Below are 144,179 nucleotides of genomic sequence, written 5' to 3' on the forward strand. Positions count from 1 at the left end.
AAAAAAGATCTCCCTCACTCGGTCATAGTCACTGTAAACAGAATGCGCTCTAACCACCATAGTCTTGCAGAGTCTCTTTTCCGCAAAAATATTGTAAATGATTCTAGATGCAAATGCGGTTTTTCAGAAGAAAATCTTAACCATGTTTTATGGAACTGCGATTTGTACAACACGCACAGAAGTAAATTATTTAAAGATCTCCAGAAAATAAATTTGTACCCCCCTTTTAATATCGAAAGCTTAATTGCGACTCCAAATGTCACCGCCTGCTTGTCAGTCTGTGACTTTTTAAAAAAATGTAAGTTTTTTATGTGATCATTGAATCTCTATGTATATTAAGATGCTGTACTTCTCAATTTTAAATATATGTGAACATTTTTCATGTATTTCATAATTTGAATAAAGTAAGTGTAAATATCTCTTATGAGGCCTCTACACTATAATATAAAAAAAAAACGATATAGGTGTATAGGTATCTACCGTATCTTCAAAATGCCATCACTCACCCCATCACTGCATGTGCGCCCCGTTAGCATACACGTAGGTATATATGTATACATAGGTGTACCTATGTACAACACAGTGAATAGTGTTCTCAACGTGGGACGCTGAAATCGGGTGGCGCGAGATTTGAAAATAGAAACCCTCATAAATAGAATATAAACGTGATAATTCAGTAATTCCATAATCTGATCAATTGGAATATTAATATTCACGCTGATAATTAATTTATTAATCAATTATTAATAAATATGTCGTTTAATTTTCATACACCATAAATTAAAAGACATTTTTATATCATTGTGAACATTAATTTGCTCTAAGTTCTTATAATGCAGTGAGTAAGAATTATTTTATCTAACGTCCTTGTGGCTTAACAATATTTCTCCACTAAAAAGAGTTAAATTGCTTGTTCTACTGATACATACGGCAAAAAGAGAATGCACTAAAAATTAAGTATACTTAAAAAAACTAACTATTAAAAATATAAATATACAGGTAAGTATAATTATATTTCATATTAACTATAGAAATAATCAATGTTATGGTTTGCAGTAATACTTCGTAAAATTAACTAATTTATTATTATTATTTGTTCTTATTATTATTTAGCTGCGCATACAAATGTGAAATCTTTAATTTGTGTAACTATTCGATTAAGATACTACTGGTAAGGGGACAAGAAAAGATTTGAAACATAATACATCTTAAATTATATTCGAGATGATATTTAATCTTGCGATTTTCTTATTCTTGTAGTGTTGACGTGTCAAATATTAATCGATCATTCTTTCCGGTGGTTGAAATTGACCATCTTTGACTGTTTCACGAACTGTGAAAACTTTTTTTATCGGTCACCACACTCAAAAAATGTAACTTGAATTAATATCAAAGAAAAAACTTGAATTAATGAGAACAAAAATACTTCAAAAATAAAAAATAAATAAATAATTATTATAATTTCATAAGTTGATAAAAAATGCTTCACAATAGCTTTAGCCTGGGTGTCCCCCAGTACCACGTGTCTAGTTATTAATATTATTACTATCGTTATTATTATTATTATTTTCTTAATAATTATTCATATTAGTAGTAGTAGTAGTTTTTTTTTTTTTTTTTTTTTTTGGTGGAGTAAGTGGAAATGCATTGTGGCACACCGCAGGGACAGCGGTAGTGTGGGACTCGGTGGATTTTTTTTATTAGACCACCCATACCCACTAAAACCCTCCCCCATGCCACGTGGCTTTTGATCCACCCCGGAACCGCGTTAGCATTACTTCAGGGTGAAGCCACCAGGGAGACCAGTAGTAGAAGTAGTAGTAGTAGTAGTAGTAGTAGTAGTAGTAGTAGTAGTAGTAGTAGTAGTAGTAGTAGTAGTAGTAGTTTTTTTTTTTTTTTTTTTTTTTTTTTTTTTTTTTTTTTTTTTTTTTTGTGGAGGGAGGGGAAATGCATTGAGGCACACCGCAGGGACAGCGGTAGTGTGGGACTCGGTGGATTTTTTTTATTAGACCACCCATACCCACTAAAACCCCCCCCATGCCGCGTGGCTTTTGATCCACCCCGGAACCGCGTTAGCATTACTTCGGGGTGGAGCCACCAGGGAGACCATCGCGTCTCACAGCATTAACGAGCTAACTCGCCACCATTTGCTAGAGGTGCTGATGCTCTCGAGTCCTGAAAAGGACTCGGGGTCCCTGAGGACCAGCACCCTGTCTAGCGCTTCATAGTAGGCCGCCTACTCAGTCAGCACCACTATAAGCTTGATGCTTTCCCTTGCTGATAGGTAAAAAGTACCTAGCGCAGCGTGGGTCCACATAAGCCTGTCTTTTCACTGAAGGCCTTTCTGCCTTATTTTGACCCTGCTTGGGCCTTATCCCTGGCCTCTTTCAGGGCTCTTCTAAATAAAGGGCAGCTTCCGCTGCCTGCTTCGTGCTTGTTGTCCGTTGTTGGGCAAAGGAAGCACCGTGCTGGACCTAGGCACTCTTTCTTCCGGTGGTTTGAGCTCCCACACCGGAAGCAAAGCTTGGATCTGTTTTCTTCCCTACAGTTGCCCGAGACGTGTCCATATCCCAGGCATTTGTAACATCTTATTACTTCAATTCTTTTTCGTATTCGGCAGCTTACGAAGCCAACTCGTAACCTGCCTTCCTCTTCTACTTGTCTGGCAGTTGTTTCGTCCACCTTGATTAAAGCCAGCCTCTGTCCTCTGGCATTTGGCTTTAAGAGAGTAACTTCTGGCTCCTGGCTCTTAAGTCCAAAAGTCTTAGCGAAAGCCTTTTTGACCTCGTCTTTCTCAACAATGGCATCCAGGTCTCGGACCTCTAAAGTCACTTTTCTGCTGCTTATTTTGACAGTACCTTGTCCGGCTACCGACTTTTCAATTTGCTGTGAGAATGCAGTAGCATTCTCTACACCTTTAGCCTTAATAAGTATGTCTCCTTTTTTTGTAGTGACAACACTTTGGATTGACACGTCAGTCTTATCGGGGTCAAAATTCGCCTTCATCGTCTTTAGCACCGTTGCAAAGGTTTGTCCTCCAGCCATCTTCACTACTACTGTTGTTGTGGCGTCTACTTTTTTCTTCTGGTTTGTTTTGTCATTCAGGGGAATTTCTTCTTGTTTGCCACTAACTGTTTTCTTTTTTTTTAAAGACATAATATGCTGGCGTTTCTCAGGGCTGTCCGATGGGCTCCTGTTTCGTTTACTACGTTCTATTTGTTTTAGGGCAGTGTTCAAGGTCTTTTTCTGAACATGCCGTCGAAAATTATCTCGCCTTTTTTCCCTCCACTGCAGCGATTCAAATGACGACTTCCAAGCGTTAACGTACGTTTCTTCTTCGTAAAGAAAGCCTTTTCTTAGCACCTCTGCCTCTTGGAGGTGTTCTAGCGCGGCTTTTAGCCCGTTCTTAACAGCGTTCGCTGTGTTGCCGTACTTATCGTTAATTAATTGTAGCGTCTCTGTTATATCTTTCGTTGCTGATTGAACTTTATCAGCCACTTGCTGTCGCTTAACACTTAGCTTAGCACCATCTTCTTCAAAAGAGGCAAGCTCCTCCCTTGTCTGGTTGCTGAATACTGACACGTTGCTGTCCTCGGTGTCGTTAGTGCCTATACTCGACAGGCTTCCTCTTCGTCCTTTGTCTGTTAGAAAAGGCCATGGAACATTTAGCAGTCCCTGTTGGCCATGAGACACGTCTTTGTGGCCCCCCCCAGAATCCGTGGGGCCTGCGTCAGTCACCCGGGCTTTCACCGGATCGGAACTGACGGCGGATTCCCTCAGAGAGGTTACCGCCTGGGGTAGTAGTAGTAGTAGTAGTAGTAGTAGTAGTAGTAGTAGTAGTAGTAGTAGTAGTAGTAGTAGTAGTGGTAGTAGTAATAGTAGTAATAGTAGTAGTAGTAGTATTAATAGTAATAATAGTAGTAGTAGTAGTAGTAGTAGTAGTAGTAGAAGTAGTAGTAGTAGTAGTAGTAGTAGTAGTAGCATTTTTATTATTGTTAATGTTATCCTAAACTGTAAATCCTATAAATCCTGTAAATCCTTGACCAGTGCAAAGAACGCGTTGCTGTAAACATGAGGAATTTTCCATTTAAAGTTTGTGGGGTTTAGTTATATACATTACAAGTATTTGTTTATAATGAACTATAGAATCAGAATAAATTTTTTCTTACCAAATTGTGTAATTTTTTAATTTTTCTATAATATTTCTCTATAACAAAAATTGTTTATCAAGATCGAAATTTCACATCAGTAACGGTGTTTAACTGGCAGGAATACAATAAAAAAGCATCAGTGGAGTCTTCGAAATCAAAAGGGCCACGGGATTCTATCACACCTGGCACCTAAACTACATTAAAGTCTTGTCTAATGATTTCTATAAGACATTAAGGTCCTCGAATAGTTTGTATGAAACTTCATTTTAATGAAAAAATTTAATCTATCTTATAAAAAAAAATTATAAATAAACCAGTGAAAAGTGGGTGCTTGAGTACCCAAGTAGAAAGTTATAATTCTATAAAATTATATGGCAAACAATATGATTGTGAATATGAAAATACCTTCTATAAAACAATATTGTGTACGAAGGTGGTACAATTATCGCAGGAATAAGTGTACCTTCGTTGATTGGGTATGATTTTAATTAATATTTAATGAGTTAACGATTATAAACAATATATTATGGCACAATACAGTAATAGTATATTACGCCTCTAGAGCGCAAAGTGTCACTTTGCGCCCGCCGAACACTTTGCGCCCTTGGGCAAAAAAGTACTTTGCACCCTAAGGCCCAAAGTAGTCGAAGGGCGCAAAGTTCGCCCAAGGGTGCAAAGGCTTGCGCTCAAGTAGCGTATATTATTTTTCTCCTTAAGGGTGCAAAGTGAAGTTATCAACTTTACATGTATAATAAAAAAATTTATTAAAGTTTATAAATCCTTAAATTAGTATGCAAGCATTGCCATATATATGCTAACTCCAGTAGATATATGTTATAAGACTGCGTACAGACGCAACGCCAATACTTTTTACAATCCATTTGAATGCGCGAGTGCGAGAGAGAGAGGGCGAAGAGATGACGGATCGTTTGCCCTCTCTCTCGCACCCGTACATTCAAATAGAATGCGTGCAGATTAATATTTCTGTTGTGTCTGAACGCAGCCTAGGCTGCCGATAATGCTGCTTTGCGTTTTGTCCATTGCCAAAAACCATGCCTTTTTTTAGAGTCAATAGTATGAAATTTACGATCTGCCTGCGAATGCAGCGGTATGTATGTGTATACTGGCCCTAGTAGTATTAAATGGTCTTGGGTCTCGACGGTAACAGTGTTACTAATATTCGATATTGAGTTTATTTATGTGTATACATTTTTTTTTTAAATATAAGTGTGCTGACTTCAAAGATGGTAGCATTACATTGCTTTTATTTAAGGGGAATAAAGGGATGTTTCATAAGACAGGTCGTGCGGGGTTCAGGGGCGTCACCTGTCGTGCTGTCGACTAAGTCAACCAAACTTACGAATTCTCGCGTACCTGCGCCTGATAAGGCTGACGCATATTGTCAGCGAAACGTTGCGCATCAATAAATCAACGCAGAAAATTTAAATACACTTTACTTGTTTTTATTTATTTTCTTACATTTCGCCCCTAACGGATCACTGATCACTTTGAATTTCCAAATTCACCGGAGGGCACTGATATATACTAGCAAATAAATAACAAAACGATTAAAGCACGCAAAGCGTGTCTAACCTAACCAGTTACGCTTAAAACGCATCGTTTTTTCGTTCCTTAATTTGCAATAAATTTTGCAATTCTTATGAAGCAGTCTCAATAATTTCCAAAATAATACGCATAAAGACGCTAAACAAATTGCCGAAACCTAGATGTACATAAATTTATAACTGTCTAATTATAGAATTCACGGTAGTAAAAATTAATCGAGTTGCTACACACCATTGGACTCCCATTCCACGATATAATAAAATGTGTGTTACAATATCGTACAAAACAGTACATGAATACTGTGTAGCGTTCACAAAAAGATAACAGTTATTATTCAAAGAAGTTTTTGGAATTAGGCAATAAGCAACTACGGTATCTTTAATTTTCAATGTTTTCTCTAAAAAAATAACTATATCTACAATAGTTAAAGATATAGATAACTAATGATTTTCTTACCTACTACTGCGGTAAACAAGCATTGCAACATCATTAGAGAATGTGTAAATTTTTCTTTTATCATATGTACTAATATGTTTTTTTCATTTCTGGACAAAGTGTAACAAAGAGAAATATGATAAATTTAATCTTATGTTGCCTACCGAGTAGTTAAAACTTATTGTATCAAGCTTGTTAAATCAAATATCGTAGATTATTGAAGTTTTGTTTGTTTTACCAAATATTTTAGGATTTGTGCAATCTGTATTGTGAAACTAACAATAAGTTTGAAAAAGGTTTTATTGCAACATAGTTCAAAAGGTAGTGCCAGAGTTTAAGAAATTAGCTATCGGCAAGATTTTTTTGTATTTCGCTATGTTCAACAAAAATGTTGTTAAAAAAGAATCTGAACTATTACATGAATAATCTGTCATGGAGAAGCACCAATATTTGTAACATAGATATTGAAGAATACAAGGCTTAAAATATTAGAAATGTAAGCGTTTAACTTGATAAAATGACAAATTCAACTAAAGCCAAAAAATATTAGACATCTAATTGTCTGAATATGACCAAGAAAGATAAGTTATTAATGGAAATACGTTTTTACTGCCTTTTACAGGGTAGTACATGGGTTGGCGCTGAATTAACAAAGATTAAAAGCTTCTTACGAAACTAAAAAAAGGTCATAAAAGTTTTTGCTCTCAACTTCAAATACTTATGACAAATTCTTAGTCAATCTTATTTTGATATTTTGATTTTATACTGACCCAAAAGTCATTGGCTCCGTATTATACACTTTAGTTATTTTATACCTTAACTATAGTTGTAACAGGCATGTCTGAATGAATTTTTTATACTTTTACTTTTAATATGGTTGCAGAAGATTGATTAAACGTGGCTACAATGGTCTTAGTAGAAGAAAAAATCTTTGTACTTCGATGCCTGCTTTGTTGAACATGGAGAAAACCAGAACGAATGTATGAAAGGCAGTATCGATATAGTCCAGAAACAAAGTCATGATATCTCTTAAACTATGAATTTTCTTTCAATTATGCTTGTTTTTCTTCAATATCTCCTTTTTGTTGTAAGGTTTTGTAATAAAAACATTATAAATTTTTCATATGCACAATTATAAAAAAATTAGCTTTATTATAGTATATTATTTGTTTTTAATTTATGAATTACTAACATTTAAAATACTCATTAATACAATACAAAAGAAACCTAAAAAAAACTTTGTTTGACCTTACGTCTCTTACGTTTTGAGAACACATAGTCGTACATACAAAAAATATAGGCCGCAAAGTAATGTTTGACTTGAAAACTAAGATTTATTTTGCACAGGATGAATTTTTTAACAAGAACAAATCAAAGTTTATTAAATTTCAATCACTCGGGTTACGTAAAGTATATCTGTATGAACGAATATTTACAAAGGAAATGTGGGTACTTTTATTTTTAAATCAGTTATTAATTCATCTCGTAATGGAGAAGAAATTATTGTTTGTCAAGATGTCGACCTACTTGTGCTCGTACCTCAGTTTTTTAAAAGAATATCAAATTTTGACTGAATAAAGATGTAAGTTGGCAACTAATGGCTTAAGACCCATGTATTAAAGTATGTATACTAGACAAAATTATTTTTTTTTAAACTGGTTGTGCAGTTGTACTTATTTAAAATAAACGTAACTGATTAAACTAAAAATTTACAACTAATATTACAACTGTACATTATTGAGAGTTAATACAACAGTTCGTACAGTAAAAACAAGTTTTTTAATTTTTGAAATAGTAACTTACTATTCTGGTGTATGTCCTGGAAACAAAAACAGAAAGCACGAAGAACATAAAACTTAACACCACTTGAAAAATTAAATTCTTGTCAATACGAAATTCTATTGAGGTTCTCAATGTAACGTTACAAAAGCAACTGATACTTCAATAGACAAGGTGATTTCTATAACTTTCAACGACGAAAATAAAAATGTTAATTGCATACTAATGACTTGAGGACGTCTATGTAGTAAGGCAGTTTCGAAATCATTTTTGTTGATAACGTTGGCCAGAAAAGTCATTATGGTTTTTGGTATAAGAAAAAAAAGTAATATGTAGCATTGGTGCTGTAGTTCATTTAAATTTATCTTTTATAATAAGACAACGTTCAAATTAGTAAGAAAAAGATTTTTAATTTTACTTATTAACCTTTAAAAAAGCCTGTTTTTTACATATAGTTGAATAATCACCTGAATATAGAGAAAAAATGAAACTACTATTTTCTATAAAAATGCAATGGAATTCCTTATCTAGTATACGTATACCTGTGAACGTACTTAACTGTTGATTGGAAATATGCATGGTTAGAGACAAACGAAGGATATAACAAATACTGTTTTGAACATTACATTGCTTTTGTAAGAAAAAGTAACAAAAATATGTAAAAGAAAGTTAGAGACATTAAACTTAAAAAATCAGTCTCTAAACGAGTTTAAGCACAATACGTAAGTAAGCCTATACCAACGTTGAATTAAGTATTTGATCAAGTATGAAACTATATCCCTAGGTAAAAGAAAACTAAATCTTAGTACACCTCTTTAAAAAATGTCAGAAGATGAAGCTTGTAACAAATCAGAAACTAAGTCTTACTACAAGTCTTTAGCCATGTACTGGTAAAAAACCATTGTGTCAATTAAAACAAATGATGTTCCTCTACCATACTCAGTTAACTCACATTGGAAATGTTGTACATCAATATCGTGAGGTTTTCACCCATACACAATACAAATTTTTAATTGTGAAATGGATAACTCTAAACAGATCCACTAAGAATTGAGCAGCATTCTTTAAATTAAAATATATCTGGAAATGAATAATTTTTTTAATGAATTTTTATATAATGAAACCGAATGTGGTAGGCAAATGCAAATCCATATAGATATACAATACTTTCTTAGTTAAATCATAATGTGATATCGAGGGTGGCGAACACTACAACGTGTGTCATATTACTTATTATCTCCTTAGAGTGAAGACAAGAAAATAAGTTTCTTTACACATGTTAAAGTTTATGAGAATATCATTTAAAGTTTTCAAAAAACTTTATATTATTCTCCACCAACGCATTACGAGCACAGTCGCTGTTGGCTTCTTTTTATACAAGAACAAAAGTTGTCCTATCGTCACAAATTCCGCATTAGATTTTTTTACACTTGAAACCCACTGTTTATCCTTTTACGTGTTTTTCAAATGTTTTCTTTGAATTCATTGCTTTTAATACTTATTTCACAGTATAATTAAATTCATGTTGCAATATTGTGTAAATCATAGTATACGAATACCACACTGTCTCCGATATAAAAATCAAATCGAAACATTAATATTATTTCGTAAAAAGTTTTTTAAATTTGTTAATACGCACTTGGCATAGTTTTAATTGTGTTCTTTAAGAAAACTAACTTTATCTACAATAGATAAAGATATAGATAACTAATGAGTTTCGTGGCAACTACTGTAGTAAACAAGCATTTCAACATCATTAGAGAATGTGTAAATTCTTCTTTTATCATATGAAACTAACAAGTTTTAAGAAAAGTCTTACTGTACTATTGTTTAAAAGATCGTGCTAGAGTTGAAGTAATAAGCTATCCACAAGATTTTTCTGTACTTCACCATATTCAACTGACGTATTATCAAAAGAGAGTCTGCAATAGCACATATCCGTCATGGAAGAACAATAATATTTGTAACAAAGGTGTACAAAATAAAAAGCTTACAATAATAGAAATTTTATCGTTAAACTGCATTATAGGACTCATTGAAAACCAAATTTAAAAGAATTAAAAGTTTAAAAAAAAAAAAAAAGGTGAGAAGGACTACCATAAGCGTTTCTTTCTTAACTTCCAATACTCATGACAAATTGTAAGTCAATATTTTTGATCAAAAAATTTTTTGGTATTTTTTTATACTGATCCAAAAATCAGTGTAGATCGACAATGTTGAAATATTGACTTCGTGGTGTACTTCACCCGACTGACATAACAGATACAATTGTAACAGACTCGTCAGAATAGGTTGTATATGCTTTTTGGTTTTAATATGGTTGTAGACCATTAATTTAACGTGCCTACAATGAATAGAGCAAAAAGAAAAAATTTTGCACTCTAATGTCTGCTATGTTGAACTTTTTGAAAACTTGCGCGATTAGGTGAACAAGTACGTCTGCTACCCACGTGACCTCCTGACCTCCTGGACACTATTTATTTATTTCCATCACAAATATCTTGCTAAAATGGTCCTTTATCCACAATTTTTAATAGAGCATATTACAGAAGAAGACTTCATCTACAAAACGTATATATTCAGTCAGCTGGGACATTTAAATTAGGTTTATTATAAACTAAAACAAATTGTTTTTCACGCTGCCCCATAGGAACACGTGCTAATAGTTACAACTTTGAGCTCGAATTTCTCAAAATTTTGACCAATTCGAAATATAATTTAGTCCATTATTAAATTCAGTAGACTTTTATTTACAAGAAATAATATATCTCTGTTTGGGGACTTTCATGAATGACCCCCCTTAACCTTGGAGATCAACGGAAGTACAACTCTATACCGTTACGCCACCGCGACCACTAAGAAGAAAATTGTACTGGGAGAAGGCAGAAAGATAAGTAGATACGATGCTGAAGGGAGCTCTCTCTTTCTCCCTTTAGTTGGAACCGGCAAGGACGAAGGTCTTACACACGCGACGCGCTCTTATCTCGTTTTGCATAAATAAAGAAGTTGATACTAGTTCCTTGACTATTTACTTCGAGCACACCCAAGACCATAGAATCCCACGTAACACTATACTTTTGACACTTTCTAATTTTTCGCCACAACTGATTTAATTTGGCCAATAAATTGATTTTCAGACACTTGGAATTAATTGTTTAGTATTCCAGAGTGTACAAGAACACTGTCAATTTTTTTGCAGCCTCAAATTTTAATTGAATGCAGATACGGTGAAACTCAGCAAAAGATTGTAAAATTATCTATTAATAGTTTTTTTTAAAGGATGTTTTTTGGAAATTGCGTTGTCAAACATATAACTGAAAAACTTTTTTCACACAACTCAAGTTGTGTTTGTTAGCTTGTTACGAATATAAAAGTAAAAACGATTTACAATTTTTAATCTTAACTAATCATTTGTACTATTAGACATTCATTAACTGTTTTTTAAATCTTTCGCGAATTCAAATCAGTCTCTTATTATCTAGTTGAATGTGGATGTAAATTGTTCTCCTAACGTTAATATATTATAAATTCTAGTAATGTACTAGTGGTGCACATAACAAAGCAAAGACTTTGATTTATAGTCTAAAGTACTCTAAAAACCAAAAGTTATGGTGTTAAAAGTGTTATTCTTTGTAGCAGATATATTTATGTCATAAATGTAAAAATTTAAGTTAGGAATGGTAAAAAAAAAAATCATATCTTAATTTTTACTTAATTCTCTTATATGTATTACCCCTATTTTTCGAATTATTAAAGACATTGATACATGAAAATCTAGATAACGATTCTTCCTTATAATGACCTCAAAATTATTTTATAATTCAAAATACCTACGATAGAAGAATTAACGATTTTCTCGCTTGAAGCAATTTTTTCTTGGGCTCAAATTTTTTTTCACTCCTTTTTTCAAAGTCTTACCTGTATTTTACCTCGTTTTTAATTATGGAACAATGATCTAACGCCCAAGGATAAGACTTTATTCAGGTCTTATTATTTTAGTATAGTAGAATGAGTTTTTCGGCCCAGAAAATTCTGACTATCTCGATTCTGACTATCTCGAAAAAAAATAGGTTACCGCAGTGAAAACCAAAAAAAGGTCCTTCCGAAAAATGGCCATTAAAAGTTGTTAGTCAACGTAGGTCCACTTTTCAAACGTCTTTTGCTTTGTCTATATTTACTTTACTACTTTTAAAAACGTCATTTATTTTAACTTGTTAAAAGTATTGTAAAATTGATTTTAAAAAATGGCTTTTTGTTCTCCAGTCAGTGGAATCAGCGGCTCGAAAAGCCGCCGCTGGAGCTCTCGCTCATTTTCTACATACACGTTCTCCTCAAGCACGTTCAAAAAGAAATGTGCTTTTTTTGCAACCAATCTGTGAGATACTTCTAATGAGCAAAAATAAATGGCATTTTAGATACTTGTAATGTTAATATAGACAAGGCGAAAGACGCTTGAAAAATGTACCTATGTTGACTAACAACTTTTTTATAAACATATTTCGGAAGGACTTTTTTTTGGTTTCGCTGCGGTTCGCAATAAGTTTAAATCCGATTAAGCTGAAATTTAGATGTGTGATAAGAACAATGGTATATGTCTTGTGTTAACATTTCAGCTCTAAATATTATAAATAATGCGAGTTATTAAATATCGAAAAAATGGCTCAAAACGGCCGTTTTTTGCGATTTATGAAAAAACAGCTAAACCAATCTGAACACAACACGACTCATTTTGTTCGTCTTAAAATCACATATCTTTTTTACGCTTTCTACACTTTTTTATGTACGATTCGTCGGTTTTTTCTTCTAGACGCGAAAAATATGTTTTGACCGTTTTTGCCATTTTTTAGGGGCTCTTGCTGACATTTCTACTTGTTAAATTCTGTTTTAATTTGTTGTAATACATTGAAACAACTACCCTTTTTTTTCGAGATAATCAAAATTTTGGGGATTCGTTATGATTTTTTACTGATTCTACCATACTATTTATTACATTTGGTATTTAGTGTAACTTTTTAAATGAATAGGAAGAAATCGGACACGTTGTTATATGACCTCGATATTTAATAGAAAAATGTCTATGAGATAAACATTAAATGAAAATATTTCTGTTTTTAGTCGTCAAAAATTTATTTTGTTTGTTAGTAAATAATTAATTTGGTGGTATGACTGATTTGATGACGCATTTTTCCTTATTGGCTTTCAGAAACTCTTTCTGAAAAAGAAGAAGAAACAATGCTATATCATTAATTTTCCTCGTATTAAATGAAAAAAATAAATCACTTACACCACAAGTCAATACCTTTTTGGGATGTCTGAAGTGTTTCTTACAATGTTGGGCTGCTTCAGACAAACAGTTTCCTATGTTAATGCATCAAGGCCAACTCCTTAACGTTTGAAAAGAACAAGACTATTGAAGTACATATGTTTCCAAAACTGTGCAGATTTTGGTATCATCAACAAATGCACCAGTATTTTATTGTACTATCAAAATATGCGGAGAAAAAATTTGTATAAGTGTTAGATTATGTAACTCATGTTGTGTATTGTGTAAATAGTAAAAATCAAAAACTAGTAAATAATTGAACAGCAACATCTATAAAACAGGTTTTTTCAAAATATTATGCATTATGTTAAATATTTCCAATAGTGCATACCTAATAAAGGTTCACCATTGGGATTCAAATTTAAATATCAGCACTATTCATCAACATATTTCCTAAACAAGGAGAGTAAGCTTTTACAAAAACGAAACACAGCTACAGTTATCTAGTTAATCAATTTTTTTATTTTTTTTTTTTTTTGTTTTTTTTTTTTATAGAAATGGACACAAGATTGTACAACATTTTTTATTACCGATACCAATTTGAAAGTCAGCAACGTCGTGTTATTTATGCAAAACGTAAACAAATACGCTGTGGGTATAATCAGATATCATATGCCCTAGTTTTTGCTTCTATATGTTTATTTGACCAGCCTGATATCAATTTTTTCAATATCTGCGTTTCCAAGATTGGCTTTTAACACTCAGAATAATTAGATTTATTTAATTTTTCTATTAATGTATATAACTATTGGATGAGTTAGTATCGATTAAAGACAGTCTAAGCGTTGACAACCCCAATGTTTATCAACTACTCTTATTTTTTTTAATACTAGCCAACTTCTTGAATCTTTATAAAGATCGATAGAAATGCCTGAAAGGGATAAATATGTACAACTCTTCTCCTAAAGCTATGCTTATTCTTTACACAGGTGCGTAAATGGCTAAGTTGAAGTCCTAGTAGTTATACAGTTTTTAGTTTTTATTCGAAATAGAAATACGTATTAAGAAACGTGTGCTACTTCTCTACATAATTATGATTAATACATTCTCTTAGTCGAAGAAAGACTGCATAGTTTACTTAATTATTCGAGGATATACACAAGTGTCTTTGGTGTAGGAATTGGTTTATTTGTCACCGTTTTTTTTAAAGTTTTTGGACTTCTGCGTGATGTCATTATAAAAATCGACAAAAATGGTGTGATGTAAAAAATCAGAGAAAAATTGTAATATCAGATCATAACAACTAGATTTACGACACCAGAACTTGAAAAAATATAAATCTTTATAAACTCCCACAAAAAATCTAACAGAATAACTAATCATATTGAAAATACAAGCAAAAAATGTCTCTATAGTAAATAAATTACAGATTGTTCCTGCAAATTAGTAAATTGTACTTTTATAGACACCTTATTCAAAATATTAAATAAACTATTACTTAACAAGCAATAAAATATAAGTAGTGAATAGTAATGAGTAGTACTGCTTGAGTAATTTTGTTTTACTACCGCTTACAAAAAATTATTCCTATTATTATTTCAGCAGAAGGTTCTACTTTAAGTTGGTTACAGAATTTTTTCAAAGCAATTTTATTTGAAGGGCGTCTTAATAGACTAGAAAATTGCAACTTTTATTTTGTGTACTACAACTCATGGAAATAGTTTATATAAAATTATTTAACAAAAATATATTTCACTGTGAATGTGTGGATAATTTGCAATAATACGTAGGAAGGATATTTTAACTTGAAATTAAACATAAAAAAAACCTGATTATGGAATATTTCATATTCACTATAGAATACGTATTGTGTAAGTTCGTACAATGACGAGTTTGAAAATTTTAAATAGGACACATACGACAATTTTCAGAATATTGATTTAAATCTCTTAAAAAATGTAAAACCTGTGCTACGATAAATGTTATTTTTATATTAAATAAACAAACTACAAACTTACTGATAACGGCTCTACTGTCTAATGATCGAGAGTAGAAATAAACGTAAAAGAGGGTGTAATGGCCGTAGAGAGGACTGTATAACCAATGATATTCTGAATTAGATTTTTTGGTAATGCTCCTCGTGTCCTGGTGATGCTGCGATGGTAAAATCGGACCTGGTATGCCTGTGATGGATCAATCTAAATGAGTGATACACTAAAACAGACTCCTTAGCACTGATAACCGATACAGGTACGCTAGAACGAGTGACTTGTCAATAATGACTTAAAACTTATTGAACACAAGTGTAAAGTCTAATCATATGCGGTTGGAGGAACAGTGACTGGTGAGCTAGAAAATAAATAATCCGGTAGCGCGTGGCTCTTGGACTGTGGATAACACGACTATGAAGAAGAGCGAGCCAGAATGTGTACGAGTGCGAGAAAGCGCACAAAAGTAGCTACTCTTTTGTATTTTGAAATTTGGAAAAAGATAGTGTGGGCTCATTATACCGTGAGTTTAGTGATATGGTTTCGGAGAACCGTACTAATTACTAATTGTACGATTGGCTCTGCGCACGACACATGAAACTCACTGGTAGACTTGGATGAGATGAGTAGAGTGACTAATTATAGTGTCGATTACAATAATTTTAATAATGACAATAATTACAAAAGTTATTAAAATGATAATGATAATACTTTACAATTATTATTGATGAATAAGTAACACAAGTAATAAATACTAAAGTCAAACAAACTTTTGCAGTTCAACACAAATAATTGATGCTTATTCGTCTATACGATGTACACTTACGATACCTTATATTTGTTGGCACAGTTTGTCAACGTACGGTCATTGATACCATGTAAGCTATGATGTAAATGAGGCTGCGTGTCACTTAACATGTCATGTGTAAAAAGGCTTTGGAAATATGAAGTACTTTAAGTTGTACGAGTCTTCCGGTGACTTATATACAGATTTCCACATCCTAACTTGGGCTTTGGCACTTTATCAAAGCCAAGATAGGGAACGAACTGTTGATAGAAAAACATCAGTTAATCCATAAATATAGTATGGGCAATACGTCAGTTGTACCAAATAGTATGAAAGAAGTGCATAAATATTACATCCTTTAATTGTACGAGGTGCTTGCGTTTGAGACTAAGGCTAATGATTTTAAATACTGTAGTAGTTTTAATCTCAAGCATTAGAATCTTGTGTAAGAAAATCTTGTGCTCTTTTGTTAATATCTAGTAAAATTAATAAACCGTTTATTCATGTTTTGTACCGTCGGCTGGTTTTTTTGCATTTGTCACCATATAAAGCTAATGTTAACGTTAAGTTATGAATAACTATCGGATTTGCAGTAAATGAAGCTACGGTGTATAATGTAATATGTTTTTGTGTTGTTCAGCCATGCATGTTAAATCAGATTTTCTTTACTTTACTTACAGATAAACCTTAAAATAACGTAAATCTTCAATTGCATCATGCAACTTTTGGGGGGTACGTGTGATAACATATTAGATATTACTTTTTCCTGAGGCAAAAGAGAAAAACCGTTGGCTACAATGTGCTATGTCGCAATACCATACACAAACAAAGTAATTAGAATAATTATGTTTCGGAGAATATATTAGCTATTGGTTTTGTTATCAGGTGTATATTATTGAGTTTCGTGTAAGTCAGTAAATAAGAATAGTAGAGTCCGATAAGCAGAAGTTAAAATTGTTCTAACTATAGCTTTTTTATTCCTTGTGAAACGCTTATTTTTTTAAACATTATTAATAATCATGAAAAAAGAATTACTATGAATGATCCTATGAAAGCGTTGCTTTGCATATAGTCAGAGTTCTACAAAAAAAATTTGTGACGTTAAAATTTAAAATAGGTTGAAAAATTTAATTTTTTTGTACATTACACGTACAGTTGTATAAATGGTTAATACATTTATATATATTAGATCAATACAACTTTTTTTCATGTAAATCAGATAGCAAAGATATTTTACTATTTACAAATAATACTTTTCCACTTAGTTTGATTAGGTTTTAAAATTTTGTAACATGAAGTTGATCGAACAGGTGTAAATATTTCTGACAAATCTAATGAACGGTGTATTACTTCATTTTTACAGGAGTCGGCGAGCATAAGTATTGTATAAGCAGATAAACAGGATTATCAGGTGTAAAAAAAATATACGATGCATAAAAGGGAATTATTTTTTTTAATTTTAAATTTAGTTTTTAAGTATAAGATATATTTCTATATTTAACTGTCACGTGCAAAAATTTTACAGTCACCTTGCATTTTGAATTGATTTAAAGAAACTTGACGATCAGTAGATTTCGTTTTAAAAACACTTTAATTTTTTTTTTTTGTAAAAATAACTATAGATTAAATTTATTAGACTCACAACATGAGTAGATGGATTCACTTCTTAATACTCAATTATCATTCATTATTTTTAAAGTATTCATTATATTAATATCTACCTTGTTTGGACCATAGGTAGTTTTTATATAATAGATATTTACATATACAAAAATAAGTGTAGATCAAACTCATACAAGTCCTTTTTATCAAACGGACTCTCATAAGTATACTTGTTAGTTAAAGAACCTTATAACTAAGTACACTTACGAAGCTCATACAGTTCTCTATATAAAATCTTCTCTACAGTTTTAATGTAAATAAAAAAAAAGTGAGGGAATTGTCTGATAATTTTTATCGAGATTCAAATACCTAGTTTAAAAAATGCAGTTTCTTATGTATCGTACTAAGACATCGTTATGTGTATTATTTAACAAAATTTAGTATTATTGAACTTAAGCATATCGTTACACTCATAAGAGAAAATTCAGTGAGCACTGATTCCTTATACATGAAAACTTTTCTCCTGTTTATTTTTACGATTATGTAAAAAATATCACTTAGCAAAACCCTTATAATAAGGTACACCGCGGCTTTGAGCAGGCGTTATATATATTATCAACCATCTAATACAGCACTCACAAGATTGATTGTTCATTATAACGACGTTTTAAACAAATGCTGTAAAATTAAAGCGAAGCGAAAATATCAATGATTCAGTACTCGATGCAGGAAAAAAGTATTAAATGGATCAATTCATTGTTTATTATTTATAATTTTCTAAAGTAACGTTTTAAAGTAATTCAAATGATAATCGAGGAGGCACAGGTATTAGAAATTTAGGTCCACATTGATTTTAGATGATAATATTATTGAAGGAACACAGGTAACTATTAAAATGTATAATATACGTGAATAATATAATAATTTATACATCATAACTATTACTCATTTGTAAAACGGAGAGATAATTTACACAACAAGTACAGCCAATCATTTAATACACGTATTTGTATTTTAAAATACTAGTAATACCAGTCAATTTTTTGATATTAAAAATAAATTCTGCAAATAAAATACAGTCTGACCACTACAATTATAAGCATGTGTGGTCGCTTTCTTTAAATGCTTCTTTGGTACAAGGCTGATAGCAGCGTACGTGATCGAAGGGTCTAAAAATGCTACCATAGAGTATATATGTATATGGCGGAACACATGACAAATGATAAATCTCGATCTGTTGATAACTGTAAGAAGAAGATCCGTATGCAGATGCTGTAAATGTTAAGTTCGTATTTAGTTATTACTTGGTATAGAATTAAGAGAAATATATAACTGTTATGACCAGGCTCACATTACTCTTGTCAGGGTATGTTTGCTTCCACTTTTTGTATACCATCAGGAGCCGCAGGAACTTGTACATTGTTTTGTATATAAACAACAGGTGCTATGGATGGAACTTGTGCATCCACATTCTCTGGATTTATTCAAGATGTCCATTGATTGGAGCTGCAGCAATCACTTGACCTCTATTTCAAATGTTTCGTTGTCTTCCTACTCTTCGTGGTTTGTCCACTTCTTTCTCATTAGATTAGGCTAATCAAGACGTCTTGTCATAATGGCAGCTGATTATTCAGCAATGCATCATCATTTCTTTGCTGTTCATTTGTCCATTGCTCTGCTGTGGCATTATCTGAATTTGTATGAAATTATTGTTAGAAATCTCGTATTATGTAAAAAATAAATAATATACCGATACGATTGTATGCTAAAGGGATTAGTAATATGTCATATGGATGATTATTAGGAAAATAATGATGACGACGATCGTCTCTTGCTTCGAACTCAGGATTTTGTGTTTTATTTAGATTCCAGAAATTATTTTGAAAACGTATAAATGTGGTCTAAATAAACCGCAAGTCACGACTTAGCGTTAATAATTACATAACATATAAATTTTAATGAGAAGAAACCAATTTGTTGTCATTACGTAGGAAAAGTAAAAAAAAAAAATTAATAATGTTTTTTACGTCAATTGTGCATTTTTTCTTTCTTTACGCATGTTGTTTTTTTTTTTTTAATTTGTTTTTACCACTTAAGGTAGTTGTTTCCTAAATAAAAAGTATCTAAAAGGGTACGAAATTTTCAGAAAAACTAATATACGCGTCGAGAAATATGTGTAAAAAATTTTAGACCTATTTACCACGTCATTACTGAAATATCCTCGTCAAAAAATCACTTTTTTAACATAAGAGCAATGGTGCCAACACTACATAGCCCCATGATTTTAAAAAGTGTATTTGAAATTTAAAATACTTGACTTGGCTTCTTTAACTAAAATAATATTGCCACTTCATTCCACATAGTTATTACTTTACTCAAGATTTTTTATCCTCTATTTACAGCTCATTCGTTGACAGAAAAAGCAATTTATAACCATATAACAGGTAGAAAAAAATGTGAAAGTACCAGAAAATGATGTATTGGTGAAAAACTTGTTTCTCAAGAAACATGTATTTGTACGGATGTGTGTTAGTTAAATGTAAAAGTTTTATTTGCTAATTCTTAAATAATCAAAGGCGTGCAAACTTAAACCTGTCCGTTACACAATGATTATAAGTTTTTTAACAAATATTTCACAAATTTGTTTGTATCCAAAAATTTAATTGATAAATTTATAATCTATACCTACAGACAATTAAAACAGTTTTATTCTAAGAATCGAATTAGGTTGGAAAAGAATTTGATAAGATTTACTTTTTTACTAAAAACTCGATTGCAACAAATAAGTATAAAACTAACAATAGACTCACATGGATAAAAAACAACGAAAGTAAATGTCTTAATACATTTATTTCAGCTTCGAATGATACTGTTATGAAGAATCTTTTAGGTATACTCTTATCTGACTTTGTTATACATACACTTAAATTACGACAAAACTTAGTCATATTGACAAAAAAATAAGATGGATCTGGGTGTCAAAACACTATTTTTTAAAAGTTACAATAAGTTAATTGCTTGTTATTCAGATAAGGGCTTTTCTGTAATTGTTATCCCTGCATCTCAATACCACAAAAAGGTTGAGAATGTGGTGTATGATCCTATTTATTACCAATCTTTTAAACGTGATCCATTACCATGTTTTTAAAAACTGTCTAGAGAAGAGATTTTAACATTTCAAGCTATCTAATAATAATGAGAAGAACTTTTCGGAAAATACTAAATCAGTACGTTTTGTAGAGTCAAATTTTTAAAATAACAAATAAATTTAATATAAACATGACTTTTCACTACGGTTCGATGACAAAATCAATTTAAATTTTTTTGAAATATAGTTTTCACTGGCAGTTACATGTAGCATTGTGTGATTTCAATTTTTTTTTTTTTTTTTTTTTTTTTTAATAAAAGATTTTATTTCAACTTGTTTCGTCTTAAATTCTTATAAGAATAAGAAATTAATCACATTAAATACGATGAACATAATTTTTAACTTGAAAAAAAAGAAAAAAACCAAAACCTATTTAACGAGGTTAAATAAATCACGATGCAAAAATGCTGATGTTAATAACAAACTTAAGTTTGGCTGTTGTAAGAAAATTTTTAAAAAAACTTATGTTTACCCACCTTGTCCCATGTAACACGTGTTCCGAACCTCTGCCGTTTTTCAGGCCCCAGTGAAAATGCAAACTCTCCAGCTCGAACTTGTCATTTTCCTTCAGCAAAGCACCAAAAATGTACGGTGTACGTTTTCTTATCGATTCATCCTTAATTTTTAATACGACTATAATAGATAAGAAAATTTTGATTAAAATAAAAAAAAAAGATTTGATCACCATAAGTATTATCATCTCATCAAACTGAGGGTGAGAAAGCAAAGTCAATTAGTTTATTACTTACCCGTGTGTCCATTATTCCTCAGTGTCAATGGGGGTTGTAGATAATCATGGTAACCAATCATTTCCAGAGCTGGAAGTGGCAAGGCTACAGACCGACTTGCAGCTATTGGTATCGGTGATTGTAAGCCCCCTGCGCATAGCGGGTAATTTCTGACCCAGCGATCCTGACCTAAAAGTCACTTAAAATGCTAAAACCCTTTCATTTTCATCATAATATTAATTCTTTCATTAAAACCAATATAAAATAACCATTAAAATCACCTGACTGAGAGTAATCGAAATATGACCCTGGCTTGGCGTGATCTGAGGGATTGTGAATACATGAAACACTTTCATTGAAAATACAATGTAACAAATAATCCTAATCAATTCACATGACACTAATGTATATGTACCTAATAAACAACTGTTCATCACGAGAAAAACTATTAACGTTAATCTCATGTTTTTTGTCACTTGTTGTCTGCCTTCCCTTTCATACGAACTTGTGTACCTGTAATGCCTATAAAATTTTTTTCACGGATAACCTTAACTTTGAGCAACCCACGTCCGACTCTTTCATTTGAAATAAGACGACGATTAAAACGTTTGTTATGCCTTTACGACAATTGAAACGTTTGTTATGTAACTTGGTAACTTTAGTTGTCGTTTCGATTGAAAAACAGTGGTGTCCTCTTTGCGTCACGATTGCGCTACGCAGAATAAAGCATTAGCGTAAAGCTATGCCCCACTAAACACTTGTGGCTCGTGTGCGTGTCACGTCCTATGTTTCTGCTCTCAGTTTCCTATGAGCGTTAATAATGGGTCATTAGATTTTATCTTTTGTTATCCTCGGCACGCGACGATTTTTCTGCACTTAAACAAACCTTTAGTTACAGATCATTGGATTGCAGGTGCTTTTGTGGATACTTCATTGCGACCATAAATGTGCATTTGTATTTTTAAGTTTTCAGAAATTATCAGAAATTCTTACAGTGTAGAAATTTGAAGTTGAAAAAAATGATACTATTGAATTGATGTCAGCAGAATTTAGAATGGTCTAGTGCAAAAATATCATAATGCTCGGTCAAAAACAATTATCTCCCTTTCAAAAGTACAAAAAGGCCTATCATATCTATGTGTTTCGATACTGCAAAATAACGAAATTATAAAATTAACACGTTGGCTTCACACGTTACTGCAACTAAAATGTTTGATGACAACGAATTGCAGCAAAGTATTAAAATTAAAAAAAAAATTGCATACAAAAAGTTAGTGTGCAAAAAAGTTTTTAAATTTGAATAATTTGATGCCCTACTGCAAGTTACTGGGACATGAAATTACTATTTTTTTCAAATAGAAAAAATTTCTAAGTGCAAAAAAACAGCTGACGATTTGCAGAAATCAGCTGATTATTCAGCAGAAAAATCAGCGAACATTTTTACCAGTGTTACCGATGCATCCGCATTTACAGAAATAGATAAAATAGACTATTTAATATTTATATTTTTATTTAAAATAGTGCAAGCAGAAAAAAGAAATTATTAATATTTGCTGCTTTCCATTCATTCTTCTCTCAATTAAAGTAGTCAACCTTGAATTTTTTAGAACTCAACAAATTATTCATAAATAAATACATCACTATAATTTTTAATTTCTGAGGTTTATCATTTACGTCTGAAGTTATAGTCGGTTTTGTGTGATGACTCCCATAAAACTACATGTTTGATTTTTTATCACTAATAAATTCAGCATACTTTATTAACATAACATATGAATTCCGAGAGTTTCAATGGCTAAGTAGTGAGCATGCTAGCCTCCTATAGCTGCAGATACTCGAGGAGTCGTGGGTTCGAATCCCATAAAAAATTATCAAGATTTTTTCGCGAGGTTTTACAATGAGATGAGTACAACACCATTCATCGGAATTTCGAAACAAATAGTCGGTTTTTCTGAACATTTTTGGACCTCCTGGGGCTTCCTATTCAAAGGAAAGCCAACACCTGGCCAGCTCATCGGGTAAAAGTCACTGTTTGTTTTAAAAAGGTCGGTACAGTGAGTTAAATGGTTCATTGGAAAATATCTTTTCATTAAACTTGATAATAGCTGGAGTGTACTTAAAATCAGCGCTGCGTCTTGTAAATAGTACCCAGTAGAATGGGTAACCAAGTCATCTAAGAGGAGCTGTGCAACGGGCCCGCATGAAAAACTCGCATACTTGGGGAAACAGAAAGTGGTAATCATGAAAAAAGAACAAGGATGGTACAGATTGGGAGCATAGGATACGTAAAAACCCTGCAGGGGTATATGTTAGAATCTTAATATGATATAATACAATAATATCAGAATTTCGGAGGTTTTTATCATTTTAATACAAATCACCCAAGCCTTTTTAAATTTGGAGCTGTAGTATACATAAACATACATACGTTTATACATGTTAGAATCTTAGTATAATAAAATACAATAATATTTAAATTTCAGAGGTTCTCATCATTCTAATACAAATTACCCAAGCATGTTAAATTTACAGTTGTAGTATACATAAATATACGTATATGTACATACGTTTATACCTATATATTTTCTGCCTTTAAAGTTTCCAACGTTCTGAGAGTGCCTTGTGAGGAACAAAAGAAAACGAAAATAATTATGCATATAACTCAATTTGAGTTCAAGCTGACACTCCTTAAAACAAGCTGTTTGGTTTACTAGAATGTATGTAACGTGGGTATTAGACCAAATTGCGCCTGAAACATAACTACCTTGCCAAGTTCTACGTATATCACAACACTTATTAATTGTATAGTGCACCAAAGTCTGCAAATTATCTGAGCCGCCTTATCAAAGCCACCGACACCGCTTTTTTTCTGGAGGGTATAAAAGGCCCATGCCAGCCCACGTTAATCACTTTTTGCCTTCAGCAATGAATCTGGCACGTTGGCTAGAGAGCTCTGCTCTTTAAAGCGCTGCTGTACATTTTATGATAGCGCAACAAATAGCAAAGTTGTATCTACGCATTTTATTATTACTTTTTATGTTACAACTTTGATATTACATACTACCTACTCTGACTAAACGGGTGACGAAGAGACTACTGCACTCTCCTAGTTTTCCCCGTTCACCAGTAACTTCTCTCTGGTGTTACTCGGGCAATGAGCGAATCTCCGGGGCAGTGCGAACCGGTGTTATCCTCTAGGTGAGGTAGCTGGTGAATCAGCGGATTTTTAGGGCAGTACGAACTGAAGTGATCCCGGGGCATTGGTTAATTACCGAACCTTAAGGTATCATGAGAGAGTAGGTAAATTAATACATAATAATATCAATAATCTTGGGACGTTGTGTATCACGAGTCAGGGGCATTGTGTATCCTTATTAATCATCTCCTGGAGGGTCATAAAACACGCTAATTATTCAAACATACTACCCATGCTCCGTGTATGAAGAAGTCTATATAGTGTTTTACTTCTTAATTTCCATAGTATAGCGAAATAACGTAAATTCATAATTCTCAAATTGTTTCTATCGATTTCAGTTCTTACTGTAATAAGGCTGTTGCAATCATCATTTTTGAAAAAATTTGAAACTAACTCTAAGTATTTATCAGACCCTGCTAAAGATTTAGCAAAATGTTCACAATTTCTTCAATATTAATTATTATTAATCACGCTAAGACATTCTAAGGAAATCTTCAGAAATCCTATATTCACTTGGTATCTAAGATGTACTTGGGTTTTTCATATTCGTCAATTTGAATCTACTTAATTTGTACACTTCTGGCTGTATAAGCCATAAATCGATAATCGACAAGGTTGTTTTATATCCCATAACAACTTCGTCAACTAAGTCTTCCTTACTGATTGCAAGCATTTTAAACTTCATATGTGTATTATAACACTTTTCAATCTGTGCAATGTGATTTACTTCTTCGAATTTAGAATTCAAATTTTTTATTCATTGTTTACCACATCAAATTATAAAATACACGATTTAGCAAAGAATTAGAACAAAGTAAAGACAAAAGTTTAAACTTGACAGGTGACTTACGCCTTTTCGTTTGAACTGAATTGGAAAGAAATAAAGAAACATTCCTGGTTGGCATCTCTGTATGGGCTTTAATAATTATTTTATTCTTACTTTTTCAGTAATAAGATATCATAATAAAAATCCATTGATGATATTGACAGCAAATACACTAATTAAAACCTCAATTGAGTCTATTCGTAGGATAATAATTACATAAGGTCATAGATGTAATGTCATTGTATTTATTAGGGAACTCGTTCACGAAGTAGATATTACGTTTGGAAAAAACATGTCGACGCGCTTTATTTGAATCTCAGAATCTATTAGGTATTTCCTCAATTACTAATAGTTAAAAATTACATATACGGTATTGCAATCAACATTACCTCATAAAATGCACAAGTTTTTTTATTATTACTTGACTTTGCGTTGTGATCCTTTACTTCATTATATTTTTTTTTTAATTTGTCCATTTTGACGTACTTACATTTACTTGCAGTAAACTTATTCTTTAGCCTTTTCGACTTATTCTGGCAGAGAAAATTTTATAAAATTGTCTTTTAGTTAACCAATTTTTTTCAAATAACTGCTGATTCTTCTCATTACGGCGATACGTATTTTTTGACAATCAACCCAAATATTCCTGAAAACTTAAAAAAAAAGATAAAAGTTTTGAATTAGTGGTAATTAACTTTCTTCGCTAACAATCTTTCACACAGAGTATAGCAAGTCCAAAGCTTTTTTTATAAGACACCGTTTGCTGCACTAGGATATACATCTGAGTTTACAGGATTTTGTAAATTTTTTCTGTACACCTAACAGTTGATTTCATATTTTCAGAGAGTGTGGAGTGGTACGAAATCTAATTATAGAAAAATCTCAAGAGATTTATAAATGTCGATTTTTAGGGCAAAATATCTGAAAAGATGAAAAACCAGATAAAAAAAGACATTAACATTCCTATTTTTTCCACTTTTGCTTGATAATTGTATCAGGAATGCTTATGAGAATTTGGACTGAAACTTTCCAACCACAAGTTTAACTTTGGTATCGCAAAATTTCTTGAGCTTATTATTATTTCACATTTTATCGAAAAAGATATCATTTCATTCCCACTGCTGATATTTAAAATCATTGTAAATAATTTGTCGAAAACTTAACAGCATTATGTTTTATAGTATAGATCGACATTTGATGAAGATTCAAGATAGAATAAATGAGAGCCTAATAATGTAATTCGAAACAATGTTTTTAAACTTTAAAATGGATAATGTAAGTGTCTACTGGAACCGTCATTTAAAAGAAAGTTTAATTATATTGATAACAAACTCTTTTAATTTAAGGATAAAAAGACAGTTGTATAGGAAACGAGGTTAAGAAGGCTTAGGCGTTCTTGAATAAAAAGCTGGCTAGCTCTAAAATTTAGAGGTTATGTAAATAAATTATGCTGTATTTTTTTATGAAAAAAAAAAAAAAACAATAAATAAGTAGGTCAACACATTTATTTTCGAGAACATCGATTGTTAAAGTTCATCATTTTAAGGCGTAACCTTACGAAATCTGAAATTCAGTTGACTACTATACTGCAATAAAAAGCTGTGGGTCTAGAAATCAAATTGGTACATATATTTTTAATCATAAAGAATCTATTACTTTAAATAAAAGGTAGGATCAACACGTTGAATTTTGAGAAAATAGCGAGGAAAACGTCGAACGTGAGAATTGTTTTGTTCAGGTACTGTGAGTCTGTGACTGGGAGTGCGCATGTGCCATACAAGTTGCAACTGTGCATCAATAAGGTGGTGTGCCATTTTAATAGACAGCACAAGTAAATACAAATAATGGTATATTCTGTATACTCTTATTTGAAAAAAATTTTAATAAACTGAAAATAAAATGATGTAGTTGTTGAGTAACAACTAATCGAATATGATTAACTTAGTTAAAAGCATTTATTTACTATTTTACAGAATTTATAACGAACAATATATACACAATTTTTTTTTATCTAGCTAATCAAAAATATCTTAGATGATTCTTTTATGGATGGTAACTCGTGGTTTATTGCTCACATTTTTCCCTAATAGAAATGTCAAACCGTCTAATCCTCCAGTTTTAATTGCTTTGGGAAGCATTGTTTGATTAATACTAGCCTCAGAAATTTTTGTTTTAATAGCTGGTTTTGTGTTCGTTAAATCTGTTAGTGAGTTATTATTCTCTTTGATTTTATATAATGTAGCTTTTGTATTTAATATAAATTCAATACTTTTTGTATTTTTCATAATTTTAGATGTGTTAACACAAATCTTATGAATAAGTTTTTGTGAAACATTTCACGCGTTATGTGCGTTGATAACATCACTTTTATCTGAAAAGTCGTTGGCTTAATCGACTGATTCCAGTCCAGCACAAGTGTATAGGTCTATAACTGCAGAAAAAATAAGGTGCGGTGTTCTCAGTTTTATAATGACAGGGCCGTCAACTTTTTATATGGTACCTCGGGAAAACTAATACATTTTTTAATATCAATTTCCCAATGACTTATCCGTATATTATTGTTATTTCGTTGACACATGTGTATAATCAATGTGATTGTAAATAAAATAATACAAAGAATTATTTTGTGACAAAGGGGCACCAAACGCCCAAGTCTCCTTAAGTGGTTTAAAGTATTTAAAAATTGTAGCACTTTGTTCAAAATAATTTATATTAAATATTGAAAGTCTAACACACACACAAAAACTTCGTTTGCATATTACAGCGATGAAAAAAGTTGTGATATTAAATAATATAAAATGAGTTATGCAAACTACAAAGATATTTTATTCATTATTTATTGAAAAGCTATTACACATTTGTTATAGTAATATGCATTTCTTTAATAAGGCTAAGACTGAATTTCCAGGAGAAACTGAATTAAACTTTTAGAGCTCAGAACATGTCATTACAACAGCACTATGACATTAACATATTCGCATTATATATAAAAATGTTGATAAATATTACTATAAATAATTACCTAGCCATCTTTGCTTGCTAAAAATAAAAAATGAGGTATCGTAAAGGTAGTAAAAGAGGTATCGTACATGGATCAGACAAACATTTATTCTTATTTAAGTAATAACATTTTTACACAGTTCTATTTCACCCTTTCACATACGCACGCACTTATATACATAGATGAATTAGTTACTTTAACGTTTCTACAAAAATAAACTTTACAATATTTACAATAATTTTAAACAAACACTTTTTAATTTACAATGTCACTTTTTCTTAGTAGCTTTTATTCTTTTTTTTATCTGTAGCCCTTAATTTAGCTATACTTAAAGAGTAATCTACATATTTACATCGATAATCTACTAGTTTCCGTTAAAATTTCAAACAGTTTCCTGCTGAATACTGAGTAGGTGTGCTTTTATGTGCCCGTAAATAATCAAGATCTACGAAAACTATCGTAATCAAATCGTATCATCAATACCAAATTCTACTTTTGTTAAATCTTCATTAGGATTTAGTATACTTGAGAGCCTTGTATGTTCACCACAAGGAATAAGGATAAGGGATATGAATGGCACTAATGTTGGAAAATCTTAAAAAGGTATTTTCTGTCAGCTTTCAAAGCTATCACCTTATTGGCACTTTAGTAAGTTTCAAACTCCAATAACTTGTGTCAGATGCCACACGAAAAGCTGCAAGTTGAATTAATGCTATGGTTTGTAAATTTTAATATGTACATTGAAGCATCATTAAGTGAGCCGTAATATTTATAAGTACTTAAGAAATAATGAAAGACTCTTTAAAAAAATTACTATAAAAAGTTATTGTTAAACATGGAATGATTTTTAAAAAATTGCGTTTTTCTTTTATGGATAATTAAGGCAATACTGCAGTGCTGTTTCATTAAATCAAGTCAAATAATTACAATAATTATTTCCAAAAAATAACCACCTAAAATAATAGAAAAAAGATAATGCAAACGGACAATGGGACTTATATAAATCATTGAATTTTCATTCACCAATATGAATAAGTTAGTAACTAAATTACAGTTAACATGAATTCTACCAATATTAATTTGAATTGTATATAGCTTAAAGATAAGCTCGAAAAGATGTAATAAGAAATGTATACAACTGGTAATGAAATTTGGCCTACGATCTGGAACCATGTCTGTTAACCTGGAGAGAGAAGGACAGGTCTCTAATGCTTCTACTTTATGTGAATGGCATATTAATTGCTAGTAGAAATATTTAAAAGTTAAAAAAAATAAAAAAGAAGTCAGTGTGCCAATTTGACATGACTAACATGAAAGAGCCAAGAACATTTCTAGAAACAAAGATGAAATGAGACAAATGAAATCACATAATTGTACTTTATAAGAATACATTAATAAAATAAGCGCTTCGGAAATAGTAAGATGCATCTCCAGAAAAAACCCTTGGTCAGAGAGTTAGTTAGATCCCTTTTATACTTAACAAACACAGTTTGTCCAGATAAAGTATACTCTGCAAATATCTTAAAAAAACATCAAGTCAGTCCCACTGTGAATGAGTAAAAAATGACAAAACTAATCTGCAGATATCTAAAGCATACATGAAAATTGGTAATCCAGTTTGAAGGAAAGCTAGATAATCTGCAAAGGCTCTACAGACTGCAAAGGCTCACTGACAACGAGCGGCTTTGTAATAGAACTAACTGATGATGCTGTTACTTGGAGGACCAGAAAACAGTCGAACACACTTTTATCAGCGTGTCAGGATGAGTAAGTGGTTATAAGCGATGCATGTCAAAAGACAAGATCTCTTAAGAACTTACTGTCACCAGTTCTGACCAACATATTCCTGACTATGTCATTGCGGTGCGATTATAGAGTTTCTGGAGCTAGTAGTCAAGTTGGTAACAGTAACAAGTTAAGAAAAAGTAGAACATTGTATGAGAGAATGTGTAGATACAGATCTTTTTAAAGTTAAATCGATCGAGTCCTAGGAGCAGGTCGCTGACATTATGACAAAGCTTCTGTCCTATAATACAATATTTGGTTAGGATAAATGCAGTCAAATCGATATGATCAATTTTTCTGGATTTTTAGAATGGAACTTTCATATTGTTCTTATCTGGTATTTGGCACTAAGTTATAATAGTTAATAAAAACGTAGACAGAAATTCTGCGATCTAATAACTAAAATTTCTTAAGTATAGACTCAAAATGGCCAAAACGTGATAAAATCAAGAAAAGCACGGAAGATAAGGTCTTAGTTTTGTGAATGAGAATCAAGGTAAAAGGGCTATATAACTTCAGTTTTCTGAATGCTTAATCACGCCAAATACAGCCAATACTGTTAAATCTTTTTCCAGTATAACTTTACTAGTAAATATTCCAAACCCATGTAGTCTAGGGATCAAATAGAATCCAGTGACTTATTTAGTAAGGATAAGCCCATCAAAGTTTTTCAACGTATTGTAGCACACTCAACACAATTTTCAGTGGGCTGTTGTCCGAGTGTTTAACTTTACGTTATTAATAAATTTTGTTAACAAATTAAAAATTTTCGTTTCTTTCACAAATAAAATTTTTCACTTGATTTTTTGTGACAATGTCAACAAAAAGTTAGACGTAGAGGAGATTTGTTAAATTTATTTCTCTTTTAACAAAAAATTCGTGAAGTTACTAGGAATAAATTTACCATTTTTAATTTCTTACAACATAAGATTCGGTTAAAGTGAAAGCTTTTCATGTTTCATTTACAGGCAGAAGATATTAAGTTTAAATATTATAGAATAATCGAAATACAGAATAAAAACACAAGGAAAAAAATTGTCTAAAAATTTCCCAACTAAAAAACCAGCTTTTCACATACCATTATTAGGTCAAAAAACTTCAACAGACAACTACATCTCGAAGTTTTCTACTCAAATTATTTATTGACAATCTTAAATTTTGATAATCTCCGTACAAGAAATTACAATGTGTGTATATATACATACACATACATAAGATGTTGTGATTTTTTAAGTTTTGAGTAAATAAGAGGATTAATCACGTAAATAAAGTTAACATATAATAAGCTTGTTATGGTTCAAGGCATATTTCAAAAACATTAGTGTTACTTTTATTTTAATGAATTAACGAAGTAAATATTAAAAGCAAGCAATATTTATTGAGTTAAATAATTCTACTTCTATTTCATACTCCTTCCAAAGACATCATCAGCATAGAGGCTATTTAAAAACAAGTCCATTTGTTTATAACACTGAAAGCTGATGCTTATTTTGTAATAAAGATCTCAAGAAATCATGAAAGTTCAAGAAAAACTATACTCAGTGTTCATAATGATTTAAATTTTTTAGATTCAACAAGAGTATTCTATCATTTCTTAGTGCAAATCAAGAAGATTGTAACAATTGTACTTTTCACATAAGTACAGCTCAAAATTAAGTTATCATGGTACGAAATACGGTTGGTACATTTTATGCATTGCTCAATTGTTATTACTGTTATAGAGAGATTAGAAATTTCTTATGAGCCTGCAAATATTACTGTGGTAGTGATAAAAATCTTTTTCTTTTTAATACTAGAATGAATAGGTTACTTTCTCAGTTTCCAGAAGGCTTCTGCGACTTGCCCATATCTATTCTAAGAATATCGGTTTAAAAAGTTGAAGTCATCAGAAGAGGGCATGTTTTTGTGTACATCCATTTACCGTAAGGACTTTTACAGCAACTTACTTCTAACACAAATACCTAGATTTTTTTTGAGATAACCTACATTTTACTTGAAAAAATCTGTGAGAGAAAGAGTTGTTCTTTAAAATACTCATCTTATTTTTAAACAGAACGTGCAGTTACAATTAGATTACAGCAAATATATAATATTTTGAAGCATGGGTCTATAAGAGTAATTCTATGTTCAATCAACTCGGGCATCGAATATCTTGAAATTTGTTACGATAACAAACAAAAATGTTTATGCCGTAACCTTCTTAACAATTCTTTTTTTTTACCAAAAATATTACTTTTTAGTTGTGTAAGAACCACGCAAGAGACTCCTGAAGTGCTCTTAATGTAGAATTTGGTATTGTATGACATCACTTTTACGATTTTGCTGTTATACTAGGCTATTGACTTTCAAATATAAAGAGGTGTTATTTAGTTTAATACTCAACAAGTACAGTTTGAGATGCAGTATGTATTATTTTTCACTATTTTTTAGCTATTTCGTATCGGTCACAAGTATCTTTTGTTAACGGAAATTAGTATCTTAACACAGAAATAAAATTCTTTATGTACTAATATCTGGTAAATTGTCCACTATTAACAATTCCTGAATTCTATGAAGCATATCTACAGAAAGTGCTTGATCAAGCCATGTACAAAATTTTAAGAAATACGTAATAATATGTAAAAAATTATGCCGTAAACTACTAACTTAAAAACTTCAGTAACGCTGAACAAAGAATTACTCATAGAAGTCTTAGGATACTCAGATATCTGTGCAACACGTTGCATGAAACCTCCAGAACACCGCTGCGTGGTATCTAATAGGCTGTGCGTTCGCATGAAACTGCTCCTCTTAACTTTACAATCAATATTTGTTACTTTTAGATCTGGAAAATATAAACGGATTATCTAAAAACTTATATATTTTTGTATAATTTTGCTAGGTGTCTTATATTCTACTATCTGCATTAGATTTATATGTGCAGAAAAAAAGATTTTATAGAATAGTTTTGGATAATATTATAAACAAAAAATTTTCGCACAGCTTTCAATAAACTGCGTGAAACAAACTACTCAAATTAACTTGTCCATTTCAAAGTATGAAAACAATGAATGAAAAAAAAGTAATAAATTTACTCGTAATAATTGATGAAATCCACTTACCATCAAATTGCAGCATTTTTCGTCTACGCTCTTCACAACATCTTATAACCATACGTAGATATTCTTGCGCATAAAATGTCCGTTCACGTGCTGCTGCATGAAAATCTTCTATCGTCTCTGTGGAGCAGAAATGACAAAAACATAGTTGAGCTCGATAAAACTCAAATAAGGAAAGTGCCTGAAAAACTAAAAGTTTTCAGCAAAAGACAAAAGCAATTTTTTTATTCGAGTGTTGCCACGAAATGTACGAGTGTTTAAAGTCAATAACTATCAAAATGAAAAAAAGGAAGTTAAACTGATGTTAACAAAAAATGTGATGATACTATCATCTCGGAGTCACCTATAGCTGACAAGGATAAGGTAAAAAAGGATAAGGTAAGAACATCTTTCAAATATTTGAATTGTAGAAGTAAAAAATTTACATATTACTTTTTAACATAATGACAATTTACGTACCTTCATTTTTAACAAACTCTGGAGTCCATCTAGAAATTCTCCGAAGTTTGGTAAATAAATCTTGATGGCTTACGAAACCTGGAGGTTTGCGTTGATTCAGTGATTTGTTTTCAGACTGCACTATAGGGCAAGAATCGAGAAAAAATATGTTACTTCCATTCTCTTTAAAAAACTATAACAAAAAAATTATAATTAGTTTGGTTTTGTTGAACAGATTACGGACCTGGAAGTTCCAGTTTTCGCCCACAAGGTTTATTCCATAGTTTAGCCCAATCCAGATGATCGTGCGTACCTGGAGCTGAAGTGATCAGAAGGTTTCAACATATTGTTAATATTGTATCACTTTACTCATAATTAATTTTCTAACAGGAAATGTGTTATCTTTAATCTTCTACATATACTTTTTTTATTTTGGATCGTAAAAAGTTCTTAGGCAAAAGTGGTAGTTTTCGTCACAAAAGTGACACCGCTTTTGTAGCCATTTTGCGGTCTAAGGAACCATTAAGTAGCCCTAGACGCATGTCACTTGTATGCCGAACACTGATTTTTCTACCAAAAGCCAACCAACCCCTCAAAAATGCTTAAAGTAGGAAAAACATTTTTTCAACATGCTGTAAGTGTTAAATGGTTATTTAATATATTACTCGAACTTGAATTTTTTTTCTATACTACGCTCGTATTTTTAGTCCTCATTGTCTGGCAAGAAAGAGAAAGATAATATTTTTAGTTAGTTTGTCGCTTTACATTTTTTAATTCTGAGGTTGCACGTATATGTAGCATTTGATCTATAAATAATGAAATTAAACCCAATAAGAGTCACATGTAGACCATACATATGTAAATTTCCGGAAAATTGACATTTATATAACACAAATTTATAAAATTATATCTAGTTAGTGTTGAGGATTTTTTTCTTTAAAATTAGACTATCCTAATGTAATATCTTAACATTTTGCCTTGTAAAGTTTTATTTTCAAGATTTAAATAAAAAGGTCGTTTTTGTAGTTAATTATTTTTAAAAATTCATTAATGCATTTAACACTACACGAAGCAAAGTGTAAGAACAATGTTGAAATACTTTGCAACATGTTTATATACATTATAAGTAGTAAAAAAGCAGCTTATGCACCAAAGGTGCAAAGTTAAATTATGTTGCATGAAAGGTGAAGTTATTGTATGTTTGAGATCAAGGTGCAAAGTCATTTTTCTTTCCGAGAGTGCAAAGTGGCATTTTGTGCCCATGATCTCACTTGGCACTCTTCAAATCCAAAGTTCTGCCCTTGAGCCAAAAGTGATTTACTAGACTTAAAGTGTGCCTACAATTGCAGTTTGCATTCTTGAAACGGAAAACGACGTAAGTATATAACTTGGGCACAAAAACATACAACGATTCCACCCTTTGGAAGTTCATGTTTGTACTTTATGCCCCAGTAAAGTTTTATTCCATATATTTTTCAGTAAAGTGACTTATACTCCGCATGATAAATAATCTTATCGAAAAAAATTCGCTTATTTTGATATTTAGTGAAATGGAACTAAAAATAATATTATATAATTAAAAACAGTGTAACTTGTGAATGGTGCAGTCATGACAAGAATTGTTTGTTTGCTTATTTAAGCAAGTTGAGTATAAGTTGTAGAGATACATTTTATGCCTTACGGTTGGAAATTTTGATGATTTTATCATAAACTAGATACACGTTTTCAAACATTCATTATATCATTTCAATATAGGTTTCACCGAAGACTAAATATATTTTTTTATGAATTACATAAAGTCTGTGTAAAATAATATACGCACCATGATTTTGCAGCAATTCCAGTGTCTGGCCATAAGTCTTCGTTCTTTTAGCAGGCATGTCTTGATAATTGATGGATTCTAAGGCTTTCCGTTTCAAAGCTGATTTTTTTTCGAGTTTCACTTCAGGCAGCGCTGTCGGGCAGAAAGAAAAAATAATACATTAATTTTGTCACTTTAAAAGTTATACGGTGCTAAAGTATAGGCGTACCCTAGAATAAGCATATTTTATAAGAATTAAAAATGCTGACTATGTGAATTAAAAAAAAGAATGAGTTAAGATTACCCGATTAAAGTAAAGTAAAATTGACGCAACATTTTAACTCTTAACAAAATAAAATTTTTTTGATGAAAATATTCCTCATGAAAACAAAATATACATTCAACTATTCATGGCCAGCAGCAACTTTACAGTAGATTTATAAAAAACATCTTTTTTTTTAGAAAACTCTAAAAAAAGATGTTGTTTTGTAAAATTCCACGCTGTTTTCAATTTTGACATTTATTTTTATCTTTCTCTAATGTGACTATAAAAAATTAACTTGAAAATAAGAAATGCATTTTTCAGTGCGTTCGCCAAATTTTTCATCAATTAGGTTTTATTTTGATAAAGAGCGTCTAATTTTACATTAAAAACAATCAAAAAAAGTAGGGGATGTAAACATTTTGTTGGGCCCGTACCTCGCCCATTTTTTTGGCCTTGGAAAACGTTACAGCAAGAAAATCGGGTATGAGCAAAAACTGAAAAATAGGTCTTTTCCTATGAATTTTACAACTTGCTCTTTTGGCTATATCTTAGCTCACAGTTAAGTAATAGAACTTGCTAAAAAATTATTCGAGAACTTTTATTTAGAATTCTTGTTAAGGCACTACTACATTTGTAGCCAGGGGATGGTATTTTTTACCAGGGGAACTTTTCGACAAAAAAAAAATTATAAAATATTGACAGTTTTACACGGTCTCTTATGAGGGAGCAAGGTTAGGTTTACCATTTTAATTTTAATTAAGGTATATGCTAAAAGTGTTGGAATAAAAAAAAATGTTTCTATAGATACACTAGATCAGTACAAAATTAAGATGGTCGACAAAAAAAAATCAAGCCTTGCCAGGCATTTTTCAAAAATATAAGCAGTTACAGACGTACAGTTTCAAGTTTGTTGAGTGCAACAAGGGGTGCGCGGTAAAGGGTGTCCAAATGTGCAGGCAGGGGGGACTCCATGTTCCTCGACTCTCTGAATTACACTCCCAAACCTCCTTGCAAAGCTAAAATTTGTTTGATGGTTTCGCTTTATATAACTGGGCTAAACGTGCGATGAAAAATATTGAAATACTTTTTTGGTAAATACTTAAAGTATTCTAATTTCCTTAAAATGAATTATTTAAATTTTAAGACCGTTGAGCGTGCTTTAAGTTATCATGCAATCGTGTCTAAAAAGTCGGCCTGTAGAAAACCTCTATGGACATGCCGTTCCTACGTATGACGGAGTCATTTTTTATATTAATCCGAAAAACATCAAAACTTGACTCAATGTAAAATTTAACGTTTAAGGCTCGTTTTAATGCCCTGCGTAGGTGTGTTTGTTTTTCTTTATGTTTCATGTGAGGAAAGAGGAGCTGTTGACGGTGAAATATAGCCGGTGAGACGAGCCAAGAAAAGTGCGAGCGGGAAAAGCGAGAGTAGTCAAAAGAAATGTGTAATTAAAGGACACAAAGTGATGTTAACGTTAATAATGTGTGCGCGGATCTGTATATATATATATATATTTATATATATATGTATACATATTTATATATATATATATGTACATTTTAGTGTGAATCCTTAGGTTAGTAGAAAAGTAGATGGGATGCAGATTTGTAGCGGTTATTGTAATTATTGATTGTATTTTTACCGTGTCTTTTGTAAAATTGTAATGCGCCGGGAATAGAGAGTGTATGTGTATGAACGTGTAGTTAATGGGAAAACGAGACGTGTGCGAGCTAGGTCGTATAAGCGAAGTAGGGGAAAGAAAGAGAATGAAGAGATTTTGAGGCAGTACGACGCAAGCAGGGAGACCGAAAGGACTCCTTCGAGAGGAAAGAATGTAGACCACGTTCGCCATCGGGACGTCGGCCAACCTCCATCCGTTCACCAGCTCATGGTGACCTACGGAAGACCTCATCTGCAGCCTGGCTTGAGACTACGCAATTACGAGAGGCTGGATAGCAGTGGGCGACATCACGAGGACACGACGCCCGCATCTATACCCTGGAGATGAGGGTCTGGAGGTGATTCGCGTTATGCGTGGTAAGGTTAGCGACCAGTGGGAAAGTGAGAGAGAGGAACATAGTATGTGGCTCCGAGGTGAGGTTGTGTGATAGTAGGATGTGTCGAGGATAAGAGTTAAAAGCGGGCGTGTAGATGAGCGTGTGTGGTTGCTAGTACTGTGGCTTTCTTCATAATTGAGGAGAAGATTAAGAAGTGTACACGAGGAGGGGGGGGGGAGACGAGGTTGCTACAAGAGTGAGAAGGCGAGAGTTAGTTTGTTCGAGGGGAAGACGTTCGGGTCGGGAAGCTTGGTGGGCGTGATCGTTAAATCTTGGCGGGTGTGAACCGATGCATTCGGGGTGACGAACTGTAGCACTGCGCATTAAAGAGGTGTATCGAGTGTGTTTTTGTGTGTGTGTGTGTATTCAAAGCGAAGCGGTGACTGAGTCTCGGCAGCCAGCGAGGGGCCAGCTGACCGTTACGGTAGGATGTCGTAGAGTGTGTGTATGTGTAAGCAAGTTCGCAGCATCGTCTGAGACTCGGTAAACCGGTGGGTGAGGCCAACGGTAGAACACCCTGTGGACAAAGAGAGGATGGGTAGTGTGTGTTTTCGTCATCGAGTTGATACGTGAGGTAGCTCGTGTTTAAAGGCGTTTTGTCGTGGTCAAGTGTTTTCGAGGTCGCCGTAACCTTGGAGTTAGCCATTCTCTAGGTCGCGTGTAGGGAACTTTGGGTGTGCGTGTGCATGTATATAGGTATGTGGGTGTGGGTGTATGAGTACAGAGGCGTGTGTATAAATCTGCGACTTGCAAATCAGCGCCGGAAATAAGTAACGTTATTCTCTTGATGTGTTCATCTATTGTAAATAAATAAAAAGTAAGTAAAGAGAGTTTTTATCAATAAACAGTCCAGTTTTGCCTACATTTGCTGATTATAGTCATAACTGACCTTGAGGAGGAATGTCTGAGAAAAATTTCTCCCACTCCAGTTTATTATGGCAGATATGTTGATGATATACTCAATATAATCCCTTCAGAAGAAGTTGAAGAAATCATTACGGTGTATAATGGTTATCACAATAGATTAAAATTTAACTATGAATGTGAATCCAATAACACTATAAATTTTCTCAAAGTTTTAATTTTTAAGAATTCATAGCAAATTAATCTCAGATTTGTACAAGAAGTCAACTTTCTCAGGCAGGTTCCTCAATTTTTGCTCTAACAATCCCCGTAATCAGAAAATCAGGATGGTATACACATCAGTTGACAAAGCTATTTTACTTGCTAATAAGTCATTTTATAAAAAAAAACATTACACTAATAAAAAAGATTCTAACCATCAATTACTATCCGGAAACTTTAATCCACACGTATGTTAATAAGTGAATTAATTTTATTGACAAAAAACACTCATCCAGAGGGAACCCTTCTTCCTACTCTGATTTAAGTAGTAAAAAAGTTATTTCTATCGCATACATTGATTTTGTTATCGAGAATATCTCTAAGAATCTTTGTAAGTTAAATATTATAACCGTCCCTAGAATCACCAACTCACTTTAAAAAATTACAAAAAGAGGTACAGATCGAACTTATGTAGTATATAGGATTAATTGCCTTGACTGTGACGCCTCATATGTGGGTGAAACTAAACTCAATGTTTCTGTTAGAGTTGCTGAACATGAAAAAAATGCTAAAAAATTAGATAAAAATTTTGTCATTACTGATCACATGTGTAACTATACCCATATTTTTGGCTTCAAAAATTTTAGAATTTTAGAAAAAGAGAGTAACTGGAGGAAAAGGACTATATTAGAGATGATTCATACTAATTCACAGAGCGCAACCGTAAACAGAAAAGAAGACACAATGAGCTTAAAGAGTGTATACAACTCGATTATAAAAATTTTGAAAATTAACTTTCCAGTACTATAACAATTCAATTTTTGTTTCCTTCATCTTCTTATTTTATTTTAAATTTATCTGTTTCTGTTAAAATTATTTTTTACTAAGACCATTAAATTTTTTTACTATTACGTCTTCTACAATCTTGTCTTCTTTTTTTTTACTCCTTTGGGTGACATTCATATTTTGCAGCTGTATCTCTTTTTGGGTCATTGTGTACGGAAGTATTATTGCGTATGTATGTATTGACACTGTGCCTCTGCTTACTATATTTGTCGTTCTTATGTTATGCTCTAGTCATCGTATATTACTGAGATATTTTTAGTTGAACCTGTTTATTATTTGCAATTATTGAATATTGCATTTATAACCTGCATTATTGAATATAGAGAATAATAACTTATATTATTAATTATCTATTTATGAAATAAAGAGTAGTCCAAAGGTGAAATTTATGTTAGTGTATTCATTTGTATAAGTGGGTAGCAGTGATATCCTGGTCATTGCCTTTGGGAACTGTCTGCTTCGCGACGGACAGTCCGCAGCGGGGCCTCTTCTAGGTGAAGAGTTACATTGGAAGAGTGGAGCTGAGCCAAGCAGTGGTATCGAAAGTTGTGTTTTAGCGTTTGAGGGATTGTAGGTGTCTGAAGGTGATTTTAGTGCGTTGTATCAAGATAGGCTCTCGTCGACGTGAACACGTCGATTTGGGCTGAAAGTGCACTGTTACATACAAACCACTGAGGAGGCTGGAGTGGCTTCCCAAACTCAAGGTAGTTCTCTCTGCCTTACTTTTGTAATATAATCTGCTCTAGTAGCAGCACCAGGTAAGTTAGAATAATGGCCACAACACCCTAAACAGCTAAAGCAGAGTGTATTCTGGATAGACGTCTCCTGGTATTTTGCCGGAGACGTTATCATTCAGATCGTCTTATTATTGGTAGCTACTCGTCAATTATGATGATGCAGGATGGAGTTCGGTGTAAGTCGCTTGCCCATATTATAGCCCTAGGCTTTATGCACTGTCGTTAAACAACTATGTGTTAACTACTTTGCTCGGGCCTATTATAATCACACTTATTGAATTCAATTGCAGATGGTTTTAATGTTACGTCAACGCCGCCTAGCGAATTCAGCTGAACGCATCAACTCAAGCGCAAATCTATCGTGATTTTAAAAAACTTTGAGCTTATTTCTTGCTCTAGTCATTAATTTTTTCAAGAACAAAAATATTCGTAAGCCATCTAAGAAAGGTCAAAAATCGGTATGCAAAATTTCAGCAAAATTTGGTTGAGTAGTTTTCGATACCTGCTGAAAAGTTTTTTTCACAAAAAAATTACTTACCTTCATCATCTGAAAAATCTAACTTGCGTCTGCAAGTTAATTCTGATGCCAAATGACGATGATTATGTGTTATCACAGCTGCTGTGACAATATCGAGGCTTTTTTCAAGTGGAGCTGTAAAAAAAAATTAATTACTGGTTAATTTTACTAGTTTGGAGTAGTAGGTGATGAACAGAGTACTTATGTTCTACAAAATGTATAGGCTCTTATTGAATTATTTTAATCATACTATTGTCACAACTGCGAAAACTATTACATATTCTACATGTGTTATAATAATTTTCAATGTCGGCTGAAAAGTCTGTTAAAAAAAAAAAATAGAGAAACATACCTTCTGGTTCCGAAAAATCCAGTTTCCGTCTACAAGTGTATTGTAGAGCCGACTCCTGCTTGACTGGCGCTAGTGGTGCCTGGTTTATGTTTTTTAGTGGAGCTGTGGAGAAAAAACGATTTTTATTATTTTTCAGTGGAATCGCTGCCAATAAAAGAATGAGCGCTTCACTAAAATTACCTAAAGCTTTTAATGCAAAAAAAAGTAAGAATTATAAGCATGCTTGTAGGGATATTCTTATAATGTGGAGTTTAAATATGTTTTTTACTTGATAGAGTTTTAGAGCGATTTGTCGCAAATTTGATAGAATTTAAAAAATACACTGACAAACTGCCTAATAAAACTTGCTACTTACCATCACTTAGCGGAAATTCCGGAGCTATTTTGGAATTATTGGCCCGTTTGGCAGGCATGTCTGGATGGCTCATCAAACCTTGAGCTTTCCGTTTGTTCGTGAACTTAGCGATTAGCGGCACTGTTTAACAAAATAAGATTGATACAGGTTAACTTAACAATTATTAAATGAACAAGAGTGTAAAAAAAAAATTATCAACCGGTGAACTTTGACTAAAAAAACGAAACTTACGAAAAAAAACTAACGTATACATATAATTTTACTTAACTAAACAACAAATTTTCAATCGTAATAAAAGTTACAGCAAAGAGTATAATGATAACTAATAAATAAAAAAAACTAAGATAAGGAGTACTGCTCTAAGCAAAGTGATTATTAATTCAAGCATTGAAGAGATAGCAGAATATTGCCGTCTGTCCTTGCATAAATAATGTAATACCACACTGCCTGAGTAAAAAAATTGATCGATTTTTTATGGCCAGTAATAGTAAATACTATTTTAGAGTAGTACTCAATGACCAGATTTCAACGGGAACATTTAGCAATTGATATTCAGCATGTTAGGCTTAAAAGTTTTTTCGAAATAACCTGCTGTATTTCGTACATGGAAGAACAAACTGGCAGCTGGTTGCACATCCAGCCATATATTGCCCAACTCTTAATTATCATCGCTTTTTTTATACGTTTAATGACCTCTTAAATATAATTCGTGCCTTTAAAATATTTATCTATGTAAAAATGTATTATATTCTTGGCAACTACTGCAAAATGGTTAATCTCAACTTGGGCGTTTACTGTTAATGAATAGCATGGACAGCAGAGTTGGATTTGCTTCCGAAAAAAAAAAAAGACATTACAAGATATAGGTAAGGTTCTACAGATCTACTTCTTTCCCTGTAAAAGAATCTCTGAAAGTCTCTGCATACTAACTCAACATTAATAAAAGTTATGTGATCGAACTATGTCGTCTCACAGTGAAAAGTGAAAAAAAATTTATTGTAACATAAAAATTTTTCAAGTTGTGAGAACCAGTGGAAGTTTGGATTTCAAGATTCGTTATCTCATTCACGTTATATAGAACTAGCAGCCCCCCGTCTCGGCTACGCCCGAGACTTACGAACTGAAACACCGTAGTGTGTTGACATGTAATGTGAAACATTTTCAGTGAGAAATTTTATACATATTCCTGACACATCTCAGAACGAAAATCTTCTTATTAAAAACATATTTTTTCGGAATCCATATAGTTTATTTAGTCAAACAATAAGGTGTAAGAATTCAAAAAAAATAATTATGCTGAAAAGAACCGTGCGTTCCGTATGCCATAAGATAATCGGTGACCATAAGAAGCCGTTAATATACAGTTTATCCCGTGTAATTTACGAAAACGGCTATTTTTTAAAGCTGTTAAAATTTTATCTCTCATATCTCACAACTTTATTACCAGAGCAACAAAGTCCTGGACCTTAAACCCTACATTTTTATTGCCACAAAAACACAACTACATTTTCTACTCATTAAAAAATCTAAAGAAGGATCTTTAAAGATTACAGAGATTGCTGGGAGGGTACAATGAAAAGCTGATCTCTCACGTAATAGACTCTTTAGATGTCGATTTTGACTCTGCTGTTTCAATCTCGATAAATTTTCTGCGTCAGTTTCTTAACGCCTCAAATTGTATTCATAAGATACATTTGAAGTTTTCTTTCCAATATACCCTTTTGCGACTATTGGCATGCTTACGACCTTTATGACCCCTAAAAGCTATTTTCAGTCAACTTTGTTAATTTGAATATATTTAATAGCTAGGTAGTTCGACGTCCGATGGCTCTAAAAATGACCGGTGAGCTTCTTAAGTTAACTCTTTCTTGACTGCAGTTAACAGCAATTGTGACTGTCTGGATACCTCAGGGTGATTTTTCTGGCTTGCTGTTGAAGACACAGACTGATTGGGAGAAAAATTATAAAGTCCGAAGCTTTGGGGCTAGTTGTAGTGCTCTTTCCCAACGTCTCCCGGTATAACGTCGAAGACGTTAGTGTCTAAAGCACCTTTTTTATTTGCAGATTCAGTTGTTTTAGTGATTTTAGATGAGGAGATTGGTTAGTGATACTTGTCCAGTGGAGGCTGTCCCGTTGGCTCAAGTTTTTTTTTCCTTTATAGCTGTTGTAGGTTTGCCTAACGCCGACCTTGGAGAGGATCAGTGATTCCTGGTTGGATGCTTACAGTCAAGAGGGTAGTATAGGGTCGTCGGTCACCGGGGTTTCCAGCCTTGCGAAGAACAACTCCTCAGGTGACGTCTGCTAGTGAATGGCTGACTTGGTTTAATAGTGCCCGTCTTTAGTTGATATAGTATTGTAGTTGACGAATCGCTTTCAGAAATGGTAACAAAAATGTATTTGTTGGCAAGGTAGTTGACACTTAGGTGGCCCCCAAAAAGAACCGATGAAATTGATGGTTAAGTAGGGAACGTAAATACTTATAATGGCCCTAAAAAAAGCCATTGGTAAACCATCCAGGCTATTCTTTATTATTATTTATTATGATAAAGAGCTGGCTACGGGTTGCGTGATTCTTACCATGGGAGTCTCGATAACTGTGATAGAGGGAGGTACGCCGCCGACCTAAGAATATCTTGTCTCAGGTCGTTCCCCGGATAACCAACCGCTTATCGTTAGACGGGAACATGTGGGTAAGCGCATCGGGGACGCGACGACCAAGAAGGTAGCTGTTGTGGATACCCGTGCCCCTTAGAGCTGTTTTCTCTTGCTTATATTTGTAGCCACAAATTCTCTAACTGCACCAGCTGTGATGGTGGGACTGCTACACAACTCTGAAGAGTTGGTGCAGATTGTGCTCTGGCTAGATATGTCTTCTGATATTGTGGCCGAGACGGCATCGGTTGGAAGTAATTTTGTTTTTTTGATAGCATTTGTGGGGAATCAGGTTAAATGGACACCTACGTTTCTTTCCCCTTAAAGAAGAGTGTCGTCCGTAACCGGGATACCAAGCTGCAAGACTGTCATCAGCATTCTCGATTCAGCTCGTTGAACTGCCGAAGCTCGACTACATCACTATCGAGACGCTCCGACCTATTATAACCACACTTATTGAATTATGTTGCAGGTAGCTTCGATTTTATGTCGACGCCACCTAGCGACTTTTACTGAACTAAAGTGAAAAGTTGGCGTATTTTTGTAAAACTTTGAGCTCATTTATTGCTAATGTTTTTTTATTTTTTAAGATAAAAACTATACCAAAACCATCTAGAAAGTATCATGAATCAGTGTGCAAAATTTCACTAAAATCGGTTCCGTAGTTTTCGTGGCTAGAGATTACAACGGTTTTAGCGAATTTGCTTTATATATTAGTAAGATACCCTATGACGAACGTTACTCAAGTTTTCTTCAATAGAATTTTAAGCACCAATTTTATTTATCCTTTTGGAGTTATTAATTGTAACGATTGATTCTTTATCTAGAATCGTTAAGATATTAAATGAGTTCTTTAGACCAACAATATGAACGGGTCGAAATCAAAAAAGAGGCTGAGAAGACAGTCGCAACATATTTTGATTGAATAATACTCCATTTAATCTTATATTTTACAGTCGAGAAAAAATTGATCATTTTTCTTAAAAATTTTTCCAGGAAAATGGAGGAAGCAATTTTTTCCACATTAAAAGTCTGCTTTATTAATTCAGTTGATAATTTATTAAAAAATGACACTGTTTTATTTAATTTTTTGCTTAAATTTTCGCTTTTGTCAGTCATACAGCATATGTTTAATCACGAATCTCTTTATTTCGTAATTTTGATAATAATCAGAAAATTTTGCAAATTGATTATATATGTGCAATGACACGTTAGTAACACGAAGTTCCAAAAAAACATTTTTTAGACCTAAAAATCTTTGAGCGACGTAAAAAAAAATATCATGTTAATTTAGACATAACAGTGAAAAAATAGTTGTAAGGTTACATAATAAACACTACTTGTATAATTTCAAAATAATTATTATGTGTTTGTTACTTAATTTTTTAATTTAAAACATTGAAGTGTTATAACAAACTTCACAGTCGATTGATTTACTGTTACGTACGATATGCAAGGCATATCACACTGACTCTCCTTTGACAACAGCGAGGCGATCTCAGCAAGAGACCATCGACAGGAGGAGGACGAGGTTATATGAGGTCCAGCGAGCCTCTAATCCGAGGGGACTCTAGTCGCGGCTCTCTTGGGACTCGGCAGTCGGGCAGTCAGGCAGTCGGGCCATCAACGAGTTGGAGAAACATATTGTAGTTAATTTCAGTAGTTATAACAAATAAAACAGATTGATTTTTACGAATTTTGATGTTTTCGATGAAAATTTTATTTTGCAACTCAAACAATTGGAAATATCTTAGTCAATTTGGCATGCTTTTTTCCCATTAAACGTTATTGCATTTTTTAAAAAAAAACATGGATTTTGTATGAAAAGAATACTCTACCTTATTCTGAAGCTGATATACAAGAAATTAGTGTTTTTTCCAATAATAGACTGATAATTCAATTTTTATTGCAAAAAAATTTGTGTATAATCTTTATGTATTTTTGAATCGCATTTCTCTTACCAAAAATATATTATCAAAATGAATATTTCACCCCCAAACAAGACGCGAACGTAGTTGATTCGGATTCAGAAGAGAACGGGTACGACAGCGATAAGAGGGCCAGTGAATGGAGCCGTCGTGCTAAAGAAGAGAATAGGTTAAAGTATTCGAGGATTAGAATAGAGTTAGAGCATAAATACAGAAAAAAAGATTTAAGAAGAGGATTTCTGAATAAGTGGGAGCAAATTAGGAAAAATGAGAGTTATAGTGAACTGATTCAACGGAACTTACTGTCCGAGTATCATCGGGCAATGTCTGACAAACTGGTCATGAGTCGTGATGATATTGAGACTTAAAATTTGTTGTGGGAGAGACGGAAGAAGCTAGACAGCTGCTATATTTCACTACTACCAGCGGACAAGACGCACGTGCCTGATGTAAGATACTCCAGAGCTCCAGTTATCAAGGCCAAGATCGTGAGCGTGGCCGACGCGAGTAAGGAAAAAATGTCAAAAGAGGAAAATGAGTCAAACAAGAAGGCGGAAAATAAGCGCAGGAAAAAAGGTCAGGGAGGGAACAAACAAAGTAACGGAAATAGCAAGGGTAAATAGATAGTCATATTCTCGTTCTGTGCCAAGTGTGTGTTCTGACGGACGATAGAAAATGAGGCATGTTAGGGCCAGAACTCAACGAGTTAACTTCTGCAAACCCCTCGTTTCATCCACGACCAAAACAAGAGAAAAATAAGATCGAGACGAGACTGAGGAATTAGATTAAGAGTAAGTTTAGAGATTCGATAACATTAAAGGAAAGTGAAGGGCAGAGAACGGATAGCAAGGAAACGTGGATCCTTGGAGTAGATGGACAATTGGTTTTGATCCCTAGGGAGACTCTTCAAGAGCTACGAAGAATCAGTGAGAAAAATGAGTCAGTCTGGTACACCAAAATAGTAGTAGGTGTACATAAAGACTCCGAAAGCTCATGTTTGTTTTTTGTGCCCTAGTGATGTAACGTACTGTTAATGTACCAAACTTAATGCAAAGTTGATACTATATATTTGCTGATATTTGTTACCATTCAGAGTATTATTTGATTAATTAATAATTATAAAAATAGTTATTATTCTTTGAATTTAATCATTTTACATAAATTTGATTTTTAAATATCGTGCGTAGCTCTGATTTCAAAACTTTGGACCTGACAGTACCACCTACCACCCACTGAGTGGCAACTACTAGTTTCTACCAAACATCGCAAGTAAAAAGTTAGTTTGTAGTATATAGGACGGGCTGCACGACGTCTTGCGAGGGGCAAGGATCCGCCCGGATCTAACGATTCAAGCCCATGCCAGGTTCTCGCTTGACGAGACCTGTGCTAGGGCAGTGGCTAGAGCAATATTTTATTACAATAAACACTTATGTATTAAACTATACAAAAGGCTCTATGTGTCGACTCCAATTTTACCAATTCTTGTCTGCATTACGGGGTATTGTTGTCCACCTACTGTTAGAATCTAACCAATATACTGGCAACTGCCATTTATTGACTGCTGCTGGTCACTACCCTACCGCCCCCAAGTGGCAACAGCTCCAGTGGTGGCAGTGGTGAAAAAGGATTCCAGCGAAACTGGCCAACATCTCCACGTCCAGAATCTCTAGCACCGGGTATTTACACTGCTCTATCCTGATTGCCAAACCACTTATCAGCAATACCAGCTCCAGCAATAGCATCGGAATTTCGCAGAAGCACTTCTTCACTACGCCTAGAATCTCTAATCCAGGATGCTCATCGTTGATTCATCTCTACGGCCTTTTCGATACCCCCGGAGAAATTTCTCACCCGCTCTGACTCTCCTTTGCTATTCTAAGTCGTCTGACCCTAAAAGGCAGCTTATAGCAATTAAACGTTGGGCAATGTGCACCTATTCTGCACGCATAGAGTCTTCGGCACAGGGTGCTTATTGCTGCTCGATCTCGGTGGCTGATCAATATCCTCGTGGACAACTCTTACCACCCTCAACCTTCCCACGCTGTTCATAGCCGCCTACCCCCAAAAGGCCGCTCGTAACACATTATTATAACGTTAAAGAAGTGTTGGAGCATGAAAGCGCCCAGTCAAGAGCGACTAGTCGGCCATATTGCATTCAAGTAGGCAGCCAATGAACAACATCAAAAATAATTCATTTTTACGGAATTGCAGCCATCAGTAGGGTAAAGTTTACAACTACCAATATTTTTTTATACACAGTAAGTGTTTTAGAATAACATGTTCAAGTTTTAGAGGTCTATAGTTATTACAGTCACATTGAGAATTTTCGTTCAAAATAAAAAACAATTTTGCATCGGATGGTCTTACAACTAAATAAAACAAGAAATAAAGAAAAAAAAAACAAAATAAAATAAAAAAAAAACAACAAACCAGGGGGGATAAATGGGTCATGGGACCCACGGTAAGAACGAAGTTCTTTAAACATGAGATGAGTATAGACACAATGTCTCAGGTAACAAGGGGGTCGCCAGACCCACAGGAAGAACGAAGCTCTGTAAACGTTAGTACTGCATTCATGTTGTTTACTAAAACAAACGCTTGAAAAACAAATAAAAAAAAAATAAAAAAAATAGTTTACTACTCACGATGGTTGAACTTCGTGAGAACGTCGTGCATAAATACAGTATTCACGAAGTTCGACCATCGTGAGTAGTAAACTATTTTTTTTTTTTTTTTTTTCATTCGTTTTTCAAGTGTTTGTTTTAGTTAACAACATGAATGCAGTACTAACATTTACAGAGCTTCGTTCTTCCTGTGGGTTTGGCGACCCCCTTGTTACCTGAGAAATTGTGTATATACTCATCTCATGTTTAAAGAACTTCGTTCTTACCGTGGGTCCCATGACCCATTTATCCCCCCTGGTTTGTTGTTATTTTTTTTTATTTTTTTTTTTTTCTTTATTTCTTGTTTTATTTATTTTTTTTTTTTCATATTTTATTTTATTAAATTTTTTTTCATTTTTTTCTTTATTTCTTGTTTTACTTTTTTTTTTTTTTCATTTCTTGTTTTATTTTTTTCATATTTCATTTTATTACATTTCTTTTCAGTTTTTTGTATTTCCTTTATTTAATTTCTTTCTTATTTTCATATTTAATCTTTTTTTTTTATTCCCCTTTTTTTTTTTTTTTTTTTAATTTATATAATTATGTGACATTGTAACACAATTAGTTAGTCGAATTCAAAATCTTAAAAACCATTGATACGTTGTGCAACTCTATCGTATATGGTTATTTTAATAATTTATTTATAAAATAATTTATTTATAACAGTAATTATTAGTATTACTGTAATGCCAAAAAAAACCTCAGGTTTAATAAAAATCGGTCGGTATTTTATGCATCAAATGCATTGTTTTTTTTTTTGAACACAAAAACACAATTTATCATGAATTAAATGTAGTATCAGTGAATGCATATAAAAACGGAATATTATAGTTACGAACCGCACGATAAGTACAAGAAACCGATCTCCTACAGTCAGTAGCGCTTGTAGAAGAGTGGGTAAGATACTGAATTCACGTGCAGGAGGTCGATGGTTTAAATATCTTTGTTGAAAAATGTTTTTTTTTTTTTTTTTTTTTTTCTTTTTTTTTAAAATGGTAAAAGAAAAAAATTTAAAGTGAAATAAGACTTATTGTGGAAAAATAAAATTGTAATTGGTTTGAAAATTAATTGCTTGGGAGTGTGAGGGGCAATGGTGGGTAAAGGTGTGCAGAAGAGTAACACGGCACTGTTGACAGATATATATATATAGCGGGGAGAGGGGAAGTGCGTAGAGAACAGTAGGTGAGGGGAACGAGGTAAGGGGGGAAACTTGAAAGGCAGAGACTTTGGGTAAAACTACTTTCGTTTCCGAAAAAAAAAAATCTGTCGGTTTTAAAATTTCAGCCCCCCGAGTAACGCGACATAAAGAACTTCGTTCTAAAAAAAGTTTTTCTTTAAGTTTTACTTACATAGCTGCGTTCTGCCCTTCAGAGTAAATCAACAATTTTAGATTAGTGACCTTGAGAAGAAGTGTAACAACAGTGGATTATGTTTAATTCTCCTCCTTTGCCCCGCCCCTCTTGACATACTTTTGGTCCCTCTTCACCTCACAATGCCACCATACCACACAATATCATCCTCACTACAGCACATATCAGATCATCTCTACATACATTTTAAATTGTACTTTTTTTTCTTTTGACCAATAGCCTAAAAAAAAAAAAAAAAAAACTTTTCTCGGAACTTAGAACCACCTACCTCCTGCATTCTGGCCGTAGCCCTTACCCACTCTGCTATGAAGAGGGATAAGAAGACGAAAGCAATTACTTTATGTTATCTTACAGTTCGTAGCTTATTTTTTATGTAAATTTTCATTCATTATGTATTGATTCATTTGTATTAATTATACATTAAATAAATAAATAATTTATTTAATAAAGTATACTTTTTTGGTACATGTTTTTTTCAAAAATTTGGAAATTAGTATTCTAGCAGAGCAGCTTACGCAACATTAATTTGTTACTTTATAAAAAATAAACGATTGTTTAAGTACAATAGTTAATTTTTATTGCGTTTTCTTCTGTTCAAATTTTTCCTTAGTGACTGAGGTAATTTTTTTGCTTAAGGACTTTATCACATGGTTAGCAGAGAAAAGTTCAGCTCAAAATCCAGAGAGGTGGGAAGAGTGCAAATATATGCAGCAACGCTGGCAATTATTTTTCTCATATGGACGAACTTACATACATGCTCTTACGCGTACATAACTCCTTCTTTTTTGTGTTATTGAAAAAAAAAAGTGGGTGCTTGGGTACCCAAGTAAAAACTTATATTTCTATAAAATTGTATGGCACATGATATAATTAAAATTAGAAATATACCTCCTATGAAACGATATTGTGTATAAAGGTGGTGCAATTATCGTTGGAATGAGCATACCTACGTTAGTTAGGTGTAGTTTCAATCAATATTTTAATATTGAATAAATGAATAATTAAAAACAATATATTATGGCACAATACAATTTTAGCAATAAAGAGGCTGGCTAGTACACGACTGTGCACTTTTATCAAATCTTCCGGTGATTTCAAAACAGCTTCCTAAGGAGATAAGAAATACCCTCAAAAAACAGCCGATCGTTCAACTATACCCTTTTTACATGTTTAATTGAAAAAATTTGCAATTTAACATGTAATTTTATGGAAAAATCACTTTAAATTATATTTATAAGATCTGTATGAACCTCCCAGTTCTTGTTTCTATGAAAGATTGCTATTAGACTAACCAGTTTCATTTTCAAATAGATCTATGATTTTTTTTTCATATAACTCAAGAAAGAAGGGGTGAAGTATATGTAAAAGTGAAGTATATTAGATAATATGAAAGCTGCTATGCTTATTAAGTAGCGCGGAAGCACGACGAGGTAAATTTGAAAAAGCAGACGAAGCCTCGGCGACTGCACTACTATTTACTTCAGATTTGCATACTTAAATTTTCAAATATAGGAGATAAGGTATTTTTTCAGGTATGCCTGATGTATTTTGGTTTAATTGAGTCTGTTTGATCCTACTCCGCAGCTGTACAGAAAAATTTACGTCAAAAAGTCGTTGTAACAATGAAATTGAGGCATGCGTATCTCAAAATTCTCAAATTAAGATTGAAATTTTATTAGTTCCAGTTTCAGCCTAAAAATATTTTTACCGTGAAGTGGGCTGCAAGCCAAATTTTTCCGGTGTATAATTGGTGTAGGCGTGTCCGTAGCATCAAGCAGAGCTACCAACAGTTTAGTATTCGCTACAGGTATTTCCTATACTATGATAGTACTAACGGCCCCCCGTCTCGGCTTTGCTCAAAACTTACTCAATGGAACTCCGTAGTGTGTTGACATGTAATGTAAAATGTTTTCGGTTAGAAATTTTGCATTTATTCCTGACACTTTTCAGAACAAAAATCTTCTTATTTAAAACATATTTGTTCGGAATCCATACAGTTTACTTAGTCAAATAATAAGCTGTAAAAATTGAAAAATTATAATGATGCTAAAAAGTACCGTGTGTTCCTTATGCCATAAAATAATCGTTGGCCATAAGGAGCGGTTGATTTGCAGTTTCTTCTGTATTGTTTACGAAAAGGGCTATTTTTTAAAGCTCTTGAAATTAACCTCCCAAAAATTATGTATAAAAAAAAAATTTTTTCTCTCTTATCTCACAACTTTATTGAAAGAGCAACAAAGTCCTGGAGCTTAATCTCTACGTTTTTTATTGTCACAAAAATACAAAAATATTTTTTACTTATTTAAAAATTTGAATTGAGATCTTTAAAGATTTAAGAGATTACTGTGAAGGTAAAATAAAAAGCTTAAAATGATCTCTCACGTAATAAATTCTTTGTTTATCGATTTTGGCTGTTACAATCTTGATACATTTTCCGCGTCAGTTTCATGACGCCTAAAATTGTATACATTAGATACATTTGACATTTTCTTTCCAATATACCCTTTTGCGACTATTGGCATGCTTACGACTTTCGTAACCCCTAAAAGCTGTTTTCTGTCAACTTTATTAAGTTCTAATATATTTGTTGGCAAGATAGTTCAACGTCCGATGGCCCTAAAAAAGACCGGTGAGCTTCTTAAGTATACTCTCTCTTGACTGAAGTTAACAGCAATTGTGACTGCCTGGATAACCTCAGGGTGATCTCCTCTGGCCTGCTGTTGAAGCCCCAGACTGATTGGGAGAAAAATTACAGAGTCCGAAGCTTTGGGACTGGTTGTAGGGCTCTTTTCCAACATCTCCTGATATAATGTCGAAGACGTTGGTGTATAAGGCACCTTTTTTTTGCAGACTCAGTTGTTTTGATGATCTAAGGTGGAGAGATAAGTAGAGATTGGTTCGTCATGCTTGCCCGTTGGAGACTCCCGTTGGCTCAAGTTTTTTTTTCCTTCATAGCTGTTAGGCTTTCCCAGCGCAGACTTTGGAGAGGATCGGTGATTCGTGGTTGAATGCTTAGAGTCAAGAGGGTAATATAGGGTCGTTGGTGACCGGGGTTCCCATCCTTGCGACAAACAACTCTGCTCGTAAAGTCTACCAGTGAATGACTGAATTTATTTAATAGTGGCCAGCTTCACATAGTCTTTTGGTCGACGAACAATGTTTCCGGAAACGGTAGTAAAAATGCATTTTTTGGCAAAGTAGTTTATACTTAGGTGGCCCTTAAAAGAACCGATGAGGTTAATCGTTAAGTAGGGAACGTTAATACTTACATTGGCCCTCAAAAGGGCCACTGGTAAATTTTCCAGTGATTCCTTATTATTATTCTTGATGATAAAAAGCTTGTTGCAGGTAGCTTGACGCGTACCCTCAGAGTTTCTGTGTATGGAGACCGTACATGAGAGAGATACGCCACTGACTAAAGAATGTCTTGTCTTTAGAACGTTTTCCGGATAACCAACCGCTCATCAATAGTCGGGAAAATGGGCCAAGAGAATATCTTCTCTATAGGTATACCGCTAGAACGACCACTAAGGAGTTGACCATTGTGGCTGTCCGTACCCTTCAGGGCTATCTTTCCTGGCTTACATTTGTAGTTACAAATTCTCTGATAACACCAGGCCAGATTGTGGTACGGCCACATAACTCTGAAGTGTTGGAGCAGGTTGTGGTCTGGCTAAACACGTATCCTGATATTCCACCAGAGACGTTATCGGTTAGGATAACTTTTTTATTGGTGGTACTCATTAATCCTGGAGGTTCTGAGTGTAAGTAAATCTAGGTCGCTTGTCAATTGAAGAAGAGCGTCGTTGGTTACCAGAATACCCAGCTACACGACTATCAATTTCACTCTCGATGCACTTCAGTGACTTGTCAGGTTACGATGGCAGAAATATCCGAGACGCTCCGTCCGATATTTGAAATGTAGGTGAATAATGGCAAGACAAAGCTCTAATTAAAATTTTAAGACTGTTCACAGCTTTGGAAGTGAGTTTTTAATAAAAATGTACCTTTCAATTGGACATGGGATGGCTTTATATATTAGTAAGATAAGATAGATAGCGCGCAGCAATGGGAGTTCTCAGTGGCCAAGATCAAAGAGTGGCCGCTTTTCTCCTGAACGGTTCAGGTTTGAGACTCCACTTTGTCACTCCTTTCCGGATAACGTTGTGGTGTCTTACTATTTAACCTAAACAAAAGGGTATCATAATAGTACGCAATTGGTGATATAATGCCTATTTACAGTGGCATGCTTGGTAAGTACACTGGCCACGGTTTAATTCGTGCACCGCGAAATTTAAACTTTTAATCGACTTTTTCATTGAAATTTAAGAACCACTGTACAGCCTCCGACTATCGATAAGGCAGATTTTTTCTTTAGTGACAAATTGGTGATAATAATCATATTATTTACGTCACAGTTGGCAGTACTTTTCATAGTAATAATAATCGTAATACGACGTAATTTACTGGATTTTCTACTGATTTATAGAGCTAATTAAATGAAAAAAGAATTATATTGTAAGTAAGGTCTCTGATATGGCAAAGTCTGGAGAGTCCTAGAAATTAAAATGCAATACTATACGATTTAAGTGTAATGCATTTGTTACACATGAAAAAATTAATAAAAATTTCTTTTCTCTTTTAATTATTTTTTTATTATCATTATTATTGTTCCCACAAAAATGTAGAAAACGGTGCGCACACCTTTTAAAAATATAATGAAAAATATATAAAAAGCCAAAACATTGGTTAAAAATGATAAAAATGACAAAGGGCACCAGAAAGTTATATACATAAGTATTAAGTACATATATTTTTATAGGATTCATGGAGAACTCGGCTACCCATACGCGTGTTGAACAAAATGCCTCAAAAAATCAAGATGATACAAAATGTCATTGTTCCTAGAAGTGAGTAATTTGCAGAACCATGTGCCATCATGCAATTTTTTTTGAATCCTATGTTACTGTTTTCGCAGTTTCAAATAAATTGTTTTTGCGTTCCCTCTTTCAACTAAAACAAAAAAAAAATTGAATCAGCATGATTCAATAGTGAGGTATTAAAAATGTTTTTAAATTACGTTAACTTATGTAAAACTATACACATATAAACTCTTACTTTGCCTGTCGTCAGGTAAGGTCTCTCCATGGAGCATCCCTTGACTCTTGGCATCTGTACAATGGAGCCTCTAGATTATAAAGTAGAGGCCTTCGGCTTACTTGAAGCGCGATTTCCATTTCTTGAGGATTCATTTTAATACTTTTACAACTGTATACTTGAACTTACACTATTCTTTGCCACTGACAAAATGCTACATTGTAGCTATAGCTATATGCCTGAACTAAGTGACCGTTGCGTTTTTGTTTTGTTTCTCATACTTCAACTGTTTTTAATACCAACTTTTAAAAAAAATTTTATTAACTCATACTCTTAAATTGTAAGTTATAGCCACCGCTTTTCAAATGTTTTTTTTTTTTTTTTTTTTTGTAAGATCAAAGTTGGAAACCATGTTTTAAGTTTTTAAAGAAAGTTGCAAAAAAATATATCACTTTTTTATACCATATTAATTAAGTGTATAAAAGATTTAAAAGTTTTTTTACCAATGGCATTTAGACCAACTGACAACGATCTAGACCAAATGAGAGTTCTAATTAGAGTAGAACAAACAAACACACAGATTTGTAATTATTTTGAGTGCTCTGAAAATTGTGTCAGAAAGTGGAGGCATCGGTTTGAAGCTGAAAGGGAACTAGGCATTCTTGCACGTGATCTGCGTCATTTTAATCATCGGCCATGGAAAATACCTGATGCCGATTTAGAGCAAATTGTTGGTATAATTCAGGATAATCCATTCACTGCTGTTTGTCGGTTACCCGCAGAAATGGAGCTGGATGTCCATGAAGAAACCATCAGAAAGTCTTTGGTGAAAAGAACAGAGTTGAGGTTTCGGAAACCTGCAATAAAGCCTGCCTTAAACCTTGTTCAATGTAACTTGCGTTTAATTTACGCTATGCAGTTGCAAAATAGGACAGTTGAGCAGTGGCAAAAGACTGTCTTTTTAGATGAGAAAGTGTCTTCTTCCTCTAAGGATGGTATTTTTCACGAAATTGTCTTCAACATTTATTTCTAAAATTTTGAAATTCTTATAAAAATAATGATGATTATTAAAAAAATGTAGGTAGGCTTGGACTTTGGAGACTTCCAAATACGCGTTATGCTACTGAGAATGTGATACCCAGTCTACACAGTGGTCGACGCACGCAAAGTGCCTGGGGCTGGGTATCAGGAGATGGTCCAGGCGACCTGGTAATGATAAACAGAAATCTGAATGCTCAATACTACGTTCATCTTTTGGACCAATATCTACTCCCCAGTATTAACGTCAGATATCCAAATGAAGAGACTGTTTACGTTGTTCAGAATAATAGTCCTGTGCACACAGCCCATATTGTTAAAGAGTGGTGAACCCAACATCCGAACCTTGTGAGACTTCCTCACCCACCTAAGTCACCGGATCTTAATATAATTGAACATGTCTGGTCAACAATGGTCAAAGAGTGGCACCCAGCAATGGCTGTGAACAATCGTCAATTAATTGAAAATATTACCAACTCCTGGATGTCACTGGCAAATCGTAGAGACTATTTTCTGAGTTTAAGTCACTCTATGCCTACAAGACTGCATGGCGTCATACAAGCCAAAGGTAGTTACACGAAGTACTAAGGTAAATGTGCTTAAAATTGAAATAAAAACCTTTACATAGCAATATCTGTGCTACAGTTAAATTTGCATCAATAATTAAAAAAAATTGTAGACCCTTATACCTCACTATTGAATTATGCTGATTCAAATTTTTTTTTTCTGTTTTAGTTGAAAGAGGGAACACCAAAACAATTTATTCGAAACTGCGAAAACAGTATCATAGGGTTCAAAAAAAATTGTATGATGGCACATGATTCCGTAAATTACTTACTCCTAGGAACAATGACATTTTTTATTAATTTCTTTACCATATCAGAGACCTTACTTACAATATGATTTTTTTTTCATTGAATTAGTTCTATAAATCAGTAGAAAATCCAGTAAATTACGTCGTATTACGATTATTATTACTATAAATAGTACTGCCAACTGTGACGTAAGTACTATGATTATCATCACCAATTTGTCACTAAAGAAAAAATCTGCCTTATCGATAGTCGGAGGCTGTACAGTGGTTCTAAATTTCAATGAAAAGGTCGATTAAAAGTTTGAATTTCGCGGTGCACGAGTTAAACCGTGGCCAGTGTATTTCTTAGACCCCCTGAAACATTAATCCCCACTAACCTTTGTCTCACAAGAAAAATAAATTAATGCGGGGATTTTTAATACCCCAACCACCCCCGTAAGTGGCTGCTGCGTTAAAACTGAATAACTGTATATTTTGCAACGATAATCTGCTCTAGTAGATTTTTTGGGTTGCTGATAATAAATCCGACGTCCGCACAAAGAAAAAACTGATAATCTACCCCCCCCCCCCGGAAAGCACCGCAAAACGTCTGAATAAAGAAAAAACTTATAATTAACCCCCCCCTCCTTCCCCAAAACATCCCAAAAATTTGCTGTTGTCTAAAAATTTTACAAATCTATGTTTTGCCTCGAAAATCTGCTATACCAGGTTCTTAGGGTCACTAATCATAAATTCGACGTCCAGATTAAAGAAAAAAATTGACATTTCCCTCCCCCCCTGATCACCAGAAACACCTCAAAAATTTGCTGTTGTAAAATCTTATTAATCAATGTTTAACATTGTCAATTGTAGAAATTGCGCCTTTGTGTAGAAAACTACGAGCGCTGCCAAATACAAGAATTCGGTTTCTAGTACTTATCGTGTGGTTCGTAACTATAATACTTTATTTTCATATGCATTCACCGATAATACACTGAACTAATGATAAATTTTTTACTTGATTATTTTTTATGTCGCATGCTTAGAGGCTTATTTTAAAAATGACAGATTTCCATAAAACGGAAGTCGCTTACAAGAAGTCTCTTAATTCTAAAAAAAACTTTTTTTTATAATAATAAATTTAAAAAAAAACAAAAAATTTAAATAGCTAAAAAATGACGATGTTGATTCAATCGAAAAAGGCACGTTATTACGCATTAAATATTAGTATTTTATGCATTCGATGCATAGAATACCAACCGATTTTTTTTTAACCTGATGTTTTTTTGGCATCAAAATAATGCTTATAATTACTGTTATAAGTAAATTATATAATAAGTAAATAAAATATTGAAATAAAGATATACAATAGAGTTGAAGAACGTATCAATGGTTTTTAAAGGTGCTTATTTCAAATTCGACAAAAAAATTATGTTACAATGTCACGTAATTTTATGAATATAGTAAATTATTAAATCAATAATAAATAAATTATGTAAGATCATTATATATGTATATTTCGAGTTACATGTCATTTTAATGGTTTTTAAGGGCGCTTATTTTGAATTTGATAAACAAATAACGGCAAAACGTCATTAAGTAATTATATAAAAATAAAACAAAAATTGTATTGATTGGCTATACAATTGCAAAAAATACGATAGAAAAAAAATTAAATCTGTCGTTTTTAAAATAATCTCGTAAGCACGTGACATAAAAAATAATTAAGTGAACAATTTATCATAAGTTGAATGTATCATCGGTGAATGTATATGAAAATAAAGTATTATAGTTACGAACCACACGATAAGTACTAAAAACCGAATTTTTCGAACGGCAGCGCTCGTAGCAGAGTGGGTAAGGTACTCGCCTTGTGCGCGGAAAGACAAGGGTTCAAATTTCTTTCATGGAAAGTCTTTTTTTTTTTTTTTAAGAATTGTAATAGAAAAAAATTCAAAGTCAAATAAAAACTATTGTGGGAAAAAAAAATTAAAATTCGTCTAAATATTAATTGCTTGTGAGTGTGGAGGGGAATGGTGGGCAACGGTGTGCAGAAGAGTAGGACAGCATGGTTAGAAGCTATAATGTGGGGTGAAGGGAAGTGTGTAAGGGACTGATGGTGAGGGCGACGGGGTAAGGGGGGGGACCTTAGGAGGAAGAGACATCTGGTAAGCCACTTTCGTTTCATGAAATCTGTCGGTTTTTAAATTCCAGACCCCCCCGTCAGTACGTGACATAAAGGACTTCGTTCTAAAAACAACTTGTTGTTCACCGAAAGTTTTGAAATTTCCTGTGATTTGTGCTAAGTTCATTACAGTGAGTTTGTACATAGAGTTGAATCCACATTCAAAATTCTCCCACTCATGTTCAGTTGCCTGACTCCTAACACTCTGGGGACATGCACCCTTTGTCTTTTTTCCCACGTGTACTCTCCTTCGTTGTTCCTTCTTCTTATGTCTTGATTCACAAGCACTCGAACGTAGTATAACCTGCAAGCCTATATGTTGCGTTCATCGTACTCGAATTCTCGTCTTCAGTGATTTATTTGTAACAAACATGTTTATTTCACTGTGATCGTACATTATACATATATTTATATGGACGAATATGTGATTGTTGAATTTAGAAAAATTATTTAGTACTGCGTTATAGAGTTTAAAAATCTCTTGATTATTTTGCGAACAGTTAATCTATTGGAGACAGTCCTCTTGAGTAGGTAAAAAAACTTTAGATTTTTTAGTATTTTTAGTCACAGTAATAAAAAAACACTTTTGATGGCATTATTAAAAAGAATGTAAGTATAACGTATTTTGAAAGGTCATTTGAGAACGTTCATGACAACTTGAATAATTGACAGTTTTGCTATGATTTTAAATAAACATTGATTGGGACTGTAGACTGTGTCGTGCAACCTTTCAGATCACATTCATTTAAAAATCGACCTTATAAGAAAATGGTCTGTACAACTCACCCAATTTTTTTTTGCATGACTCGATACTATAAACTTTTTCATGGAGTAACCTGCAGGAATAGCGAAGCTGCTATTGAAGTAACGGGCAATAAATCGATGGACCTCATTGATGTAGTGGATGAAGAAGAAAAGAGTAGTGACTCAGAGAAACAACATAATAAGAAATATATGTTAAGTGTACCAATTCTGGAAAATGATTTAGATTATAAGCAATAAAAATAAATGTAATCATGTGATAAAAATAAAATGTAATCATTAAGAGATATTAGTTTTTTTTAATTCCCCTATTTCTATCGCATTGAACGTTGTATGAAGGTCTTTATTTTTTTTACCTACTAGAGCACATTTTGTTGGCAAAATATCAATTCATAAAATTTTATAACAGCAACTTTTTGGGATGCTTTAAGGGGTTAGGAAAGAGGGTAAAGTTATTAGTTTTTTCTTTATTTGGATGTCGGATTCGTAATTAGCGATCCAAACAATCTACTAGAGCAGATTTTCGTGACAAAACGTCGATTTTTACAATTTTATGACGAAGAAAACTTTTGCGATGCTTTGATGCGTCGGGGAGGGCGTAAAATTACCAGGTTTTCCTTTATTTGAACGCCAGATTCATACTTAGCAACCAAAAAGCCTACTGTAGCAGATTTTCGTTAAAAAAAATCGATTCATTCAATTTTACATCAGCCACTTTTTGGGGTACTTTAGAGGGGGGGAGGTAAATTATAAATTTTGTTTTACTTGGACGTCGGATTTATGATTCGTGACCCTAAGAACCTACTAAAGCAGATTTTTGATGCAAAACATCGATTTATGAATGTTACAGCAGCAACTTTTTGGGCGTGGGGGGTAAATTATCAGTTTTTTCTTTATACAGCTTTTTGAATCAAAGCAAATGCATATGTGGCGAATCGAAGTCGTTTATATAAATAATATGTGTATGTGCTTTTTCACCACGCAACGCTCCTCGAGGAAGAATTCAGGCGAATTTAGGGAGCCTGTACATGGGTGTCTGAATGTCTTAAGACTGTAAGCCAAACCTATGGCGGGTGATTCAATTCGAACTGACGTTAACTGAATATTGATATAAATTGTTTTAAACAAGATAATAGGCGTCCTGTTCGTAACAAAACTATGTTACGTGATTGCATTATAATATTGGAAAGATATTTAGTCACAAAAACTAAAAAAATTTTGCTAACGCTGAGTCGTTAAAAAGAGAGATTATGTTGTCAAAATTATTGTATTAACATGAATTTATTGTAGAAATTTTTCATTGGATGCCTTACAGACGTTCTAACCTTATAATGTAATCACGTTACATAGTTTTATTATGAATAAAGTGTCTATTTCTTTGTTTACATCATTTTATATCGGTATTCAGTTAACATCAGTTTAAATTAAATCAACCGCCATAGATGTGGCTTACAGGCTTAAGACTGTAAGACGCATATGTACAGGCACCCTTACTCGGTGGCAAATTTTGAATACGCATGCGTTTACGAAATTTAAATTTCTCGAATACATCAATGTACAATTGCTCTAACCCTGAATTTTGTGCGTTTTAAACATGAAAACCTTAATTTTAGTATCTGATTAAAAATACTTCATAAACAAATAAATAATTAGCAATAAATTTTATAATTTTTTAGTAACAGTAATAAATTCTTACTTGTACAGTTCTTACGATTTTCGTAGCCGAATTAAACGTAGAAAGAGTTTGATTTTTATGATAAATATAAATTATAAGCAATAAATAATGGATAGTCAAAAGAAAATTAAGATTATTTACTTTAATAATAAGATCCTTTCAAGTAACTACTTAATTAACAAAATGTACTTAAAAAACTACTAATTTATTTAAAAAAAAAAGCATTGCCGCTTTACTCTACCGTTCCTTATAATTAAACAAGCCCACATTTGGGGACATAATTTTGAGATCTAGAAGAAAAATAGCATGATAGACGATTAAAACATAACCTTATTTTTTATTTTCTTAACCATGTCTCATGAGTCAAAGATGCAATCAAGAAATCAACTAATCTCCGTATAGTTTGATAAAACATCTACTTACAACAAATCTTGCAACACAGCTGTAGTAGTATCAAAATAATCGATAACAGGAAATTTATGCTAATTTTAAAAGTGCTTCAAATGAGAAGATGTAAACCTAAGCCTCATTTAATTCAGCGATTTAGGTAGTTAATAATTTTACACTAATAATCAATTTTTCAAGTAGAAGTGAAATAAAAAATCGTTTACTAAAAGAAGTTGTTTAAGTAACTTGTACATCGCTTTTACGGTTTTCTTACGTATTTTCGTAATAAATAAGTATTTATTGTGAAAATTACTTATTTATTGAATAACTGTAGTTTGGTAAGCTTAGATTCCATCAATACTTAAAAAAGATATAAAAATGAAAGCTAGTTAAATAAATGGCACATTTGGAACTTTTGAAGCGTATCGTTACTTAAATATTTTATCGATAGAGAGTAATTAATTGTATGTAATTAGCTTAAAAAAAATGCTGAGAATCTTATCTTAGTAATATATAAATCAAAGTCTCTAAAACCGTTGTAATCACTAACCCCGAAAACTACTAAACCGATTTTGCTGAAATTTTGCATACCGATTCTTGACACTTCCTAGATGATTATAGTATAATTTTTATCTTGAAAAACTTAGTAACAATAGCAATAAAGAAGCTCAAAGTTTTGCAAAGATACATTAGTTTTTCACTTTAGTTCACTAGGATCCACTAGGTGGCGTCGACGTAAAATCGAAGCTACCTGCAAACAGAATTAAATGAATGTGGTTATAATAGGCTGAAGCGTCTCAATATTTTGAAGATTTCTGCAGTCGTCCACCGGCCGTACATTGAGCTGCATCGTAAATGTAGCTGATAGTCGTGCAGATGGGTTCCCCGGTTACCAAAGACACGCTTTTCCAATGGGCAAGTGACCTTGGTCTACTCCCACCCTGAACCTCCAGGATTGACGAGTGCCACAAATAAAAAGTTATTTAAACCGATAACATCTCCAGCGGCATATCAGGAGACGTGTCTAGCCAGAGCACAAACTTCTCCAACACTTCAGAGTTATGTGGCCATTTCATCACCAGTCTGGTCTGTCAGAGAATTTTTTACTACAAATGCAAGCCAGGGAAGATAGCCCTGAAAAGTACGGGCAGCCACAACGGCCTTCTTCTCAATGGTCGTTCCAATAACATACCCACAAAGAGAAGGTATTATCTACACTCACTTTCCCGACTGACAATGAGCAGTTGGTCATCCGGAGAACGACCCAAAGACGAGATATTCTTTAGTCAGCATCGTACCTTTTTTCATCACGGTCTCCGTACACAAAGACTTCAAGGGTAAAAGTCAAGCAACCTGCAGCCTTCTCTTCATCATCAAGAATATTAATAAAAAAGAGCTGGAACTATCACCACTGGCCCTTTTTAGGGCCATTATAAGTATTTACATTTCGTACTTAACCATCAATCTCATCGATTTTTTTAAAGGCCACCTAAGTTTAAATTACCTTGCTAACTAATACATTTTGTCTACTATTTCCGGACGCGATTCGTCGACTAAAAGACTATGTTAACTTAAGACGGCCTCTAATATATCAAGTCAGTCATTCACTGGCAGTCGTCACGAGCAGAGTTGTTCTTCGCAAGGCTGGGGATCCCAATGACCGACGACCCTATATTACCCTCTCGACTCTCAGCATTCAACCAGGAATCATCGATCCTCTCTAAGGTCTGCTCTGGGCGAACCCAACAGGAATGATTAACATGAAGGAAAAATAAACTTGAGCCAACGGAAGTCTCCAACAGGCAAGCAACACAAACCAATCTTCCCATCTTAGATAACCAAAACAACTAAGTCTGCAAAAAAAGAAGGTTCTTTAAACATCAACGTCTTTGACGTTATACCAGGAGACGTTGGAAAAGATCTCTACAACTAGCTCCTAAGCTTTGGACTTTGTTACTTTTCTCCCAATCAGTCTGGGACTTTCACAGCAGGCCAGAGAAGATCACCCTAAAGTATCCAGGCAGTCACAAATGCTGTAAATTTCAGTGAAGACAGAGATCACTTGAGAAAATCACCGGTCTTTCTTAGAGCTATCGGACGTTGAACTACCTTGCCAAAAAATATATTAGAACTCAACAAAGTTGACAAGAAACAGCCCTTATGGGTCAAAAAAATCTTAACCATATCAAAAGTCGCAAGAGGGTTAATTGGAATGGAAACTTTAAATATTTCTAATGAGCGCGCGGTGGCTCAGTCGGCTAGGTCGTGGATTGGCACGCGGGAGACCGTGGTTCGATTCCCGGCCAGTGCGACATTTTTGGGCAAGTACCTCTGTGTATTTTTACAAGTACTTTTTCACCACGCAATGCTCCTCACGGAGGGTTTTAGGCGACCTTCTCGCAGCAAAATTGCCTAATTCCCCCTACCCCCCCTCCCAGTAATGGGAGGCCTTCCATCCCTTTACTTGTCCTTCTCCCAAGTGCTAAGTGCCCTGTGTAGTATCCTTTATAGGAGCTGGACGCAAAGCACTATAACGTAAAAAAAAAAAAAATGTATCTAATGAATACAATTTTAAGCATCAAGAGACTGACGCAGAAAATTTATCGAGATTGGAACAGCAGCGTCAAAATCAACAAATAAAAAATCAATCACAAGTTAGATTAGCTTTTCATTGTACCCTTACAGTAATCTCTTGAATCTTTCAGATCATTAAATAAGTAGAAAATGTATTTGTATTTTTGTGAAGATAAAAAATGTAGAGATTAAGTTTCAAGACTCTGTTGCTCTGGTAATAAAGTTGTGAGGTAAGAGAATTTTTTTTAGTACATTTTTTTTGGAAGTTTTAATCTTAACAGCTTTAAAAATAGGCTTTTTCGTAAACTATACGGGAAAAACTGCAAATCAACCGCCCCGTATGGCCAACGATTATTTTATGGCGTAAGAAACGCACCGTACTTTTCAGCAAAATTATATTTTTTTAATTTTCACAGTTTATTATTTGACCAAATAAACTGTATGGATTCCGAACAAACATGTTTTAAATAAGAAGATTTTTTTTCTGAGAAGTGTCAGGAATATCTATTAAATTTTTAACTGAAAACGTTCTCCATCACAAGTCAACACATTACGGTGTTCCATTTTGTCAGTCTCGGGCGAAGCCAAGACGGGGGGCCGCTAATCATATGATTAAGTAGTTAAATAACAGATAGAAAAACGAAAAAACGTTAGAGGTAAAAATTCTAAGACAGTATTTTTAAGAATTCTTTTTTTTTTCGTTTAGTAAATTCATAAATTATTTGTACAGATTTGCATTCATTTATATATTGAAAACATCTTTATATAAGCTACTTTAAGTAGAGATTTAGTAAGACCATTGTAGATCGCCGAAGCTTTGTTGTACAGACTTCGTTTCTAGCCAGTACTTCCTAGTATAAACGATATCTAATGTAATTAAGTTTTCATTCAAACATTAAAAATATTACTTTCCTGAAAAGTTATGATACCTTCATAAAAATATCTTTTAACAAAATAAAAGGTAAGGTTAGTTTGATGTGGTGTTGAGTTAACATTTTAATGTAAGGAATCGTTGAAGCCTTAATACGCTAGCAATAAATAGTATTCTTCATAATGAATTTGTAGCCTTGAAAAACTCTGAAATCTTAACATAAAAACGGTAGAGTTTTTTATCACCCAAGATACATTTTGTATAACACTTGTATTATAATACTGTTGAGTACTCGTACTTAAACAAAATAAAACTAAATAATACTGACTATTGCTTAGTACTGTATATATAAACCTCTTTAACGTGGATGAAAATTATGCCCTATATGTTTTCATTTTCTTTCGACATAGTAAGGCATTATTGTATTCCATGTAACATTTGCATGAAGAACCAGTAAAAAGTCAATATTATTTAGTTTGATTGTGTTAAAGTACGAGTACTAAACAGTATTATAATACGAGTATTATACAAAATTTATGTTGCGCGAAAAAAAGCTCTACCGTTTTTAATCTTAGATTTCAGAACTTTATAAGGTGACAAATTGACTATGAAGAATATTATTTATTGCCAGCGTATTTAGGCTTCAGCAATTCCTTTCATTGACATACTAACTCAACAACACATCAAACTTAACTAACCTTTTTATTTTGTTAAAAAGTATTTTTATGGTTTATACTAATTTCGAAATTTTTGAAACATGTGCCAAAAAAATATATTTTATGAATTAAATTATCTATTCATTTAATGTGTAATCAAACCAAATAAAGTAAAGTAAGCAAAAATCATTTCTGTTACACTTTTTCTCAAGGTCACCAATCTGGAATCGTTCATTTACTCTGTGGGGCAGAATGGGTATATAGAAGTATTTAACTTAAAACAATTTACAGATCTATTTGAAAATGAAACAGGTTTATGGAACAGTATTCTTTCATGCAAAAAAATTGGGAGGTTTATATAGACCTTTTAAATGCAATTTTAAGTGATTTTTCCGTAAGGATACATGTTAAATTTTTAAAATTAAACATGTGAAAGAATAACCCAATAACCCAACTAACGTAGGTATACTTATTCTAACGATAATTGCACCACCTTTGTACACAGTATCGTTTTATGGCAGATATATTCATAGTTTTATTATCAGCCATCTAATTTTATAGAAGTGTAACTTCTTACTTGGGTACCGAAGCACCCACTGTCCACTAGTTTTAGTTCTGTAAAATAATAGTGACTATTGATTGTGGTTCGTTAATAAGTATTATTATTAAACTCCTTAACAAAATCGAGAAAGGATCCAAGCTCACTCGCGACAACTCTACACACCATTCTGTTCTTATATTTGTACATTGTAGAAACATAGTTAAATCACCAAAAACGAAAAAAAATTTGCTTGCAAATTGATGTTTTGAGTTTCAACAATTGTCATAATTTATATGCCCACAACACTTTGAGATATCCTTAAATGGAAAAAATTTATTCACATGAACTCCCTTTTATTAATAGAAATATGTATTTATTTTAACAAATTTATTGCAAAGTTTGAAAATGCCCCTTAGCCCCAAAAAAATTAAAAATAAAAAAATTAGATAAAAATACTAACGTATACAAAAGTTTTAGGAAAAATAACATACTTATTGATTGGTGAGTAATGTTAATGTATAAAGGCCAACTACTTTACGTTTGGAAAGAACAAGACTATTAAAGTACATATGTTTCCAGAACTGTGCAGATTTTGGTATCATCAACAAATGCACCAGTATTTTATTGTACTATCAAAATGTGCGTAGAAAAAATTTTTATAAGTGTTAGATAATGTAACTCATGTTGTATATTGTGTTAATAGTAAAAATCAAAAACTAGTAAATAATTGAACAGCAACATCTATAAAACAGGTTTTTTCAAAATATTATGTATTATGTTAAATATTTCCAATAGTGCATACCCAAAAAAGGTTCACCATTGGGATTTAAATATCAGCACTATTCATCAACATATTTCTAAAACGAGGAGAGTAAGCTTTTACAAAAACGAGACACAGCTACAGTTATCTAGGTTATTATTTTCTTATTTTTGATTTTAAAAATTTTTTTTTTTTATAGAAATGGACACAAGATTGTACAACATTTTTTATTACCGATACCAATTTGAAAGTCAACAACGTCGTGTTATTTATGCAAAACGTAAACAAATACGCTGTAGGTATAATCAAATATCATATGCACTAGTTTTTGCTACTATATGTTTATTTGACCAGCCTGATATCAATTTTTTCAATATGTACGCTTCCAAAATCGGCCTTTAACACTCAGAATAATTAGATTTGTTTAATTTTTCTATCAATTTATATAACTATTGGATTAGTTAGTATCGATTAAAGACAGTCTAAGCGTTGACAACCCCAATGTTTATCAACTACTCTTATTTTTTCAAATACTAGGCAACTTCCTTAATCTTTATGAAGATTGATAGAAATGCCTGAATGGGATAAATATGTACAACTTTTCTCCTAAAGCTATGCTTATTTTTTACACAGGTGCGTAAATGGCTAAGTTGAAGTCCTAGTAGTTATACAGTTTTTGGTTTCTATTCGAAATAGAAATACGTATTAAGAAACGTGTGCTACTTCTCTACATAATTTAAATTAATACATTCTCTTAGTCGAAGAAAGACTGCATAGTTTACTTAATTATTCGAGGATACACAAAAGTGTCTTTGGTGTAGAAATTGGTTTATTTGTCACCGTTTTTTTTAAAGTTTTTAAACTTCTGCGTGATGTAATTATAAAAATCAACAAAAATGGTGTGACGTTATAAATCAGAGAAAAATTGTAATATCAGATCATAACAACTAGACTTACGACACCAGAACTTGAAAAAATATAAATCTTTATAAACTCCCACAAAAAATCTAACAAAATAACTAATCATATTAAAAATACAAGCAAAAAAAGTCCCCATAGTAAATAAATTACAGATTGTCCCTGCAAATTATCGAATTGTACTTTTATAGACACCTTATTCGCAATATTAGATAAACTATTACTTAACAAGCAATAAAATATAAGTATTAAATAGTAATGAGTAATACTGCTTAAGTAATTTTGTTTTACTACCGCTTACAAAAGATTATTCCCATTATTTTTTCAGCAGAAGATTCTATTTTAAGTTAGTTACAGAAGTTTTTCAAAGCAATTTTATTTGAAGGGCGTTTTATTAGACTAGAAAATTGCAACTTTTATTTTGTGTACGACAACTCTTGGAAATCGTTTATATAAAATCATTTAACAAAAATATATTTCACTGTGAATGTGGGAATAAATTGCAATAATACGTGCAAAGGATATTTTAACTTAAAATTAAACATAAAAAAAACCTGAATATGGAATATTTCTTATTCACTATAGAATATGTATTGTGTAAGTTCGTACAATGACGAGTTTGAAAATTTTAAATAGGACACATTCGACAATTTTCAGAATTTTGATTTAATTCACTTATTAAATGTGAAACCTGTGCTACGATAATTGTTATATTTATATTGAATAAACAATCTAAAAACTTACTGATAACGGCTCTACTGTCTAATGATCGAGAGTAGAAATAAACGTAAAAGAGGATGTAATGGCCGTAGAGAGGACTGTATAACCAATGATATTCTGAATTAGATTTTTTGGTAATGCTCCTCGTGTCCTGGTGATGCTGCGATGGTAAAATCAGACCTGGTATGCCTGCGATGGATCAATCTAAATGAGTGATACACTAATACAGACTCCTTAGCACTGATAACCGATACAGGTACGCTAGAACGAGTGACTTGTCAATAATGACTTAAAACTTATTGAATACAAGTGTAAAGCCTCATCATATGCGGTTGGAGGAACAGTGACTGGTGAGCTAGAAAATATATGATCTGGTAGCGCGTGGCTCTTGGACTGTGGATAACACGACTATGAAGAAGAGCGAGCCAAAATGTGTACGAGTGCGAGAAAGCGCAAAAAGTAGCTACTCTTGTTGTATTTAGAAATTTGAAAAAAGATAGTGTGGGCTCACTATACCGTGAGTTTTGTGATATGGTTTCGGAGAAATGTACTAATTACTAATTGTACGATTGGCTCTGCGCACGACACATGAAAACGTACTTACTAGGAGACTTGGGAGGGATGAGTAGAGTGACTAATTATAGTGTCGATTATAATAATTATAATAATGACAATAATTACAAAAGTTATTAAAATGATGATGATAATACTTTACAATTATTATTAATGTATAAGTAACACAAGAAATAAATACTAAAATCCAATAAACTTTTGCAGTTCAACACAAATAATTTATGCTTATTCGTCTATACGATGTACACTTATGATACTTTATATTTGTTGGACCAATTTGTCAACGTACGGTCATTGATACCATGTAAGCTATGATGTGAATGAGGCTGTGTGTCACTTAACATGTCATCTTTAAAAAGGCTTTGGAAATATTAAGTACTTTAAGTTGTACGAGTCTTCCGGCGACTTATATACAGATTCCCACATCCTAACTTGGGCTTTGGCACTTTATCAAAGCCAAGATAGGGAACAAACTGTTGATAAAAAAACATCAGTTAATCCATATATATAGTATGTGCAATACGTTAGTTGTACCAAATAGTATAAACGAAGTGCATAAGTTTTACATCCTTTAATTGTACGAGGTGCTTGCGTTTGAGACTGAAGCTAATGATTTCAAATACTGTAGTAGTTTTAATCTCAAGCATTAGAATCTTGTGTAAAAATATCTTGTGCACTTTTTTTATATCTAGTAAAATTAATAAACTGTCTATTCATGTTTTGTACCGTCGGCTAGTTTTTTTGCGTTTGTTACCATATAAAGCTAATGTTTACGTTAAGTTATGAATAACTATCGGATTTGCAGTAAATGAAGCTACGGTGTATAATGTAATATGTTTTTGTGTTGTTCAGCCATGCATGTTAAATCAGATTTTCTTTACTTTACTTACAGATGAACCTTAAAATAACGTAAATCTTCAATTGCATCATGCAACTTTTGGGGGGTACGTGTGATAACATATTAGATATTACTTTTTCTTAAGGCAAAAGAGAAAAACCGTTGGCTACAATGTGCTATGTCGCTATACCATACACAAACAAAGTAATTAGAATAATTATGTTTCAAAAAATATATCAGCTTTTGTTTCTGTTATCAGGTGTATATTATTCAGTTTCGTGTAAGTCAGTAAATAAGAATAGTGGAGTCCGATAAGCAGAAGTTAAAATCATTCTTACTATAGCTTTTTTATTCCTTGTGAAACGCTTATTTCTTTAAACATTATTAATAATCATGAAAAAAGAATTACTATGAATGATCCTATGAAAGCGTTGCTTTGTATATAGTCAGAGTTCTACAAAAAAAATTTGTGACGTTAGAATTTAAAATAGGTTAAAAAATTTAATTTTTTGTATGTTACACCTACAGTTGTATAAATGGTTTAAACATTTATACATATTAGAGCAATACAACTTTTTTTCATGTAAAAGAGATAGCAAAGATATTTTACTATTTACAAATAATACTTTCCCACTTAGTTTAATTAAGTTTTAAAATTTTGTAACATAAAGTTGATCGAACAGGTGTAAATATTTCTGACAAATCTAATAAACGGTGTATTACTTCATTTTTACAGGAGTCGGCGAGCATAAGTATTGTATAAGCAGATGAACAGGATTATCAGGTGTAAAAAAATATACTATGCATAAAAGGGAATTATTTTTTTTAATTTTAAATTTAGTTTTTAAGTATAAGATATATTTCTATATTTAACTGTCACGTGAAAAAATTATACAGTCACCTTGCATTTTGAATTGATTTAAAGAAACTTGACGATCAGTAGATTTCGTTTTAAAAATACTTAAATTTTTTTTTTTGTAAAAATAACTATAGATTAAATTTATCAGACTCACAACATGAGTAGATGGATTTACTTCTTAATACTAAATTATCATTCATTATTTTTAAAGTATTCATTATATTAATATCTACCTTGTTTGGACCATAATTAGTTTTTATATAATAGTTATTTACATATGCAAAAATAAGTGTACATCAAACTCATACAAGTCCTTTTTATCAAACGGACTCTCATAAGTATACTTGTAACTTGACGAACCTTATAACTAAGTACACTTACGATGCTCATACAGTTCTCTATATAAAATCTTCTCTACAGTTTTAATGTAAATAAAAAAAAAAGTGAGGGCGATGTCTGATAATTTTTATCGAGATTCAAATACCTAGTTTAAAAAATGCAGTTCCTTATGTATCGTACTGAGACATCGTTATGTGTATTATTAAACAAAATTTAGTATTATTGAACTTAAGCATATCGTTACACTCAAAAGAGAAAATCCAGTAGGCACTGATTCCTTATACATAAAAACTTTTCTCGTGTTTATTTTTACGATTATGTAAAAAATATCCCTTAGCTCAACCCTCATAATAAGGTACATCGCGTCTTTGAGCAGGCGTTATATATAGTATCGACCATCTAATACAGCACTCACTAGATTGATTGTTTATCATAACGACGTTTTAAACAAATGCTGTAAAATTAAAGCGAACCAAAAATATAAATGATTCAGTACTCGATGCAGAAAGAGAGTGTTAAATGGATCCATTTATTGTTTATTATTTATAATTTTCTAAAGTAACTTTTTAAAGTAATTTAAATGATGATCGAGGAGGTACAGGTATTGGAAATTTAGGTCTTCATTGATTTTAGATGATAATATTATTGAAGGAACACAGATAACTATTAAAATTTATAAAATACGTGAATAATATAATAATTTTTACAACATAACTATTACTTATTTGTACAACGGAGCGATAATTTACACAACAAATACAGCCAAACATTTAATACACGTATTTGTATTTTAAAATACTAGTAATACTAGTCAATTTTTTGATATTAAAAATAAATTCTGCAAATAAAATACAGTCTGACCACTACAATTATAATCATGTGTGGTCACTTTCTTTAAATGCTTCTTTGGTACAAGGCTGATAGCAGAGTACGTGATCAAAGGGTCTAAAAATGCTACCATAGAGTATATATTTATGTGGCGGAACAAATGACAAATGATAAATCTCGATCTGTTGATAACTGTAAGAAGAAGATCCGTATGCAGATGCTGTCAATATGAAGTTCATATTTAGTTATTACTTGGTATAGTAACTAATCAAGACGTCTTGTCATAATGGCAGCTGATTATTCAGCAATGCTTTATCATTTCTTTGCTGTTCATTTATCCATTGATCTGCTGTGGCATTATCTGAATTTGTATGAAATTATAGTTAGAAATCTCGTATTATGTAAAAAATAAATAATATACCGATACGATTATATGCTAAAGGGATCAGTAATATGTCATGTGGATGATTATTAGGAAAATAATGATGACAACAATCGTCTCTTGCTTCGAACTTAGGATTTTGTGTTTTATTTAGATTCCAGAAATTATTTTGAAAACGTATAAATGTAGTCTAAATAAACTGCAAGTCACGACTTATAAGTTTTAAGCTTTAATAATTACATAAAATATTAATTTTTATCAGTAGAAACCAATTTGTTGTCATAACATAGGAAAAGTAAAAAAAAAAAAACTAAGTACAAGTAGCACTCCGGGAGTGCAGGCAAAAGTGAAAACTTGAACTTATGGCGCGTTGGGCACTTTTTTGGGTGAGCATTTTTAGGTGCGCTCGCGACATGAGAAATTGTACATAAAAAGTCAAGTTTATCAAAGCAATGTGGGCACTTTTTGAATGGGCATAAAGTATAATGATATAGAAACTATATTCAAAGGAAGTGGTTTTATTTAAATGAGTAAATATTAGTAAATAGTAAATACAAAATTTATCAATTTTTTTAACACAATACCATAGCAGCAACACAAGTCAAATGAAATATTTAAATAAATAAATTTTCCGTTTAATATTTATTTATAAAATAAATATAAAAAACTCTCAATCTCGTCTGTCGCAAGGGCACAAACGAATGCTCATGCAAAGACTGCGTATCAGCATCAGCGTTGGTCTGAGCATTATTCCACGCTCACAGTTCATGCTTGATCGCACATAGCACCACTGACTGGATTTCACCGAGAACTACTTCGCGCGAGAATTTGAATTCAAAATCGTATGATTTTTTCAACAGACAGTAGGCGCGTAAATTCAAATTCGAAAGAATTCTTGGTATACTATTGATGTATGTTATCATACAACATTATCCAATATTTTTAGGCATTAATTAGCCAATACATACCAAGATTTCTTTCGAATTTAAATTTCTGCGCCTACTGTCTGCTTAAAAAATCATACGATTTTGAATTTGACATCTCGCGCCAAGTAGTTCGCGGTGAGATCCAGGCAGCGGCGCTATGTGCGATCAAGCATGAATTGTGATCGTGGAATAATGCTCTGACCAACACTGCTGCGTATAGCATGCAGCGCTCTCGCATACCTATACACTCTGAGTATACATATAGGTATGTAATCTCGTCTGTCGCGAGAGCACAAACGAATGCCCATGCAAACAGCGCTTATAGTATACATATATTATAAGAATACACGAGGAGTATATCTGTGTAAAATTTCGTCTGTCGCGAGAACGGCTGAAAATGCTCACCCACTAAAGTGCCCAACGCGCCATAAGAAGTTTTCACTTCAAAAAATAATAACACATACTAACATAATTATAAAAGAATAAACACAAACAAAATAATTCAAGTGTTGGTAACTTTTGAATCGCTAGGGTAGGGTGGGGCAATCGGTGTGGCAAGGAAATCGGGGGTTTTCTTAACATCTTTTTGTGAATTTATCGAATTAAAAAAAAAAAAATTTTTGAAACGTCCTGACCCTAACGGTTTTTTTTTTACATTTGAATATAGAAACAAAAAACCATATTTTTCAAATGAAAACAAATTTAAGTGTATTGTCACCTTGTAATCGAAAAAAATGATTTTTCCCGCCCTTGGAAGGTTTCGGGAGGCTGGTACTTCCTTGGGCGAAAAAGCAGTTTTCCGAAACTCGTTTGAAAAGTCTCCTTTACGAACCTCGTTACGTCCCTCGCCTTCGGCTTGGGCCGCAAACCTATCGGTTCGAAAACAGAGACTTTTCAAACTCGTAGAAAAACTACTATTATATCACTATAATCGCACGAAAAATATTTGAAAAATTCTAAAAACTTTAATTTTGATACGTTGAATAAAAAATATAATGTATTAACTTAATGTTCATAAAATAATTTCAATAAAAATTTCAGAAATTTTTTTTAGAATTGATCAATGAAAAAAGAGGGCCATTGAAGCGATTTCGTAACGCCAGTTTTGTCTGCTCTAACCTCAGAAAAAGAAATGTAGCCGTGATAAAACACAACTTGTTTTTTACTTATAAGAACTGTTTCCGTATTATTTATTTATTGAATTATTTGTAATTCAGTAATCAAGAAAGTAATGCAAATTTTTCATGTCAGGTGTCAGGTTGTTAATTAAAAAAAAAAAAAAAAAAAAAAAAATGAAACTATAAAACTTCTCTAAATATCTCACGCAAACCGCTCCAATCGACCAACTTTTTTCAACCTGACAGTCACTTCCATTTAAACATTTTTAAAAATAAGTTTAAGTGTAAGTTAAAGAATAAAATATTTTTTTATTTGTTCGTAAGTTATTTACACATCATTTATATTTCTTTTTAGAATCATAAATAAAATATCTTTCCAGTAATAGTGTTTAAAAAATGAGGCGGTGAAAAAACGCTCCGATTTCGCTACTCTACCCTATATAATGCTTTCAAGGTTAATATACTCAGTTAAACTCTTCCACATTTTTTTTCGAATCTCTATGATGATTTGTATATATATCTTCAAGTAAAAATATTCGTTAAAAAATTCACATGCATGTTTTCTTTCATCTTATTTTTAGCTAAATGTTACATTCAATACTCGTATGATGTCATTTTACTGTAGCAGTTTTTTAATAATTTATTACAGTTATTTCCAGACTATAAGTATATTCAAAAATATCAAAATAAAAAAGATTTTTTGCATTTTTTGCTAATACTTTTCGTTTTCAAAACCCTCACGACCAATAAGATTATGTTCATGGATGCGTAGCAGCCAAAAACTTTTACTTTAGGGCCACTGGGACAAAAACATTAATAAATTTGATTCGAGTGTATAAAATACTTAGAAATAAACGAATTTAAATTCATAAGACGCGTAATTTTACCTCTTCGCGAGTAACGATGTAGAGGTGAGTCTCTGACATTCGTATTAGCTGCTTCATTATCTGACTCATCATGGTCAATTACATCCATAGTCGACAAATCATTTTGGTAGCGATCAATGTTATTGTTTGACGCACCACCTGCAATAATACTCATATGTAAAAATGACGTAAAAAAATTTTAGTTATAAGCAACGGAAATTCATGCAAATATCTCATTAGTCTAAATAAAAAAGAAGTTCTCGTATGAAAAATACGTACAGCCAAAAATTTAAATTAACCTTGTCGTTAATAATCACGTGGAGATGAAAAGAGACCGCCAAAATGGACACTACCTACATCTGACTCATTTCGGTTAATTAAAGTAGTACTAGTAGCAGTCAATAAATTATCATCATGGTTTCGTGTACCACCTAGAGTTATATTAAAATAAGTGAATACTTTTACATCAATATATTTATAAAATTCCAGATAAATTCGTAAAAATCTAGGCGTATACGAATTCCACAAAAGTCGTTGATAATTATATAGTTTACAACTCACACCTCTTATTTGCTGAGAAATTAATATGTTGTACAGTTTAGTAGTACGAACAAAAATGTTTGTCTATGTTCTATCGGAAATCATTTTTTAGTAAATCGTATGGGGTAGTGTTTTTTTTGTTTTGTTTTGTATAATACAGTATTTCTTTATGTTAGAGGTATTACGTATATATACTACATATAGTACTTAATACTAAAAAATAACTATATTAAAGAACACCGTTAAAATAATACACATACATGTTTCTTTATTTAGCGTGAGAAGATTCGTATTTTTAATTAATGCTTACTTTATACGTGATAAACACTACTTTGAATTTCAGAAGGTAGAGGATTTCATCTTTATGGAGGCTGCGTCGTAGAATTTTTATTAAAAAGATATTTTTTGTACACTCAACGAATCGACGAATTTTTTGGTACTACTGGTACTCTGGAGTGCCTTATATTTTTGCCAGAGTAAACAGTTAAAGCACCCTTAAAACTTATTGTTTTTGTGTAAAAAAATTTTGGTGAGAAAAAAATTGCGATCGCGGACCTCAGCGTCAGGGGTGTATGTATGTATGTATGTATGTATGTATGTGCGTAATTAAGTTTTTTGACTATCTCATGCAGTTCTTGTCGGATTGGGCTAAAATTTGACACAAAGCTTCGTCTTTTATGTCTTACGTGATGGTTTAAAATCAGCAAGATTTCCTGTTTTAGAAAAAAATTGGCAGTCATTTCAAGATGGTACTTTCAGTAAAAAATAAAGCAGTTTTTTAGCTATAACTTTGTTACGTGATATTTTCAAGGTTTGCTGTGAAAGTCAAAGTAGTAGATTTAATTGAAACTAAACTTTTTCTTTGTTATTATTTTCGTCCAGGATGTAACCTAAATATTCTGTGAGTCAAAAAGTGCTTAAAAATCGTAAAAATGTAGTTTTCCCCCATCTTACTTATTTGTTTTGTATTTTTGATTATAATATTGAACGTAAAAGTTATAGATCTCATTGAAATACAAATTTTTTATGAAAAATATTTACACCTAGGATGTAAATCACACGTTCTATGAGCCAAAAAGTGTTTGTTAAATGAATAAAAAGTTGTTTTTCCCTATCCAACTTTTTTGTTTTGCATTTCAGATGATAAATTAAATGTGATAATTGTAGATCTCGTCAAAATACAACTTTTTTGTATTCAACATATTTCGTTACGATATGAAATTTGCACTCTAAATCACAAAAAATGCTAAAAAATTGTAAAATTATCGTTTTCTTTTAACCATCTTACTCGTTTTCTTTAAATAAAACATTTCAGATTACAAAGTAAATGTTAAACTCATAGAACATCTGTAAGATGAAATTAACGCTATAAATCGCAAAAAATGATATTAAATGATATAAATTTTTTTATCAATCCTGCACCGAACAGTACCGACTTTTTACTCAGTGTGGTGATAAAAGTAATATACTTCTTTGTATCAGTCGTGCCTTAAAAACAACGTTTTTGCATAAATTGAGCCGCTTGTTTTATTAGTTAATCGGCAGAAGTGTGGCTCGATCCTATACCACAATTGGGATATTGGGTAAGGTAAAGCCGCACTTTTGCATATTAACTTTTTTATTAAATGTCTTCAATGTGCCCTGTTGAAATTAATGCTTAAAAAAAAAAATAAATAATATACATGAAAAAATACTGTGTTAAATGAAAAAAAAAAAAAAATAATAATAAAATAAAATAATTATAAAAATAGTTCTGAACCTAAAAACTGTACTAAAAAAATTCTTTTTGACACAAAAAATGTATATTAAATTAATCAGCATAATATCTTTATACAACATCCTGAATCTTTAAGCAAATAATAGGTATAAGTGGTAATGTAACTCGATAATTATCAAGTCGTTTAAAAGAAAATTTTTATGATTATAGAGTAATTACGTACGATGTGATATAAATAAGAATTTTGAAAATGCGTCGATTCACCTGATCGCAAGTACATTCGTGCAGATGCGAGACTGTCACTTTCACTGGTGTATCCTCTATCATTTTCATTATTATCTAATTCACTGTGATTACTGAGATGGTCAATGAATAATGTATCATTACTATTACTATCGTTATCATTATGCCTATTATTGTCTACATCAGCTGTAAATATGTAATTGTATTAACTCCTTATTAATTATAATTAGTTCGACGGCAGTCTGAGAAAAATACAGTTTCCTAATTTATTTATTTTATTAAGCCGTTTTTATTAGAAAAGTGAAACTACAGTAATCCTTGTTCAATCAATAATGGAGTATCAGGATCAGAAATCAATAATCAGGAAATTTTGTTTAAAAAAGGTACACTAAAAATATTATTGTACTAAGAACATTAGCTAATGCCAATATCTCTAAACAGAACGTTGAAGCTAGCTCAGTCAGATAGCACAGACGAAGCACAGTCTTATTTTTAAGAACTACAAACGCGTATCATGTAATGTAGCGCCACCACATGGATTAATGCTACAGCTGTATTGTATGCTATATTACATGGGTACGTGTTTATTGCCTCAGAGCAACACTGGTACTAATCTTCTACCCAGAGAGACTCTGAGGGGTGTTCTCGAATTCCGTTGAAAATATCGATATTTTATCTCGGGCTTTTTTAATACAAGGTGTACCCATGCTACCCAAAATCCACTGATCCGACTTTGAAGACAGTGGGTGGGTTTTTCATGTGATGTCTAGACAGCTCGGTCAGAAAAATTACTATTAAAAGTCGGCACGGTAGGGTTGATGGCGAATGAAAGATATAATTTTTCCATTAATTTAATATTTACTGGAGTGTGTTAGATACGATCGATATGCCTTGCAAACAGTACCAAGTATAATGAACGGCCGTCAATCGACAAAGGGGAACTTTGCTCGAAAGATTCGCACACCATAGTTAGAAAAAAAAGTTGAAAACAAAAAAGTTTTCAGAAAATGCACAAGCTGAAAAGAGTATTAGAAATAAAATAAAATAATATCTAAATTTCTCCAAACAGTTTCTAATAAAAAAATCGATTGTCCGTCCAATAACTTTATAGACAGTTTATTTATTCAATAATAATTAATAGGCTTAGCATTTTCACACACACAAAAGAAGGTTGACTAACATTACCAAATAATTGTAATTTATTAAAAAAAATTGATTTAAAGTTGATGTAAGAAGATAAAAACTAACTTGTTCAGCATGAAGCTGAAACTAGCCCCACGCCGGAGCAGCCTCACCAGGGGCGAATCAGACCTGAGCGGCTCCAGGGCTAAAAAATTTTTTTTTGTCCTGATCCATTCGGAAAACGCTACATATAGTTACAATTCTCCTATTCGCAATCCCTGCAACTTTTTAAAGCCGTAAAAAGTCGTCAGGCTGGGAAAACAAAGAGTTTTCCGTAGATCCGTACATACACGGATACAAAAAAAATTAAATAAAAAATTATAACTTATGTTTCGGCTCTTGTGCCACCTTGGAAATTGATAATATATGTTTTTATTACTACTATAAGCGATCCCATTTAGTTTGTCCAGCCTTGTAAGGCCGCCAGGCTTGGAAAATGATGAGTTTTCCGCTGATACGCAAATACGCGTATACAAAAAAATCAGAAAAAAATTTATAATTTCTTTTTGGGCTCTTGTGCCACCTTGGAAATTAATAGAATATGTTTATTTTACCTCTACACATGATCCCAATTAGTTTGTCAAGCTTTGTAAGGCCGACAGGCTTGGAAAATGATGAGTTTTCCGCCGATACGCAAATACGCGTATACAAAACTCATAACTTTTTAAGCTTAGCGGCCTTGCACAGCTAAAAAAATCTAAAGAAATAGGAAGTGTATATAATAGAAATATATTTTATCTATTTTTATGGTATCACAGGAGCCCCAACAAAAATTATGATTTTTTTCCTATTTTTTCTGTATATGCAGATACGCGTATCAGCGGAAAACTCTTAACATTGCATGACTGGCAGCCTTTCACGGCTTTGAAAACCCATAGAAAGTGTACACAGGAGTAATGAAAACGTATGCTATTTATTTTTATCGTGGCACAATAGCTCTAACATAAGATATTAATTTTATCTTGTACAAAGTATGCATAGTTCGCAAATGATTGGTCAGAGTAATATACCGTGTAAATGATGAGCCAGAAAATCACAGAGAATCTAGCGGATCTTGTCTGCCTCCACCTCAATTTATTGTATACAAAATAAAGGCAAAGAAGCATCACCCAGATAGTGGCCAGATTGCAAGTTTTTTTTTGTAAACATTACTGACAATTAATGGAGATAAAAGTTGGCTGACTATTTTGTCACCAAATAAAGACCAAGTTATTTAGAACAAGTAATCATCATCCATACAGTTGCGCACTTGCTGGCTTATTCAATAGGTGCGATGACACTTGCATGGCTGGCAAGCATTACCAAAGTACTCGAAGGGCTTGATGGCTGCTTCTTTGTATAATTTGCATTTAAAATCTCAAATAACTGACAGCATACTGGTCCTCTAAATATACTGGCTGGCTACACAAGTCTCATTATACCTGTCAATAGACCACCATGATGTATGATGGCTAAATAAATTCTGCTGCAGTAAATATCTTGCTTTTTCTGACCAAACTTAAAACCTGGATGTTTCCTAATTTTCAATTGATCCTTTTTAATCCCAATAAATTTGTTACCTGCTTCATAAAAGATCAGCAAGTTCACAGTTCGCATATGATTGGTCAGAGTTATTTTTTTATAAATTATTTTTCATAAATATTGAAGGAGAGCAAGCTGCACTAAGTAAGACTTTTTTTGTAGTTACATATAAATAATTGAAGCAAATGAGTTACTTATTGAGGCTTAGTAACAGCGAAGAATGTATAGAACGTTCGAGAACGAATGAACGATACGTACATCAGCAGTATGGTTATTCGTGAATATTCTTGGTGAAAAATTTTGTAAAGATAAAAGAGGTTTATAAATAGGTATGTAGGTGCAATAATGTTGAAAAATTAAAAACTACATGTAACGATGTGTACTAATTAATAATATTTTATATTACCATACCAGTTTATAGAAAGCACTGTCGAATTATTTTGTAGCTAGAATGTGACTTAAACTTCTCGTTGATTGTCCTCCCAGTAAATCCTTCACTATGACAACGTGCCAGAACGTTTTTTTTCATTTGACATAGCTAGGTATTGAGAAATGCAGACGTACGAAGAGATTGAGCACTTATCCACACGGATCACTGAACAAAAATGTAGTTTCGCATCAGAACTTTCCGAAAAAAAAGTGATATCAATTCTTTGATTAGCAGGCAACAAAGAGGATGAAACGACGCGGTACCCCGCTCAACTATAGCAATTTCTAAAATTTCTACTTTACACTAAGAAAAGGATGCTAGTAAGCTTGGTGTTACCAACTTACCAATCATAAGGCTACGTGCACACTGTTCTGCTGGAGAGCATCGTGGTACGCACGGAGTTCGTATTCCGTAAGGCCGTGGTTGTGCATAAGACGGAAATGACCAACCGAACGTCACAGCGGAAAGAGTCTCCCCACCACCGTTTTAAAGAGTTACGCTTACGCTGGGAAAAAGGTTATATTATGTGAGCCATATCATGGCTCCATCGGTAGCCGCCATTGTCTGCCCGACAAGAATGTGATCCAAAGGCTAAGACCAGGGCCTGGCGAGGCAAGCGTTACACCAATGACAGGGCCTGGGTAGACTTAAATATAGAGTTTATTACATAGTGTAATGAGTTTTACCTCAGGCTATGATCAGGCCCTGGCCATGGTATATGTATACATGTATAATAACATATATCGGCAGTAGAAGTTATGGTAAGTATATATGTATGTTTAACGCTTTTGGATCCAAACAACGAAAAACAATTTAAGCAAATGATAAAAAATCTTAAACACGGATCATCGCTGCTTTATCAAACACTTTGACATGAAATGCTTAATTTTTAGGAGTACACAAGAAAATTATGACTCAACTTTCACAAATTTAAGTTTTTGTAATTATTACATCGTAGTCGACGACTTCTGCCGTTACGCTCTGCTATGTTACGCTCCTTGTAGGCCAAGAGCTGAGGCCCAAGAGTGGTCATAAATCTAAACCAGCCGCCACTCTCACCAGAATTAAAAAATTATAAGATTCGTAGAAATCAATCGTAATTTTATCATAATAAATTCTGGTATAGAGTTATGTCGTAATTAAAGTAAAGCCAGAAAGTCAATTTTTAAAACCAGCCGCAACTAAATTTCATAGACAAAAAATTAAAAGTTCTTGAATGTGGTGCTGTTTGCGGCAAGATTATAATAAATTTCTTGCACTAAATTTGACCTTAAAAAATTAAATCTATGATTGATTTTTAAGTAGAAGATGAATTTTAATCTTTTTCAATAAAATTCCATTCCCTTAACCTATTAACTCTACGTATTCAATAAGAAAAATGACGTCATTCAACGATTCCTTCTAAAGTACGTAAAGTTTAAAGAATTAGGGTTTGAAAAAATAGGGTGGAGTTTTATTGGAAATGCATAGTACTAGCCGAAAATTGACCGCCAAGCTAAGGTACCTCCCATACAAACCCCGAAACAGCCGCTACTTAAACCAATTGTTTTTTTACAATTATATATGCTCGAAAACTGAGTGGTGGCAATTTTCGGCATATATAGGAGTGCTATTTTATTAATGCACAACGTTCGCAAAAAAGGTAATTTACCCTCCTTATATATGTAGAAAATTGCCGCCACTCAGTTTCCGAGCATATATTATTGTAAAAAAAACATTTGGTGACGTAGCGGCTGTTTCAGCGTTTGTATGAGAGGTGCCTTAGCTTGGCGGTCAATTTTTGGCTAGTACTATGCATTTCCAATACAATGTCCAACGTACACATAATATGAAAAACAAAAACTCTATTCATAGCGATTGTTTACTGTGTAAGATTTTAAGGCAAACAGTTGTAAAAACATTTATGATTTTAAAATGAAGATACCATTAAAGCCAATAACATAACCTCGATATCATCGTGTCAAATGAGTCAAACCAAAACGAACAGAGCTGGCTTATATAGTGACGCGAATATGACATGAGTAACTACAATTGACATCACTGTATGTTTACGATTACATGACATATATTTTTATTTTATTTACTACAATACAATAAAACTATTAAGATTGGAACTAAGCTGACACGCCAATTACAAATGTAAATTTACATGAGGTGATGAAATTTAATAAATTTTTAAAGCTGCGAGACTATGCTCTGTCTAAGAGTGGGTATAGGCTCCGTGCACGAAAACACCCAGCGCCAACTTGTGGCTCAATGGTGAGTCCGCGTAGTTACCAGAATACACGGCGTAGCATGGTTGCGCCTTAAGTCAACAATTTTTGTCATTAATATTAAGATGCTTTCTTGTAGCCCGATTATCTTAATAAGAATCCTTAACTCCTTAACTTTACGTTGATATTTTTTTCAGCATGAGATTTTGCTTTAATAAGTTGTAAAAGAGACATATGTTCCTTTATTGCTCGTAGATGTGAGCTAGATTGCATGTGTTAGTATCACTAAGTGTTCTCACTGTTCTCAGTTGTCTGTTTTCTTCTTTATCTCTCTCACACACTTCACTGACACATGCATTGTAGCTCACACGTTCAAGCGACAAAGAGATATACATCTTTTCTATAACTTATTAAAGCAAAATTTCATGCTGAAAAAAATATCATCGTAAAGTTAAGGAGTTAGAGATTCTAATTGAGATAATCGGACCATAAGGAAGGATCTTGATATTAATGAAAAAAATTATCGACTTTGAGCAACCATGCTACTCCGTGAATTCTTGTAACCATACGTGTACTCAACAGCCACAAGTTGGCGCTGGTGTCTTTGTGCATGTAGTGAGCTTCGAGGGAGTGAGTGTATAGTCTTGGGATTTTAGTCATATACTTGTATATGTGTATATATCCATACATATATATGTATATCGTGACGTACATATATATATATATGCTAAATGCTGCGTTTTCAAGCTCACGCCTTTCTCCATGAGCCTCAAATGGCGGATATTGTCTTCTCACTTCCTCGAAGCTCACTATGTGCATGGAGCCTATAAGGGACTGTGGCTGAAGTGGCCGAAAGTCATTGATTGGCTCCACCATTTTGAGGACTAACTGAGAAAATAACAAGCCAAGCGAAGATGAGTGTGAATCTGTGCTTCCCTCTTCAAGTCTCTACTACTTCTTTCATCTATGCGATCCTGAAAATGGCGTCTTTAGCCTTCAGCCACCCTCCATTATACCCACTCTATAGGCCCTTCTATAGTATTGCCCTTGATGTTTCTATCCTTAAACTGTCTGGCGAACACTTGAAGCTCCGAGATTAGACTCTTGAGTTCCGATCCCTGCAATTACTTTAGAAATTTCCAATTTTTTTAATGGAGAGCTGTGGAACATGCCCTTATTATGATTCTAATCATTTATATAATAAACAACTTGAACAGTTGTAAAAGGGTATAATATACAGTCAATAACTCATGAAGTCCCCAAAAACTCCTGCAACTCTACACTTTTCTCTCACCAAAGGCGCTGCTTTCGTTTTCCCCTACGACCTTCAAGAACTTGCATATAGCGAATCCCTCGGTTAACCGAAATAATTGTAGAAAGCAAGGTTTAAAATATATATTTATAGTGCGCTTAATTTTTTAGACCAACGCATATTCCGATATTTTTTCAGAATCTTCTTTTAGGATTACTAGCTAATTTCAACGTTTTTTTTTCCATGCAGGTGGCGCTGTTTCAGATTGTTGCCCAAAGCAAATATTCGACGTCCCAAGAATACTTTATCTGTCGCTTGATCTGTTGTTATATTTATTAGTGTTTGTTTAGAAATACAAAAAATTCGGTATTATAACATGTTGTAAAAATTTTTTATGAATTTTTATTATTAGACCAGTATTCAGTTAGTATTTCATTATTCGGTATTTTTTTTAATGTGATAGTGTGATTCGGAAATTTTTTATTACATAAAAATTTTGATCAGCAACTTTTTTTTCATCACTCTTCACCGTACTGTTAAATATTTCGGTACATATAAAATACATAAAATGAACTTTTTACGTATGTTCCATTATATACAATTTTACTTATTCCTTAGTGTCCATTAGATTTCTGTATTCGGCTACAGTATATTCTGCAAAACTTCAGTTTTTATAATAATCGTTCGTCATAATTCCCACTATGCAAACATATCTTTGGCAAAATTTACCCCACCCAATCAGATGATAATATTTATATAAATTTTCTCGTAGAAATGTTAAACAACATTCATGAAGGCTTGCCACCTCATAAACTTAAATTAAAAATAGGTACAATAGTAATGTTAATTCGAAAATTGAGTATATCAGACGGATTGTGTAACGGTACGAGTGAGTAAGGTGGGTAAGGTGCTGGACTCATGTGCAGGAGGTCAAGGGTTCGAATCCCTTTAGTGGGAAAAGTTTTTTTTTTTTTTTTTTTTTTTTTTTTTTTTTTTTTTTTTTTTTTTTTTTTTTTTTTTTTTTTAGAATTGTAAAAGAAAAAAATTCAAAGTTAAAGAAAAATTGCTTTGGGAAAATAAAATTAAATGCCTGGGAGTGTGAGGGGGACTGGTGGATAGGTGGGTAGAGGTGTGGAGAAGAGTAACACGGCACAGTTGGCAGATATACATATATAGTGGGGAGAGGGAAAGTGTGTAGAGAACAGTAGGTCAGGGGGACAGAGAAAGGGGGGGAAACTTGAAAGGAAGAGACTTCGGGTAAAACCACTTCCGTTTCCAAAAAAAAAAAAATCTGTCGGTTTTAAAATTCCAGCCCCCCGAGTAACGCGACATAAAGAACTTCGTTCTCATTAAAAATAGGCACCATAGTAATGTTAATTCGAAAATTGAGTATATCAGACGGATTGTGTAATGGTACACGATTGCGAATTACTAAATTACTGAAGTATAACGTAGAAGGCAAAATAGTAAGGGGAGAAAAAATTGGTAATAGTTTTCATTTCAAGAATTACATTAAATATTGGAAATACTTCATCATTACCTTTTATTTTATATATAAAACTTTTCCCATTAGTTGTAGCATTTGCTATGACTATAAATAAGTCTCAAGGTCAAAGTTTTGATAATGTGGGATTATACTTAAAAAAACCTTTATTTTCTCTTGGTCAATTATACGTGGCTTTATCAAGATGCAAAAATAAAAATGAAATTTTTGTTCAAGTCAATAGAGAAAACAGTTTAGAGATTGAAAATATAGTTTGAAAACAAATTTTTGAATATAACAATGTATCTCATATTCATAACATGATTTAATTATTATTTTTTTATGTATAGGTAAAATTTATTAATTAATAATACAAATCTTGAATGTATATTGTGTTCATCTATTGTACCAATTTTTAGCATTAATTTAAAACAGAATAGAAATGGACGTAAGTCTTCGTGGTTCAATCAGGCTTTATAAGATGACTTATAAAGTGATGCGAAACTTTCATTGTTTATATTAAAGATACTCTAAATTTAACTTAAGTTTATGTACGTAAAAAGAATAATTGTGTATTAAAGGAATATATAAGTGATGATGATATAATAATAATGCACACCAATGTATGTGTATATATTATTTGGTTTCAAAATATTGTTAACTCAATATAAATTGGTTTTTAAACGTACTTAGTTGTATAAATAATGATGTTTTGCGCAACAACCCCCTATGATTCAATTATAGGACTTTAAATTTCTTCTTGACGATGAAATGAATCATGGCGATCAGACAGTTTTGTCCAAAGATAGGTAAAAAAAATCGGTGGGGGGCTGTGGGGGTTTTGAGAAAAACTACGATATGTCAAAATAAGCAAGAAAATAACGGATTTTTACCTTATTTTGTTGGGGGGTGGTGGGAGGAAAATGGGGGCGGTGGGGGATTTGTGTGGAATGCCCCACTGAGTTAACTATATAATATAGGAAGATATACATATACATATAATTTGTATTGTTCTTGATAATTGGTCACACGCCCCCTTCAGGCTAAATGACTGAATCTTAAACTTGTCACCAAGGAACATGTGTCCGTATAGCAAAATCATCGGTTTTCCCAAATACTTTTTTCACATTATTTATTTGGATATCTAGCGTTGCAGAAGAAAGATATTAATATGATTTAAATAATTATTTTTAACTTTATTTAAAAGGTTTTATAAAAAACAAATTATAAACAACTCATCAAATCACTCCATTTTATTTTTGAATAAGCTTAATAACGAGATGATTTGCTGAATTACTATAAAAATGAATAACTGACAATCTAAAACATTTTTTGAATAACAAAAGTTTCATAAGATTCTTATATTTACTTGTAAAAAAGGTCTCTTGCGATTTCTGGTTAGACCTTCAGTTTTTGCAAAAGAAACGAAGGTTTTTCTGTACTCAGATATGGTAACTTGTGACCGATTACATTAGTGATAATGTCCATATTTATATACCATATTCGAACTGAATGAGGATAAAAAAATAATTTTATTATGAATAAACGTTGTTAATTTTAGTCACTCAAAACCAGCAGATAAATCTTGACGAGCACGTTTGGAGCAGTGTCTCCAGTAGTGCTAGATTTATGTAACAAGAAAAAAAACATTAATTATACTCAATGGCGATTAGTTATACAGAAAGCCATTGAGTATATGCTTGAGGTACTTAATGATTGTACAAGAAAAACAGCAAGGAAGATTGCTAAGCTTATTTGCCAAAAGTTTTCCAATACTTTTAATGATGGAGCCAATATTGATCCGACTTGGGGCGTTGGTCACGAGTCCTTAAAATTGGAAATTTATAATGCTGCTCTGTAAAAACGAGGAAAAATTGAAAAAGCTAAGAAAGTAAAAAGATTAGTTGATACAAATAATGTGGACAGTGATGAGGAAGACATCGAAGACAGCAAGCGGAAAAATGAAAATACAGTTGAATGAATTCGGATGCGTTAAATATGCGCGTCCAATTCCTGAAAATGAAAGTAGTGAATCTCAAGAATCTAAAAGACTTGAATTAGTACTTGCATTTCAGTCGGGAACAGAAAGTATAAATTTGCAGCAACTGTTTTTTGATACGTACCCTACTGTACGAGCTTTATTGAATGCACGTGATAGAGATTTAAACCAGATAATCGAAAATTGGCCATACCTAAAAACGCAAGACTACATTGAAATACACTGTTCACATTTACTTGGTAAAGATGTAGCTGACGTGTGGAAAGATTCGATGACTAAAAAAATGAAGCCCATAAAGTGTTATTTACAGTATAGAGATATGAAACCCGATCTAAAAAATGAAGTTAATGTAATCGTTGAAGAATTTAAGCTTGCTATAATAACTACGAAAGATAAGACCCCTAAAAAACTTGTCGTTTTTAAGCTGCTATGCCATTACTTCAAAAAAAATAAATTACGAATCTGGAAAATTATTAATGTAAGTAAAATGCCAACAATAGTTTGAACTTAATTGATTGATTCATTCTTCGTTCTGTATTCAGAAAGAAGCTGATGAAAATGAGATCTGTGCATCGCTTATTGAACCTTACCCTATGTTGATGATTTGAGGTACGACACACAATTCGTGGAATGTAGTTAATTTTGAAAGTAATCATTTTTTTTACAGGAAAATCACTGTATAATGACACTGCCAAGTGCAGAGTGGTTGTTAATCGTCAGTTCTCAATTGACAGCAAAGATGCCATCACTGGAATTTTCATAACATTTTTAAGCTATTACTATTTTTGATTCTGTTATCCTCCTGAAATCTCGAGTACATTAGAATTCATACAAAGGTACTACTTTTGCATTTTTGAATGGTACTTTGCTCTGATAATTTTAAATACTTATTTGTATTTTATTGTATTTTAGAATTATGTTTAAAATTAATCCTTCCACTGGTACCAAACGAGATCCTAAAGAAAAACGAAGAGTAGCGAATCATGATTCAAAAGTATTTACTTTAATTAAAAATATTAAAGAATTTTCATCAGATTTTTCTATAAATTAAAACAGCCAAAATAATACAAGGCATATGTGACTATAATATAAACTAATGTAAATGTAAGCTCTTTATGATATCAAACATGTCATTATATTACATGTAAAATCAACAAAATAAAAAAAAAATTTTACTGTACGACTAAGTGTAATCATTTAAACAATGAAGTGCTGAATGTTGTGTCATCTAAAAAACGTTTTTACTGCTAAATTAATTATTAGTAAACCTCTTATGCTGTCATTGTAAGAGGCTAACAATACAATGAAATATAAATATTACCACTTGTTTTACTTAGTGCATATTAAATTCAGTGCACGTGCAGTATTTTGTTTTGATTCTGTTGTATGTGCTCTGATTCATGACATCTTAATTATCAGCACCAGAAATAAATGATTTTGATACAGATACATGTCTTATGCACACTCAACAAATAATACACGCGCTGGGATTAGTTTTCGGTGCTGTAGCATTGATTTTTATGTATTACACCACGATTCTTAGCACTGGAAAAAAATGTTTTATAACTATCTTTGGAATCGCGATTGTAATGCATACGAGATAATTAGTTCACGGTGGTATATATTGCATTGGTTTTAATGAATTGTACCACGATTTTAAGCACCAAAAAAAAACAACACTTTTTAGGCATGATTTGAATTTTTCTCCTTTGTATGCGGAAAGTAATGCACGCGCTAAAAAAGGTTATTAGTATTGTCGCATTGATTTTAATGTATCGTACTGCGATTTGAAGTACCACAAACAGATATTTTTCACACATGTTTTGAAAATTTTTCCTTAACACATTAAAACTAATGCACGCAATGAAATGAGTTTTTAGTGTTTTCGCATGAATATTAATGTATTGCACTTTACTTTTCTGAATCAATTTAAATTTTTTTTAATGCATTTACTGCAATCTTGTGTTGTAGGCGTTAAATATAATGCACGCACTGAAATTGGTGTTTAGTGTTATTTCATTGATTTTAATGCATTGTGTCCTACTTTTCCAAAAACCAATGAAAATTTTTTTTTTTCATTTATTGGAATTTTTGCATTGCAGACGTTAAATTTATTACATGTGTTAAAATTGTTTCGAGCGTTGTTACATTAACTTTCAATATATTTCCGACAAATTTCTTAAACAGCATGAAAAAATTTTACATTATAGGGATGAAAAAAGCTTCCAGTACATTTGCATTAAATCTAATGTAGAACCATCTAACAGTGTAAATTACGACTACTTTAACGCCGAAATTCTAATCATTATGTAACAGAAATGTGCAGAGTGATAAAAAATGTAAACTTTTGGCATTATACTTAAGCTTATTGTGTGTAATTTTGAGATATTGCATCTCAAACATCCTGGCATTGCTTATACTTTCAATACTTAATATATACCAATATGTTAAATAGCTACATTAAGTATTAAAAGTATAAGCAATTTAAGTACTTTTGAGACACAAAATATCTCATGATCAAAAATTTACACATATACATACATAGGTTGGATTGTTTTTCTTTTATTAAACGATTGTCATCATGATTTGTTTACTGAATCTAGCAGCTCTCTTGCTCTGACAGATTAACTCTATTTTTGTCCCTTGCTTTAATCAAATTCACGCATATATTTATTGACTGTAAAAATGCTTTAAGTTTGGTTATGTACACAGTTATTTAGGTTACCTAAAGAGGACCAACTGTTCGCCGCATTACTTTGCCTCCGTAGGTCCACTGTATGATCTGTATAAAGATCCTCACGAACTAAGGAGGTATCCTCAATAGATTTCTGTTCGGGAAGTATCAAAAAGGTTTAGAAAAAAGAGAAGGTACCGTCTTGAAGGTTCCATCTACAAATCAAACATAACATTCAAAAAGCTCCACCAAATCGTATAAGCCAAATTTACTTCCTCCTAATATCTGCGCGTACCGTGCTGGTACTTATTCTAAGTCAGTCAATCGCAAAGAATTTGGAGGCAAAATATTGAAATGAGTAATCGAAGCATAGTTACTAAAATTCAATTAATCTATAATTTCTGCTAATACTTCAAAAAAGATTACACAAAGTTAATGCAAAATCTTACTAATATATAAAGCAAAGTCGCTAAAACCGTTGTAATGGCTAACCGCGAAAACTACTAAACCGATTTTGCTGAAATTTTGCACACTAATTCATGATACTTCCGAGATGGTTCTATTATAGTTTTTATCTTAAAAAATTAAATAACAATAGCAATAAATGAGCTCAACGTTTTGCAAAAATACGCCAGCTTTTCACTTTAGTTTAGTAAAATCCGCTAGGTGGCGTCGACATAAAATCGGAGCTACCTGCAACATAATTAAATAAGTGTGGTTTTAATAGGCCAGAGCGTCTTGATAGTGGTGTTGTCAAGTTTCGGCAGTTCAACGAGCTGTTTAAAGAATGATGATGATAGCCCTGCAGCTGGGTATCGCGGTTACGGACGTCACTCTTCTCTAAGGGGGAAGGAACCTGAGTATCCATTCACCCTGAATCTCGATAAGTGCGATAAAAAAAAAAATTAATTCCAACCGATGCCGTCTTTGGCGTGATACCAGGAGACATATCTAGCCAACGCACAATCTGCACCAACTCTTCAGAGTTGTGTGGCAGTCCCACCATCCCACCTGGTGCAGTAAGAGAATTTTTCACTAGAAATATAAGCAAGGAAAAACCGCTCTAAGGGGCACGGGCAGCCACAACGGCTACCTTCTAGGTCGTCGAGCTCATAACGGGCTAACCCACATGTTCCCGTCTAACGATGAGCGGTTGGTTATCCAGGTAACGACCCGAGACAAGATATTCTTTGGTCAGCGGCGTACCTCCCTCCATCACGTGAGAATCAAGTAACCCATAGCTAGCTCTTCATTATCAGAAATAATAATAAAGAATAGCCTGGAAGTTTCACCACTGGCGCTTTTTAGGGCTATTATAAGTGTTTACGTTCCCTACTTAACCATCAATTTCATCGGTTCTTTTTAGGGGCTACCTAAGTGTAAACTACCTTGCCAACAAATACATTTTTATTACCATTTCCGAAAGCGATTCGTCATCTAAAAGACTATATTAACTAAAGACGGGCACTATTAAACCAAGTCAGCTATTCACTGGCAAACGTCACCTGCGGAGTTGTTCTTCGCAAGGCTGGAAAACCCGGTGACCGACGACCCTATATTACCCTCTCGACTCTAAGCATTTAACCAAGAATCACTAATCCTCTCCAAGGTCTGCGCTGGGCAAACGTATAACAGCTATGAAGGAAAAAAAACTTGAGCCAACGGGACAGCCTCCACTGGACAAGTATTACTTACCAATCTTCCCATCTAAGATAACCAAAACAACTAAATCTGCAATTAAAAAAGGTGCTTTAGACACCAACGTCTTTGACGTTATACCAGGAGACGTTGGGAAAGAGCACTACAACTAGCCCCAAAGCTTCGGACTTTGTAATTTTTCTCCTAATCAGTCTGGGTCTTAAGCAGCAGGCCAGAAAAGATCACCCTGACTGGGGTATCGAGACAGTCACAATTGCTGTTAACTGCAATCAAGAAAGAGTTGACTTAAGAAGCTCACCGGTATTTTCTAGGGCCATCGGACGTCGAACTATCTAGCCGACAAATATATTAAAATTAACAAAGTTGACTGAAAATAGCCTTTAGGGGTCATAAAAGTCGTAAGCATGCCAATAGTCGCAAAAGGGTATATTGGAAAGAAAACTTCAAATGTATCTAATGAATACAATTTAAGGCGTCAAGAAACTGACGCAGAAAGTTCATCGAGATTGAAACAGCAGCTTCAAAATCAACAACTAAAGAGTCCATTACGTGAGAGATCAGCTTTTCATTGTACCCTCACAGCAATCTCTGAAATCTTTAAAGATCCTACTTCAGATTTTTTAATGAGTAGAAATTGTATTTGTGTTTTTGTGGTAATAAAAATGTAGGGTTTAAGTTCCAGGAGTTTGTTGCTATGGTAATAAAGTTGTAAGATATGAGAAAAAAAAATTTTTTTTTAATTTAAATTTTTTGGGGGTTTAAAATCTTAACAGATTTAAAAAATAGCCGTTTTTGTGAATTACACGGGAGAAACTGTAAATCAACAACTTCTGATAGCCATCGATTATTTTATGGGATAAAGAACGCACGGTACTTTTCAGCATAATTATTATTTTGAATTTTTACACCTTATCATTTGACCAAATAAACTATATGGATTCCGAAAAAATATGTTTTTAATAAGAAGATTTTTGTTCTGAGATGTTTTGGGAATATGTGTAAGATTTCTAACTGAAAATGTTTCACAATACAAGTCAAAAAACTAAGGTGTTTAGTTTAGTAAGTCTTGGGCGAAGCCGAGATGGGGGGCTGCTAGTTTATATATAATTGTATAGCGTGTAAACGTTAAATATAAGCAGAGGGCATTTCTGGATGTTCACAGCAGTTCTTTTATCCTAGCCAAATTCTTACAACTTCCACAGCTTCACGATTAGGGTCATGGTTGTGAGGGAACTAATCGATGCACTTATGAACAGCTATGTTATAAGGATCCATTATAGTTTCCATTGTAATTTGCGCTCTTCAGTCACCTTTGTCATGTCAATTCCAGGATAAACGATGGGTTAAAGCTGATATTTATAATATAGATATCCGTAGGTGCGTAGGAAGTTAACATTTCTTGATTGTACTAGTCTAATCAGTGCTATTTCAAAAATTATCATTAAACAGAAATTTTGCAATAAACTTACGACATGTGAAACACAAACACAGTTACCCTATGACATACATTTTTAGTTCGTAAATATTTTTGGGACAACTTTTGGTTGAAAACAGTGGGTTTTAAGAAGAACGGCATTGAGAAACGTGTTTTGAAAAAAGCGTTCTCCTACCAATTTATCATTTTTTTCATTGGCCCGAAGGGGTGTCCGACACATGGAGCTCATAATATATAATATATAAGCATACATTTCGGTATACATGCTAATGTTTACACATCTATGCGCTGCAATTGTGATTTATGAAGAGTTTTTACGTAATTTGCTCAAAAATTTGTAAAAGAAGCTACGTACCATTATTCGCACGTTTGACAGGTTCTTCATGGTCATCTTGCAAATGTAGAGATTTACGTTTATGAGTTGACTTCTGTGCTGGTGCCACTGTGGAGCAAAAACAAATTAAATATAAGTTAATTACATCAAGTTTGAATAAAAAAAGTAATAGAAAATGTGTATGGTGCATGTTTGGAGTAAATGTACAGGTAACCTTTTTCTTAAACTCACATTTCTCTTGGCTCAACCTGAACGAAAAATATTTTTATCGTTACGTCAGCTGCAAGCTAAATTTTTTTTGTATATAATTAGGATAGGCATGTTCTCAAATTAAGTAGAGCTGTCAACAATGTGATATCGGCTACAGGTATTTTTTAAGTTTATAGCAAATTGCACATAGCGCCAGCGATGATTAGCTCCACAAGTTTTTAGTTGTAAAATAATTAGATCAATTTTGAGGCAAACAAACGCTGGCTGTAGATAGTTTTACTACCTTTCAGTTTTACAATAACTGAATAGAGCCTTTGGCCAGCAAGTGTAGCTTATATTTAGCCACACAATTCTTTAGTTATTTATAATAATCAAATTAACTTTCAGGCAAGCTACGGCGATGTTTGCTTCTTTTGTTTTAATTTTTTTCCCCCCATTAATTACTGTCATTATAATTATTATTATTTTTTTTATTATGTTATTATTATAATTTTTATCATTATTGTTAATATTATTATTATTATTATTATTATTATTATTATTATTATTATTATTATTACTATATTTATTTTTCTTTTATTCATCCGAAGTTGTCAAGAATGCCTTAACCCAAATAAGAAGAAGGCACGAATACCTTTCCTGTGTGGGACTCACAGTTCACCTAGTAGTGCTTCCACTATGATGTTCTTAGCAATACAGACCGAATACCCACTTAATTGGCAAGACCTATCTCCTAGGAAACCCGGCTCCGGATTCGATTTCGCATTAAAACTTTAAGCCGGAGCCACGGAGTATTGACCACTGACGTGGCCTTCTATTTGAGTATCGTTGCTGTCAGGATGTTACCTTCTCTTTATTTCATCTGGTCGTCTGCTATTTTGCGGGTACACTGATCCTCGTTGCATCACCTTGGGTCAGTCAGATCGCTTGGATCTGTAATGGTCGTCCCATTTTTATCCTCTCAAACACTACCTGTGCCTTATAGGCACCTTGCTCTTGGCCTCTTTTAGTGCCTTCCCGAATACTGGCCAGCTATCGCTACCTGCTCCATGTTTGGCATCTTCTATTCCACAAGGAAAACATCAAGCCTCTTTCTTGTGATTGTTTTTGCGGTAATTGCAACTGCCACATCGGAAACATAGCTTTGACCGTTTATCCTTATTGCGGTTTCGAGTTCTAAATGTATCCGTGCCGCAGACCCCACTGGCATCTAAGGACTTCAATTCGTCTCCTTTGTTAGCAGCTTATAATGTATATTGATAACTTCTTGTTTTTTCTATAGTTCTGAGATCGGTCTTCCCAGTGTTGACCTTAGCTACTTTCTGCCCTCTTTTATTGGCTTGTAGCAGCGTCACTGCTATCTTCCAGGTATTCTCCTCAATGAAAGTTCGACGTCAACCTTCTCGCTTTTAAAATTTAGATCCTGGATTTCGAGCGTTACCGTGTTCTCACCTTCTATAGCAGATCTTAGCCTGTCCACGATATGAGCTTTACTGCTAACAAGGGCCCCACTGTCCTTTTTTCCTTGAACTTTGAGAAAAATATATGTAGTCATAGTAACTCGTTTGACTGTGATCTCAGCCTCTTTCAACTCTAAATCAGTTCTCATCTTCTTTAGAACCTCAGCAAAGCTCTGCCATTCCGCGACCTTAACAAGATCTTTTCCTCTTTTTTTGGCACTATCTTATTTGCCGCTGTCAATACCATTAATTCTTATCTTAGAGATAAGCTCTTGATTTTCTTGAGTATTTTTTCCATTTTCAAAAAGATGGTCTCCTTTGGAGCTTCTAGACTCCTGTCCCGCTTGTCTGTTATGACGCTTTTCACGCATCTAGATTAAAAAGAGCCTGCGATTCTCTCTCTTTCTTTTGATCTGTACGTCTTTCCCATCAGATTATTATTAGATTATTCTAGCAGATTTTTTATCTTTTTCAGTGTCTCTTTATGGCTATCCTTCAACTTCAGTGGGTACAACGCCACTTTCATACCTTCTTTTATCGGCATCGCTGTTTTTGTGTACGTAGACGTCACTTGCTCCACTTTCAGTGCTGAGCAGCCTGTCTCGACCATGGCTAAGCAATAATGTAAAATCTTTCTGTGAGCGTTCTGAAGTGAAACATTTTTAAGCGTGCCATCTATGGAAAGTTAACACGTGAAACAATCGAGCGAACGATCAAACGCTGGTGTGTACATATCTATATATATTATCTACGTATCAGCCAGCGCTGACAGCACCACTGAGGTCTGTTTCCCTTCCTTTCTTTCATTTCCTTTTACACGCAATAAAGGAGCACCACAGTTACTCTATCTATATCTTAGTAATATATAAAGCAAAATTGCTAAAACCGTTATAAACGCTAACCACGAAGACTTATCAATCGATCTTGCTGAAATTTAGCATATTGATTCTTGACGCTTCCTAGATGGTTGTAGTTTAGTCTTTATCTTGAAAAAACTAATAACATTACCAATAAATAAGCTCGAAGTTTTGAAAGAATACACTAGCTTTTGACTTTAGTCCAGTAGGACCCGATAGATAGCGTGGAAGTGAAATTGAAGCTACCTGCAATATAGTTTTTTTTTTTTTTTTTTTTATACTATAGTGCTTAACGTCCGGCTTCTATAAAGAGCACTACACAGGGCATTTACACGGAGGATTATTGTCCGAAATAATAACTGTTCTCACATGCAAGCACTGAAAACTTCGATGAACAATAAAAGAGCATCGTCAATAAGCATGTATGAACAATAAAGTATGATGTATGACACGTTATTTTTAAGGTACACTGATAACAAAAAATTATGGTGCGTGTGCACGGTCACTTTGCGTGTAAATATATCGTACATCGAAATTCTCGATGTACGACACAGCGTACACCGAGATTTTCGATGTACGACACAGCGTACACCGAGATTTTCGATGTACGACGCAGGATGCATCCAAAATCTCGGTGAAACTTAAGGTGCCGTGTAGGATATTTATAAGTTGACACTTTACAGGTTATGTGGCTCGTATCATATGGTTGTGAGTATCAAACGTTCCTGGTTACACAAACGCATCATTAAAACTTTGTACCTTGCAACTTATTGAAAAGTCAAACCCTTTCTAAAAACTTCCCGTGTATCAATAACTTCATTAACGTATCATTGTATCATGGTATATGGATACAAAATCTCAACTTGGGTGACCGCTTCAACGTACGCTGGAAATTTCAGTGAACGCTTCAACGTACACTGGAAATTTCAGTGAATGCAAGAGCGTTCACTGAAAACTTTGGTGTATGTATTGTGACATCGAGATTAGCAGTGTATGCACGCAATATAACCGTTTACATACACCTTAATTTTATGATGCTGCATGCACTTGAAATGTTTGTGTCATACATCGTAAGTTTTGGTTACAACACATTAATTAACAAGGACGCTATTTTAAGAATCGACTTTTATTAGGACAATAATCCTCCGTGTACACTGGAAATTTCAGTGAACGCTTCAACGTACACTGGAAATTTCAGTGAACGCTTCAACGTACACTGGAAATTTCAGTGAACGCTTCAACGTACACTGGAAATTTCAGTGAATGCAAGAGCGTTCACTGAAAACTTTGGTGTATGTATTGTGACATCGAGATTAGCAGTGTATGCACGCAATATAACCATTTACATACACCTTAATTTTATGATGCTGCATGCACTTGAAATGTTTGTGTCATACATCGTACTTTTTGGTTACAACACATTAATTAACGAGGACGCTATTTTAAGAATCGACTTTTATTAGGACAATAATCCTCCGTGTAGCACTTTGGAGAAGGAAGGGAAGAGGGATGGGAGGCCTCCCATTACTGGCAGGGGGGTAGGGGGAAACATCTAGACTGATTCTTCAATTCTATAAATTTTTTAAAAACAGCAAAAAAATTAAAAGACTCTTTTTTTACTGTATGAACTCACTACTGCACTCGAACCTTGCTCTACACTCCAATCACAATTATTCTATTTACTGTTCCAATTTTTTTACAAATTACACGTCTTTTCCCTTACACACTGAATTAGGCCTATCCCTAAAAAACTCATCATCTCCACAGCAGTCTATACTGGATTATATTCATGCAAGCAACGGCATTTCTATCTTCACCGATGGCAGCAAGGCCAAAAATGCCCCTTGCGTTGGAGCTGCTTGCTTTTGCCCTTCAACTAATTTCCAATCTTCATTAAGCCTCAACAAGCTAACATCTGTCTTTACAGCAGAATGTACTGCCATAAATTAAGCTTTAAACTACATCCTAAAAAACAGTGGCGAAAATTTCCTTATCTTTAGTGATTCTCTTAGCGTACTCTTAAGTTTAAACTCCGTCCAAACAAACGTAACTGCCAATCACATGATCCTTGAGATTAATGACAAATTCTTACGCTCTATAAGTGATAACCCTCTCAACGTTATCAAGTTTATATGGATCTCTTCTTATATAGGCATTCAAGGAAATGAATACGCAGACACTCTGGCTAAATCAGCAACCTCAGCCATCCTACCTACTGAACCTCAAATTAACTTCACCGATCTTACCAGTAAATTCAGACTGGACTCATTCGCAAACTCTGCTGCTCAAAACAAATCAGATAGACTTTTTAAAGAAAAGACTTACTTCAATCTATATAGTACTGACAACAAACACCCATGGTTCCACAAAAAAGATCTCCCTCGCTCGGTCATAGTCACTGTAAACAAAATGCGCTCTAACCACCATAGTCTTGCAGAGTCTCTTTTCCGCAAAAATATTGTAAATGATCCTAGATGCAAATGCGGTTTTTCAGAAGAAAATCTTAACCATGTTTTATGGAACTGCGATTTGTACAACACGCACAGAAGTAAATTATTTAAAGATCTCCAGAAAATAAATTTGTACCCCCCTTTTAATATCGAAAGCTTAATTGCAACTCCAAATGTCACCGCCTGCTTGTCAGTCTGTGACTTTTTAAAAAAATGTAAGTTTTTTATGTGATCATTGAATCTCTATGTATATTAAGATGCTGTACTTCTCAATTTTAAATATATGTAAACATTTCTCATGTATTTCATAATTTAAATAAAGTAAGTGTAAATACCTCATATGAGGCCACTACACTATAATATATAAAAAAACAATATAGATGTATAGGTATCTACCGTATCTTTAAAATGCCATCACTCACTGCATCACTGCATGTGCGCCCCGTTAGCATACACGTAGGTATATATGTATACATAGGTGTACCTATGTACAATACAGTGAATAGTGTTCTTGACGTGGGACGCTGAAATCGGGTGGAGCGAGATTTGAAAATAGAAACCCTCATAAATAGAATATAAGCGTGATAATTCAGTAATCCCATAATCTGATCAATTGAAATATTAATATTCACGCTGATAATTGATTGATTAATCAATTATTAATTATTATTTCGTTTAATTTTCATACACAATAAGTTAAAAGACATTTTTATATCATTGTGAACATTAATTTGCTGTAAGTTTTTATAATGCAGTGAGTAAGAATTATTTTATCTAACGTCCTTGTGGCTTAACAATATTTCTCCACTAAAAAAAGTTAAATTGCTTGTTCTACTGATACACACGGAAAAAAGAGAATGCACTAAAAATTAAGTATACTTTAAAAAACTAACTATTAAAAATATAAATATACAGGTAAGTATAATTATATTTCATATTAACTATAGAAATTATCAATGTTATAGTTTGCAGTAATACTTCGTAAAATTAACTAATTTATTATTATTATTTGTTCTTATTATTATTTAACTGCGCATACAAGTGTGACATCTCCAATTTGTGTAACTATTCGATTAAGATACTGCTGGTAAGGCAACAAGAAAAGATTTAAAACATAATACATCTTTAATCATATTCGAGATGATTTTTGATCTTGCGATTTTCTTATTCTTGTAGTGTTGACGTGTCAAATATTAATCGATCATTCTTTCCGGTGGTTGAAATTGACCATCTTTGACTGTTTCACGAACTGTGAAAACTTTTCTAATCGGTCACTATACTCAAAAAATGTAATTTGAATTAATATCAAAGAAAAAACTTGAATTAATAAGAACAAAAATACTTCAAAAATAAAAAATAAATAAATGATTATTATAATTTCATAAGTTGATAAAAAATGCTTTACAATAGCTTTAGCCTGGGTGTCCCCAACTACCACGTGTCTAGTTATTAATATTATTACTATCGTTATTATTATTGTTATTATTATTATTATTATTTTAATAATTATTCATATTAGTAGTAGTAGTAGTAGTAGTTTTTTTTTTTTTTTTTTTTTTTTGTGGAGGAAGGGGAAATGCATTAAGGGACACCGCAGGGACAGTAGTAGTGTGAGACTAGTTGGTTTTTTTTTATTAGACCACCCATACCCACTAAAACCCCCCCCCCATGCCGCGTGGCTTTTGATCCACCCCGGAACCGCGTTAGCATTACTTTAGGGTGGAGCCACCAGGGAGACCAGTAGTAGTAGTAGTAGTAGTAGTAGTAGTAGTAGTAGAAGGAGTAGTAGTAGTAGTAGTAGTAGTAGTAGTAGTAGTAGTAGTAGCATTGTTATTATTGTTAATGTTATTGAAATCCTTGACCAGTGCAAAGAAGGCGTTGCTGTAAACATAAGGAATTTCCCATTTAAAGTTTGTGGGGTTTAGTATTATACATAACAAGTATTTGTTTATAATGAACTATAGAATCAAAATAAATTTTTTCTTACCAAATTGTGTAATTTTTTAATTTTTCTATAATATTTCTCTATAACAAAAATTGTTTATCAAGATCAAAATTTCACATCAGTAACGATGTTTAACTGGCAAGAATACAATTAAAAAGCATCAGTGGGGTCTTCGAAATCAAAAGGGCCACGGGATCCTATCACACCTGGCACCTAAACTACATTAAAGTCTTGTCTAATGATTTCTATGAGACATTAAGGTCCTCGGATAGTTTTTATAAAACTTCATTTGAATAAAAAAATCTCATCTATCTTATAAAAAAAAATTATAAATAAATCAGTGGAAAGTGGGTGCTTGGGTACCCAAGTATGAAGTTATAATTCTATAAAATTATATGGCAAACAATATGATTGTGAGTGTGAAAATACCTTCTATAAAACAATATTGTGTACAAAGGTGTACAATTATTGTAGAATTAAGTGTACCTTTGTTGATTGCGTATGATTTTAATTATTATTTAATGAGTTAACAATTATGAACAATATATTATGGCACAATACAGTAATAGTACATTACGTCACTAGAACGCAAAGTGTCACTTTGCGCCCGCCGAACACTTTGGGCCTGTGGTCAGAAAAGAACTTTCCCGCCCAGAGGGCAGAAAAGTACTTTGCGCCCTAGGGCCCAAAGTAGTCGAAGGGCGCAAAGTTCGCCCAAGGGTGCAAAGGCTTGCGCTCGAGTAGCGTATATTATTTTTCTCCTTAAGGGTGCAAAGTGAAGTTATCAACTCTACATGTATAATAAAAAAATTAATTAAAGTGTATAAACCTTAAATTAGTATGCATGCATTGCCATATATATGCTAACTCCAGTAGATATATGTTGTAAGACTGCATACAGACGCAACGCTAATACTTTTTACAATCCATTTGAATGCACGAGTGCGAGAGAGAGAGGGCGAAGAGATGACGGATCGTTCGCCCTCTCTCTCGCACCCGTGCATTCAAATAGATTGCGTTTAGATTGATATTGCCGTTGTGTCTGAACGCAGCCTAGGCTGCCGATATTGCTGCTTCGCGTTATATCCATTGCCAAAAACCATACCTTTTTTAAGAGTCAATAGTATAAAATTGACGATCTGCCTGCCAATGTAGCAGTATGTATGTGTATACTGGCACTAGTAGTATTGACTGGTCTTCAGTCTCGACGGTAACAGAGTTACTAATATTCGATATAAAGTTGATATATGTGCATACATTTTTTTTTTTAAATATAAGTGTGCTGACTTCAAAGATGGTAGCATTAAATTGCTTTTATTTGAGGGGAATAAAGAGATGTTTCATGAGACAGGTTGTGTGGGGTCCAGGGGTGGCAGCCCCTAGTAGGGGTCCAGGGGGCGAAGCCCCCGGTTGGGGGGGTATGGGGGGGGCGAAGCCCCCCCTACTACAAAACATAAATTGTTCGTTCTTAAAAAAAAAATCCATTTTTATTCTTCAAAAATTATATGTAAATATTATTTTATTCAAATTTTACAATTTAATTTCGAAAACTTATAAAATTTTGCCCCCCGACTACAAAACATAAATTGTTCGTTCTTAAAAAAAAAAAATCCATTTTTGTTATTCAAAAATTGTATGTAAATATGATTTTATCCAAATTTTACAATTTCATTTCGAAAACTTATAAAATTTTGCCCCCCGACTACAAAACATTAATTGTTCGTTCTTAAAAAAAAAAAATCCATTTTTATTATTCAAAAATTGTATATAAACATAATTTCATCCAAATTTAATAATTTTATTTTGAAAACTTATAGAATTTCGCCCCCGACTACAAAACATAAATTGTTCGTTCTTAAAAAAAAAATACATTTTCATTCTTCAAAAATTGTATATAAATATAATTTCATCCAAATTTTACAATTTAATATCCAATTTAATTTTGAAAACTTATAAAATTTTGCCCCGCGACTACACAACATAAACTGTTCGTTCTTAAAAAAAAAATCCATTTTCAGTCTTCAAAAATTGTATATAAATATGATTTCATTCAAATTTAATAATTTAATTTTAAAAACTCATTATAGAATTAAAATAATTTAAAATTATACTATTTCACATTATTATATAACTTTGAAAAACTGATACTTATATGTTTTGCACACTATTTTCATGTGCAGTGTGGAAAATTTGATTTTTGGAACTTCAAATAATGTGAAAAAAGACCATTTTACGCACACTAGTACAGAGAAAGTATAAATTATGGTGTACAAAAAATTGTGATTACTTTGCGCCCGACGGGCAGAAAAGTCCTTTGCGCCCTAGGGCAGAAAAGTACTTTTTCGCCCTAGGGCAGAAAAGTTCCACTTTGGGCCCATGACGCATGCATGAAAAGTACTTTGGACCCTCACTTTGCGTCCGATAGGAAGAAATGGTAGTTTTCCTACGAGTTTGAAAAGTCTCTGTTTGTGAACCGAGAGGTTTTCGACCCAAGCCAAAGGTGAGGGACGTAACGAGGTTCGTAAAGGAGACTTTTCGAACGAGTTCCGGAAAACTGCTTTTTCGCCCGAGGAAGTACCAGCCTCCCAAAACCACCCGAAGGCAAAAAAAATATTTTATATAGGCTGACTGCATGAACAATTGTCTGTTCATCATAAAAGTAACGAATTGATTATATAGAAATAGATACTTATTAATACATTAGAAAGCTGCTCGGCTGAAATATACTGATTTCTAAGTTTTCTAATAAACCATTTATTTAAAAGTTATTCTAATAAATAAGTTACTTTATAATTTAATTTATAAATAAATCAAATAAATTAATATACATTAAATAAAAATTTACATAAAAATAAGTTACGAACTACGCCACAAAATTCAGTAATCGAATTTCTTATGTCAGGGCCACTCACAGCAAAGTGGTTAAGGGCCTTGTCTAGCGTGCACAAGGTTGGAGGTTGGAATCTATTTGGAAACTGGTTTTTTTAAATTTATTTATTTTTTGTTTAGAATTAGTTTAAAAAAAATGAAATAAGGTCCATAAAATTCTAATTGAGTGGGGTGGTAATGTGATGTGGCGTCATGTGGTGTAGAGAAAACCAAAAGTACGTCACGAGGGACAAGTTTCCATCACTTTTTCTCAAGGTCAAAATTGGGAATCGTTGATTTACCCTCAAACATAACACGCCTATAGAAGTATAACTAAAAATTAGTCTGCATTTTTATAACTATCTAGTATTATATACTATTTAATCTTTTTGTATTCTTAAATTCAATTGTCTTTTATAGAGTAAATTTTATACTTCACGAAACTAAGATCTTTAAGTATTTGTTATAGTATCTAAAATTAATAATATTGTTGAAACAATTATTAGTTTAAAAAGACGATTTGAATAATAGATAGCAAGAAAATTTATTTTTCTTACTTTTGACATGATACAAAATGCAGAAACGTTACTACGTTTGGTTATATATTAAAATTAAATAACAAAATAGAGAAACATTCGATGAGTGCAAATCAAATGGAATAACAAAACGATTAAAGCACGCAAAGCGTGTCTAACTTAACCAGTTACGCTTAAAACGCATCGTTTCTTCGTTCCTTAATTTGCAATAAATTTTGCAATTCTTATGAAGCGGTCTCAATAATTTTCAAAATAATACGCATAAAGACGCTAAACAAATAGCCGAAACCAAGATGTACATAAATTTATAACTGCCCAATTATGGAATTCACGGTAGTAAGAATTAATCGAGTTGCTACACACCATTGGACTCCCATTCCACAATATAATAAAATGCGTGTTACAATATCGTACAAAACAGTACATGAATACTGTGTAGTGTTCACAAAAAGATAACAGTTATTATTCAAAGAAGTTTTTGGAATTAGGCAATAAGCAACTACGGTATCTTTAATTTTCAATGTTTTCTCTATAAAAATAACTATATCTACAATAGTTAAAGATATAGATAACTAATGATTTTCTTACCTACTACTGTGGTAAACAAGCATTGCAACATCATAAGAGAATGTGTAAATTTTTTTTTTATCATTTGTACTAATATGTTTTTTTTATTTCTGGACAAAGTGTAACAAAGAGAAATATGATAAATTTAATCTTATGTTGCCTACCGTGTAGTTAAAATTTATTGTATCAAGCTTGTTAAATCAAGTATCGTAGATTATTAAAGTTTTGTTTGTTTATCAAATATTTTAGGATTTGTGCAATCTGTATTGTGAAACTAACAATAAGTTTAAAAAAGGTTTTATTGCAACATAGTTCAAAAGGTAGTGCCAGAGTTTAAGAAATTAGCTATCGACAAGATTTTTTTGTATTTCGCTATATTAAACAAAAATGTTGTTAAAAAAGAATCTGAAATAGCACATGAATAATCTGTCATAGAGAAGCACCAATATTTGTAACATAGATATTGAAAAATACAAGGCTTAAAATATTAGAAATGTAAGCATTTAACTTGATAAAATGATAAATTCAACTGAAGCCATAAAATATTAAACATCTGCTTGTCTGAATATGACCAAAAAAAAAAGTTATTAATAGAAATACGTTTTTACTGCCTTTAACAGGGTAGTACATGGGTTGGCGCTGAATAAACAAAGATTAAAAGCTTTTTACGAAACTAAAAAAAGGTCATAAGAATTTTTGCTCTCAACTTCAAATACTTATGACAAATTCTTAGTTAATCTTATTTTGATATTTTGATTTTATACTGACCCAAAAGTCATTGGCTCCGTATTATACACTTTAGTTATTTTATACCTTAACTATAGTTGTAACAGGCATGTCTGAATGAATTTTTTATACTTTTGCTTTTAATATGGTTGCAGAAAATTGATTAAACGTGGCTACAATGGACTTAGTAGAAGAAAAAATCTTTGTACTTCGATGCCTGCTTTGTTGAACATGGAAAAAACCAGAAAGAATGTATGAAAGGCAGTATCGATATAGTCCAGAAACAAAGTCATGATATCTCTTAAACTATGAATTTTCTTTCAATTATTCTTGTTTTTTTTCAATATCTTCTTTTTGTTGTAAGGTTTTGTAATAAAAACATTATAAATTTTTCATATGCAAAATTATAAAAAAATTGGCTTTATTATAGTATATTATTTGTTTTTAATTTATGAATTACTAACATTTAAAATACTCATTAATACAATACAAAAAAAACCTAAAATAAACTTTGTTTGACCTTACGTCTCTTACGTTTTGAGATCACATAGTCGTACATACAAAAAATATAGGCCGCAAAGTAATGTTTGACTTGAAAACTAAGATTTATTTTGCACAGGATGAATTTTTTAACAAGACCAAATCAAAGTTTATTAAATTTCAATCACTCGGGTTACGTAAAGTATATCTGTATGAACGAATATTTACAAAGGAAATGTGGGTACTTTTATTTTTAAATCAGTTATTAATTCATCTCGTAATGAAGAAAAAATTATTGTTTGTCAAGATGTCGACTTACTTGTGCTCGTACCTCAGTTTTTTAAAAGAATATCAAATTTTGACTGAATAAAGATGTAAGTTGGCAACTAATGGCTTAAGACCCATGTATTAAAGTATGTATACTAGACAAAATTATTTTTTTTTAAACTGGTTGTGCAGTTGTACTTATTTAAAATAAACGTAACTGATTAAACTAAAAATTTACAACTAATATTACAACTGTACATTATTTAGAGTTAATAAAACAGTTCGTACAGTTAAAACAAGTTTTTTAATTTTTTAAATAGTAACTTACTATTCTGGTGTATGTCCTGGAAACAAAAACAGAAAGCACGAAGAACATAAAACTTAACACCACTTGAAAAATTAAATTCTTGTCAATACGAAATTCTATTGAGGTTCTCAATGTAACGTTACAAAAGCAACTGATACTTCAATAGACAAGGTGATTTCTATAACTTTCAACGACGAAAATAAGAATGTTAATTGCATACTAATTGACTTGAGGACGTCTATGTAGTAAGGCAGTTTTGAAATCATTTTTGTCGATAACGTTGGCCAGAAAAGTCATTATGGTTTTTGGTATAAGAAAAAAAAGTAATATGTAGCATTGGTGCTGTAGTTCATTTAAATTTATCTTTTATAATGAGACAACGTTCAAATTTGTAAGAAAAAGAATTTTCAATTTTACTTATTAACCTTTAAAAAAACCTGTTTTTTACATATAGTTGAATAATCACCTGAATATAGAGAAAAAATGAAACTAATATTTTCTATAAAAATGCAATGGAATTCCTTATCTAGTATACGTATACCTGTGAACGTACTTAACTGTTGATTGAAAATATGCATGGTTAGAGACAAACGAAGGATATAACAAATACTGTTTTAAACATAACATTGCTTTTGTAAGAAAAAGTAACAAAAATATGTAAAAGAAAATTAGAGACATTAAACTTAAAAAATCAGTTTCTAAACGAGTTTAAGCACAATACGTGAGTAAGCCTATACCAACGTTGAATTAAGTATTTGATCAAGTATGAAACTATATCCCTAGGTAAAAGAAAACTAAATCTTAGTACAACTCTTCAAAAAATGTCGGAAGATGAAGCTTGTAACAAATCAGAAACTAGGTCTTACTACAAGTCTATAGCCATGTACTGGTAAAAAACCATTGTGTCAATTGAAACAAATGATGTTCCTCTACCATACTCAATTAACTCACATTGGAAATGTTGTACATCAATATCGTGAGGTTTTCACCCATACACAATACAAATTTTCAATTGTGAAATGGATAACTCTAAACAGATTCACTAAGAATTAAGCAGCATTCTTTAAATTAAAATATATCTGGAAATAAATAATTTTTTTAATGAATTTTTATATAATGAAACCGAATGTGGTAGGCAAATGCAAATCCATATAGATGTACAATACTTTCTTAGTTAAATCATAATGTGATATCGAGGTTGGCGAACACTACAACGTGTGTCATATTACTTATTCTCTCCTTAGGGTGAAGACAAGAAACTAAGTTTCTTTACACATGCTAAAGTTTATGAGAATATCATTTAAAGTTTTTAAAAAACTTTATATTATTCTCCACCAACGCATTACGAGCACAGTCACTGTTGGCTTCTTTTTATACAAGAACAAAAGTTGTCCTATCGTCACAAATTCCGCATAAGATTTTTTTACACTTGAAACCTACTGTTTACCCTTTTACGTGTTTTTCAAATGTTTATTTTAATTCATTGCTTTTAATACTTATTTCACAGTATAATTGAATTCATGTTGCAATATTGTGTAAATCATAGTATACGAATACCACACTGTCTCCGATATGAAAATCAAATCGAAACATTAATATTATTTCGTAAAAAGTTTTTTAAATTCGTTAATACGCACTTGGCATAGTTTTAATTGTGTTCTTTAAGAAAACTAACTTTATCTACAATAGATAAAGATGTAGATAACTAATGAGTTTTGTGGCAACTACTGTAGTGAACAAGCATTTCAACATCATTAGAAAATGTTTAAATTCTTCTTTTATCATATGAAACTAACAAGTTTTAAGAAAAGTCTTACTGTACTGTTGTTTAAAAGATCGTGCTAGAGTTAAAGTAATAAGCTATCCACAAGATTTTTCTGTACTTCACCATATTCAACTGACGTATTATTAAAAGAGAGTCTGCAATAGCACATATCCGTCATGGAAGAACAATAATATTTGTAACAAAGGTGTACAAAATAAAAAGCTTACAATAATAGAAATTTAATCGTTAAACTGCATTATAGGACTAATTGAGAACCAAATTTAAAAGAATTAAAAGTTTTTTAAAAAAAAAAAAAGGTGAGAAGGACTACCATAAGCGTTTCATTCTTAACTTCCAATACTCATGACAAATTGTAAGTCAATAAAATTTTTTGATCAAAAAATTTTTTGGTGTTTTTTTATACTGATCCAAAAATCAGTGTAGATCGACAATGTTGAAATATTGACTTCGTAGTGTACTTCACCCGACTGACATAACAGATACAATTGTAACAGACTCGTCAGAATAGGTTGTATATGCTTTTTAGTTTTAATATGGTTGTAGACCATTAATTTAACGTGCCTACAATGAATAGAGCAAAACGAAAAAATTTTGCACTCCAATGTCTGCTATGTTGAACTTTTTGAAAACTCGCGCGATTAGGTGAACAAGTACGTCTGCTACCCACGTGACCTCCTGACCTCCTGGACACTATTTATTTATTTCCATCACAAATATCTCGCTAAAATGGTCCTTTATCCACAATTTTTAATAGAGCATATTACAGAGGAAGACTTCATCTACAAAACGTATATATTCAGTCAGCTGGGACATTTAATTTAGGTTTATTATAAACGAAAACAAATTGTTTTTCACGCTGCCCCATAGGAACACGTGCTAATAGTTACAACTTTGAGCTTGGATTTCTCAAAATTTTGACCAATTCGAAATATAATTAAGACTACCATTAAATTCAGTAGACTTTTATTTACAAGAAATAATATATCTCTGTTTGGGGACTTTCATGAAGGAGCCCCCTTAACCTTGGAGATCGACGGAAGTACAACTCTATACCGTTACGCCACCGCGACCACTAAGAAAAAAATTGTATTGGGAGAAGGCAGAAGGATAAGTAGATACGATGCTGAAGGGAGCTCTCTCTCTCTCCCTCTGGTTGGAACCGGCAAGGACGAAAGTCTTACACACGCGACGCGCTCTTCTCTCGTTTTGCATAAATCAAGAAGTTGATACTAGTTCCTTGACTATTTACTTCGTGCGCACCCAAGACCATAGAATCCCACGTAACACTATACTTTTGACACTTTCTATTTTTTCGCCACAACTGATTTAATTTGTCCAAAAAATTGATTTTCAGACACTTGGAATTAATTGTTTAGTATTCCAGAGTGTACAAGAACACTGTCAATTTTTTTGCAGCCTCAAATTTTAATTAAATGCAGATACGGTGAAACTCAGCAAAAGATTGTTCACTTATCTATTAATAGTTTTTTTGAGGAATGTTTTTTGGAAATTGCGTTGTCAAACATATAACTGAGAAACTTTTTTCACACAACTTAAGTTGTGTTTGTTAGCTTGTTACGAACGTAAAAGTAAAAACGATTCACGATTTTTAATCTTAACTAATCATTTGTACTATTAGACATTCATTAACTGTTTTCTAAATCTTTCGCGAATTCAAATCAGTCTCTTATTCTCTAGTTGAATATAGATGTAAATTTTTCTCCTAACGTTAATATATTATAAATTCTAGTAATGTACTAGTGGTGCACATAACAAAGCAAAGACTTTGATTTATAGTCTAAAGTACTCTAAAAACCATAAGTTATGGTGTTAAAAGTGTTATTCTTTGTAGCAGATATATTTATGTAATAAATGTAAAAATTTAAGTTAGGAATGGTAAAAAAGAAAATCATGTCTAAATTTTTACTTAATTCTCTTATACGTATTACCCCTATTTTTCGAATTATTGAAGATATTGATACATAAAAACCTAGATAACGATTCTTCCTTTTAATGACCTTAAAATTATTTTATAATTTAAAATACCTACGATAAAAGAATTAACGATTTTCTCGCTTGAAGCAATTTTTTCTTGGGCTCAAATTTTTTTTCACTCCTTTTTTCAAAGTCTTACCTGTATTTTACCACGTTTTTAATTATGGAACAATGATCTAACGCCCAAGGATAAGACTTTATCCAGGTCTTATTATTTTAGTATAGTAGAATGAGTTTTTCGGCCCAGAAAATTCTGACTATCTCGAAAAAAAATAGGTTACCGCAGTGAAAACCAAAAAAAGGTCCTTCCGAAAAATGGCCATAAAAAAGTTGTTAGTCAACGTAGGTACACTTTTCAAACCTCTTTCGCTTTGTCTATATTTACTTTACTACTTCTTAAAACGTCATTTATTTTAACTTGTTAAGAGTATCGTAAAATTGATTTTAAAAAATGGCTTTTTGTTCTCCAGTCAGTGGAATCGGCGGCTCGAAAAGCCGCCGCTGGAGCTCCCGCTCATTTTCTACATACACGTTCTCCTCAAGCACGTTTAAAAAGAAATGTGTTTTTTTTGCAACCAATCTGTAAGATACTACTAATGAGCGAAAATGAATGGCATTTTAGATACTTGTAATGTAAATATAGACAAGGCGAAAGACGCTTGAAAAATGTACCTATGTTGACTAACAACTTTTTTATGAACATTTTTCGGAAGGACTTCTTTTTGGTTCCGCTGCGGTTCGCAATAAGTTTAAATCCGATTAAGCTGAAATTTAGTTGTGTGTGATAAGAACAATGGAATATGTCTTGTGTTAATATTTCAGCTCTAATTATTGTAAATAATGCGAGTTATTAGATATCGAAAAAATGGCTCAAAACGGCCGTTTTTTGCGATTTATGAAAAAACAGCTAAACCAATCTGAACACAACACGACTCATTTTGTTCGTCTTGAAATCACATATCTTTTTCACGCTTTTTACACTTTTTTTATGTACGATTCGTCGGTTTTTTCTTCTAGACGCGAAAAATATGTTTTGACCGTTTTTGCCAAAAATGTCTATGAGATGAACATTAAATGAAAATATTTCTGTTTTTAGTCATTAAAAATTTATTTTGTTTGTTAGTAAATAATCAATTTGGTGGTCTGACTGATTCGATGACGCATTTTCCCTTATTAGCTTTCAGGAACTCTTTGTGAAAAAGAAGAAGAAACAATGCTATATTCCTAATTCTTTCTCGTATAAAATGAGAAAAATAAATCACTTACACCACAAGTCAATACCTTTTTGGGATGTCTGAAGTGTTTCTTACAATGTTGGGCTGCTTCAGACAGACAGTTTCCTACCGGACACATGATGGGCTTTAATATTTTTTTTACGATTTCAACTGCCTGTGAATTACAAATAAATTTAGAATTATTAAAATTTATCAAAATTTGTACAAAATAGAATATTTTACTTAGTAACCATTGTGTACAATTATATATCATACTCCAGTAGTTGCAGGACACGCGTTGTTGGCTGACGTTACAACGTGTGACAGCAAAGTGAAAAAGTATGTAAATTCTGCATGCACATGAGTTTCAAGTTTATATTTTTGTATAAAAAATTGAAGCATAATGATGTATTACATAATTGTTATAATGATTTTTAAAAAACTGCTCTATTTTGATGAAAAACGAAGACATTGACAAGCTTAACGTCCAAATAATTTGAATAATTTGTTTAAGTACTCTGGGGGATAAAGCCACTGCAATTTTACAGAAATATCTTACCATTCTAAAATAATATTTTAAAAATTACCTACTGCTTAAGTTTTATACATTTAATTTAGTGTAGAAAATTTAGTTTAAAATTAAAAAAAAAATGTATATGTAAGTTTTAGTACTCTTAATTATACAGAGTCATAAAACCATTTAAAAATAATATATACAAAATTACGTAGGGGAAGGTGGCCTGAAGCAGGTAGGCGCTTGTGTGCCAGCGCATAAAACGCAAAGGACAAAGTGTGTATATGTTGAGGTTACCCCAGTACCTTTGAATTTCGTTCAGTCCTAAATGAGACGTCACACAGTGACATAGCATAATTACACGCAGTTTTTGAAAATTTAATAATTTGATAAAAAAAATTAGAGGTATGTATTTTATGATCGGTCAAAACGAATAAACTTATTCTGCTCGAACAAAGTGGGTAAAGTAAGCTGGGTTGTTTAACAGCTATCCGATTTGTACTAATATCATTTCTTAGTTATTCCTTTTTAATTTATTTTAGATGTTGACTTGATATAAGAGAAAAACAGAGCGATTTATTTCACAAATGAGACATTTTTTCTTTTAATATTTTAAAAATATTGTTTACTATTTTCAAGTTTTCGAGTTACCGATTCTATAATCATTTAGATCTAAATGTCACTATATTTTGGAAGCAAAGTATTTAAAACTTTTGATAACTGATGAAGTTAGACTAGAATTATCATTTAAATGACTAAATTAAGCATGTTCTCCTTCATTCTAGTGCTTACCAGCACACAGAAAAATTGTGTACCATAGCAGTTTGAAATCCTACTGCACTGCTATTCGCTTTTAGTCTTTAAATATGTTTATTAGCATTCCTAATATATACATATCGCCACTGCTTCTCACTATGCGCCTATGTCAGGTGGCACCGCCGAGTGAGAAAAATTGTCCCTTGCTGAGATCTTCACAATGCACGGAGCCTTACGGGAAATTTTTTTAATCAATAAAAAAAAGATTATTGAAAGTGAATTGACCAAATGAATAAGTGATTTGAGTGTATATTATGCTGATGTACAGTAAGAAATTTTGTGGTGTTATCACGTATCCTAGAGATTGTAAAAAATGAAAACATGAATTTCAACTGTGTCAATACAACAGGGAGAATCACGTCAACTGTCCCAGCGCCGCGGTGGACGGCCCGCGCGGGCTTCAAACACGACGTTTTCAACTCGTTGTTTCGATGTCAAAACTTTGATAAAAAAATTATCTAAAAACATATTCTCACGTATTTTTTCCTCAGCTTTCCAGTGGTGGCATTAGTTTTTCGAAAATTTGCTCCCATAACCTCGAAAAATGCACTTGTTTGAAAAACACGTTTTATCTCCATGATCTTCAACTTTTGGAATTTTTTTCATAGTCTAGATGGAAAGATGAGACATTTTTACGTAGATATCGACAATAAAAAAAGAGGGGTTTTTCGTTTTTATAACGTATTTAAACGACAAACGAGACGATGCGAGCCGCGGCGGCCGGGCCACGCGTGGCAGCAGCGCGTCCGCCGTGTCATCTGCTACGGTGAGTCTGTTTGGCTATATAATACATAATGTAGTAGTGGCGATGTAAACAAGAATTAGTTAACCAGGGTTTACAATGGATAAATAATAAATGTTTTGATAAAATTTATTCATATATACAACAATTTCATAATAAAGAAATAAATAATGATTAATATTGATTAAATATTAGATATTTACATAAATAAAGTAAAAAATAAAAACAAATTTGTTTTACTTCGTTCTATTTTTCTTTTTAGGCATGGTAATCGAAGTGACACTTGTTTTACGTTCTTTCAGTTTCGGAAAAATTTCATACTGGTTACTCAAAGAAGTTTTCTTCAACATTAATTTATTATCCTTAATGGGGATAAACGCATGATAATTCAGTGTCTCTGGAATCAGTTTCGCACTGGAAATTTCATCTTTTAATCTCAAGGAAGTTTCTTCGTAGTCACATTTGCTACTTAAAAAAACCTTCGTTTCTTTGCAGTGCTTTCCCGTGAGCAGTCGCATGAAAGTGCCACTCCGCTGGAATCCCAAACTCCTTTTCGTGATTCAACAGGAAATGAAAATTAGTTTTGTTTTCAAAGTGTTGCGATGCGCCGTCCCTCACGTAATAAATTTTTTTCGGATGGAACTCTCTTTTTAAATAATCAACGATAATTTTTTGGTAAACTTATACGGCAACCGTGTCGTGCAAAAGGTTATCCGATATCACTGCTAAGCTTTTGTGTTTTAATTCATTGTTTTCTTTATAGTACACAACGCACGTAAATATCGTAGCCTGGTTGTTATTCCAGTGAAAAGACTGTGCCAAATTTTGAACCACGAATGGGTAATTTTCCGCAAAATCAAAGCTAACAATAAATTCATCGTCAACCAAATTATTTTCCAAATTTTCTACAAATGATGCTTGTTTTTTTGCGAAATAATCATGTGTCTTTAACTTCATTAACTTCTCGCCAAGTAAATCTAAAAATTCACGAATTCGGATTTCATTGGATGTTATCGTGCACCGATCAGTTTGCGTCCATGCGTAATAATTGATTTCCAAAATTCCTTCAGCTTCTAGCGAATCTAATAATAATTTTTGAAGTTTTCCGAAATTGGGACAATCTAAACATTTTCCTGAAAAACAATTTTTGGAAGGATTATCGCAAACAATGGCGTTCAAACAGTCCGTGTAATTTTTAAGAGGTGTTGCCGTGGATTTCTTTAATTTTTCTAAATTTAGTGCATCTAGCATCAGTTTTACGTTTTCGTGATGCACGCATACGCAAACGTTATGCGTGCCACTACTTCCGGCTAAGATACAGTGAGGAGGTCTGAGCTGTACGCATGGCCCGGCCGCCGTGGCTCGCATCGTCTCGTTTGTCGTTTAAATACGTTATAAAAACGAAAAACCCCTCTTTTTTTATTGTCGATATCTACGTAAAAATGTCTCATCTTTCGATCTAGACTATAAAAAAAATTCCAAAAGTTGAAGATCATGGAGATAAAACGTGTTTTTCAAACAAGTACATTTTTCGAGGTTATGGGAGCAAATTTTTGAAAAACTAATGCCACCACTGGAAAGCTGAGGAAAAAATACGTGAGAATATGTTTTTAGATAATTTTTTTATCAAAGTTTTGACACCGAAACGACGAGTTGAAAACGTCGTGTTTGACGCCCGCACGGGCCGTCCACCGTGGCGCTGGGACAGTTGACGTGATTCTCCCCATAAGTGCACATACATGATTGCACTTGTGTGAAGCTTAAGAGATACAACTAACACAAGTAATCACATAGAAATGTAATATAAATGTGTAAAAGCTAACCTAAACTGACATTAATATTTATGTATATTGAATACCGTGTTATGACAAATCGACAAATTCAAGCAGTACTTGTATCTTTTAAGCTTCACACAAGCGCAAGCATGTATGTTGTGTTGACACAGTCAAAATCTATGTTCTTTTTTTTTACAATCTCGTAGGATACGTAATAACACCAAACAAAATTTATTACTGTACATCAGCATAATATACACTCAAATCACTAGTTTATTTGATGAATTCACTTTAAATAATCTTTTTATTAATTGATTAATAGTATATTACGCACCAAGGGAGCAAAGTACGGCATTCCCTCCCAGGTGTGTAATTACCTCTCGAGCCAAAGGTGAGGGTAGCAAACACTCGGAAGATGATACCGTACTTTGTTCCCAAGGCTCGTATACGGTTTTTTCTCTTCCTCCGCTGAAAATGCGACGTTTTTCCCTGATTTAAGGGAGAAAAGTGCAACATAACTTTACAGGTAAGAATCGTATTTACTGCTCATTAGGAAAAGTATTTTAGCCTCTCGCTTACGGCTCGGGAGGCAATTTTTTCGCAGAGGATGGCACAATAATTTTTCTATGAGCAGTACATTCTTTTTTTTACCTGTGAAGTTATGTTGCACTTTTCTCCCTCAAATCAGGAAACAAACTAACTAAGTCTTACTTTTGGTGGGGTTTTAGAAAAACAAATTTCCCTTAAGGCTCTGTGCATAATGGCGATCTCAACGAGGGATAATTTCTTTCACTCGACGGCGCCACCTGACATAGATGCATATAATAGCTCAGGCTCACTTCAACTTCATTCCAGAGATTGTACGCATACAGTAAGCAGAGATTAGTCAATAAGTACACTGCAGCGTCGAATGGTGAAAGGTTGAAGGAGGGAACTGTCTGAGCCCAGACGTTTGGGCTGTTAGAGTCCAAACGGTTGAGCTCGTAGTCACGAATGTAATACATATATATATATATATATATATATATATATATATATATATATATATATATATATATATATATATATTTACTGTAGTTTTATTTACAATTAAACTTTACCTATGTAATAAAACAACAATTTTTGTTAAAACATTTGGGTTTTCAATGGTACTAGATTTTTTATTTTTTTTCCCCCTTAAGATAGAAACAATGATAATGCGAGCCAGACGTGGGTTTTTAGGTCTGGAAGATGTGAGATTTAAATAATTTTAGAAAAAAAAATTATTTAAGTGCAAGTGATTCAAGTGAATCCTTGTTATTTATTGTGAAAAACTTTAACAAAACGTTTTATCGATTTGAGATTGAACAAATTTCTTATTTTTTAAGCGCTTTAAAAAATAGAAATAAAATCGTCGTAATTTTTCGTTCTCTACCTAAACTTTTTCATTGATTTACTGCGTACAACAAGAAACATTCCATAAAATGAACCAACGTAGCTGCCAGGGATTTGAAATATTAATACTTTGGTATTAAATAAATAATATATTGGGACATTTCCAACATCAGGACCACCATTACCACACCTGGTCCATTCAACTTTTGAGCCCATTGTTTCAACCAATCGAAATTCTACGAAGGGCCACGTATTTAATTGTAGCAAATACGAACTTCTTTTACTCCTACTCTTTAAAAACTATAACCAATCTACTCAAACTCAAGAGTTTTTTTCTCCCACCACACCTGCGTTAACGCAAGCTCGATCGAGTGCCTTTTTTCCCCCGCGACCGCAAGTTTTAGATATTTTCTCCTCTTTTTTTATTATATTTATGAGTGTTCGAGCTATGTATTAATTTTTTTTCACCGTTTGGAAATGAGGTTACTAAAAACAGATTTTTTCGTAGATAGATTATACAAAATGATTAATTTGTGAACACAAGCAGACAAACGCGTCCTCTAATCTGATCCATTCCTGTTTGCGGTACTGGGTACTACTTCACGTGTTGTTAAAAATGAATGACGTCTCTATTCAAATTTGCTAGTTTATTTTTATACCCACTGACATGTAGAGGAAAATTCTACAATATAATTTTTATTTTAAACTAACCAAGGAATAAAAAGACAATATTTTACCAAAAAAAAATTTCTTTTTTCGAATTTGTAGCAAAATTTGTTTAAAACTATTGATTTGATAGTTGTGAGACAACCTCCTACAAATAATATCGTATGGCTAGTGAAAATGCCTGAAAAAAAGTTAGGTAGAGTGATTAAAGTCGAAGGTGTACATCTTATTTTTAGATGTACGCAAACCATGGGTAGCATAGCAAGAAGCTCACGATTCAAAGCTTATCGATAAGAGACAATGTTTTTTACCAGTCTCAAATTTTTGTATTTCTAAAGGGCAATAATTCAAAAATCTTTAACGCCTTGCAGAGTTGCAAAAAGTTTTTTAACGATCAAGATATTAACGGTTATAAATTGTATAATTCTAATTTTTCAAAAGTTTGCCAATTTTTTACTTAAAAAGTATGACGTATTGAAAAAAATTGCATCAAACATTTTTTTTAAGAGTGTCAAAGAATAAGAATAAATTTTTTTTACCAAAATTTTATAATTTTTTTAATTGTTAATAAAATTTGTTAATTACTTTTAGTATGTGCATTCGACACCAAGCCACAATTGAAAATCTTCTTAACAGGTCATAATACATAAAAAAAATTCGAGTGAGACCGTTTTAATGGAAAAGGCCACAGGGAAACAACGGGAAAAAACTGACCATTGCTTCCTGAAATATCTTCTTCTTCCTACGTTCCATGAAAGGATCAGAACTTGTTATTTATTCACAAAACGTTTGAATATTAAGCCAGGAACTTACAAGTTAAAAAACTTTGTGAATTTGTGTACATTTTTATTTCATTTTCTTAACTATAATATAATTCAACAATAATCAACAATAACTTTTAAAAATCTTTTTTTCAATACTTCAAATTACAATATCGAGTAAAGAATTTTTCTAATTAATTATGTAAAAATTTTCTGTTCCTTGTCATTACGGCGTTATTTACCAGCAGATAAATTCCTTTATTTAACAAAAATTAATCATGCTCAACAATAAACTGGCTAATTACGTTTTTATTTTATTCGCATCCTTACTCAATAGTTAATGACCAATGTATTAAAGATACAAATCTATTTAAGTTGCACGAGCTTTCTTGCATCAATTTTTTTCATACGATACAAAAACATAGTAGGGTACGTATAATAGATACTGAGTGATAAGAAGTCATATCTCATAAGAAGTGATGCACGTTTTTTTCTTTTTTTTTAATAGTTTTATGACACTTACTAGGACATATTTAACGTAGAAAAAATTAATAAGGTAGTATACTTATTTATTGACACTGTTTCTCTTAAAACATGTTATTTTCACAATATTTGTAATACACGTTGTCTTAGTTGGTTGAGCATATATTCTACGATCAGACTTGTACTAATATTAGTTGGACAAAATTAAACAGTAACTTGCGAGATAACTTAAATCTTGTCATAGATTTGTTCAAACGAGTTATTTTATGGTATAATTGAGTTACGTCTTATTCGACAAAATTGAAATAAAATATTGTACAAACACAAAATTTACACACTGATATTTTTATAATCGCTCGAAATTCTATTGTTTCCTTGGAACTTTGGGCCCTTTCTTGCGGCGCAGTGTGTACCTGCAAGCACATTTCCGCGCGAATCGTCTGACGTATACTCGTTGTACCCCTTCCATGCTCAGCAAACGAACAAAACTATGAACGCCTTGTTCGGCAGCTTGGCCACGATAAGGCCCTCAAATCAGTGGTAAAACCGAACTCGCCTCGTAGCAGTTAGCAGTCGTAGCTCGCGAACTATTGTATATAATTGCAGTCACGTCATCAATATTCTGAGTTATCGGGGCAGGTTGGAAAGATTTGATTGGAACGCGAAAGTGAGATAATCAGACTCTCCAGACCAACCGACTCGTGTCACTATTCTCACAACTAAGAGGTTCTTGTTAAGTAACTTGAACCATAATTCGCACTTTTATTTTCTAACTAATCGAGAATTTCATGTTACACTGGAATTTGTGTCAAAATGTCTGAAGTGGATTCGACTTATCCACCTTTTGAGCCGCATCCCCCATTAATAGCAGGTCCTGATAGCCACTTTGAATATGAGTTGGCGGGTTACCAAACTATATCTCCTAGCAACACTTCCCAAGAGACGAGGCAGTTGGCAATTTAATTGATATCTAAGGATGATCCTCGCATCTCAGCCGCCAATAATGATAAGGTGAGGAAACGATCAATCAAAGACGAATATCTCGATTTCTTTACATTTCTCGAAAATTCAATAAGTGGTGCATTTTTAGTTGAAACGTCTGAGAAAAATAGATACTACAATATTTGTTCCCAATACTCTCAACGTCATCGTAAGTATCAAAGTCTTTGTTTAAGTATTTGTCCGGTTTTACTTATTTATGATTGAGTTTTACGCGCGTTTAATTTTAAAATTAAATTGAATAAGTACCTGCCAACAAGTCTTATGCTCTACTTTGGCCAAAACTTTTATCATACAAATGAAAGTCTCTAGCGATGTTTTGATACTATGCAATTAATACGTAGTAAGGTTCTTTTATTTAAAAAATGTGTTCATGGCTTAGGTCAGTGGTAAATCTATTGTAGTAACCGGCATCAAGAAAGTTGAAGATGACGAGAACGAAAACGCTTACCCAAAAACTCCCCTGGAAGTTAACATTCCAGAACAATTTGATTCGGATAAAGTTGAGGCGTGGCTCGACTCAGACATCAACTTTTTATATTTATATGCTCCTCCTCAAAATGAGCCAATGGCCAATGTATAGACTGTAATCAAAAGTAAAAATATCGATTGACTCATGGTTATTATCTACGTAAGAGAATGTATAAGGAGAAATAATAAATGATGTCATTCCATTATTAAATCTATTTTATTCACAAACAATTAACCAAAAAACTGAGAGATTTCATAGTTTTTATCATGTTCATCTGAAAATAAAAATAATAGTGTGAGCATTTTACAATATGTTAATTATTAAACTTGAACTATTGTCAACTTTCTTTCCACTAATACCAAAAACAATTTTGTCCTTAATATTTCAATAAAAAAAAACTTATTGTTTGCGAGGCCTTTGCAAAAATACCTGTAACGATGTAGGCATAGTAGAATAAAAATGGTTAAATAAATACATCAAATTTTTCATCGACTATGGCTAGAAATTAACTAAGTCAAAGAAAAAGCAGAATACTGTTACAAAAAATATATTAAATTAACGTTTAAATATTTCTATTTAAGTTACCTATTGATGGAGCATTTTAGTATATTTTTCAGGTATAATTAGCAATCACGTAAGTTGTCTTTTGCCTTATATTTTTCTTCAGTAATACTTATCTCAACAATATTTATACAACTTAAAACAGTATTTCGTTAACGTCGATTTAAGCTAAGCTTACTGATAATATGATGATTTAATTTTCTTAAAGTTGGGAATTACATACATTGCAATACATTTTTATCCTGCGATTAAGATCATATGTATGTCATTATAACAGCCCACACGCTTTTAAAAATGTTTTTCTGAGCTTTTTCTTTCCGACATCGAAAACTTTCTACAGCTCCATCCAGCATAAATCAAAGAAGCGACAGTACATAGAGTCGAGCCCAGAAAGCGTTACAGTACGAATACGTACAATGAGCATGACAATTGAATTTTACCATCCGCTACTATGCTGCTTTGCTTATAATATATTTATAATTGTTCCTATATGTCCCGCGCTTGTTTTTGTTTTACGTTTATTTTTCCTACCATCTGTTTTTAGAATCAAGCACTGACCCTTTTGTAAGTACATCATGTTATTGATCGAATACTCTTTTTTGGGTGTTTGAATAAAATCACAAGCCATTTATGGTTGGTGTGGAGGATTTTTTATGTTTCGAGCCTATGTGGTAGTTTTGTGAGCACGTGGCTACATCTCTGACAAGAAAAAGCCAAGAAAATTGGAAGAAGATATTGACAGCTATGTAAAAATAAGCAATAAAGCACTAAATAATTTTGTGCAGCATGTACTAAATAAAGTTGAAGGAAATATTATTTTTTAATTTTTTTGAAATTTAAATTAATTATGATGCATGTATTACTGCTGTAATTACATTCTTTACTAAACTACTTACATCTAAATTACTAGACAACAATGTTTGTTTTTCATCGTACAAGATTTTTTACTTTTTTTTCCTAAGATAAAAACAACAATTCTACGATCCAAACGTGAATTTTTAGGTCTAGAAGGTATGAGATTTAGATAATTTTAAAACTATATATTATGCAAGTGCAAGTGATTCAAGTGACTCATTATTATTTATCATAAAAAACATTAACAAAGAATTCTATTAATTTTAAAATAAACGAATTCCTCACATTTTAAGAGTCTTTTTTAGATCAACGAAAATTTTCACAATTTTTCTTTTCTACCTTATTTTCTTTATTAGTTCTCTGCGTCCAACAAAAAATATTCCATAAAATAAACCAACGTATTTGCCAGAGATTTATATTATTAATACTTTGGTATAAAATAAATAATATATTGGGACATTTCCAACATCAGGACCACCACCACCACACCTGGTTAATCGAACGTTGGAGCCCATTGTTTCAACCAATCGAAATTCTACGAAGGGCCACGTATTTACTTGTAGCAAATACGAGCTTCTTTTACTCCTACTCTTTAAAAACTATAACCAATCTACTCAAACTCAAGAGTTTTTTCTCCCACCACCCCTGCGTTAACGCAAGCTCGATCGAGTGCCTTTTTCCCTTACGACCACATCTTTTGGATATTTTGTCCTCTTCTGTCATTATTTTCATGAGTATTCAAACTATGTATTGATTTTGTGCCTTTTGTTTGCAAATAAGTTGACGAAGAACAGATATATTTGAATATGGTTTATAAAAAATGATTTCTTTTCTATCTCAGCGCCACAAATCACAGGCTAACAAACACACCTTTTGATGCAATTTTTTTTTCTTGTTTTCCTTTCTTTTCTTATTCTTTTATTATTTTTTTTTTTTTCATTGTTCAATTTTCTAAAAAATTGTATTATTGATTTATCAGTAAACAAACAGACCATCTAAATTATATAAATAATGATTGTTATCTTTTTTCTTACAAATAAATTTATGAAATTTAAATTACTATATCAAGAAAAATCACGCAGTCTCTCGACCTGCTGAGCGACCAAAATCGCCCGTCCAAAATACAACTGCCGAGGATATCGTTGTCATGGCCTCTACCGTATTAGGTGCGATAACATATATTTATATTAGTAGACTGCACAGCTGCAGCCAAAATTGACGCCACTCCAATATCGAATATGTAATAGGTAAGGATAAAAATCACTACCCAATAGATGTCCTAATGCCATTAAATTTATAAGTATTAAGCTAATTCTATTAAGAAAAAAATATGTCAATTAAAAAAATATGATTATTTTGGAATCACTACCACCTGTAAGTATACTATAGTATATATACTATACTAGTCCAGTAAAAATCGTTTGTGGGTAAAAGTGGGTAATTCCTCCCCAGCTGCTTTTCCCTATAGGAGAACTATACTATTAGCGGGTACGCGGTAGCCAAGGGCTTTAATAAATCATGTGCTAAGAGAGTCTTTTTGTTTGACGCGCTGATGGATGTAGTATTCAGGTGCTACCTACCGATCGTGTCAAGGGGGTCGGAGAGCTATGAGACTAAATAAATAATTAGAGTGTAGTTGTGTCCTTGATCACTACATGCCCAGTTAGATTGTCCGATAATCTTTGACTTGACTTTTATAAAGTAGTCTATTGTCCTTTCCATGATTCTCACGGACTTTAAGAATCACATGAATTTTCAAGATTCTCTTAAATGGGGAAAGTATAAATTTCACCGAATAGTGTCTTGATTTTCTCAATTTGGCCGATCGCTTTAGATACAAATCTGTTACAAAAAACCAGAACGTCTTTCAGTAAAAACAGATACTGTATCGAGTGAAACTTGAAATTCCTGAAACTTCTGCAAGACTGGCACGGTCACGTTAACGAAAGTGAATTCGTTTAAGTTTTTTTTTTTTTTTTTTTTTTTTTTTTTTTTTTTTTTTATTTATAATGGTTTTTTTAATTTAACTACATTTAGATGAGTGTACGGTACCCGAGAACATAATTTTAAATTGAATCTGCCTATGTCTGACCAAACTCGGACTCGTACTACTTGAAATTGGATGACTCGCAGTTTCCTGATTCCAGACAAATGACGAGCTTACTTCATACCTCATGCCTACGAAGAATCTCTGCAGTGTTACCTTTGAGTTTGTACTTTGTTAGTGATAAAGGAGAAACTTTTTGAGTCAAACTCACCGAGTTGCTATTTAATAAGGTGGCAGTATCGATTTGAGAGGTAACAAGTATTATTCATCGAAACTCGATAGTATTGATATACATTGTATTTATCTCCTAGGGTTTAAATTTAAGTTGAAAACTATCGGATTAAGTTGTCTACTATTTTTAATGCAAACTTTTCTTTCACAGCTTAAGTACTACAATATCACAAACAACATCAGATCAGATTCTTTAACGCGTGGGTATATCTGCAACTATTTACAAATTGCTCTATTTTCATAAACCATCTTCGAATATATCTGTTCTTCGTCAACTTATCTACAAACGAAAACCACAAAATCAATACATAACTTGAATACTCAGGGAAATAGTAACAGAATAGGACAAAATATCCCAAACTTCCGGTTGCAGGGAAAAAAAGGCGCTTGATGGTTGCGAGTTTAAGAAGATTGGCCGCAATGTTTAAAGGGTAGGAGTGAAAGTAGCTCGGTTTTGCTGTAAGAAGATACGTGGCCCTACCTAGGATTCTGATTGGTTAAAACAATGGGCTCCAAAATTTGATTAACCCAGTGTGTTGGTGGTAGTCCTGATGTTGGAAATGGCTCAATATATTATTTATTTCATACTAAGATATTATTATTTTAAATCCCTGCCAGCTGCGTTGGATTATTTTTTTTAAATATTTTTCGTTCCACGCCGAGAACTAATAAAAAACATTAGGTAGAAAAGAAAAAATTCGATGATTTTCTTTGGTTTTAGGGAGATACTTAAAAAAGTAAAAAATCGCTTATCGTACAATTGGTAGGATGCCTAATTAAAATTTTTCATAATGAATAGCGAAGATTAACTTAAATCACTTGAACTCGCGTAAATTATTTTTTTTTAAATTATTTAAATCTTATTTCTTTCAAACCTGAAATTCATGTTTGGTTCGTAGTATTATTGTTTTTATCTGAAGAAAAAAAAAGTAAAAAATCTTTTACCGTACAAAACAAAAGTGTTGTAAAAAAATTCTTGTTTGGTAATTAGAATGTAATGCAGTTGAAAATAAAACTACAGTAGTGATAAAAGCATAAAAATTACTTTAAATTTAGAAAAAAAACAAAAAATAATATTTCCTTTAACTTTTTAGTATATGCTGCACAAAATAATTAGGTATTTTATTGCTTATTTTGAGCTTGTGGTCAATATCACACTTCAATTTTAGTTTTTTTTTACTAGAGAAACGGCCACAGTAACATCAAATCGCCACACTGTCTTTTAATATAAAAAAAAAAAACACAAAAATAAATGATTGGCTTGTGATTTTATACAAACACCCAAAAATAAGCGTTCGATCAATAACACAATTTACTTCAAAAAGGGTGAGTGCTTGATTCTAAAAACATATCATAAGAAAAATAAATGTAGAACAAAAGCAGGTGCAGGACCTACACGAAGAATTGTAAATATATTATGAGCAGAGCTGCGTAGTAGAAGGTGATAAAACTGAATTGTCATCCACATTAACGCGTCAGTACCGACACGCGATATTTTAGGGAATAAACTAATCTTCTTCGGCTCAATTCTATATATACTGTCGCTTCTTTGTTTTATGCTGGAAAATACAGATGAGATATTGAAAATTTAGGACGTTAAAAGGAGAAACGTTTGCAAAAGCGTAGCGGCCGTTAAAGTTATCTATATTCTTAACTCCAAGAGAAGAAAGTAGGTGATTCGAGGGACGGTCCTGTATGTATTCATACCATTTGTTAATATATCTACAGATGAGCATGTGTTAGCACATTGTCTTAATTTTACTTAGAGGTTGGAGCTTAAAAAAAATTTGTAGCATATAAAATCGCACTCGTTGTATTTTAGTAAAGCATATCAGTGGCAATATGAATGATGCATCAAATATTAATGTCACTTTTGATTAAACACTTATTATTAAAAAATTTTGCTTATTTCGATACTTACAACAGATAGATGTTAATTTATGTAAAAAGTTCGTTATTACAGAACATTAACTTTAAAAAATTAGCATCAAAAAATATCACTTGAAGGTACGAACCAAATACTATATTGTGTACTCTTAGATGTAAATCAATGCATGTATAATTATTAGTTTCCTGGTTACATGTAAACACCTTCTCTTTATTATTACCTCGATTATCACTCCATTGTATGAAAGGAGAAACTTTTCTAAATTAACCTCGTAAACTTTCAAATTATTAAATTAACGAAAAATGGTTGACAATTTTGATTTTGTCTAAAGTATAAAAGTCTCAAGTCTCCACTGATTATGACGTTAAAAATACTTATTGTTCTTTTAAGAAACAAAAAATTATTCTTTAATTGTACTAACTCAATTTAAAATAAATTTTTCTTAACGATAATTATTATAGCTTTACAGAAAAAACAATACACAATTAATAAGCAAAAAGGCAGAAAATCTTAAAAAATTGCTTCAGACCTTTTTGCTTTGTATAAAAATACTTTCCACATACTTAAATCAGATATTAGCCAAAAAATTATATATTATAACGATGAAGGCTAATGACTTCTAGCCTTTTTTTTGCATTAAAAATTACCTGCTTTTTTTATACAAAAAAAGAACTCAAGTTATAATAAGTAACATAAAGTCAAAGCACCCATTCAAGTACAAACAGTACTTATTGGATTATCAAACATGTTTTGGTTGTGCAAATATTCTATGATAGCACTGCTATTATAATTGAAAAAAATTATAAAAAAATAAACCCATTATTCATATCTTATACAAAAAACTATTGAGGATATTAATACCTACAGCAGTAATTGAACACCAAATTTCTAAATTGGATTTCACTCATATTTGGATTTGGTACGCTAATGATACATCAAATTTTTTTTAAATCAAAAACATAAACAAATTGACGTACAGCTAATTAACTGATGTAAATGACTTAGAAAATTATTCGATAAACAGCTACAGTTGCTAACTAATTTTTTACGTTACTAAAAAATTTTAATAAATAAATATTTTAAAAATTGATAATTATGATTGCCGAAAAGTTTCTTGTTATACAAAGTGTATCTCCAATAGAAAACATCTTTATGTCTACGATGCATTGCTTTGAAATCTTGTAATGTATTGGTTTCTTTGCGACCTGTCCTACGGCGATTGGCTTCTGTTTTGTTTGTTTTAGGAAATACAAATAAAAAGAGGGGAAGTTAGGAAGGGGTTTACTATGTCAATGGGCGTTTCTTTTCTCCCACTTCATGGCCAGAAAATTTTGGTAGTGGAAAAGGGAGTTCCAAGCCCTTCAAGGCACAGCTCCAACACGTCACTGTCTCGCAGTGCGTCAACTAGACAACATCTCAACCTTAAGTGATCACTGCGTACTACGTTTCCGATACACCTGGCATACCGTAAAGGTTGATACTTATTAATGTTTCGTAACAAAGTATTAAGTACAAAAAAAGCAGATATAAGTAAATACAAATTTTTTTTTTTCAGGATGAAAATTTTTTTACTCATCGTCATTATAACGCCTTAAACGTCGTTTAGACAATAAAATATTTTCACAACATTTCATTTCCCTACCAATATTTAAAAAATGCAAGAATATCTTTTTCTAAAGGTATTTATCGATACTCAATATCGAAATAATATATTTTTTTAATTTAAAACTAAGATTGCACCTATTTTTACAATGAAATCAAAGTGTTTCTCATAGGTTCCCACAAAATACAAAATGTTATAATAAAACAAAAACTTGTAGCATCTATTCATACCCTCATAATGAAAATTCTCCAGCTACTGTTTTTTATATGTAAAATAATGTGTCAAAACCGTCTGGAAGTTCGGAGGCTAATATTTTCCCGACAAATCTTTGACAGTATCCCCTGTTTTTTGTTAAGCAGCCTGTAATATGGTTCCACCGAAAAGTTTACATTTCACCCCTGGCTTGCCTAGAGATGGAGATAAGAACATAGAATAGGGTGCGTTTAGAAGCTGAGGGCTAAAAGTTTAGTTCGAGTTTTGTAGTATACCTTTTCTTTCTTCATTTTTTTTGTTTATACGTTTATCGTAGTTTAAGACGTGCTTTAAAAAAGAAACTTAAGAGAAAAGTTATCGAGTAAGTCTAACAATTAAAGACTTTTTGAAAACTTTTTTTTTTCCTATTTTTTGGTTGATCTAAGCTAAAAGTACGTAAAATAATCCGTCAAAAATACATGGTTAACAGATAGAGAAAATCTTCTTGTTAGGCAGAATCGACAAAAATTAATTGATCCACTTGGTGTTATGAAGAAAAAAATCATACAAAAACCAACAAAACTATTTTATTTTGTTGTTGAATTCTGAGTGTTGTATTGTGTTTCATGAGATAATGGTGGCTTGGGGTGCACGCAAGATAGAAAAAACGTTTTATATTTGACAATCCTTTATTTCTTATATTGGTGAGGAAAAAGTGCAGCATCAACCGACTCGTCTCAACTCTCACGCCGGACCGATGCCCGGATGCATATAGCTATGTATGCTATCGTACGTAACAATTGGCATCTCAAAAACAAGTTTTTTCTGACAAGAATAATGTTTTTGTTCAACTTTGTAATTTTATTATTTATTATAATTATATATGTAACACACATAAACTTTATGTTTAATCCTTTTTAGCAATTGGAATTTTTTCTTGTGAAATAGAAAAAAAAAACTATTGAAAAAAAAAAAAATTTAGTTCTGAGCACAACGATATTAATACTTATGATGATGTATATCGATATAAAGTCATGATGTAGGCACACCAGGAATCTTTTTTATATCAGTCATATTAAATTGGACAAAAGACTGTGTAAGATACGAAAGCAAATATCGTTGATCAATTAAGAAACTATTACTTACTTTTGTTGGATCAAAAATTTGATTTTTGTATCAATGCTGGTAATAGAAAAAAAATCGTATTCAATCAAATACTTGATTTTTTTTTAATTTTATGCAAAATTAAACAAGACACCAGCTTAAACTATAAATTGTATTTATTTTCTTGGACCACTACGGCAAAAGTGATGAGAAACTCTTTTTTCTTAATTAAAGTAGCCTCCCTAAATCCACACTCTCAGATATAGCCATAATAATGCTAACTGCAAGGCTACAATAGAGCTGTCCTTACTGTTGGAAGAAAGAAATTTGGAGAGCTCGACTATAGCCTGGCGTTAGTAGAGGTGTCTTTTGTTTACATTTTACTTCTATTTTTCCAATAATTATGTTTATTTATTTTCTCAAGTTTTTTATTTTATACTCCATATCAATGCTTTTTTGTTGTCTGCAGTCATCATATTTCTTCCCCTCACGTATTTTTGTTTATAATTTAATTTCAATTTTGAGAGTTTTTCTCATAACCAGTCACAGCAATAATTAACATTTTGTAACAAAGCAATATTAAGTACAAAAATTCCAGATGTACAAAAAAAAAGATTTTTTCGTGGAAAACATTTGATTCCTACATTGTCATTGTAACGCCTTAAATATCGTTTAAGCAATGAAATATTTTTACAACTTTTAACCTTTCTATGAATATGAGAAAATGCAAGAATATTTTTTTCCATAGGCACTTGTTTAATCTCAGGATCGAAATATTATACTTTTTAAATTCAAATCTTTGATTGTACCTACTTCCACTAAAACGTTGAAATGTCTCTTATCCCCATCAAAATACCTTTTAACAAAACAAAAAATGCGTACATTAATTAATCACTAGATTCAATGGCTAATAACGAATTGTAAAGCCGCATCATGCAAAAGTCGGAATTCCAGAGTTTCTCACGCAAGAGCCACTTATTCATTTTTAAAGGAACGAGACAGAGTAATATTTTTGAAACCTTACACTTTCAAATAAGCTAAGTTGTTATAACAGTTGCGAGGAAAAAGTAAATGGTTTTATATCATTTTCAGTTGTTTTCATAAAAAGAAGCATATATTTGAGTTCTTAGTAAAACTTTTACTATATGCAAAAAATTGTGCCTCAATTACATCTACTAACTTTCTCCTGGAGTACACCTGTGTAAGACTTCAATTCATAGTGAAAATGCACATGTCAGTTGGAAAATTTGTTTCTTTACAGAACTTCTTTAACTGCATATCAAAAGGCTCTGGAAGTTAAAGTTATTTGCCAAATTTAAGCCCAAACAATAAAATTATAATTATCATGTGCAAGGTTCAGACATATATTATTTGAGGATTAACATTTTTTTAACACAAAACTAGTCGATTTCTGTCTAGGTATACTTTTCCTCGAGTGGAAATAGAAAGAGCAGTCATGCTTTGAAAAGTATCGATTTTTTGACATTTGATTATAAGCTTCTCAAGCAAAAAAAAAAAAAACTGTTACAAACACAAAAAGTCAAGTAAACAATCTACCTCATGCTAAAGACGTATATGTAATAAAACGAGTATCCGCTTGCCGCTGGAGGCCATGCCTACTTTCCGCATGCATGCTCTTCTCCAGAGTTTTTGAGCAAGTGCGTTCAAAATAAAAAAGTGATTTTTTAAGAATTCAATGTTTAAGATACTTCTTATTTGTTAAATCAAACAATGTTTTAAATAGTTATAGTATGAATATGGACAAAAAAAAGTAAGTTTGAAAAATGTACCTACGTTAGCTAACAACTTTCTTACGGCCATTTTTCGAGAGGATCTTTTTCGGTTTTTGCTGCTGTTTGCGAAGAGTTTAAAATTGATCAAACTAAAATTTTGTATGTATGTTAAGGGCTATAATCTTCACCTTGTGTTAAAATTCTAGCTCTAAGTATTGTATGAATCGTGAGTTATTAAATGTTGGAAAAATAGTTAAAAATGGCAGTTTTTCGTGATTTGCAAAAAAATGGCTGAACCAATTTGAATTTAACGCAACTTACTTTGTTGGTATTAAAATAGTGCATTTTTAACGGAACACTTTTTCATGTACAATTTTTTGGTATTTCTCTAAACGCAAAAAAAATGTTATGGACATTTTTGCCATTTTTTGGGCTTTTGCTGACATTTATACTTGTCAAAGTCTGTGTCGATTTGTTATAATTTGATAGGCTTCTACTACAGACTATAAAAATAAAGTTCTTCGACACTGGATAGAAATTTAGCATGTTTTCCACGTAAAAATTTTGGATTACTAGCTCTTCTACAGAAAAGATCAGTTATTTAAATTTTGAACTGTAGGGTAGCCTCAGTTTGACGGCACTTAAGTGGCGAACTTTTTTTTTATAGCAACAGTGCAGTAAACGTTTGAGTGTCAAAAAAAACGCACTGAAGTAAAAAAAAATATATTATGCTGCATTCAAATGAGGTCTTAAAGCCTTCACTAAAACAAACTTGGGTGAAAATTTTATTTATAAAATCATTGCGAGAAAAAATTCATATTTTTTTTAGATGTGGGTGATAATTTTTTTCTTTTGTAAAACTTAGTCGATGGCAAACCATGATGTTTTCTATTGAAGATAAAATTGTCAACAAAATCTAATTGCCTATGTTATGTAACGTATAAAAATGTTATAAGATCTAAATTAGTTTATCAGGATAAAAATGGGTATTTTCTTATGCCAACTTTTTTCACTGGTGAAAGTATGGGACATTTCGTAGAAGTAGCCACATCCGAAAAGTATCGATTCTTTGCTTTTCCATAATTTCTTATTAAACTACAAGAATATTACAGGCTGACAAGAAAAGTGACCTATATATCACTCCATGCTAATAAAGTATGTGTTACACAACAATAAAGTTGTCTATACAGCTCTTTCCTACGTAACAATACGTATAATTTAATGTAATGGCAAATGTAATATTATTGATCCATGTACATATAAAAAAATCAATTCAGCTATCAAATGTATACGCATGATAACCAGTTGCACTATCATCTGACGTGTATTATGAGGCTGAAATTTTTTTTCCATCAAGTGAAAGCAGACAGGAAATGTTTTAGTATTGATTGTTTACATAACGTCTTGGTTGGCTTGCTGAAAAAACACCTGCATGAAACTTACCCTAAATGAAGCTCACCAGAAAATTTGACCCCCAAACGAATCCTCCACATGAGATCGCTTTTTGAGGGATGTAAAAAATTTTATTTAAAAAACAAGATTTTTTTAAAAAGTTCTAGTATTATTAAAAAACTGCCTTGTATAATGAATTTCAAATAGTCAATAATTATATTAGTAAAGTATATTCATCTTTTTTAATAAAGCTTTTTTAATTTTCAATATAATGTGTAATATATGTAATATTGTTCGTAATTTATAAAGTAACAAGTATGAATTATTTAAACTGTGATTATCATTTGTATTGCATAGCATAAGGGTTGAATTTAATATACCACACACGTATAGAGTGATCTCCAACACTAATTTTTTTTTTTACAATTTAATACTCTTTAAAAAGTATTGACTCTTCGATATTCTTACTTTAAAAGTTATCAGATACATTGTTTGAGTATTGTACATTTGTTATGCATAATATATACTACGTTTTTTTAGATATGTTCACAAGAATAAAAAAAGACAAGTAATTGTTAGACATAATAGATACTGACTGAATCTTCTTTTGCATCCAACACAAATTCCATACTCAATTTTCAATCCTGCAATGACATGATTGCATAGAAATATTTGCTTATTATCTAATGCAAAGTAACTAAATTATTATGATAAATTTTTTCCTATTTTATTTCTGAAAGCATCCTTTAAATTATCCAAAAAAAAAAAAAAAACAATAATTCAAAAATGTATCGACAGCAATAAATGAACACATAAGCTGAGATTATGCAAGTAATCAGCATAAATAGCAATTGCAGCCAAGGAATTCGTTACATAATTTAAGTTCAGTAACGATTTTGTTAATCCAACGATATATCGATAGTAAAAAATAAATAAGAGAACAAACAACGCCTGCATTATCATTTTCTACTCTAATTGATGAATTCGTGCCTATAGATAAGATTTTAATTTTCTTCTTTGGGTGTTTTTTAATGCTTAGACATGTACTAGGCCCTTTGTAGGGGATATATTATAGTATTTCGTTCAGAGAAAAAAAAATTAATAAGCTTTGTCTCATCGAGTCTTGGGACGTTGTGTACATGAAAAAACAGTGAAGACAAACAATAAAATCAAAAGAAGATTATTGTGACATGTTGCGGCCCAAGGAACCTACGAAACAACGCGCTTATGTGGCGAACCCTATTTTTCCTATCAAGGGCACACCCGACACTCAAAAACGCCCGAAGTGTAAGAGTACGTTTAATACGCAGTTAAAAATAATACCAATATAGTGATACTTTTCTTTCTGTGCTTCTCTAATACTAATGCAAATTAAAAAAATACATATATATATATATATATATATATATATATATATCTAGATCTTACGTTAGGCCAAATAAGAATTGATTGGAGTGACAAGCAACGGTAAAGACGGCGTTTCTTAATTTTACTAATGTGTTTTGGCATAGTGTTTATACAACGTGAATGTATAAACGTGAATGTACTCCACTATAATACAATTTGTCTTTGCAGTATATGAGGGTTTTGTAAAAAATTTGATGTGTAATATCCAAAACATTGTTTCCATTTCCTTATTGGAGCAGTTTATTAAGAAGGAAATTAAGTTACATCGCTTTCTAGAATATTACTTCACAGTCAGTTACTTTTAAAACTCGAGAGACTACACTTCACATGTTTTAAAAAGTTGCAACCATCGAATACCCGAAGTTATCAATAAACTGTTTATCATCTCTTATCAAAATCATACCTTATACTAAAAAAATAACCGCAAATACTGTCAGATTGTACTAATTTATTTCGACCCAAAATGGCAGCAAATGTAAGTACACTGAATATTGAATAAGTTTTCTTTAAATAAGTTACTTAATTTTATTTTAGCTGAAAACTCGCATCAATAAGACGTTGCCAGAATTATCATTAAAAATTAAAACAACTTATTCAAAGATTACGTTTATTAAGTTTGTGTATTACTTTAATAGACTGGTAGGCTCAATACCCGTAAAATTTGACGAAATCTCAGACCGAAATAATGTTTCTAAACGTTGGAATTTTAGTTTGTCACATACTGGAATGGCGTACACCATATTTTCATTTGTTCTGCTTATCGTTTTGGAATACTTTAATCTACAGGTTGCTTTTGCTGAATACGATCAAATAAAAAAATCATACTCAGTAATTTACAAATATATATTAGATAATTTAGTCACTGTGTCAGCCTGTTTTATTTTAATTTAAAGTATACTGAACCGGAAAATCTTAATTCAAATTTTGAATAAAATCGAATTTGTAAGAGAAATGCTGAAGGGGTTGAAAAAGAATAAAAGTGATAAGAAATTCGAAAAAGAAATTGAAGACGTGAAAAACTTTTGGTTTCTTCTTTTAACATTTAATTTTTATTTTTTCACAATCATAGTATAATTGTATTACTGCTCTTATGAAGAAAAGTCATTTATTTCAACCGCCCAAATAGCTCCCAACTTAATAATAAACTCTATAATGATCCAATATTTATCTATCATTATTTTTGTTCAACTTTCGTTCAAAAAGGTCGTTTATTATTTAAGAAACATATTTGAAATTTCGTCTAATAAGCAAGTTATGCGGGTATTTAATCGCAGTATTTCAGAAAAATTATCAAGTACCATAAAGCTACGCGAAATACATTTCGCAATTTTTGAAATATCACAAACTACATCTGATTATTATTCAGAAACAATTTTTATATTTATCGCTAGCTATATTGCAGCTTTTGTTGGCCAATGCCACTATTTTATTGAGGATAACGTTCTCATGAAGATTAATAGCATCGGAGATTTTCTAAGCATTTTAATAATTTTTTGCAGTAACGTATTTATGTTACTATTATTAACAACTTCTGTTAGCACGACAGTCAAAGAGGTAAAAAATTTTCAATTTTTAATTTTTATCGTTGGTAATAAATTTTAATTACATGTTTATGATTGATGCAGAGTGAAATAATTAAAGTGGCGATAGTCGATTGCTTGCTTTATACCTATAACACAGAAGATTAAGAATTATTACGTGGCGTGAGTATTCGAAGCTAATAACTGTAAGTTACAAGTAATGTAATAGGAATATCTTTTTTAGTTATTATTATTTGCACATCAGTACACGACTACAGAGGTACACTTTGAAGCGTTGGAAGTTTTTCCTATCAATGAAGCAATGCTCTTCAAAGTAAGTATGATTTTTTCAAATACAATATGTTATTTTGTGAATTGAATAGAGATTTTATTAATTGTAAAAACCACGCTGTAGTTCAGAAAGTACGATTGTTACAACGAGAAATAATGTTCGGAAACAGTCACTACACTAGTTTACGAAAAGAAGTTTTTATTTTTTTTCATAAAATCACTTAAAATAAAAAATTTAAGCACTTTAAGTAACGATCGTGCAATAAACTTATTGCTAATTAATGAAAAAAAATTTTCCTGTGTAAAATTAATCTAAAATCTCATTGTTTTACTTTTTCTAGATTATTGGTACTGCTATTTCGTATTATCTTTTGAAAGTTTAATTTCGTCCACCGAAAAATATTGATTACCAAGCTCTTACTAGTAATACAAAATGAAAGTTGTTGTCTTTAGCAAAAGTTAGTGGTGTGTGATGTTCTCATGAATAAGAGATTCTACATTTGAATTTATTAGTTTCTCACTTGAAGTAAATTGTAATCGACACAGTATATTATATAGATTTTTTTTGCTCACTAAAAGTTGTTTAAAATTATGTGAAGTGTTTGTCATTTCTATTATTGTAAAATAAAATCGTAATATCAAAAGTAACAGAGCCATTGTTGTCCTTAACTGATTATCAACTCCTGGTAGTGCTATTATTATAAAAATTTCATTAATCTTTGTAATAACCGTTGGTTAATCATACCTACAAAGTTGTAAGTGGAGAATGCGCTTGAAATTACCCCAAAATTCTTCTTAATTAACTTTTAACGTACATAAGCGGGCTTCTGTAGGAGTCGATGTTTGTTGTTTTTGTCAAAATTTTGTTATTGTTATTGGCTGGTGAAAAATTGTACAAAATGTTATAGAAGTCAGTTTTTATCGATTTTCGAAAAATTGTATCTCTTTCTAACACGCGTCGTTAAGTTTTTTCAACAGTTTGAGTATTTTTACTGAGCTCCAATGAAAGCTGGGATCAAGACCTATCCGTTAAAAAAAAAATTTGGTCGATTTAGTGCCTCCATCCGAAAGTTACAGCTATTTTGATTACAGCGTACACATCGCTAATGTTGTGATTTTGGCCAAAATTCACTAATTTTCATAAAACTGCCACAACTTTTCATCGGGAGCATAAGATTTAAAAATTTTCGTTTTAATCGTTAGTACTATGTTTTTTCTTTCATTTGAGCTCATACAGAGCCACATAATAGAGTGCACCACTTGGTTACCAACGTTGGAAGCAGCACAACCGTTTTTGCATTTACGAGGCGAAAAAAGGCCAATTGGACGAAACCTCGACATACGTGTCTATCCTTTTAGCCAAACAGCGATGAAAAAAAAGTTTATAAGATTGACTGCTCTCAAACGAAAAAAACAGCACTTTAAGGCGGGGTAGGATCGTAATGGAAAAGTTTAGAATGAAAAGTTTGTACTGCTCATACGACTCATATAGACGTATTACAATGACTTGTCCACCAATACTTTATTTACTAGCCTCAAATGAAATAAAAAAATGTAGTTTACGTACCTGCACACACCCACCGAGTGGTTGTTCCATTAGCGTCGGAAGGGAATAAAATGTTTGTACGCAAAAAGAAGAGTTTGGCTATGCAAGAGGTAACAACTTCTGGGACTACTGTCGTAAGTATTTGTTCATATTATTCTTGTACTTTAAAAAAGGACCATTATTTAGTATTTCCAATTCAAAAAGTTAATCGTTTTAGCTGATTTTTGTTGAAACCGCGATTATGGTGCTAATGTGCGGAGAAAATGTATGCAGTTAAAACTCACTCGTCTTTGTCAATTTTTGGTGTAAACAGGGTACAAATTTTATTCCTGATAACTAGAGTTTATAATGCTTACATACCCAAATGGCGGATAAGCCTTATTGTTTACCGGTGAAAGCTTTCATGAGTGAAATTGAGTTGCGGAGATGGGTCGAAATAAAAAATTCGACTCCAAATAATCGAAAATCTTAATGAAGGGGTCATTATATTGGTATAAAACAATGTGTCAAGTAAAGTCGACAAAATTTAACATAATTTAACGCTTTTAAAATTTTGAATTTCATACCGGCACGCGAATACGAGTACTGGACACGATCTGAGCAAGTTACGGCAGAATCACCCAGATATACATACAAAAATATAAGATAAAAAATTATTATATCGTGTGGGTATCAGAAGCTGATAATTGTAAGTTACAAGTAATTTAATGAGAATATCTCCATTAGTTATTATTATTTGCTCATCAGTGCAAGACTGAAAATTTTTTTGAAGCGTTTGAAGTCTTTTCCATTAATGAGGTGATGCTATTCAAAGTAAATATGACTTTTTAAAACACAATATGTTATTTTTTTAATTGAGTAGAGATTTGGTTAATTTGTTAAAGCTATGCTATTGTTTATAAAGTACAATGGTTTTAATGAGAAACAGTTTTTGGAAACAGATTTAGCATCTTACTAATATATAAAGCAAAGTCGCTAAAACCGTTGTAATCGCTAACCGCGAAAACTACTGAACCGATTTTGCTGAAATTTTGCACACTGATTCATGATACTTCCTAGATGGTTTTAGTATAGTTTTTATCCTAGAAAATTTAATAACAATAGCAATAAATGAGCTCAAAGTTTTGCAAAAATACGCCAGCTTTTCACTTTAGTTCAGTAAAATCCGCTAGGTGGCGTCGACATAAAATCGAAGCTACCTGAAACATAATTAAATAAGTGTGGTTATAATAGGCCGGAGCGTATCGATTGTGGTATAGTCGAGCTTCGGCAGCTCAACAAGCTGTATAGAGAATGCTGGTGATAGTCCTGCAGCTGGGCATCCCGGTTACGGACGACACTCTTCTATAAAGGGGAAGTTACCTAGGTGTCTCTTCACCCTGAATCTCGACGAGTGCGATCAAAAAAAAAAATTCAATTCCAATCGATGCCGTCTTTGCCAGAATTACCAGGAGATATATCTAGCCAGAGCACAATCTGCATCAACTCTTCAGAATTGTGTGGCAGTCCCACCATCCCACCTGGAGTAGTTAGAGAATTTTTCACTACAAATGTAAGCCAGGTAAAAACAGCTCTGGGTCCGTACCATATAACTTTTCTTCGCTTTGCGGGCCTATGTTAAAACTTAGGCCCACGAAGCGGAAAGAGTTATATGGTACGGCTCCTGAGGGACACGGGCAAGCCACAACGGCTACCTTTTTCGTCGTCGCGCCCCCAACGCGCTTACCGCCAGCTCTTCATCATCAGGAATAATAATAAAGAATAGCCTGGAAGTTTCACCACTGGCGCTTTTTAGGGCCATTGTAAGTATTTACGTTCCCTACTTAACCATCAATTTCATCGGTTCTTTTTAGGATCCACCTAAGTGTAAGCTACCTTGCCAACAAATACATTTTTACTACCATTTCCGGAAGCGATTCGTCGACTAAAAGACTATATTAACTAAAGATGGGCACTACTAAACCAAGTCAGCCATTCACTGGCAGACGTCACCTGTCGAGTTGTTCTTCGCAAGGCTGGAAAATCCGGTGACCGACGACCCTATATTACCCTCTCCACTCTATAAGCATTCAGACAGAAATCACGGATCCTCTCCAAGGTCTGCGCTGGGCAAACCTATAACAGCTATAAAGAAAAAAAAACTTGAGCCAACGAGACAGCCTCTACCAGACAAGTACCACTAACCAATCTCACCATCTAAGATCACCAAAACAACTGAATCTGCAAATAAAAAAGGTGCTTTGGACACCAACGTCTTCGACGTTATACCGGGAGACGTTGGAAAAGAGCACTACAACTAGCCCCAAAGCTTCGGACTTTATAATTTTTCTCCCGATCAGTCTGAGTCTTCAACAGCAGGCCAGAGAAGATCACCCTGAGGTATTCAGACAGTCACAATTGCTGTTAACTGCAATCAGGAAAGAGTTGACTTAAGAAGCTCACCGATCTTTTTGAGGGCCATCGGACGTCGAACTACCTTGCCAACAAATATATTAAAACTTAACAAAGTTGACAGAAAACAGCCTTCAGGTGCCACAAAAATTATAAGCATGCCAATTGTCGCAAAAGGGTATATTGGAAAGAAAACTTTGAATGTATCTAATAAATACAATTTTACTTAGGCGTCAAGAAACTGACGCAGAAAATTTATTGAGATTGGAACAGCAGCGTCAAAATCGACACATAAAGAATCCATTACGTGAGAGATCAGCTTTTCATTGTACCCTCACAGCAATCTCTTAAATTTTTAAAGATTCTACTTTAGATTTCTAAATAAGTTAAAATGTATTTGAGTTTTTGTGGCTATAAAAAATGTAGGGTTTGAGGTCCAGGACTTTGTTGCTCTGGTAATAAAGTTGTGAGATATGAGAGAAAAAATTTTTTTCTAATATAAATTTTTTGGGGGTTTAAAATCTTAACAGCTCTAAAAAATAGCCGTTTTCGTGAATTACACGGGAGAAACTGTAAATCAACGGCTTCTTATAGCCACTGATTATTTTATGGCATAAAGAACGCACGGTACTTTTCAGCATAATAATTTTTTTGAATTTTTACACCTCATTATTTAACCAAATAAACTATATGGATTCCGAAAAAATATGTTTTTAATAAGAAGATTTTTGTTCTGAGATGTATCAGGAATATGTGTAAAATTTCTAACTGAAAATGTTTCACATTACATGTCAATACACTACGGTGTTTTATTTAGTAAGTCTCGGGCGAAGCCTAGACGGGGGGCTGCTAGTTAGTTTATAAAAATAAGTAAATAATAATACTTATGAGTTTTCCTACCTCGGAAGTTTTTGAAAGTCTGGTGTATTTTCGATGGGAAAAATAGAAAATAATTTATGTTTCTATTGCTGTAAAAATTATAGATCATCTTCACTATTTATTAGGAAGGGAACATGTATTTTCTTGAATTGTTGTCATGTGTAAGTGCGTTGAATTAATATAACTGTTCTTATTCTTAGTAAAACCTCTATTAACTTTTCTAAATAAAAAAATTAAAAACCTATCATTAATTTTTATGAAATGTACACTTGCTGAATATTAGAATTATTTTCTGGATAAGGCGTATTTAAATGAATTTGAGTGCAGAGTGCTACTTAGTTTATCATCTAGTGTCAGCAGTTTTTATCAAAATAAGAGGTTATGGTATCTCTTATGAGATCAATAATGAATTATATTCATTGTGTGTACCCCATGTTATTTTTTAAACTTATCTACGGATGTTCCTGACGTACGTCTAAACGACGGATACCGTATCGTGTTGCAGAATAGTATATTACATACCTAGTGAGCGAGGTTAAAAATGTCGCAGATAGAACGTGAATCAACGTGGATAATGTTAAATCTAGGACATTCCTTAACCTTTGAGCGTGGTGCATATGCTATTTTTTTTATACTCTCGTCGATAGAGCTGATTATATGTTTTGGAGCAGGGCAGATATAACGTACGAGTTTGCAAAGGATTCGATTTATGAACTAAGAGATTTATGGTACGAGCCGAAGGCGAGGGCCGTAACGAGGTTCATAAAGAAGCCTTTTCGAACGAGTTTGATATACTATTTTTTTGCCTGAGAACCCAAAATTAAACGGCGAAGGTGCTATTTTTAGGTTAGAAGGCGGAAAACACTTTTTTCAATGAATAAGCTATTTCTCTTCTCTTGTTGACTTCGGAAATTATACTACTTAGCGGGATGAAAATTGCTAGATACAATAAATAAAATACCCTTCTACATATGTGTGCACGAAATTTTTGATTTAATGTAGGGCCGTTAGCCTGTACGAGTTGACTAGGAAATAGGAACCAAGTATAAAGTTATGCAGCTATAAAAGTTTGTGGCCGATGATATAGATATAAATATAAATATACCTTCTATAAAACGATATTGTGTACAAAGCTGATGCAATTATCGTTTGAATAATTATACCTACGTTAGTGAGGTGGGGTATTAATAAATATTTAATTATTTAGTAACTCAACTACTATAAACCATATATTATGGCGCAATACAATTTAGAAAATTAAAATAAAAAATAAAATAAAATGTTATAAAATGAATTATAAAAAAAGAATGATACAAAATATGACGAAAATACAACAGGCAATATCTTTTTTTATTTTTCTATTTAATCTTATTTTTTACATTCCTCTTTCTATTTGATTGTTTTTTTTCAATTTTATTGTACTTTTTAGATTTTTTTTTCATTTCATTTCATTGTATTTTAATACTCCATTTTATTACTTCTTTTTCTTTAATTTTTTTTTTTTTTTTTATTCATATAATTTTTTTTAATTTTTTTTATTCATTTTTTAAAGTTTTGTTTTAGTGAAACTACATCAATACAGTAATTGTTTCATTTTTATAGAGCTTCACTCTTCCTATGGATCTTGCGACCCCCTTGTTACCTAAATAATTGTGTGTCTTTACACTCATCTCATAAATAAAGAACTTCGTTGTTACCGTAGGTCTCATGATCCATTTATGTTGCCTGGTTTGGTTCTTTTATTTTTTTTCAATATTTTTTTTTTACTATTTTATTTCATACTAGCAGCCCCTCGTCTCGGCTTCACCCAAGACTTACTAATTATAACACCGTAGTGTGTTGACATGTAATGTGAGACGTTTTCAGTAAGAAATTTTACTCGTATTCCTGACAAATTTCAGAACAAAAATCTCCTTATTAAAAACATATTTTTTCGGAATCCATATAATTTATTTGGTTAAATAATAGGGTGTAAAAATTCAAAGAAATAATTATGCTGGAAAATACCATGCGTTCTTTATGCCATTAAATAATCGGTGCTCTTAAGGAGCCGTTGATTTACAGTTTTTCCCGTGTAGTTCACTAAAAGGGCTATTTTTGAGAGCTGTTAACATTTTGAACTCCCAAAAAATTTATATTAAAAAAAATTTTTTTTCTCTTATCTCACAACTTTATAACCAGAGCAACAAAGTCCTAGACCTCAAACCCTACATTTTTTATAGCCACAAAAACTCAAATACATTTTAACTTATTTAGAAATCTAAAGTAGAATCTTTAAAAATTTAAGAGATTGCTGTGAGGGTACAATGAAAAGCTGATCTCTCACGTAATGGATCCTTTATGTGTCGATTTTGACGCTGCTGTTCCAATCTCAATAAATTTTCTGCGTCAGTTTCTTGACGCCTAAGTAAAATTGTATTTATTAGATACATTCAAAGTTTTCTTTCCAATATACCCTTTTGCGACAATTGGCATGCTTATAATTTTTGTGGCACCTGAAGGCTGTTTTCTGTCAACTTTGTTAAGTTTAAATATATTTGTTGGCTAGGTAGTTCGACGTCCGATGGCCCTCAAAAAGATCGGTGAGCTTTTTAAGTCAACTCTTTCTTGATTGCAGTTAACAGCAATTGTGACTGTCTGAATACCTCAGGGTGATCTTCTCTGGCCTGCTGTTGAAGACTCAGACTGATCGGGAAAAAAATTATAAAGTCCGAAGCTTTGGGGCTAGTTGTAGTGCTCTTTTCCAACGTCTCCCGGTATAACGTCGAAGACGTTGGTGTCCAAAGCACCTTTTTTATTTGCAGATTCAGTTGTTTTGGTGATCTTAGATGGTGAGATTGGTTAGTGGTACTTGTCTGGTAGAGGCTGTCTCGTTGGCTCAAGTTTTTTTTTCTTTATAGCTGTTATAGGTTTGCCCAGCGCAGACCTTGGAGAGGATCCGTGATTTCTGTTTGAATGCTTATAGAGTGGAGAGGGTAATATAGGGTCGTCGGTCACCGGGTTTTCCAGCCTTGCAAAGAACAACTCTGCAGGTGACGTCTGCCAGTGAATGGCTGACTTGGTTTAATAGTGCCTGTCTGTAGTTAACATAGTCTTTTAGTCGACGAATCGCTTCTGGAAAAAGTAGTTAAAATGTAGTTGTTGACAAGGTAGTTTACACTTAGGTGGCCCCTAAACAAAACCGATGACATTGATAGTTATGTAGAGAACGTAAATACTTATAATGGCCCTAAAAAGCGCCAGTGGTAAAACTTTCAGGCTATTCTCTACTATTACATATATTGATGATGAAGAGCTGGCTACGGGTAGCTTGATTCTTACCCTAGGTATCCCTATGTGCGAAGAATGTGATGGAGGAAGTTACGCTGCTGTTCAAGAATATCACTCGTCTCAAGGTCGTTCCCCGGATAACCAACCGCTCACTGTAAGACGGGGAACATAAGGGTAAGCGCGTTGGGGACGCGACGACTTAGAAGATA

The 144,179-nt window shown here is 32.6% G+C and overlaps 1 protein-coding gene across 1 annotated transcript; it reads right to left on the reverse strand.

Annotated features, from left to right (window-relative positions):
• Positions 1-21,144: 21,144 nt before the first annotated feature.
• Positions 21,145-107,536, reverse strand: LOC149375879 (uncharacterized). The gene is made up of 11 exons (XM_089597336.1): positions 107,485-107,536; positions 94,812-94,898; positions 41,790-41,909; positions 41,435-41,536; positions 41,104-41,217; positions 35,614-35,745; positions 34,036-34,110; positions 33,813-33,932; positions 21,469-21,636; positions 21,196-21,352; positions 21,145-21,154 (listed from the first exon to the last, which is right to left on the reverse strand). Coding segments are annotated over exons 1-11 (1,086 nt in total). The 5' UTR covers positions 107,486-107,536.
• Positions 107,537-144,179: the final 36,643 nt, after the last annotated feature.

The sequence above is a fragment of the Copidosoma floridanum genome, unplaced genomic scaffold (genome assembly GCF_036245765.1).
Source record: "Copidosoma floridanum isolate Cflo_tuat_1 unplaced genomic scaffold, Cflo_Japanese_pri ptg000004l, whole genome shotgun sequence".
In the NCBI taxonomy this organism is placed as follows: Eukaryota; Metazoa; Arthropoda; class Insecta; order Hymenoptera; family Encyrtidae; genus Copidosoma; species Copidosoma floridanum.

Bases quoted from the DNA above. Each gene is read 5' to 3' on its own strand.
- LOC149375879 (XM_089597336.1), bottom strand. The intron at 41,537-41,789 runs GTAAGTAGCAAG...TTTTCTCCACAG, and splicing joins GGAATTTCCGCTAAGTGATG to CTCCACTAAAAAACATAAAC. The intron at 21,637-33,812 runs GTACGTAAATTG...AGTGACTTTTAG, and splicing joins AGAGTTTGTTAAAAATGAAG to GTCAGGATCGCTGGGTCAGA.